General features: G+C 48.5%; 5 protein-coding genes and 1 non-coding gene across 13 annotated transcripts in view; 1 reads left to right on the top strand and 5 right to left on the bottom strand.

Annotated features, from left to right (window-relative positions):
- Positions 1 to 688, bottom strand: part of evplb (envoplakin b) — a 17,697-nt gene extending 17,009 nt beyond the window's left edge. Inside the window, exon 1 of the mRNA XM_030347160.1 lies at positions 461 to 688. Within this exon, the coding sequence (XP_030203020.1) occupies positions 461 to 498 (38 nt within the window). The 5' untranslated portion in view covers positions 499 to 688. The remainder of the gene's footprint in view (positions 1 to 460) is intronic.
- A 24,977-nt stretch (positions 689 to 25,665) lies between these two features.
- Positions 25,666 to 31,744, bottom strand: ddx5 (DEAD (Asp-Glu-Ala-Asp) box helicase 5). 2 transcript variants are annotated; one of them, XM_030379936.1, is made up of 13 exons: positions 31,566 to 31,744; positions 30,627 to 30,816; positions 30,387 to 30,483; positions 30,175 to 30,308; positions 29,841 to 29,906; positions 29,361 to 29,502; positions 29,003 to 29,163; positions 28,749 to 28,921; positions 28,539 to 28,649; positions 28,388 to 28,449; positions 28,224 to 28,283; positions 26,673 to 26,907; positions 25,666 to 26,425 (listed from the first exon to the last, which is right to left on the bottom strand). In XM_030379936.1, the coding sequence occupies exons 1-13, from the start codon at positions 31,610 to 31,612 to the stop codon at positions 26,392 to 26,394; spliced, it is 1,512 nt and encodes a 503-aa protein (XP_030235796.1). In that variant the 5' UTR covers positions 31,613 to 31,744; the 3' UTR covers positions 25,666 to 26,391. The 2 variants fall into 2 exon arrangements, with proteins under 2 accessions (XP_030235796.1, XP_030235789.1); XM_030379929.1 differs by having other exon boundaries at positions 26,686 to 26,907; positions 31,566 to 31,743.
- Positions 31,745 to 33,460: 1,716 nt separating this feature from the next.
- smurf2 (SMAD specific E3 ubiquitin protein ligase 2) lies at positions 33,461 to 80,334 on the bottom strand. Of its 2 annotated transcripts, none has more exons than XM_030379916.1 (19): positions 79,944 to 80,334; positions 58,790 to 58,828; positions 58,100 to 58,208; positions 55,368 to 55,501; positions 53,159 to 53,224; positions 52,863 to 52,947; positions 52,651 to 52,734; positions 51,168 to 51,376; positions 49,209 to 49,293; positions 48,842 to 49,000; positions 48,297 to 48,356; positions 45,601 to 45,829; positions 44,105 to 44,208; positions 43,581 to 43,695; positions 43,185 to 43,363; positions 40,996 to 41,254; positions 40,489 to 40,690; positions 39,485 to 39,560; positions 33,461 to 35,904 (listed from the first exon to the last, which is right to left on the bottom strand). In XM_030379916.1, the coding sequence occupies exons 1-19, from the start codon at positions 79,993 to 79,995 to the stop codon at positions 35,805 to 35,807; spliced, it is 2,346 nt and encodes a 781-aa protein (XP_030235776.1). In that variant the 5' UTR covers positions 79,996 to 80,334; the 3' UTR covers positions 33,461 to 35,804. The 2 variants fall into 2 exon arrangements, with proteins under 2 accessions (XP_030235776.1, XP_030235767.1); XM_030379907.1 differs by lacking the exon at positions 79,944 to 80,334 and adding an exon at positions 60,352 to 60,472.
- Positions 80,335 to 80,695: 361 nt separating this feature from the next.
- Positions 80,696 to 86,037, bottom strand: kpna2 (karyopherin alpha 2 (RAG cohort 1, importin alpha 1)). The gene is made up of 11 exons (XM_030379946.1): positions 85,939 to 86,037; positions 85,630 to 85,726; positions 85,394 to 85,534; positions 85,164 to 85,252; positions 84,675 to 84,943; positions 84,186 to 84,280; positions 83,575 to 83,838; positions 83,025 to 83,258; positions 81,605 to 81,787; positions 81,029 to 81,178; positions 80,696 to 80,925 (listed from the first exon to the last, which is right to left on the bottom strand). Exons 1-11 carry the CDS (start codon positions 86,034 to 86,036, stop codon positions 80,836 to 80,838), a joined length of 1,710 nt encoding a protein of 569 aa, XP_030235806.1. The 5' UTR covers position 86,037; the 3' UTR covers positions 80,696 to 80,835.
- Positions 86,038 to 86,779: 742 nt separating this feature from the next.
- On the bottom strand, positions 86,780 to 117,063 carry bptf (bromodomain PHD finger transcription factor). Of its 6 annotated transcripts, none has more exons than XM_030379780.1 (31): positions 116,328 to 117,063; positions 114,111 to 114,927; positions 112,374 to 112,594; positions 111,645 to 111,809; positions 111,157 to 111,318; positions 110,716 to 110,871; positions 109,521 to 109,603; positions 108,867 to 109,234; positions 108,556 to 108,687; positions 106,975 to 107,104; positions 106,121 to 106,256; positions 105,492 to 105,692; positions 103,633 to 105,220; positions 102,939 to 103,063; positions 102,578 to 102,709; positions 101,902 to 102,055; positions 101,403 to 101,526; positions 100,779 to 101,052; positions 99,521 to 99,649; positions 98,291 to 98,409; positions 97,931 to 98,012; positions 96,817 to 97,806; positions 94,629 to 96,445; positions 94,329 to 94,408; positions 93,688 to 93,913; positions 92,441 to 92,994; positions 91,931 to 92,257; positions 91,470 to 91,662; positions 90,940 to 91,024; positions 89,337 to 89,523; positions 86,780 to 87,528 (listed from the first exon to the last, which is right to left on the bottom strand). In XM_030379780.1, the coding sequence occupies exons 1-31, from the start codon at positions 116,833 to 116,835 to the stop codon at positions 87,489 to 87,491; spliced, it is 10,305 nt and encodes a 3,434-aa protein (XP_030235640.1). In that variant the 5' UTR covers positions 116,836 to 117,063; the 3' UTR covers positions 86,780 to 87,488. The 6 variants fall into 6 exon arrangements, with proteins under 6 accessions (XP_030235640.1, XP_030235644.1, XP_030235648.1 ...); XM_030379784.1 differs by having other exon boundaries at positions 98,291 to 98,406; XM_030379788.1 differs by having other exon boundaries at positions 101,902 to 102,052.
- A 359-nt stretch (positions 117,064 to 117,422) lies between these two features.
- Positions 117,423 to 117,504, top strand: trnas-aga (transfer RNA serine (anticodon AGA)). Its single transcript has one exon. It is a non-coding gene; the product is annotated as a tRNA-Ser (tRNA).
- The last annotated feature ends 25,734 nt before the right edge of the window (positions 117,505 to 143,238 follow it).

Genomic DNA, 143,238 nt, shown 5'->3' with positions numbered 1-143,238 from the left:
TATAAACTTTAAGAAACGTTGTACAGTATCAGACTCACACCTCTCTCTCTCTCTCTCTCTCTCTCTCTCTCTCTCTCTCTCTCTCTCTCTCTCTCTCTCTCTCTCTCTCTCTCTCTCTCTCTCTCTCTCTCTCTCTCTCTCTCTCTCTCTCTCTCTCTCTCTCTCTCTCTCTCTCTCTCTCTCTCTCTCTCTCTCTCTCTCTCTCTCTCTCTCTCTCTCTCTCTTCATTCATAACAACATTGAAACTGATGTGATCTACTCTCTGGCCTGAAGCCTGAAGGCGACAATAGCTGCTTTAAGTAACACAAATTACTCCTCTGCCCAGTTTTAGCACCTGATTCCGGCTGAACCTGATCCCGAGTCAACGCTCCGGGGGATTTAAAACTTCAAGGACCAGAGTCCGATCGGAGAGGAGAAGCACGACACAACAAAACACAACACAGCCCCGAAGGACACTCACTTGGTGATCTTCACGGGGCTCGGTTCCTTTTTAGACATCCTGTCGCTCCGTGGGTCCGTGCTGTCACTCGCGGGTCTCCGGTGCTCTGACGGGTTAAAGCGCCACTCATCTGCTGGACTCCACCTGCGAGGCGGGACCCACCTGTGGGTGCTGGGAGGAGCCCAACAGGAGTATCCCGCCTCGCTGCATGAGCCACAGACCGGGCAGACCCGTTCCGCTGCTTGCTCGATCTCCTTTTTTATTAATTCGAATATCTGGGTCCAAGCGGACCGCGGAGGGATACACCGCCCACCGCTGCATGGGCTCTTCACTTCACCTTGCTGCACATAATAACACTATAGTACTATTATAGTCATAGTAGTACTATAGTCTACTGATAGTTATATTATAGTCATATTATTACACCATGTTGCTCTGGGCTGTTCACTACCATAGTCATTACAATTAGGGCATTAAGCAGACCCTATAATCCAAAGCGATTTACATCGGTACGCACAATGACACCAACGGCAGATTCATCCATAAAAGGCGAGAGCCAGCTCGTCAGGAGCAGTTAGGGTCACTCAGCTAGGAGGAGCTGGGGATCGAACTAGCAAGCTTTCGGTTACAAGGCAACTGCTCTACCTCCAGAGCTAATCCGACCCGAACAGACATGTCATCAACCCATGCTTTATTACCCTATTCACTACTTTAGTCGTATTATTACCTCATGCTACATTAGGCTATTCACTTCTATAGTCGTGTTCTTATTTACACCATGCTGCATTAAGCTATTCACTTCTATAGTCATGTTAATACACCATGCTGCATCAGGCTCAGTTGACAATAAAGATGAGGCTGACAATAAAGATCCACCAGAAGAGACACCTGATGGCTACTGCTGGGGATGGAGAATGTGACTGAATGGGTTTTACTGGCACACTCAGAGACGTGAGGTCATTTGTATTGTATTGTATGACAATTTATTCTTTTATTGTATGACAATGTATATATGTGAAGCACTTTGAGCCTGTGAAAAGTGCTATATAAATAAAGTTGCCTTGCCTTGCCTTATGTTTTACACCAGGCTGGCTGCAGCGCAAGGTTTTATTTAAACAGACGTGATGCGTGACCGCTGAAAAAAACTTAGGACAGATGAGGCTGAAGATATGTAAGAAGACCTTAAGCTCGCCCTAAGTAGGCCTTAAGGCTGATAGGCCTTAGGCGGATCAATGGACACTAAGGTCTACTAAACTGACTACTTAACATTCAAAATGACTTTTTACACTAAACGCAACCCATTTACCCTCACCGGTTTTCATGGGACAATGTCACAGGGTTAGATCAAAGTAAATCTGAGGGGATATTAAACCGGCTGTAATGTCTGTCTGTATGTCTTTATTCAGGCTCGATGTGTTTGGTTTAATGTAGGTCTAACATCTGTAATTCAGGTTTTACGGACTCCATTCCATGAGTTCCTTTCACTGCTGAAAGGAGAGACCGGGCCTTGTGATCCTCGGACACGCCTGTACACCTAAACTGTTTTAGTGCGGCTGTGTCTCACTCTCCCCGTGGTTCACGGTTTATAATGTCTAAAGTCTAGGGGGACGTAATCAACCACTGCTTTATATATCTGCAGCACAAAATGTCCTGTAGGCCTTCAGTCAGCCTCTACAAACCTATATCTTCACAGTCCCAATCAGCTCTGAACAACACATGTTTTTCTGGTGTGCTGGTGTGTGTGTGGGTGTTTGTGTGTGAGCATGCAGTCAGGAGGCCCAAACACACACTGACAGACTCACAGAATCGGGACTATCAGCAGGGCGCACACACCCAGCCCAACAATCTCCTGGCATCAGACAAGTCAAGGTCTACCGGAGAAGGAATGCGGCCATAAGGGATGGGCCCGCAACCCGCTGCTGATAACAGAGGCCTCACTGAGGCCTTATGTCACGTGTGTGTGTTTATGTAAAGACAGAGTAGTGATTTGTCGACTGTAACCTGTAGCCTAGACCTGAGTGTGTAGGAGTGGACGACACTAGAGTCAATCGCTGCCATTCCTGTCATAGCATCGTACAAAGGCTGTTTGGAGAGGCTTGGTTGACCGGCTGTTGGGCTGTCCAACTTCATGCCTGCTCTAGGTGTGACTGCGTCACACCTAGAGCAGGCAGGTACTCCGGCCACACCTGTCATTCCTACACGAGGAGCCGCTCACAAAAGTGATGACAGCGTAATGGTAATGAAAAGAGGCTGACAATAAAGATCCACCAGAAGAGACACCTGTTGGCTACTGGTGGGGATGGAGAATGTGACTGAATGGGTTTTACTGGCACACTCAGAGACGTGAGGTCACATGAACAGGAACATTAGACGACTTAGTCATTTAATTGGATATTAACATTTACATTTAGGGCATTTAGCAGACGGTTTTATGCAAAGCGACTTACAATAAGTACATTAGTCAAAAGAAGGAGAAACAACAATATATCGCTGTTGGTACAGTAAGGATGTTCATAGAACCAGGTGCCAAGCACTAACAATAACGGTTAACCCATTACCCGTATACAACCAAGATAGCTAGGATAAGATGCTATACAATGCCAAGTACTATTAAGTGCCAGGACGTACAACATACAATAAGTGTGTAGGAGTCTTTTGCAAAAGTTAAAAGGTCATTCATTAGACGCTTTTATCAACAGCAACACTGAGGTCCAAACTAGTATCTTAACAGCAACACCTGAGAATCTATCTGACGGACATCTTACTACATGTGTGGTTAAACGTTGTGCAACATGATCAACACGCCTACAGGAGCTGAGATACACGAACTGTAATTACCTTTTAAATGTCTTCACCTGGGCCTCACCCACACCTGATAATACACCTGATAACACTAAAGGACCTTATTTGGAATTCCTATACTCACTTTATTGCACTGGTGTGTCACTCAAAATGAATTGATTGCTGATTTCACATGACCAGTATGAATTAGAGTGAATGAAAGGCTGTGGAGGAAATAGTTTGGCGAGTTTCTGGGAGATCAACAAGGTGTTGACCATTCCGTCATACCTGATGGTACTTCAAACAGGAGTAGGTTCAACATGGCACGCCCAGAGACAGTTTAATGAGCTAAGACCGCCATCAACATGAGCCCAGGCCTCCAACCCACTCTGACTCACCTGTTGGCCTGGTCCGGGGAGAGGGCTAGGCTCGGCAGTTGGAGTTTAAGAGCCTGATCCTGAACCAGAACAACAGTGAGTTGGTATTTTAAAGGCTGATTCTCAACCAGAGGACCATATAACGCTGGAGGGTGGAGGGTTGTGTAAATTGTCAATATTTAAAATACCATGCCCGAGGACTATGGTAGAAACCCGTTCAAAGCTTTCAGGTTTTAGTTAATCTCCTGAAGGGTCGTTTTAATTCTTGTCCCGCCCCCAGGAACGTTTATTTTTTTCTTCAGACTTTGACTGTCAGGAGTTTCAAAACGAATGCGCGAAAGAACACTATGGCGACACATTAGTGCCATAATTCACTAATGTGATAAAAGATGCATTCGTATGGCGTCACATTAGTGCCATAATTCACTAATGTGATAAAAGATGCATTCGGGCGTATTACATTATTCCACACGCGTAGATATTAACTGCGAGCGCGCAAATGAGCCTCTCGCGCGCGCAAATTACCTCAGCGCGCGCAAAACAGCCTCTCGCGCGCGCAAATTACCTCAGCGCGCGCAAAACCTCTCGCGAAAGATGTTTTTACGCTCTCGCTCGAATTTAATTTTGGCACTATGGGGGAGGGAACCAAGGCAGGGCGGGCTTTCCTATGATTGGCTGTTTCTGAAGCGCGATATTTGATTGACAGCCCTCCTCAGCTCTCCTCTCATTCAATTCTGAATTGTACAGTTAATGGCTGAAACGATAGTTACTTATTGTAACTCTAGATTCTATGAGTATAGGGGCAGCCTTTTAAGGCTATCGATATTGGGTTATCCCTAGGCGTGAGCCGTAGCACTGAAAATTTGTAATCCCCGACCACCAACACCAGTGGGCCTCAATAACGTCCGCGTGCGGCGTGCCTCAACGACGTCCGCATTTCGCAGATATAGCCGGGCGCCGGCGCACATTCTGCTCCCAATAAACAGCTTTTCTTCAGCTATTTAAAGGACAATGAGGCCGACACTTCAAAGGCTGCGCCTATACTCATAGAATCTGGAGTTACAATACATTCAGCCATTTACTGTACAATTCAGAATTGAATGTGAGGAGGGCTGTCAATCAAATATCGCGCTTCAGAAACGGCCAATCACGTTTGGCCGTTTCACGTATCGCCCTGCCTTGGTTCCCTCCCCCATAGTGCCAAAATTAAATTCGAGCGAGAGCGTAAAAACATCTTTCGCGAGAGGTTTTGCGCGCGCTGAGGTAATTTGCGCACGAGAGAGGCTGTTTTGCGCGCGCTGAGGTAATTTGCGCGCGCGAGAGGCTGTTTTGCGCGCGCAGAGATCATTTGCGTGCTCGCAGTTAATATCTACGCGTGTGGAATAATGTAATACGCCCGAATGCATCTTTTATCACATTAGTGAATTATGGCCCTAATGTGACGCCATACATTCGGGCATATTATATTATTCCACAAGCGTAGATATTAACTGCGAGCGCGCAAATGATCTCTGCGCGCGCAAAACAGCCTCTCGCCCACGCGAATTACCTCTGCGCGCGCAAAACAGCCTCTCGTGCGTAACAGCCTCTCGCGAATGATGTTCTGCTCTCACGCGCAAATTTAGTTTTGGCACTATGGGGGAGGGAACCAAGGCAGGGCGGGCTTTCCTATGATTGGCAGTTTCTGAAGCGCGATATTTGATTGACAGCCCTCCTCAGCCCTCCTCTCATTCAATTCTGAATTGTACAGTTGATGGCTGAAACGATAGTTACGGATTGTAACTCTAGATTCTATGAGTATAGGCGCAGCCTTTTAAGTGTCAGCCTCGTGGTCCTTTAAATAGCTGAGGAAAAGCTGTTTATTGGGAGCAGAACGTCCGCCGGCGCCCGACTATATCTGCGAAATGCGGACGTCGTTGAGGCACGCCGCACGCGGACGTAATTGAGGCCCACGCTGTTGGCAGGCGGGGATTACACATTTTTCTGTGCTACGGCTCACGCCTAGGGATAACCCAATAGCTATAGCCTTAAAAGGCTGCGCCTATACTCATAGAATCTAGAGTTACAATACGTAACTATTGTTTCAGCCATTTACTGTACAATTCAGAATTGAATGAGAGGAGGGCTGAGCAGGGCTGTCAATCAAATGTCGCGCTTCAGAAACGGCCAATCATAGGAGCCCGCCCTGCCTTGGTTCCTTCCCCCATAGTGCCAAAACTAAATTTGCGCGCGAGAGCAGAACATCATTCGCGAGAGGCTGTTACGCGCGAGAGGCTGTTTTGCGCACGCAGAGGTAATTTGCGCGCTCGCAGTTAATATCTACGCGTGTGGAATAATATAATACGCCCGAATGCATCTTTTATCACATTAGTGAATTATGGCACTAATGTGTCGCCATAGAACACTGCCAATATTCACGTGACTCAAAGCTTGCGCCTGTGTGGTCAAATCTCTGAAAAGTCAGTGCTGAAAAGTCAGTTCTGAAAAAATACATTGCAATGGCGTAAACGTACACCTTTACAAGTTTTTAAAAATAAATATTCAACCTTTCAAAAATTACCTCTGCGTGCGCAAAACAGCCTCTCGCGCGTAACAGCCTCTCGCGAATGATGTTCTGCTCTCGCGCGCAAATTTAGTTTTGGCACTATGGGGGAAGGAACCAAGGCAGGGCGGGCTCCTATGATTGGCCGTTTCTGAAGCGCGACATTTGATTGACAGCCCTGCTCAGCCCTCCTCTCATTCAATTCTGAATTGTACAGTAAATGGCTGAAACAATAGTTACGTATTGTAACTCTAGATTCTATGAGTATAGGCGCAGCCTTTTAAGGCTATAGCTATTGGGTTATCCCTAGGCGTGAGCCGTAGCACAGAAAAATGTTTAATCCCCGCCTGCCAACAGCGTGGGCCTCAATTACGTCCGCATTTCGCAGATATAGTCGGGCGCCGGCGGACGTTCTGCTCCCAATAAACAGCTTTTCTTCAGCTATTTAAAGGACCACGAGGCCGACGCTTAAAAGGCTGCGCCTATACTCATAGAATCTAGAGTTACAATACGTAACTATCGTTTCAGCCATCAACTGTACAATTCAGAATTGAATGAGAGGAGGGCTGAGGAGGGCTGTCAATCAAATATCGCGCTTCAGAAACTGCCAATCATAGGAAAGCCCGCCCTGCCTTGGTTCCCTCCCCCATAGTGCCAAAACTAAATTTGCGCGTGAGAGCAGAACATCATTCGCGAGAGGCTCTTACGCGCGAGAGGCTGTTTTGCGCGCGCAGAGGTAATTTGCGCGCGCGAGAGGCTGTTTTGCGCGCGCAGAGATCATTTGCGCGCTCGCAGTTAATATCTACGCTTGTGGAATAATATAATATGCCCGAATGCATCTTTTATCACATTAGTGAATTATGGCACTAATGTGTCGCCATAGAAATACACTGTTAGAACAGTGCCAGATTTGAAACTCTGCAAATGCGCTGGTGAAATTGTTTGTGAAAAATAAAAATACTTTCAAAATGTGTTGGTGAAAATGATGAAGATAAAATAGAACACAAAATCATGTTTGAATTTTGTTTGAATTTTTTCAGGTTATAATCTCTTTTTTCAGTGTTGCAAAAACTTTTTTACAAGGTGTTGAGTTTTCAAACCCAGAACTACAAGCCTTTGAAACTTTTTTTTTCAGGTTTGAATTATGGCAGGAAACTGGCTCCATAGGACCGGGCTAGAAACTAACAGTCAGAAATCTGGAGTACTGCTCCCTCTAGCGGCCAGAGGTGGCAAGACAGTTAGCAGACATGGGTGATACCCATGGACATATTAAAGATCCCCTATTAGAGTACTTTTCTGGTCTTAATTTCTTACTAATGACTCCTATAGAGCAACCTGACACGAATCACAGCAATTTTCGGGAAACTCTTCCTCTCATCTGGGCGCTTTCAGCATTCTCTGTCAACAATCGGCTTCGTCCTTCTCCGCCCCCTCCTGCCAACCCCACTCCTCAATTCATGGAGGTCTGGAAGTAGATATCTCCGTTCACTCCAATACAAGTGGGGAAGAGTAATGTGTCCCTTCAAAAAATGTCTTGATATCAATCAAAGGTTCATAATTATCTTTATACCATGAACTAATAAAATGTAAGTTTTCTCTTTTCAAAACGCCAGCTCAAGCGCTTTATTTTATTTATGTATTTTTTGCAGGGGGAGGAGTGGGCAGCTGAAAGGGGTCGTAGTGAAACAAATGTTTCGGCCCGGCATAATAATTGTTAAATACTAATTGTTGTCCAGATGGCAGGAGTGTAATTTAAAGATCACATAAATGCCACGTTTCCACTGCAGGGTGCGGTACGGTTCGGTTCGCAAAGGTGCGGTACGGATTGCGTTTCCACCGCCAAAAGTGAGCCTGACCCGGACTGAGCCGGACTCGTTTTGCCCTCGTTTTCAGTACTCCTCCGTTGGGGTACTGAAAACGAGACGAGACGCCTGAAAGGGTACCTGAAAATTCGAGCTACACACCCCCTCCGTTGATTGGTCGACAGAATCGTCACTTCCGGGCGACGTGGGGATAAAAACAAACAAACAGTAGCCTTGAGGTATTATTCTTTGCAATGAACATGTCGCGTCAAATGCTTGCTTGGGAGAACAAGGAGGTGGAGACGTTCCTCTGCATTCTTGGAGAGGAAGATGTTGTTCACGATGTTTACGTAGCTGCCGAGGCGTTCGACATCCGGCCTACCATGAAGGTTACTGTCGGCGGTGGAAACGCGACCTCGGAATTGAGCTGGGCTATACCACCCCCTCCCTACCGGAATGAGGCTTATGGGGTCAGAACAGTCTCATTAATAATGAATGCACAGAGAAGGATTCACAAATGTATTTTGTGATTTATATATAAATTACTCTCTTCTCACAAATACATTTCAATGCACACATAAATGGATATCGGTATGTATAAATGTAAAATAAATCCATAAACAAAAATAAGTTTCACAAACACATTTCTGATCTCCACACAAATGTGCCTTGTTTTAAATAAATGTAATATAAATCCATAAATATATTAATTAAAAAAATATTTTTAATTCTCATCGAAAATGTATTTGGATGTTGTTACATTTATATACAAACGGTTAACTGCTAACTGTTAAACTTGAATTAACAAGACACTTTTCATTTGTGAACTTGACTGTATTTATATGTGGATTTTTTAGACTCTCCTGACGTCGCTAGATTCACACATTTTTTTCAACAAGGAACTCTCTGCAGCCAATCAGATGCCTCCCTCGTTTTCAACCAATCACATGACTGCAGTTCCGACCTCTGAGTCCAGCCTCCGAGCCTCCCGGTTCCCTCTGTCAAATGTATATGGGAAATAACATGTTTTTTTTTAATGATCGTACACAACAATCTCTAGGTGGCGAAGAGGTAAAAGCTGCGTCACGTCACTGTTTCCATCTAGTTTCGACTGGGTTTTGGGATTGTCGGTGCCGTTAAAGGTCCCATGACATGAAAATCTCACTTTATGAGGTTTTCTAACATAAATATGAGTTCCCCTAGCCTGCCTATGGTCCCCCAGTGGCTAAAACTTGCGTTTGGTGTAAAACGAGCACTAGCTGTTCTGCTCGCCTTTGAAAAAACGGAGGCTCAAGTGCGCTGATTTGGAATGTCTGTGTTTAGGACGTCATCAAGCATGATGACATCATCATGCTCCTCCCCTTACTCTGCCTGGCCCGCCCAGAGACGTTGGCCCGCCAATGAGACTCGACCGTGCGAGTGCCAGATGTGTGTGTGTGTGTGTGTGTGTGAATACACACACTGTAACGCAAGTGTTTCTTGTCGGTTCTTTGACATGTCTTGTATTTCCACAACGAGACTGTTGTGGGGGTTATCTGAGCCATGGTTGAGAAGGAATTGGGGGAAAGGAACTTTGGCTTTGACTCGCTGAAGTACATGAACAGCGACATGCCGCCGGTTGCCGCGAGGCACCATCGCCCGGCAGCGGGCAGCCGGCAGCAGGGAGTAGGGTCCAGCTGCAGCCCCGGAGAACAACACCCTGGCGTGACAGAACACCCTGGCGTGAAAAAAGTACTGTGGCTGGACGGAAGTTACCTCCGATTATTTTCTATAGACAAATAAACGTATTTATCGCTTGAATTAACATAACAAAGAAATAAAAAAATATTTTGACACGTTAGTAACCATTTTTATAGCTTAGAAAAGGTTTTTTAACGTTATTTAGCCCCGAAGAACAACACCCTGGCGTGACAACCCAGGCGCGACGAAAGTACTGTGGCGTGACGGAAGTGATTTATTTAAAAAAAAAACGAAGATGAACCATGGAAGTACGTGTGACTGTCAATATGCTTAATATATTGAGTAATATTCATGTTAAATTCTTGCCGTAGTTTATTTACTATAATATAATAATATTGCGCCCATTTAGAAAAATTAGCTACACTTCGTTCATGGAAGTAAGTGAGAGTTAACCTGTTCATAATAATTATTATTATTAATTATTAATTAATATATTGAGTAAAATTCATGTTAAAGCCGTGCTGATTTAGTGTCATCCGTAATCACCAGTGTGATGCTACAGCAACACAATTTAGCAAAACTGGCCACCGGAGCAGAAAAGTGTCTGTTTCTCCGGGGAATATCTAATAGGCTACTAAAACCTAGCCTGTATAAGAACAAGGCTATTACTATTATTAAAAAAAAAAAAGCTATAAGCTAAGCTATAAAATGGTTACTGACATGTCATAATATTGTTTTATTATTTTAATTTTTTGGTCTAATAAGTTAAATAACGCAAAGAATCCTGAGGTATTTTTCTAAATAACGTTAAAAAACCTTTTCTAAGCTATAAAAATGGTTACTAACGTGTCGATTTTTTTTTACATTTCTTTGTTATGTTAATTCAAGCGATAAATACGTTTATTTGTCTATAGAAAATAATCGGAGGTAACTTCCAGCGATAAATACGTTTATTTGTTTATAGAAATTAATCGGAGGTAACTTCCGTCCAGCCACAGTACTTCCGTCACGCCAGGGTGTTCTGTCACGCCAAGGTGTTGTTCTCCGGGGCTGCAGCTGGATACTATTGGCAGCAGGCAGCGCGCGGTTCAGTCGACTTCAGGTTGATGTGAAAGTGGAAGAACCAGAGACGTCGCAGAACCCGACAAAGTCATTTGTGATTCATAATATCGTCTGGAGGCGCACACAGCTTTTTGCCGTGATAATATGTATTATATGATATAGATATCTATGTATTATATGATATTATTTAGATATAGAGCTCCAGGACTGTAACGCAAGACAACACGTCGGACTCTCGTCTCTGGTATTTCTACAACGAGACTCGTATTGGGGGTTATCTCAGCCAAGGTTGAGAATGAATTGGGGGGAAGGAACTTTGGCTTTGACTCCCTCAAGAACATGAACCACGACATGGAGGAGAAAGGGATTGTTGGCGGCGAATGTCTCCCGCTTGAGCCCCGCTGAGGAACCACCGCCGGAGGCGGAGGTGCCTAAGCGCTGCCCTGCAACGATCCCTTTCTCCTCCTTGTCGCGGTTCAGTCTACTTCACATTGATGTGGACGTTGAAGAACCAGGAACGTCGGAGAACCCAACGCGGTCGTTTGAGATTCATAATATCGGCTCACACAGCTTTTGGCCGTGATAATATATTTTATATAATATAGATATCTATGTAGGCTATATGATAATATTTAGATATAGAGCTCCAGGACTCCGGTGTGTTCTAGAATATTTACAGAACACAGCTAAAGGCTGTGTGCGCACTCGCCATTGCGATACATCCACTGTAAACAGAGCGCATGGTACCGTGGCTGCAAGCTGCTCAGGGCCACACCCCCACCCTCCTCCTTGACCCGCCTCGCTCCTCCTCATTTGCATTATAGCTAAAGACACCAAAACAGCGCATTTGGGGGAAGCTCAATGTGCGACTGGCTCGGAGTAGCTGTAACTCTGCACCACGGCTGAATTTCGGGAACGTCTTTGAATACTGTGTTAGTTGCCCACTAATACCTATATTAAAGAATACATAAAATAGCATGTCAAGGGACCTTTAAAGAAGTAAACGGCACCGACAATGTAAAAACCCAGTCACTGCAGCCATGTGATTGGCTGAAAACGAGGGAGGCATTTGATTGGCTACAGAGAGTTCCTTGTTGAAAAAAATGCATTTGTGAATCTAGCCACGTCAGGAGAGTCTCAAAAAACCACATATAGATAAAGGCCAGTTCACAAACAAATGCAAACAAGTTCACAAATGAAAAGCGTCTTGTTAATTCAAGTTTAACAGTTTGTATATAATTGTAACAACTTCCAAATACATTTATGATGAAAATTGCAAATATTTTTTTGATTAATATATTTATGGATTTATATTACATCTATTTAATACAAGGCACATTTGTGTGTGGATCAGAAATTTGTTTGTGAAACTTATTTTTGTTTATGGATTTATTTTACATTTATACATATCTATATCCATTTATGTGTGCATTGAAATGTATTTGTGAAAAGAGAGTAATTTATATATAAATCACAAAATACATTTGTGAATCCTTCATTCCTCTGTGCATTCATTATTAATGAGACTGTTCTGACCCCTTATGCCGCGTTTCCACTGCAGGGTGCGGAACGGATCGGATCGCAAAGGTGCGGTAGGGAGGGGGCGGTATAGCCCAGCTCAGTTCCGAGGTTGCGTTTCCACTGCCGACAGTACCCTTTGTGGTAGTCCGGATGTCGATCGCCGCGGCAGCTACGTAAACATCGTAAACAACGTCTTCCTCCCCAAGAATGCAGACGAACGTCTCCACCTCCTTGTTCGCCCAAGCAAGCGTTTTACGCGACATGTTAATTGTAAAGAATAATACCTCGAGGCTACTGTTTGTTTGTTTTTATCCCTGCGTCACCCGGAAGTGATGATTCTGTCGACCAATCAACGGAGGGGGTGTGTAGCTAGAATTTCCCGGGACCCTTTCAGGCGTCTCGTCTCGTTTTCGATACCCCAACGGAGGAGTCCAGAGAACGAGGCCGGAACGGGTACGGCAAAGTCCGGGTCACGCCCACTTTTGGCGGTGGAAACGCGCCCCGATCCGCACCTTTGCGATCCGATCCGTTCCGCACCCTGCAGTGGAAACGCGCCAATAGAGGCGAACCGAACCGTACCGCACCCTGCAATGGAAATGCGGCAATAGAGAATCATGGGGGGGTAGTAACTTATACATATATGGTCGGTAAAAAATGTGACTGTGCTCGCTCAGACCTCTCGCTGATGATGCTACAATGCTCACAATGCTATTTAACGAGAGTAATTCTGCATCCGTCACGTCATGCACGAGGGAGTGGCTAGGCGCCTGTGATGTGGAAGCGAATCTCGTTAGTTTGATTACGTAGGGCGTTCCGATTCAGATCGGGCGAAAATAAGTGTACTGAAAGGACCCGGATGGTGTACTCAAAGTGTGTGGTTGGTGGCAATGTACACTTTTCGTACTCAACAGCAGCCATCTTAGCTACGTAGCGGAAGAGGGCGGAGCCAGGCTGAGCCAAAGTCGGCACATTTTCCACATAGCCTACATTAATATTCATTTTGTAGTTTTTATAGCTTTTTATAGCTGCTAGGATTAAAGAGTTCACCGTTCAAAGCGGGATGTTTATTGCGGGGGAGGAGCCGCGGCGGCATTGGTGATCGTAATTTCCGGTTTGGAACAATACTGACATCTGAAAATTAGCGCACTTATTGAGTGTGGATAGTGTACTTCGTTTAAGTGTACTGATGGAAGTATGGATGTTGGAACATTCCCCTGCCCCATTAGAGCTGTGTTCGAAATCCTTCCCTATCACGGATATAGTGCACTATATAGGCGTGTATTTAGGATTTAACATAGAAAATGTGACATTCAAAATTAATCAAAAACTTGATTTAGGAAATGTAACATTTAACATCAATACAATCTCCAGCTTTCCTCATGAGTGCCCGGTTCAAAGCGGGATGTTTATTGCGGGGCAGGAGCCGCGGCGGCATTGGTGATCGTAATTTCCGGTTTGGAACAACACTGACATCTGAAAATTAGCGCACTTATTGAGTGTGGATAGTGTACTTCGTTTAAGTGTACTGATGGAAGTATGGATGTTGGAACATTCCCCTGCCCCATTAGAGCTGTGTTCGAAATCCTTCCCTATCACGGATATAGTGCACTATATAGGGTGTATTTAGGATTTAACATAGAAAATGTAACATTCAAAATTAATCAAAAACTTGATTTAGGAAATGTAACATTTAACATCAATACAACCTCCAGCCTTCCTCATGAGTGCCCGGTTTGTTAAACTTTACATCAGGGCTATTCAACCTCCTTAACAAGTGGGCCGAAAAAGAAAACCACTGGGGTTTCATGGGCCACACAGAGTAAAACTACGTGAATAAATCGCTACAAATAAATCGTACATAAAGTAGTGTTATCTTAATATATATAATACTACTACATGGAATAAACTTGTCAGACGCATTCCTTCCTTCTTCACTTTTAATCGTATCATTATAAAAGATTTTGTTCTCACGTATTTTGGCCATGTATTTAGAATTCAACAATGTTGTTTGAATCATCACAAAACAGAACTACTGTACATATGAGAAATTTTGAGCCAGTGAGTCAGTGAGAAAGATTGCACTGCCTTGTTTGCCTAGTTTGGCTCATCCTGAGACACTCATGCAGCTTCTCATAGGTCATGGAGCAACGTGCCCTTGTTCTGATGGCATTCATATGAGAAAACCTAGACTCACACGTATCGGTTGTGCCAAACATTGTCAGAATAAGTGATGCCAGCTCCTGATTGTGGGGTAATTATACTGGCTAGTATCACCGGCTACACACAGAAACCTGATTTGCATGCAACTATGTTTCTCCTTTATTTTATTTATTTTTTGCATGCAACCTCTTGCGGGCCAGAAAAAAAGTAAGAGGGGCCGCATTTGGCCCACGGGCCGCTAGTTTAATAGGCCTGCTTTACATGATGTGGGCGCATCTGTCTGCGTCAAACAAATACCCGGCGCATTTACTGACGCAAATGACGTTTAGAAATGTTCAGTGTGGTGTCCGAATTCTCGTTTTTTCATTCCCTATAACATGAACACTATATAGGTAAGAGTGAGTGAGTGAATAGGGAACGATTTCGAAAACAGATGTTTTCATAGGAATGAATGGGCGGCCATTTTTCAGTCCATGGTCCATTCTTTAAAAGGTCCATGGGTGATACGCTTTGGACAGGTTAATTTACAATTCACCATGGCATCACTTAACCTTCTAGGTGGCAAAATCCAAATAGTTATCCGATGGCACCATTGGTAAAAAAAATCCCTCCATGTCATTCGACCACGGCAAAGCGAGAAAACAGTAAACTGCTTGAAATATATTTATTCTTGCGGGTGCTATGGGACGTCAATACATATTAATATCTTGTCATCGTTGCAACGATTTAAAGGCCACATATTATGGTGTTTTGCAACAAGTAAACAGAGTATTTGAGTTCCAGAAAACATGTTTTTGAGGCAGTTTGCTGGAAATGACTTAGGAAAAAAAATATCGTCAACCCCTATTCCCCTCTGTTTCAGTCCCTTCAGAATGAGCTGTTTCGGGTGCCTGTAGCATTGATGCAAATGAGCTACTGCCCATTGACCAATGAGCTTTCAGACTGAACCACAGCATGGAGGAGAAGGGAGTTTTGCCGTTTGCTGACTGCTGGAGCTCTATATCTATATAATATAACATTATATACGGGTATTTATATAATCTATCTAATATCACGGCCAAAAGCTATGTGCGCCTCGGATGATATTATGAATAACAAAGACTGTCTGACGTCTCTGGTACTTCCACAAGTAAAGACTCGTAGAGGGGGATATCACGGCCAACGGCCAGGTTGAAAAGAATTGGGGGGAAGGAACTTTGGCATTGACTCTATGAAGTCCATGAAACGCGACATGGAGAAGAAAAGGATTGTACTACGGGAGCTGAGCTGCCGGACTGCCTCCGAGCTCCCCACGCCGGAGCTGCCGGCCGCCGTCAAAGCCGTCCGGCCGCAGTCCGGCAGCTCCGGCGGTGTACTCCGGGAGCTGAACTGGCACCGAAGCTAGGTGGCAGCTCCAGCGGACTAGCAGCTCCGGCTGGGGTAGCTCGGCGGCAGTCCTGCAGCTCAGCTCCGGGAGTACCCTTTCTACTCCATGTCTCCTCCTCCCGACTTCCCTTCGGCGGCCGCTCCGGCGGGGTGAGCTCGGCGCCAGAGAAAGGGATTGCACTCCCAGAGCTTAGCTGCAGGGCTAGCGCTGAGTTCCCCACGCCGGAGCTGCTCCAGAAAATCTTAGCAATGCTCTGATTGGAGGGGAGTGGGAGGTAATATTCAAATGTGCCCCCTTCCCACGTAGGAGGGGGCGCCCGAAACTGACTCGCTCGTTTGGTAGCTGGAGGTGGGCTGCTTCCAGAAATGCGTATCCCACTCAAAAAAAATCATGTACGGACTTACTTCAAAGTTTGTATGCGTGTGGGAGCACCATCTACCCACAACACCCCAAATCCCAGGAAAAGTAGTTTTCATAATATGACCCCTTTAAGTTTGTAACTATGTTAAAGTGACCGGCTGGATCACTTAAGGTCAGTTGATGCTGCTCGCGTTCTGCCAACCGGAAGTATCTTGACTATTTCATTGTTACTGTATGTTGGCCCGAGATAGTTAGTCAGCCATTAGGGCAGTTTGTGTTCCAGCAGGGCTCTAAACTAACTTTTTTCACTGGTTGCGCCTAACTTTTTTTCTTAGGTGCACCAGCACAAAAGTTAGGTGCACCCAAATTTTCGACCATATTGCATTCAACACTGCAGTTTTACAGGTTCACGTTTTTTAAATAGCTGCCCATATAGGCAATATTGACTTGTAGTGGAACTAAGAATCTGGTCAACATAAAGTTCTTTATTTGAATGTTTGCACAAGAAAGGTAATTTCACTGAAAAATGTTGGTGCTTAAAGTGCTTCACTGAGCTGAAATCTAACTAAAAACATCTCAAGATAAATGAAATAAAAAGAAAATCTAAATTAAAAGTGCAAGTGTTTTAAACTGAAACTTCAAACTGAACATCTCATGGCTGTATGTCTTATGGACTATCCTCAATTGCAGTCACGTGCCGTGAAACACGCCATGAAAAATCATTAAATATTATCATAAATAAATATCGTAAATATCATCAAGATGTAATTAATAATAATTACCAAGTCAAAACATATGAGTAAATTAATATTATAGGCTACATGACTCAGGGCATCAGCTAATCAGATGGTCTGCATTTATAATTACTACAGTCATTAGTTACCCACACAGCCCGACACAAAATACAGAAGTTAGCCTAACACACACAACTATCAACCACTGATTTATTATTAATCAATTTATTATTTTTAACAGAGTCATGTTCCTATGCCTACAGGAAAATCATGTTACCAAAGCAGCCTTCCACCTCCCCCTCTTCCAAAACAGAGCCACATACAATGTAACTGTCATCATTAAAAGGTTTCTGTAATTTAATTATTATTTTCATATTATAAGACATAAGGAAATTCATTTTTGTTTATATTAGTAATTCAATAATTGTGTTCGTTATTCGGGTATAAAATTGTATTTAAATAGTTTGTTGAATGACGTCACTTGTAACTTAAGGCTGATGTTTTAGAAGATTCTCTGTCAGTTTGAGATGCGGCATGAGAGAAGGTGAACAGCTTGTGATACGCATCGTCGAAAATAATCTAGTTTCAAAGTCCTTGTAAATATGCAGCCAACGAGGTATGTTTCTTGTTGTTTCCCTGTATTTTGTTTTGCTTGTTTGGCTCTTTATGTGCCGTGTAATTTATGATTTTATGTAAAGCTTATGCCGTGATTTCTGTTGTACTGTGTATGTATTCATCTATAGTTTTCACGGTGGAGTTGGAGTAAAAGGCTACAATAAAACCCGTCAAAGGAAACCATTGGTGTCTACCGAATGCTATTAGAGGGAATTACAGTGAAAACTCAGACTGTTCATCGACGCGAGTGGCAGTTCAACGAAGGAGCGCAAGAAAAGGATCGGCCTGTTAAGGTTTGGTTGGACCGTTAAGGCACACGGAGCCGCGATCAACGGACATCTCTAACTGACAGATGAGTGACCGTTAAGGCACACGGAGCCGCGATCAACAGACATCTCTAACTGACAGATGAGTGACAAGCACGCGCTGTTCACATGCGCAGAGGAAAGAAGAGATACGCAGTTCATAAAGAGCTAAATTTTCAATGCAAAGGCAAGAAATAACTTTGACACTAAGTTAAGAGTGATCTAAGAAAAGTAAGGCTTTTGTATAGGATTTGGTTATTATTTACTGTGAATAAGAGCTGTGTTAAGTGAATGTTTTTTCTTATGCTGTATGGAAGCATTTAAGTGCCAAAGTTAAAGGGCAACTACAGTTCTCCTTGAACTTTTGTGTTTCAACTTAGAGTGTGTTGTAGCTACATCAAAGTTTGATTCTGCATTTGATGCTTTGGGTAATTTATAGAGGTTTACATATTGTTTGCATTTAAGGGTGACCTCCAAAGTTATTTGATTTATTGCAAGATATACACAACTAAAGTGATGTTTACATTCACGCTTTATTTTCAAAAGTGAGGCAACTTAAATAAGTGATTTAAACAATGACAGAGCCAAGTGAGTCAACTTAAATAAGTGATTTAACCAATGACAGAGCCAAGTGAGTCAACAGTTCATAGCTTAGACTCTCAAGATAAACCTGAAGTAGGCCTTCCTGAAGCCCAGCATGATGAAGCGCCAAAGCTAAGACAAAGTTCAAGAATCAGATCTCTCACAGAAAAAGGCAAAGAAAAATGTAAAGGGCTTCAACAAAAATTTAACTACACTTATGATAAATGGAAAACACAAGCAAAATTAGCCAAGAAGTCATTGTCACAATTAAAGGACCGTCTATCTGAAGAGTTGCTCAAGGATATCATTGGTGATATCGCAGGTCTTTCAGCAGATGTCCAGCTAATTTATGATGAGCTGCGCAATGTCTCAACTCCGGATCAAGACACGCGCAGAAAAGTGGATCTGTGTGTAGAGATCTCCAACTTTATTATAAGCAAAGCCTCAAGCCGACTCGATGGAGAAGCCAAGGAAGCAGAAGAAGTCAAATGGCCAGAAGCAGGCTCTCTCTTTGGCACAAGCTCCTCTAAGTCAGGTTCTTTCACCACTGAGTTAAAAGTTCCCTCAATCAACTCCTCCAGGTCCTCTATAAAACGCCAAGAAGCTGCCGCAGAGGCTGCCGCAAGCGAAGCTGTTCTGAAAGTGTTAGAACAACAAGAAAAGGAACAGCAGGAAATACAGCGTCTAGAAGCAGAAGTTAAAAGGAAGATATCTGATGAACAGGCAGCAATTGTTAAGCGCAGCTTAGAGCGAGAGGCAGAGGAAGTAAAAATCAAAGCTCAGCTAGAAGAGGAGCATGGAGCTCTTCTAAGAGCTCTGGAAGAAAAGAGGAGAAAAGTGCAGAAGTTGGAGGCAGTCAAGAATCTCAATGCAGCAAGAGCCAGAATGCAGGTGTATGATCAACCAAGGGCCGCAGAAGAAGAGCAAATGGACACATTGGGACAGCAACTGGTAGCAGACAACCCAGTTATTCCACCTTCAAATCGTCTGTCCATGCAAAAGTCTCCCATACAAAGTGCGAGTACCGGCTCAAATGAAAGTACAGCAGAGCTTGTCAAGGTGCTAGCAGAAGCTCTGAGCGCTAACAGAGTTCCCATCCCTGAACCTTCAATATTCAGCGGAGATCCACTGAAGTACAACGACTGGAAACTTTCATTTCAAACACTTATTGGCCACAAGAACATTGAAGATAAGGAGAAAATATACTACCTCCGTCAGTATGTAAGTGGACTAGCTAAGAAAGCAATCGATGGCTATTTCCAACTTGGAACTGAGTTGGCCTACGCTAGTGCATGGAAGATTCTGGAAGAGCGATATGGAAACCCATTCACAGTTGCAATGGCTTACAGAGACAAGCTACAAGCATGGCCCAAGATAGGATCTAAAGACAACTTTGAACTCAGAGAGTTTGTATATTTTCTACGCAGTTGCGAGGCTGCCATGGTCCATATAAAAGCACTGGAAATATTGAATGACTGTAATGAAAACAGGAGAATTCTGTCAAAGTTACCGGATTGGTTAATAGCAGGATGGAACCGGAAGGTTGTTGATGAAGAAGAGGATAGAAACCAATTCCCTTCATTCAGCCAGTTCGTAAAATTTCTGACAAGGGAAGTAAAAATCGCCTGTAACCCTGTTACTTCACTGCAGTCACTGAAACAAGCTGAGCCTGAAAAGTCCCAAAGACAACACAGTGTCGGAGCAAAGACACTGACCACAAGTTCCAATGAAGGGTTTGTCATCATGATGTGTCTTTTCTGTAAGAAGAACGGACATACTTTGCACAAATGCAGGAACTTCAGTGATAAACCAATTTCAGATCGAATCACATTTATTCAAGCTGGAAAACTGTGCTTTGGTTGTCTGAAGTTAGGTCACCACTCAAAGAGCTGCAACAGTAGGAGTGTTTGCGACGTGTGCTCCAAGCGACATCCAACCTGTCTGCATGAGGAGCGATCTAAAGAGCAACAAACACAACCACGCACTGAAAGAAATCCAAGGAAAGAAAAGCCCAGACCAAGTCAAGAGAGGAACAATGAATGTGCTCAATCCACACAACACCAAGGGGTATTCACAGCTGCTACTACCAACAGATTGCTATTTCATGAACCGAACATGCAAACAGCGGCAATAATTCCTGTTTGGCTTTCAGCAACAACTCAACCAGCCCGAGAAATCCTTGTATATGCTCTGTTGGATTCGCAAAGCGACACAACCTTCGCCTTGAGTGAAGTAGTGGAAGCCTTGGAAGTAACCAAAGAACATGTCAATCTGAAGCTTTCTACAATGAGCTCAAAAACAACAGTAGTAAGCTCTCAAAAAGTGAACAACCTCCAAGTTCGAGGGTTTTTCTCTGGTAAGAAGATTGCCCTACCACCAGTCTACACCCGGGAATTTATTCCAGCCAACAGAACTCACATACCAACTGATGAAACCGCCAAGTCCTGGTCCCATTTAGAGCACCTTCAAGGAGAGATTGCACCTCTGCAAGACTGTGAAGTAGGTTTGCTCATTGGGTACAACTGCTCACAAGCCTTACTTCCAAGGGAAGTTGTTCCTGGCAAGGATAACCATCCTTACGCACAGCGTACAGACCTTGGATGGAGCATTATTGGCCACGGGAATATCTATGTGGACTACGGTGACAACATTGGAGTGAGCCATCACATAATAGTGAGAGAAGTAACACCAACTTTGGAGCCCTCGGTCAACCTCCGAACTGAAGTGCATTATGTGAGCCGTACCAAAGTCAAGGAAATTTCTTCTTCAGACATCATCAGAGTCTTAGAAACAGATTTCTCAGAGAGAACACAAGAAGATGATCCTGTCTCCCATGAAGATCTCAAATTTCTGTCGAAGTTGAGCAAAACCATCACATAGAATGACACTGGTCATTATGAGATGCCATTGCCGTTCAAGGTAAAAGAGATAAAGGAAGACGATCCTGAACTTCGCAAGGCTCTAGTGTGTAACACTCAGAGAAAAGAAGACAGATCATTATTGGATTCCCTACAGAAGTTCTCTGATTGGAAAAGAGCAGTAAGAGCAGTTGCCAGATTGAAGCGGAAAGTCAAGGAACACAAAGGTCTGAAGCAAAGAACGAACGAAAGCACAAGCCTAGAAGAAAGGGAAGAAGCAGAACAAACAATCGTCAAACTAGTTCAAGAACAAGCATTCTCAGATGAGATAAAGCGCTTGGAAGCAAAGGGAGAAGTTCTCATGTCCAAAAACAGTAAGCTGTACAAGTTGAGTCCATTCTTTGATGCAGAAGGTATTCTAAGGGTGGGAGGACGTCTCAGTCAAGCCACGTTACATCCACACGTGAAGCATCCGGCTATACTCCCTAGTAAAGGTCACATATCAGCTTTACTCATCAAGCACTTTCATGAGAAGGTTTATCATCAAGGACGTGGAATGACGATAAACGAACTGCGAGCTAATGGATGGTGGATCATTGGATGTTCCAGTGCAGTCTCATCACACCAATTCAGATGTGTTAAGTGCAGAAAGTACAGAAGGCGTACTGAAGAACAGAAAATGGGACCTGGACCCGAACCTTTAACCCCAAACCATATCCTTACCATGAAGCCAACTGTTATTCTACCCCCACCCGGACAATTTATCAAAGAAGATCTTTATCTTCAGAAGAGGTGGCGTCGAGTCCAGTATTTGGCCAATGAGTTTTGGGTTCGTTGGAAGAAAGAATACCTATTGAGCTTGCAACCAAGACAAAAATGGCAAAAGAAGAGAAGAGACTCAAAGGTCAACGACATTGTCCTTCTACAAGATGATCTGGCACCACGCAATGAGTGGAAGTTAGCCCGTGTCACAGAAGTCTATCCAGGGTTAGACAGTAAAGTCAGAAAGCTAAGATTGTTGGTTAGCAACACCACATTTGACAAAAAGGGGAAACCCACAGTTAAAACGGTGTTTCTTGAGAGACCAATACATAAGGTTGTTACTCTGCTTGAGGCAGACTAGAGTGTTAATGTTTGCTTGACATTTCATGAGGAAGGGCTGACATGCTGTTAATTTTAAAACCAGAACTATTTCATTTGTATATTGAAGTTTGACAAAAATATTTAGTTTAGAGAAATCCCACATCACTGGTTTGTGTGATTTGGTGGGAGTGTAACTGTCATCATTAAAAGGTTTCTGTAATTTAATTATTATTTTCATATTATAAGACATAAGGAAATTCATTTTTGTTTATATTAGTAATTCAATAATTGTGTTCGTTATTCGGGTATAAAATTGTATTTAAATAGTTTGTTGAATGACGTCACTTGTAACTTAAGGCTGATGTTTTAGAAGATTCTCTGTCAGTTTGAGATGCGGCATGAGAGAAGGTGAACAGCTTGTGATACGCATCGTCGAAAATAATCTAGTTTCAAAGTCCCTGTAAATAGCATGCAGCCAACGAGGTATGTTTCTTGTTGTTTACCTGTATTTTGTTTTGCTTGTTTGGCTCTTTATGTGCCGTGTAATTTATGATTTTATGTCAAGCTTATGCCGTGATTTCTGTTGTACTGTGTATGTATTCATCTATAGTTTTCACGGTGGAGTTGGAGTAAAAGGCTACAATAAAACCCGTCAAAGGAAACCATTGGTGTCTACCGAATGCTATTAGAGGGAATTACATACAATGTCATCACCTGGTAATCTCATGCTAACGTTAAGTTACAGCGTCTCTAATGACAGATGTTGTTAAAGGCACCCAGTGCAACTTTCGAGGCTTAAAAATAAACATTCAATTTCTATAAAAGTCAGTGGACGTTACAGGCACCCAGTGCAACTTTATGTAAACATTCAATGAAAAATAAACATTCAATTTCTAGTCTTTCTTACACGTAGTAAGTTTCAATAACTCCATGCCATTACATACCGACATTCAAGCAGCAAAGATGAGACGTCGTTGTGTGGTGAGAACTGATAGAATATCGATAACAACAATGCCGCCATTTTCTTTATTTTTTGTAACCTACAATAAATAAAGCAGGCTTCGAGTCAATGGAAAAATGGCTTCTCCCCACCGGCGATTGTTGTTTACGATTTTCTATCAGTTCTCACCACACAGCGACGTCTCATCTTTGTTCCTTGAATGTCGATATGTAATGGTATGGAGTTATTGAAACTTACGTGTAAAAAAGACTAGAAATTGAATGTTTATTTTTCATTGAATGTTTACATAAAGTTGCACTGGGTGCCTTTAACGTCCACTGACTTTTATAACGTTACGTTAGGTCTTCAGTTCAGATAAACAACTTACTTTAACGTTACATCACTTCACACACACACACACACACACACACACACACACACACACACACACACCACACACAGCCAAGTCTACTGCCAATTCACACACAATAAATAAGTTCATACACAACATAGGCTACCATTTATGACCGGGGACAGGTCACCCAAAACGGGGACGTCTGTTCACCCTCCTCCACATCCACTCTGTCTAAACTGTGTGTTCACACCAAACGCGAGAGAAAACCGGCGACAAGTTCTGATTTAATCGCGCAACACTTACGCCGTGCACAGGCGAGCGCGTTCACGAGGATATGTGGCACAATAAATTCGCTCGAGTTGAAATATTTGAACTTTGACGCGAATTTCGCGTGATGACAGCCAATCAGCGTTCAACAGCGTGGCCACTGAGTCACATGTGTAACGTAACAGCAATCAGCGTTCAACCGTCAAACTCAGTGCAGTTCAGTCCGGGGTGAACTGCAGCATGGAGGATAAAGTGAATGTTACCGTTTGCGACTTCTGGAGCTCTATAATATATAATATATTTGTATATATAATATCACGGCCAAAAGCTCTGTGCGCCTCCGGGTGGCCGTAGCGCGGGGAGCTCTCGTAGGGATTGGGCTTCTCGGGGTTTGTTTACCGACGTTGCTATGTTTCCGGTCTTGTGTGTTCAACGGTTTATTAGGTAGGCCTATCTAATAAATCTGTCCATTTAATACTTCATTCACTGCCTCTTCTGTGGTCATTAAAATATTCTGAATATACTGTCCCCAAAAGGTAAAGACATGCAATGGTGGTTATCTTGTTGTGGCGCGACAAATTTGACAACTTGCATAGCCACAGATTGTGTGTGGCGCGACAAAATCGGCGACAACGCGAACGGGCGAAAATTTTCGCGTTTGGTGAGAACACACAGCACCCGCATTACACAGGAATATCTGGACCACGGCCAATCAGAGGGGGGGTCCCGCCCATCATTATCTCTGGTTTAGACCATGATATGGGCCTATATGCGTGTCTGGTTGAAGGTTGACCCACAGGGAGACTCGGAGTCTGAGGTTTTTTTCTTTTTGAACAGCTGGTTGCACCAGTGCGACCTGATTTTTTTAGTCGCACCATTGAGAAATTAGGTCGCACTTTAGAGTCCTGTCCAGTATAATCCAGTTTTGTAACACTGAAGATTAAGTACATCATAGTCAGAGCCGGACAGTAACGGAGTACATTTACTCGAGTACAGTACTTAAGTACAATTTTGAGGGATCTGTACTTTACTCGAGTATCATTTTTTGGGAGTACTCATGACTTTACTCAAGTACATTTGAGAGGCAAATATTGTACTCTTTACTCCGTTACATTTCTATCCATAACCGTGAGTACCCGTCACTCCTTCTGAAAAATAAAAGGAGAAAAGAAAAATCACGGAAACCCTAAATTTGTTGTTTCCCTCTCAAACGTGATTCCCTCTCAAACTGATTAGGACAGCCTTCAGCCTATCAGCAATCACCTTCGCTTTCCGCCAAAGCCAACTCCATGGTCAGAATTAGATGAGAGACGATTGTTGATTTGATTGATAAAAAAACTGAGAAACTCACGCATACATAGAATTGTTAGCTGAATTTTCTTTTCTGATATTGCATATTTATGTAAGCTGAGCAATTGTTTTTATGTTCTTGAGTATACTGTTATACTGTATACTATTGTGCTATTGCCATGGTAAAAAGATGAAAATTACTTGATTTTACTTTAAATTCCTTTGTACAGTCTCCAAGGTGTTAACATTTTTCATAACTCCATGTAGGACGTTTCTATACATAAATGTAAGCACTGTAGCAGTAGTAATGCAATATTTAGAAAACATACTCTTGTACTCTTGATACTCAAGTACTTTTAAAAACAAGTACTTCAGTACTTTTACTTAAGTAGACATCTGACTGTAGTACTTTTACTTGTACTTGAGTAAAATTTAGCAAGGGGTATCTGTACTTTTACTCAAGTAAGGAAGCTGTGTACTCTGTCCGCCTCTGATCATAGTGTGCATAAATGTCGATTGTAGTAATAAATACACAAGACACTGAAATGCCTTTTGGAAACTTTAATCTGAAAGGTCATGCAGTGCCACCGTTTTCTGGAGCTTAACATAACCTTCGATGATACACGTGGAAAATACATCTTCGCAATTATACCTAAATACAAAACACGACTAAACGTTACTGAGGAATGTAACAAATATTAAAAAGAAATAAACAAAAACAATAGAAGTGCACCAACGCTACTGCTGCACCGCCGGCCCTAGGGCCCAGGACAGGATAGAGGCTCCAACTGGTTCATACGCCCGTCGCAACATAAACCAAACAACTCTCTTATCAAATAAAAAACAAGGGAAACAAAAACGCCAATAAGTTACTTATTCTTTCTGTGCGTTTACTGCGCGAAGGGAGGGGCCATGGGGTAGGGGACCAGGGGGGGCGGGGCCTGCTGAGGGACCTGGGGGAAAGGGAAGGGCGGGTGGCCGGCTCCGTTCTGGACCCCTGGCTGGGCTGCGGCGAACGGCTGATTCTGGAAGGTGTTGATGGGGGGAGGGAAGGCGCCGCTTGGGGTGGGGAAGGCCGACTGGGCGGAGGCCTGGTAGCCCCCGCCACCGGCACTGAAGCCGTTGGCCGCGCCCCCCGCCCCGTAGCTTCCGTTCTGAGAGTTTGAGCCAAAGGCTTTCTTTGGTCCGTTGTCGTAGCCTCTATCGTTGTCCCTGTCTCTAAAACCGCCGAAATCTCTCCTGCCACTAGAGTAGCGGTCGCGGTGGTCGTCTCTAAACCCGCCACCTCTGCCTCCCCTTGAACGCCCTGCAAGAGAACACAGGAGACCGGTGCGGTCGTTAGAGACGGACGGACAGCGGGGTGACACACAGGATGAAGACAACAAGATGAGGTGATTTAACAGGACAGCCACTAAACATGCACTTTGAGATACCCAAAACGTTCTGTGGTGAAACTACCCCTTCTCTCAGAAAAAAACCCCCAAAGCAAAAAACAAAACCCAAGAGAAAGGAAATGAATGGCTGCAGCTTACACCACAGTTGTTGTATCTCACCAATTGGATTTACCTCCTCTGTCTTCGGCCATCTGGAGGAGCTTGGGGTTGATGGCCTGGTTGGCCTCACGCAGCACCGCCACCAGGTCGCTGGCCTGCCGCATGTTGTTGGGGGTGAAGAAGGTGTAGGCCGTGCCCGTCTTTTGGCTACGAGCTGTGCGGCCGATTCGGTGGATATAGTCCTCAGAGTTGTTGGGATAGTCATAGTTGATGACAAATTTCACGTCTTCGACATCTGTGGAAGGTGTTGTTTTGCGGCGTGGTGCAAGAGGGGGGAGTGAGCGAGACCAAAGCACACACCGCCACAACACGGCAGATCAGAGAGAGAAACAAGGCACATTAGTTACAGCTCCCGGCTCAGACACCAGCCGGTGAAGAGTGGGCTATACACACTCATTCCTCGAGGCCACTACGGTGGGAAGAGAGAAACGATGCACACTCCGCTTGCTTCCAATCCATGGGATACCAACAAAAAAACCAGCCCTCCCTTTACTTCAGGAACAAAAACAGCCCCTTTCCAAGAACCCAGGATGGATCAGAAGGCTTACCATGTTGGAGTATGCAATCACTAGTCAGTTCCCATTGCAGCGCAAGCCCTCACATTTAGTCAAGTGGACCCCAGCGGGGCCACCCCGGAGGGCCACTAGCATCGGGCCTCCAGGGGTCTAACCCGGGACTTGATGGCTCCACCAAGCTCCCGCTACAAGGCGGCTCACAACGAGCGCTCTACCACTAGAGCCGCCGCAGTCTCTTGCCAGCAACGAAGTGAACCGAATTAAGGGGAGGCCACCGAAGGAGACGGGTCACTCCCCGGAGCCATAACGGAAAAAGATGTCGCGTCCCCACAAATCGTCCTGGCAAGACATTTCCAGAACCAGTGTTCACTTGATCAAAAAGTCTCTCGTTGGCAGGTCTCGACATGACTTTGAAACGCAGGCGAGGGAGGAGTGTGGCCTTGGATTTTGTCCGTGGGCAACTAGCGTGTTCCACTGTCACCGAAGCGCCAGTAGCCGTCTGTACAGAGGTGAAGGCCAGCACTGACCCGTCATAACCGCTCTTCCCACACAATGTTAGCAGACCGCAGCTGCTACGGCCACCCCACGTTAACCACTATGGTACCGCCGGCTGCAACTCAAGAGACTTGCAGCGTGGCGGCGCCCAGACAGAAAACAGTCTCAGTCTCTGGGCTCTGAGAACAGAGGTTACGGGCCTGGGTGTGGGGGTGGGGGCAGTCCGACGATGAGCGAATTGAGGAGATACTGTGCGCAGCTCCCAAGGGTTTGTTTTGGTATTGGTCAGGGCAGTACGTTACGCTACACTGGAGCCATGTCACCTCTGTCAGCCTCAGAGACCACCGCTAGCCTGGACACCTCCAAGAATCCTCCATCCCCCTTTGGAGACCTGGGCTTGTCATGCCAAGGCCCTGCCACGCGCACCGCTCCGTCGGGCCGGGGAGAAACTCAGAGAGAAGCAGACACAGTTAAAGAAAGCAAATACTTTCTTTGTGATGTACTGAAGACTGTTCCAAGAAGAGAACAAAACAACACTAACCTAGACCTCTGGAGGCTACGTCTGTGGCGATCAGGATGGGCGCCTTCCCGAACTTAAACTCTGAAATCCAACAGCAAAACCGTTAATACCCAGGAATTCAGTAGTGAGACTTTAAATTTTGAATTCAATTTAACTAGAGACCAACGAATAATGCTTCAGCTCACCATTAAGAACCCAGTCTCTTTCCTGCTGGCTCTTGTCTCCATGGATACCCATCGCGGGCCACCTGAGAGAACAGGAGTTAGAGTCATTAGAGGTCATGCAACAGACCCGGCGGCAGAACCAAGAGCAGACGAGGTGGAGGGAGACACATACCCATCTCTCCTCATCCTCCGGGTAATCTCGTCACAACGCCTCTTCGTCTCGACGAAGATGATGGTCTTGTTCTCCTTTTCACTCATGATTTCCTCCAGGAGACGCAGAAGTCTGCAACAAGAGTACTACATTAGACGTTGAACTTGCAACACTTGGCAAACTATTATTACACTAGTAAGGCAGCTCTGCTTCACGCACTGACAAACTCACTTGTCCTCTTTCTCGCCGTCGTTGCAGACATCCACGATTTGCAGGATGTTGTGGTTGGCGCTGAGCTGCAGGGCACCCACGTTGATCTGGACGTACTCCTTCAAGAAGTCCTCAGCCAGCTGGCGAACCTCCTTGGGCCAGGTGGCACTCCACATGAGTGTCTGTCTGTCGGGCTGAAGCGTCACACCTAGATTAGCATTCCCATCACAACATACAGGCTGGACTTCGATGTTTCAGGAGGAGAGTGGACCTACCCGGATCTGGTCCACGATCTTCCTGATCTGGGGCTCGAAGCCCATGTCCAGCATGCGGTCAGCCTCGTCCAGAACCAGGTAGGTGCAGCGCCGCAGGTTTGTCTTCCCAGACTCCAGGAAGTCGATCAGACGGCCGGGGGTGGCGATGCAGATCTCCACACCTAAAGAGCAACAAATGAACGTCAGTGAAATTCCAACATCATTCTCTTAGCCAGAAAGGGGAGGTCATAAACTAGCATAAACCTCTAACCCTCTTTTGTTAGGATTAGTTCATCATTTGAATATTTTTGGTTGTTTTATTAATCCTAAATCCTTTATTAAATCAGGCATCAAGACTGCAAATGGATGATCTGCTGACCTCTCTCCAGGTCCCTGATCTGTGGTCCTTTGGGTGCTCCTCCGTAGATGCAGGTGGACTTCAGGCGTGAAGCCCGGCCGTACTCTGCTGCCACCTGCTGGACCTGCTGGGCCAGCTCACGGGTGGGGGCCAGGACCAGGCACTGGGAAGAGCGAGTTTTATTAGAACAATGAAGAGTCCTTCAACTAGATAGCAGTGTCTCAGTGCTCCGTTCGGGCCAAATAACTTACTACCAAAATGGTATTCCACAAAAAAGCATTAAACTAGTTAAATATCTTTCATGCCAATATTTACTGTATAATACTATTATTGAACTGCTTTCTAATGTCAGGACTTTCATTTACCTCAATACAAAACCAACACTTCTATTAAGACAGTGTCAGATAAGCACTGAATGAACAGTTCTGCAATACTACTTAGAAACCCTGTTGATAATACCCAGAGCATACGCCCGTTAATGTTTGCGTTGTTTTTACTCACAATGGGTCCGTCTCCACGTTCTAAGAAGGGTTGGTGGTTGATGTGCACGATGGACGGCAACAGATACTGCACAACAAGAACAAGAGGATCCCATTGTCATGACACAAAAATACAAACAAGAAAACAATATCCACATGTGCTCTATTGATCGTATAACAGTGTACAAACAAATACACACATCTGAGAAAAGAAAATATAAGCTAAATGAAATATGGGAAACAAAATTTCGAATAAGGGATGTAATACTGTTGCCTGTGAAAGGCATGCTATTCTTTGAATAACTGCAACATTTGGTTCTTTTCAACCTTGTACTTATAAATGACATTAAACTCACAGAGAGCGTTTTCCCAGAGCCGGTCTGGGCGATGCCGACCATGTCCTTCCCGCTGAGGGCGAGGGGCCAGCCCTGGGCCTGGATGGGTGTCGGGTCAGTCCAGTTCAGCTTGTTGATCACATCCATGACGTAGGCTGCAGGACAGAGTACAGGTCAGTTAGACACAGAACCACACCTCATCTCAGACTGGTTCCAGCGGATGTGAGACTTACTTGGGAAACTGGCCTCATTGAACTTCAGGATGGGGTCTGGGCAGTCTCTTCCCTTCACTGTGACGGCCTTGGTCCTTCTGTAGAGCTCAACTTCTTGCTGTAAATATAAAAAACAACAGTCAACATCCACCAAACATGTGGTCGCCATGAGGCAGAGTTCACACAGACGATGACCACGCATGCTCAGGGCCCACCCACGCATTACATAACACTTCCTAGAATACCACGTGTTGTTCTCACCGGGGGCCGCCGGACCACGTCCGGGTGCGCCTGGTAGAAGTTCTTCTCGAACTTGGGCAGCTCATCGAGGTTCCAGTGCTTCTTCCGCAGACGTTCTCCGGGGTTTCCGTACTTTCCACCCCCGCCGCCGCCTCCTCCACCACGGCCACCGCCGCCACCGCCTCCGAACCGGGGAGGCCCACTGCCATAGCTGGGGAAGACATCAAGGTTCACCGCGTTAACAAACGGGGTCGAGTTCACAGTCACAAAACAAGATGCACCGATCCTTTATCGCTGCGGCGGGAATCGGTAAATGGTCCGCGGGTGTCGGGTTTAGTAACTGCGTCACAGCCTCTAAATGCTGCACTATTCTTTCCAGCCAGCAGAGGAACAATGGAAACCAGACCGGCATTTTGTATCCGCATTCACGAAGCCACATGGCTTCGTTTTCTCCGACATTTAATACATGAAGCACTTACTCGATGTCATATTTTACCGCGAGTTAGAAATATGAAATGTTAGACATCCATGTCTAACATGGGCTAAATAAGCATTTACAATGAATTCACCGTAGCCAAGACGACTAACCCAGGCGGCCCTATACCGATACCGCAGTCTGTCGGTCTCATTTAACGTGGTAGACTAGCTCAGAGGCAGAGGTTAGCAACGAGCTAGCTGCTGCTTGCGGCGGCACGAGGCCAGCGGGCCGCCGCTCGCCCTTAGACGACTCAACGACTTTATTCAACGCGCCGCTCGCTAAGCACGAAATTCGGACAACATCGATCGAGTATCACGAGGTTAAACTTATAACTGAGTGAGACTCAAATCGTATTTATGCATTATAGGCCTGTTCCTATTTTTCCGTGACCACAATCGATCGTGTCAGCCATCTTTATATACCACGATCGACGGTAAACTTCGACAAAATACCTATAAAAAAACGAGAAGTGCGGTGCTTACCCTCTGTCTCTGTCCCGACCGCGATCTCTATCAGAAAATCCTGGCATCTTGAAAAAAAAGGGGATAAATACGGTAGAATGGAGAGCAGATCGGTTTCGCTGCGGCAGTGGGAACGCTGAAATGCCGGTGAGTGGAAAACTAGAACCGGTTTTGTTCAGTAGGAAGTATGGCTCTTTATAATCCAAGGGTCCAGAAGTACGGTGGGCTCACTAACCATCCGACCAACGATTGGTCGAAAACGAAGAAAAGCACCGCCCACTGTGTGTGTGACACTGTGGTTGGTTTGAAAGGAGCAGTACCGCCCACTTGACGTTCGGACCCTTGGATCGAGCGGCAACCGTAGGAAGTCTGGCTGAACCCAATGGAGGTGCAAAGTATTCATCCGCCAGACTATGGCGTCTGTGACTATGACTATAGTCTTGTTGTCAAAGTGTCCTTCTCATATCTCATCGTATTTCTACATAAACACATCATATATTGTGGTTACGACAAAAAATAACACAACATTCAATAAATGTTTGTTCGTAATTTTGGTTACGTAATGTTGACCAAACGTATCGGAACGATGTATGGACCGGCTCGTTTTAAGTATATTATTATCAGACTCTTCAAGACTATAAACAAATAACCCACATCTTTATTTAAGAATGAATTGGTTTCGTGTGATTCTATAACAATAGATGGCGGACGTATATGTACGAATAGAATCGGGTAACTCGGTCACTTCCGTCTTTATTACCAAAAGTTACGTCAGAGAAGACCGAAACTGTTCTCAGGCGACGTGGACGCCACCAGCAGGAGACTGGGAATAACGCATTCTGACCAGTAACTGTCTATAAACAAGTATTTTCAATTGGAACTACTTTTATAATACTTACCATACCCAATACGCCAATTTACGCCAATTTCCAAATAATAATCTCCCAATAAATTAATCGATCATAATACTCTTATTTATACTGTTGATAAAGTTTGTTCCGTTTGTCCTTGTCCTTGCATTTATTTTGGTTTTCCTTAGCACTACTTTATATTATAGCCTGTAACTTCCACTGCTGCTGCGCTGTAAACAATTTTCCCTCTGGGGATTCATAAAGTTGTATCTATCTTGACACTTACAACAGTATCAGTTGATCAGAGCAATCAACCAGTCACCACTGGTCACACTGTCTGTACTGGAACAAGAATCCCTGCCTGTATGATTTATCCTATCCGTCCTGAGGCACAGTCAAAATAACGGCTCCTATCAATATGGAGTAAATATTGTTTAACTTGGGCATGATCTAGTTCTATATGAATTATGGACAAATCTAAGCTTTTCAAAATGTACATTCGACACTGAGGGTTACGGAATGAAAGTAGTCCTACATGTCGGTGAGTTATTCACACACACACACACACACACACACACACACACACACACACACACACACACACACACACACACACACACACACACACACACACACACACACACACACACACAGAGAGAGCGAGAGAGAGAATAATCCTGCCTTGCCCATCTTTCCTCCAAATTCCCGGGAATGCTTTGTGGTAATGTAGACAAGATTATAGAGCCAAACGGCCCTACTAAAGGTGGCCCCCGAGTACATGATGGGCCTCTGAGTACATGACGGGCCCCCCTAGCCTGTGCAGTTTAGCACTAAAGCTTTCTCATTGACATTCATGGAGTCCTGTGCGTCTGGTGGCGGAACAATGGCCCCCAGGTACAAAGGAGGCCGACAAACACTGTCTGCTTGTTCAGGAATAATGCTTTGTGTGCGTGTGTGTGTGTGGTTCTACTGGTTGTCAATATTTGTTTACAATCCAAGCAGATCAATGGATGATGTTGAATACAAAAACCAAATAGTGTCCTAGGTAATACTCAAATACAAATATTTTGTTTTTTACAAGGTGCCTCATGTCGTTGGACATCGGCCGTTTTAATTAGAACTAATTACACACAAAAATAAAATACTCTTACAAAATGATAGTGTTAACATAATACATGAAATTGCATCAGTCAATTATAAGATACAGTCCTGCAAGTGAATCATGCTGGATGCAGACGGACAGTAGAGTGTGGAGGGACGGACAGCTGTCCGTCACGTGACCCGTGCGGGTTCAAAGCTCCGCCGCCGCCCGACGGTAGGAAACACAACACATATTTGAGTTAAGTGTGAAGTTCAAGGGTGGTCGTTCTGTCTTTAATCCCCCCATCTATCACCTTTATTAAAAGAACTGATGTCTTTCTGCTTAAGTTAAAGATAAGTTACGGGCGTTGTGATCCACATACAAGAACCAAACTGACTGTACAGAGCACCGTCCAGGGACGCGCTGGAGGAACACAGACAGGAACAACAGTCTGGTTGTGTGGTCGCATCCAGAGAGACAGGCAGCATACTTTAAAAAACATTCATCCATTTAGTGTCAAATCGTATAAAATAATTCCCGGCCTGTGTGCTAGCGACGGGCTAAACGTAGCATAGAGCCACGGGGCAAAATGTAGCATGTAGCATAAGCACAGGCGCTCGCCGTCGGCCACGCCCCCCCCCCCCACCTGGATGGTCGTCATTGAGAGGGGGGCCATGGTGGGAAGCGCGGCGCTGACGACCCTCTGGGGGCAGGTCGCAAGCAAAGGGGGACATGTAATCCTGGAGACCCCCCCTGACAACACCTATTGGCACCTCGCTCTCCGCGAGCAGGAAGTAGAGGAGACATCGCCGCCCTGGAGAGAGATTGGGCTCAAATACTGTGTGTGTGTGTGTGTGTGTGTGTGTGTGTGTGTGTGTGTGTGTGTGTGTGTGTGTGTGTGTGTGTGTGTGTGTGTGTGTGTGTGTGTGTGTGTGTGTGTGTGTGTGTGTGTGTGTGTGTGTTGGGTAAAGGGTGTTTGCGTGGTAGATCTTAGCAGTAGTCTGTGGTTCATCAGGAGACCAGCATGTCGTTTAATGTCACTTGGTTTGGTCTCGTGAAGAGAATCCTCTTTAAGATGCAAGCAGAACAAATCCTGAAGAAATCCATCCGTCTTTACATTTCTATATTTATGTATCATATTACTTGGTTTGTTTTTTAAATCAGCGATGCAGAACTGAATATCATCTAGAAACGAGGAATACTGTTCAGACCGAGCAGGAACGTGTTGGGAGCTGCGTCACAGAGGGATAGTGTGGGCACACTCTCATGTCTAACTACTCTGAGTCTCTGAAGGGTTTCCAGCCGACACCGGGGGCCTTGCAGCGACCGTCTGTCCACCCGACCGGGACGGACCTCTTCACACTCCGACCACAAACCCTGGTCCGGCGGCCATCTTAACTGAAACTTACTTAAGCTTATTTCGGTCTCCTCGAATCGTCCTCTATAATTTAAACAGTTACGACTTACATTAAAGGCTTAGTTTCTACTTCTTTTAAATGTGGAGCAACAGCAAAAGGTTTGGAATATAACAATAAATTATATATATTATATATAATTTGAATGTTTCTTTTTCTTTCTACTCCTGGCCCCCCCCTCCCCATCATATAAAAATAACACATTTCAAGCCATTTGTTTTCTCTCTTCTCTGTGTAATGGGGGGGGGGGGGGGGGGGTGGGGGTTGGCTGTGGAGCCTAAACATGATGGGCGGGGGCGGAGTCTAAACCTGATGGGCGGGGGCGGAGACCATAACCTGATGCGTTCGGTTCTCCGGAGAGCGCTCACACAGTTCCTCTTTAACTCTGGAGACATTCCCTCCAAGGAGCATGGTGAATACAAATCGTTAGGCCCCCTGTTGACCACTAGGGGCGCCACTGGGCCCAGGGAGGGGATTGGATCCCAGTGGCAGCGGTGGCAGACCTTCTGCCAAGCAGGATGTCCCCTTCTACACGGAACACGGGCGTTCTTTGTGTGGAATAAAACGAATGAAAAGAGTATAGAAAACAAGGAGGGGGGTGGGGGGGGGTCCAACGAGAGAATTAGCAGCTGAAAGGTTCAGTTAGTGATCATCCTTTGTGTAGTCGGGGGGGGGCTTTGTGTAGTCGGATCACCAAGATGTGCCTTCGTCTGTCTGTCAGCTGAAACAAGCTCCTCTCCTTTCTGTCCCTCCATAGATTACATGACAAAGGAGAGGAGTCACGTGACCACCAAGGGGCCGTGGAGGGCGTGTCGGTGAGCCCAGCGGGGGGGGGGGGGGGGGGGGGGGGGGGTTGGGGGGGGGGATGGGGGTGGGGGAGAGACCGTCTGGATGGGGGGGTGGCGGCGGCCCGTCACTCCACAGCGAAGCCACAGGTCTCCTCGATGGCGGTCAGCAGCTTGTCGTACAGCTTCTCGTACATCTCATAGGCCGGGATGTCGATGCGGTTGAAGCTAGGAGGGAGGAGAGCGGAAAGGAGGAGAGGATAGGAGCGAGGAGAAGAGGAGAGGAGAGGAGAAAGGAGAAGAGAGGAGAGGAAAAGAGAAGAGAAGAGAAGAGAAGAGGGGAGGAGAGGATTATATTATTTTCATATTTCTTGTAGCAATAGTGTTTAGTTAAGACACACTGGCCGAGCAGTTAATGAGTGTGGAATGCCAGCACCCGGACAATTTTGCTGTAGTTTTGGGAGACAAGGCATCAAATACAGGCAGCAAGTCACATACACCACCCGTGGAGAGAACACCCTTGATCACTGCTACTGCACAATCCGACAGGCCTAACATTCTGTCCCACGCGCTGCACTGGGCAACAGTGAGCACGATCTCATTCACCTGATCCCCCTCTATCGGCAGAGATTTAAACTCTCAAAACCTGTAGTGAGTCGGTTCAGAGTGTGGTCCAGTGAAGCATGTGAGCGACTACGCGCCTGGTTGGAGTGCACAGGCTGTGACCAGGACTTTGAGTGGGCGGGGCCAGAGGCTGGAAACAACCAGGATGAATTCACAGAAACTGTGGTATCGTTCATCGGCTTCTGTGAGGAGGTGTGTGTCCCCCTCCTCCGCTCCAGGAAGTTGTACAACAACAACAAGCCTTGGTTCTCAGCCAAACTCAAAGCGGCTGAGGCAGGAGAAGGAGGCGGCCAGGCGCGGCGGGGACGGTGATCTGTTCAAGCGGGCCAAGTACAAGTTCGCCAAAGCGGTGAAGGAGGAAAAAGATCCTTACGTTGAGAGACTGCAGCAACGGCTTTCTGAAGGGAATGCCTCCTCCGTCTGGAAAGGCCTCAAGAAGATCACCAACTTACAAACCAAAGTCCCCGCAGGCACCCGACAAGCCTCCCCCTTGCCAACGAGCTCATAAGTTCTACTGCAGGTTCGAGAAGGAGTCCCCCCAGCCCCCTCCCTCCACACCCCCGGTCCACAACCACCCCTGCACCCCAGCAGGGCAATCGATCTCCCTGCTACTCCTCCCCCGCCCCTTCCCTACCCTCCCTCCACTCTCTCCCTCACAGAGAGAGAGAGAGGCAGGTGAAAAATCTGTTTAGGAGTCAGAATCCCCGGAAGTCTGCCGGTCCGGATTCCGTCTCTCCCTCAGCCCTGAAGGACTGCGCCGACCCCGGTGTTTACCAACATCTTCAACGCCTCACTGGACCTGTGTCGCGTCCCAGCATGCTTCAAGGCCTCAACCATCATCCCCATCCCCAAGAAGGCCAAGGTCACAGACCTATATGACTACAGACCAGTCGCCCAGACCTCTGTTGTCATGAAAATGCTGGAGCGCCTTGTCCAGGCCCACCTGAAGTCCATTACAGATCCGTTATTGGACCCCCTGCAGTTCGCTTACAGAGCCAATAGATCCACGGAGGACGCGGTGAACATGGGTCTGCACTAGGGATGGGCGTGAGGAATCGATTACTCGAGTACTCCTCGTTACAAATGAACTCGGTTGGTGGACAGGCAAACTCGAGTTTGCATATACACACACAAACAAAGTTTTCTGAAGCAAATGTATCAATTTTCTGTCGGCGCCACTAACGCATGACGTGGGCACAAAGATAATTAAATGCATCCATTTCCATGGCGCGTTCCGTCCCGTGTGCAGGCACGCCAGAATTCAAAAAGTTAAGAGATGGCGGTTAAAGCAAACCGCAGCGAAGAATTGAAATACTTTAAAGAAATAGGAGATCATAAGGTGAAATGTAAAATATGCCAAGCGAAATCGAGCTACCAGAAAGTACTATTCGGCAACATATGCTCCTGAAACACAACGGTGAGTTCGGGAAAGCAGACCCGCAGCAACGGTGAAAGTGAAAGTGTGTTGGCTATTTTCACCGCCGCAAGACGCAGCTGTAATCCCGGGCGTGTAGAGAAGATCACAACGCTGAGTATTTCCATAGTCCATTTGCTGCCGTTTTATTTGCAGCATTAAATTATTTGCAATGGTTAGGCTACTTGTTTCGTTTTTTTTAAACTGTTACAGGCCTTGGTTCGACGTGATTTAAATTGTGAGACACATATTATTTTTGTAAGGAAAATGTGTTTTGAACGTTTGCAAAAATAAATAATGAATACACTGATAACTCTGACTGTTTTGATGGAGAATAAGCATCACATGTTTGGTTGGTAATATTGCCGTTCATCATCAGGCGTATTCCTGCTGCAGATGCGTTGCATTCTAAAAATAGATTTGATTTAACGAGTACTCGATTGATCCTCGAGGAATTCCTTCGATCACTCGAGTTTGGAATTTACTACTCGTGCCCATCCCTAGTCTGCACTACATGCTGGAACATCTGGACACTGCAGCGAACTACGCCAGGATTCTATTCGTGGACTTCAGCTCTGCCTTCAATACCATCATTCCCCACACCCTGGAGCGCCAGCTATCCCTGATGCAGGTGCCGGTCTCTACCTGTAAGTGGATTACCGACTTCCTGACCAACAGGTCTCAGCGGGTGAAGCTGGGAAAAGCATTTCCAGCTCCAGGTCCACAAGCACTGGCTCCCCGCAGGGCTGCGTCCTGTCTCCCGCCCCGTTTTCCCTGTACACCAACCGCTGCACCTCCCTCCAACCGTCGGTCAAGCTCCTGAAGTTTGCAGACGACACCACCCTGGTTGGCCTCATCTTCAGGGGAGACGAGTCTGCATACAGGAGGTAGATCGAGCGGCTACAGAGCTGGTGCAGCTGCAACAGCCTGCAGCTCAACGTCCAATAGACAGTGGAGATGGTGGTGGACTTCAGGAGAAACGCAGCTCCGCCCACTCCAATCATGCTGGGCGAAACCCCTGTTGCGTCCGTTGAGTCTTGCCTCTTTTTTGGCTTGACCATCCACAAGGACTTGAAGTGGGAGCTGAACATCATGGGCCTTTCAAAGGAGGCCCACATGAGGATGTTCTTCCTCCGGCAGCTTAAATATTTAGGCTGCCGAGAACGATGATGAACCAGTTTTACACCGCCATCATTGAGGCCATCATCACCTGGTTCCCCGCTGCAGTGGCCAAGGACAAGGCCAAGCTGCAGGGGTTGATTCGATCAGCGGAGAGGGTGATCGGCGTTCCTCAAGTCCCTACATGACACCAGGGCTCTGAGAAGGGCAAAAAATATCATGGCTGACCCCTCGCACCCAGGTCACGGCCTCTTCATCCTTCAACCTGCATCCTTCATCCCCTCAGCCGCCAGGCTGGTAAACAACTTTGGCTACCAACCCCCCCTCCCCCTCCCTCCTCCCCAGTGATACCTTTCCAGGATTAGAATCACGTTGGACTTTATTCTGCACTTGCACTTTATTATCTAGTATGTATCGCATCACACATTGCATTGCTTTGATTGTCCTGTTTTGTCTTGTTAGCACTGTCCTGTCGCACTATATTTGTTGAAACAAACACACTGGAATGCATAGGATGAGATGACGGTTGCAAGGTGGGACCCATAGGACTTAACCATGACCTATAGGACTGAAACATACAGGACCATGGTTCAGTCCTACAGGACCATGGTCCGGGCTGGACCGTGACAGAGTGAGGGGGCGGGCTCTCACCAGGTGTGGGCCTTGGGCAGATTGTTGCTGCTGGCGTCGATCTGGTGCAGCGTGAAGAGGCGTGGTCCAGCAGCACCTGGAGAAACACAACCAGGGAATGATCAGTTCACAGGTACCAGGCAGGTCACTGACCAGGTAACTGGACAGGTAACTAACCGGGTACCTGGAAAGGTAAGGCCCTTAATAATGCAGATTTAGGGTGCACTCGAACTAGGCCATCTGGCCGTGGCCGTTGGCCGTTTTCACACCTAACCGTGCTCAACTGGCCCCATTGTTCTCTGGGCTGCACTCACACTAGGCCATCTGGCCGTGGCCGTTGCAACTGTGGCCTGGCCACGGTAGGCTCTTGTACATACGTCATCACATCGTATCACGTCATCACCAAGCGTCCGCAGCATGGCAGAAATAAAGTCTGCCGCCAGTCAGAGTTTTTAACAACAATGGACAACAACACAGAGAACACAGTTCGCACTTTGCTGAGTCTGTTGCTTATCGTCTGCCCAAATGGCTAACAGACACTCAAATTCTTTACGGTACCAACGTGAACCAACAGTTGAACCGCTTGACGCCATGTTTACCGTTTAATGGAAAAGAAGGCTCGTCGCATTTATTATGTCCATGGTCGTCGCATGGACTATACGTCATCCAGATCAGGTTGCGTAGCCGTGCGTGTGCGCGTGTCGGCTCATTAGCATCTGTACCGTAGCGGCCCGTACCGTAGCAGCACACCTCTCCCAATTGGCCAAATTGGCCTGGCCTGGCCAGACAGGCCACACTCACACTGGCAGATTTGAGCACGGTTAGGTGTGAAACGGCCACGGCCACAGCCAGATGGCCTAGTGTGAGTGCACCCTTAACTGCCTAACCAGGTAACTGGACAGGTAAGGCCTAGGCAGGTAACAGACCAGGTAAGTCCCCAGGCAGGTAGCTGATGACCAGGTCATTGACCAAGTAACTGTAGAGGTAAGGCCCCAGGCAGGGTGCGGTTTTCCAGGTGTATTTACCCTGGAGAGCCTTGAACCCCTGCAGGGGGACCCTGGAGGAGCCGGTGACGAACTGCAGCAGGCGGGCGCGGCGCTCCTCGTCGTACGACTCCACCGCCTTCCAGAACCACTTCACCACGTTGCTGTCGGGGGTGCAGTGCTTCAGCCGCGTGTTGGACCTCCAGTCCACGATGTCGATCTTTCCCAGGCCGCACACGATGAGCTGCAGGGAGGGAGGGAGGGAGATGAAACTAGGTCCACAAACCACGAGCTCCGCATGGGATTTTGGTTTATCATTATAAATCGGAATAATTATAATTCTACATCACAACTACTAGACATATGTAACATCCAATCAGCCACACCATTTCTGGGGCTTCTACAGATGACACCAGCTGGAAGGCTGGGCAAAGAGTAAACTAGCCAATCAGCAGCCAGCAAAGCAGACAGGGAGAGTCTAACACAGGGGTATCTGGCGTGAACGAAGACACACAAATCCTGTCTATAGAGGGAGTGGAGGCCGCTCACCTCCAGCTCCTTCTCGTCGAAGGCCTTGAGGAGATGCTGGGGGATGACCTCGTTGAAGCCCTTCTGCAGTGCCAGGAACTGCGCCTCGATGCCGCGCAGGAAGCGCCAGTTAACGTAGAGACGAACATACTCCTTCTTGGTGTCCTGGCTGACTGCCACGTTCTTGCCGTTGGGCTTCAGCTCGTGCTGGATGATCTCGCCGTACGCGCTGTGCTCCACGCAGAAGGTGTGGTCCAGCACGCCCGTGATGTCGTTGTCCCTGGATACCGAGATCAAGAGGGGAGGGGACTCTTTCAGCTTTTCAGATCATTTCCTCAAGATAGAAAACGTGTTTGAGTCTTAAGGTGAATGTGTGAAGTAACATTCAACATATATATACATATATGTGTATGTATACATATGCACACATAAACACATACAGTATACATAACAAAAAGGTATAAATGGCAAATTTCATCATGCTATCTGTTCCCTTTATAGTGCACCTGAGTCATGTGTGAAGGTGAATGAATTTCTTACAAACTGGTTTTTCACTTCCTCTGGTGTCAAGCAGGGAGATGCTTCATTGCCTACTCTCTGCTGTATATATAAATGATCTAGCCAGTACAATTAAATCATTAGGAAGTGGGGTACAATTTGGAGGGGAAAATATTAGTGTACTTTTATATGCAGATGATATTATTTTGATGGCTGACTCAGAAGAAGATCTGCAAAGAATACTCTCATGTGCAGAAGCTTGATGCAGGGAATGGAGAACGACCATCAATGAAAAGAAAACAGAAATAATGCATTTTAGAAATCCTCGTTCAGCTACTAGTACATTTCAATGTAATTTCGGGGAAACAAAAGCTGAACTATACAAAACATTATAAATACCTAGGATTTTACCTGGATGAACATATGCATTTAACAAAGGGTAATAGAGTTCTCTCTGAGTCAGCCAGCAGAGCACTTGGTGGAGTTAAAGGCAAAACTAAGATGCTGAAGGAGATTGCTTTTTCTACATACACCTAACCTTTCCAGGCTTGTGTGTGTCCTGGGTTGGACTATGTAGTGGGGGTCTGGGATTATAAAAACTATCCCGTGAGCCAAAAAATCTGAAACAGGGCCATCCGATATTTTATGGGTGTTCATAAATTCACACCAATACCAGCTACAACCAGAGACATGGTGTTGGACTCCTGTAGGGAGCGTTGGAGTGTGTGTATTATGAGGTTGTGGAACAGGCTGTTGAGGCTGGACAGCGTGGCCAAAAAGTTGTTTTAATGTGACATGCATAAAATTGGAGGATGGGCAAGTGAGGTGTATGATTTATATGTGGGACTGGGTTATGGGGATGTTTTTACAGACAAAGTTTAAATGGATCTTAAAACAGGTAAAGAACTGCTATCCTTCAAAAAGAGAGAGACCCGGTTTTCTGAAGTGAGGTGTATGCCTAAGCTGCATACTTTTTGTCAAATTAAACATATGCTTGGTACAGAAAACTATATTTTGTATAACTTGTCTAAGAGAAAGAGGTCCCTATGTGCTCAAATTAGGTCAGGAATTCTCCCTCTACACATTGAATCAGGTCGTTGGGTGGGCACCAGTGAGGAGAATAGGCTGTGTCATTTTTGTGAGCTCGATGAAATTGAAAATGAAATTCATTTTATATTGTCAGTTTTATCATGATTTGGGATTAAGTTATTCAAGAAAGTCTATGTAAAAGAAGTTCATTATATGTGTGATGCAGATTTGTTAGCTTGGCTGTTCCAATAAAGGACTTTTTGGATTGCTGACTTTATTGAAAAGGCATGGGCGAAGAGGAATATGTCTCTTTATATTTAGTGTGTTTATTCGGTGCTGGATGAAATGTATTGTATAGTGTATTTTGATTGTGTATGTACTACACGCTTTGTGTAGTTATATAATGTCCTGTGATCCTATGTGGGATGGGCCACTTACGTGCCACGACACTGAAATAAACATCATTCATATTCATATATGCACACACACATACATAATACACAAACACATACATACGTTTATAAACACACACACACACACACACACACACACACATATACACAGACATGACATACAGATATAGACACACACACACACATATACACAAACATATATATATTAACAAACACAAATAAGTCTAGTGATGCAGTGTGTCCCTATAGATGTGAGTGTGTGTGTCTTACAGGATCCAGATGAGGCTATTGTGCAGGTCGGGGTCCACAGCCTCCATGTCCTCCAGGGTGATGGGCTTCCCCAGCAGCTGCTTGTAGAAGGGCAGCGTAAAGCCGCCATCGATGTAGTGGCCGTGGAACACTGCCACGCCCATGATGCGCCCCACGAAGTGGAAGTACGACAGGTGCTCCTAGGGACGGAGACAGGGTCAGGAGGGTCACCGGGACTTGGCTGACACTATCTGTCACAGGTCTCTGTCTGATAGGGTGCGGGTGTGTGTGTCTCTCTTTCGGTGTCTCTTTGCGTGCGTGCGTGTCTCTCTCTCTCTCTCTCTCTCTTTGGTCAACTACTGTTGTTTTAAAATGTGCTATATAAATAAACTTGACTTGACTTGACTTGACTCTCACCGGGTTGACAGCAGAGTCTGGGTTGATCTGCAGTGTGTAGATGTCGTCTCTGGAGTACTGGAACAGGCCGTAGTACGGGTTCAGCATCTCATGGGACAGCAGGTACAGCCACTCCCTAGACACACACACACACACACACACACACACACACACACACACACACACACACACACACACACACACACACACACACACACACACACCGAATGTGAGAGAAACATTGAAAGACCGACAAACAAAAGGAGAGAGAGAATTAACGAAAGCGAGAGTGATAGAGTTGGAAAGACGGAAAGAGAAATGGAATAGAAGTAGACTATCAAAATAGGAAACGTAAAATATTACGTTTCCTTAAATTCAACAACTACAATGTGAAAACTATCCTCGTTCTAGTATTCAACAAAACAAATGATTGAATCATTCTGGTCCATTCTGCTGTGGTGAACTGTGGTGCAGTGCCACGGGGAACCACAAGGGGGCAGCTGTCTGTCTGGTTGCAGTGATTGGTCTGTCTCCCGCTGACTAACCTGGCCACGCCTCCATAGTCAAGCCCCTCCTCCCCGCGGAACTTCACCATCAGCCTCTTCCACAGGTCCTTCGGCCTCATCTTCATCACCTGCCGGTATGACTCCTACGACACATTGTAATAGAGACACACACATTGTAATAGAGCTAACACACACATATTGTTATAGAGTTAACACACACATAAAGACACACACATTGTAATAGAGTTAACACACAGATAGAGACACACATTGTAATAGAGTTAACCCCCCCCCCAACCAGGGGTGACCACCATCTCTAGGGAGTTGGGGGGATCCTGTGGTTGCTAGGAACAGCATAACTTCACAAATATCTGGCTAACTCCCAGAAGTAGCATTGAAGCTATGTCTCACTCCACCTCAACTCTCTCCTCCCTTCCCTCCCCCCACCCCCCACCCCCCCTCCCTCCCGGGTGAGATCAGCCAACACAAACGTCTCGCTGCAGATTAACCGGAGCCGCGGTTCCAGCACATTCCACGCCGTGTTTTTTTTTATTTGGGTCACGAAGGACGGTGCAGGTGTTCTCTGACACACACACACACACACACACACACACACACACACACACACACACACACACACACACACACACACACACACACACACACACACACACACACACACACACACACACACACTTCAAAAAAACTGTTCTGTTTTAGATTTAAAACACACTACGGTACCTCTGAAAATTACACATAGCTCTGTGTTTGACTGCTGTGTTTGAGTACGAGTTTGTGTGTGTGTTTAAGTATGTGTGCGTATGCGTGTTCACTTTGAGACGCGTTGGGACCTTTAAATAGCCTCTGAACAGCCCACCAGGCCGGCCCTGACCTGTAGACGGCTGCGCCTTGTGTCTAACCCTCCTCATGACTCCAGATCCATGCAGCTTGCGGTGGATGAAAGGGTCTGCTGAACGATGACTAGGAGATAACCCCACCGTACAAGAGAATAGTCTGATTCTTTGGCTGCTCGGAGGACAAATCATGAATTATGGTTTCGATCCAAACTGGTGGACGTTGTTTTGTGTTAACCTAAAGGGAGGGGGGTTTTACATGAAATACGACTGTGTTACAAATGTTTATGTCCCTGTAAATATTCTAGATGGGTTGACAGAGAGCGTCAAGAAACGCATCCCAGATCTGTATCTCTGCTCCTCTGTGAGGTCAGGCTGCTCTGAGGTCTGCCCCTCTCTGCTGCTGTAAACAAAGCCTGTTTACATCCCCGCTGTCACCGCAAACAAGCCGAGTATGCTCCTTTTCTGACGACAGACCAACATGCTCCACAACGCACCGCTGTCTGGGGCCCCTACATTCCTATCCCCACCCCCACCCTAGGGCCCCTACACCCCACCCTCCAGCTAAGTACCCTCCCAAGCTCCCCCTTCCCCAAAGAGCCTCTCAATCCATTTCACCTTCCATCCCCCCCCCCCCTCCCCTTCATTCTCCTCCACCGTCCCCACCCTCCCCTCACCCACCTCAAAGATCTCCTCCCGGGACACCTCGATGCGGCAGTGCCCGCCCTGCGGCTGCTGGTGGCCCAGCTCCTGTCTCAGGATCTTCAGCTTGTGGACGAGGTCCCTCTTGTAGCGCGGCACCGTGAGGCACTCGGCCTCCTCCAGGGGCAGCAGGCTGGGGGCCGGCAGCAGGCTGGGGGACAGCAGCGCTGGGGGGGTGGGGGGCAGCTCCTTCAGCGCGCTGTGACGGCTGGGGGGGGGGGGGGCAGGATACATTATTGATCAGAGGAACTTTATTGATCCCAGCCCGAGACCTTTTCACATTAAAATGTATGGTATTTAGCAAAAATCACTATTATCCAAAGCGACTTACAATAAGTACATTTGTCAGAAACAGCAAAAAAAACAACAGCAAGGACCAGAGAGTAGTACAATAAAAAAAGATACACATGTAAAACTACCAACCATACACAGAGGATACGTCTCTATATGTGTGTATTTATATATGCACACACCATAGGAGTAGTAGAAATGTAGATGCACTAATGACCATGAAGTCATTATGAGGGCCGTGTTATTTGATCAGTTTGATGATATTTAGTGAGGTTTGAGATGGAGGTTTGGGGAGATGAGCTCCCTCACTTCACTCAGACATAAAGAAACATCTCACACAGAGTTCATCAACATGAAGGATGAGGTTTGGTTTGGGGAGATGATCCATGGGTGTTTTTAAAGCTCATGGTGGGAGCAACGCAAGATGGACGCAGCAAGAGGGGGCATTTATGATGTTGTCACACCAAAATTGTTTCCGGGGGCGAAAATTGCCTACGTTATCGGCGTTCGAAACATTACGTCATCGTTTGACGCGATTGTCCGTTGCCAGGCAGGTTTCAAAAAACATTTGCGCTCATGCTGCCAAAGACGAAATAACATAATACAGAACACTTTTTTTTCTTTTTTATAATTGTACTGTATTGAATTTAGCTAGTAAACTGAGTGTTTAGTTGATCATAGTCTAGCTAGCTTGGGTTAATACACTCAGTTTACTAGCTAAATGCGATTAAACAATTAAATACAATACAAATATAACGTTAACAACACTAATAAATGTCATTTGTAAAATAAGTGTCATCTGTTTAATGTTATTTCGTCTTGTGACGCTCAATGAATGAGCACGAATGTTCATGAACCTTCCTCGCCATCGTTCGATGCGATCGTCTGTTGCCAGGCAACGTTCAACGGGATTGTCCGTTGCCAGGCTGGTTTTGAATTTTAGAACGCAGATTATGTAGGCGGTGCAATTTTCACCCCTGGTACAATTTTGGTGTGACAATGCCAGTAAAGTGAGAGAGACAGTGAGAGGCAGATAGACAGGCAGAGAAATAGGGAGTAAGAGAGTCAGACAGTGAGAGACAGAGAGAGAGAAAGACAGAGATAGGCAGACAGAGAGATGGGGAATAAGAGGGAGAGACAGAGAGAAAGAGAGTGTGAGACAGAGAGACAGAGAGAGACAGACAGAGACACAGAGACACAGAGAGACAGAGAGACAGAGACAGAAAGAGAGAGACATATATATAGAGAAAGAGCTGGCTGAGGAGGGCACTTTGAACAAAGCCCTAACTGTGTGTTTAGAGGAGCGATGCAGGAGAGAAAACCATAACAAACCGACACGAAAGGGGGGGGGCGGCATGGCAGGGGTGATCTGTGTGCTGAGGATTATGGGTAAACAAACTGAGGTCATCTGGGAAGAGCGCCAAGTCAAACAGCCTCAGACCGGCGAGAGGCAGACTGAGGTGAACTCACCGGAGGGGACTCGCGCACGCACGCACACGCACACACACACACACACACACACACGACAGGTCGACGGAGCTGTCCTCAGACCCACACCTGTCCTGTCAAGAGAGTTCAGGATCACAGAGGGGGTGCTGCCAGGATACACTCGCCCACTCCGATGCTAGCACACACACACACACTCACACCGACAAACATAAACACTTGGACAAACATAAACACAACCCCAGACGAAGAACCGAGAAAGGAACTCTTTCTCCTCAGTGTATGCTCTAAGGAGGAGAAGACAGAGGGATCTGCTGACCAGCTGCTCTGTTCTGTCAGGAGACACAAACTAGACCCTCGGCGGCGCATGGATGAGGTCATGGCCTGGGAGAGGAGAAAGCCTCCTCCTTCCACACTGCAGCTATCAGGAGGAGAGGACGGGGCTTCTGGGTAATGCAGTTGGCCGGAAATCTATGTTCTGTTTGAACAGCTGCAGCGTTCCGAGAGAGTGACAGAGACAGAGACAGAGACAGAGACAGAGAGAGAGAGAGACAGAGACAGATAGATAGAGACAGACAGAGAGAGAGCAAGAGAGAGAGACAGACAGAGACAGACAGAGAGCGAGCGAGAGAGAGAGCGCTTCCTGGGCCAGAGGAGCCGTCTGGGGTCTGCTGTGTGATGCCGGGCCAGGGAGGAGTGTGGGTGGGTGGAGGGGGAGGGAGAGGAGGGGAGGCAGAGAGCAGATCAACAAGGCGGAGGCCTCTCTCTTCATAACACTGAACCATCGCCTACAGCTGTGGACCTCAGACTGGGGTGTGTGTGTGTGTGTGTGTGTGTGTGTGTGTGTGTGTGTGTGTGTGTGTGTGTGTGTGTGTGTGTGTGTGTGTGTGTGTGTGTGTGTGTGTGTGTGTGTGTGTGTGTGTGTGTGAGAGACCCACCTGATGTTCTGGGTCTCGATGCTCCCTCGGGATCCGTTGGGACTTGGACAGGGCTCCGGGCTGGGGGGCAAAAAGGGAGACCGTCAGAACCACCAGGTCCAGACTCTACATTACACCTCCAGGAGAGCCCCGCGGGGGGCTCTCACCAGCTCCCGCAAGAGACACAAGACTCCTGTTCAGAGTTCACCCGGACTCTGCATAACCCTTTCCCCCGCCACACCACTCTTACTCACTAATTGTATGTTGTACGTCCTGCCACTTGTAGTTAGCATGGTGTAGCATCTTATCTTAACTATCTCTGTTGTCTACGGGGAATGGGTTAACCTAGTGATTGTTAGTGCTTGGCACTTGGTTCTATGAACATCCTCTGTACTGACAGTGATTTATTGTTGTTTCTCTTTCTTTTGAGGGATGTACTTATTGTAAGTGGCTCTGGATAAAAGCGTCTGCTGAATGACCTGCATGTAAATGTAGGTGAACCCATATGTAAGCTGGTCTGCTGTCAGACTCCAGATGATTGGCTCTGGTTTGTGGGCGGGGCTCACTTGAGAACGAGGTGCAGGTTGGCGGAGAGGCGCGGGTCGGTGAACTGAGTGGTTCGGTTGTTGTGGTCCACAAAGTAGACCCGCCCCGTGGCCGTGTTCCGGATCTCCCAGCCAGGGGGCAGCGGACCCAACTCCTCACAGTTCACGTTACTCAGGTCCCTGTGGGGGGGGGGGGGGGGGGTAGAATATTAATCTTCATCACATATCATATAATTCCAGATTAAGTTGGATCCAAACATATTTAACACAAAAACAAACACTGAAGCACCGAAGAATGATGAGGAGCCGGAACTGCAGCCTGATGTGAAAAGCTTTGGTGGTCAGTCAGTCAGTGTGTGTGCGCGTGTGTGTGTGGCTATGTGTGTACCTGGGGACCCGGGGGTCGTGCCAGGTGCTGACCCCTGTCTGCGTGTGGAGGAAGTACACCTGTCCCTGCTGCGTGGTCCGCTGCTCTGTAACACACCATAAACAAGCTTGTTAGGGGACAGCCAATCAGAGAGTGAGCCCATCTAAATAGGGACTTCAACAACCCATCAAAAGAGCCAACATGGGAGGGTAGCTTATCAGAGAGAACAAACAATCCGAGAGGAGAGGCAGGAGGCAACACACGTGTGACTGGATGAGAGAAAAGAGACACAAAAAGGTGAGGGAGAGAGAGAGAATCTGTGGAGATCAATAAGCACCAATCAGAAGGAGACAGTGAGACTTAGAGAGAGATACCGACACAGTTGTAGACAGACATACAGACAGAGGTACCGACACAGATACAGACAGACAGACAGAGATAGATACCGACACAGACAGACAGACAGAGAGCGAGACAGAGAGAGATACAGACATAGATGTAGACAGACTGACAGAGAGACAGAGAGAGATACCTACACAGATATAGACGAAGGACACAGAACATAACAGGACGAGCCAGAGAATAACAGAGACGGACCGTGAGGCAGACAGTCAGATAGGCAGACAGTCAGAGAGGCAGACCGTCAGATAGGCAGACAGTCAGATAGGCAGACAGTCAGATAGGCAGACAGTCAGATAGGCAGACCGATGACCAGTGTGGTTGGAGTCTGTTAATCAGAGTCTGTTAATCATGTCTGAGACATGAAGTCAGATAAACAAGAACTCCCTGGAGATGTGTGTCTGCGTATGCGTGTCTGCGTGTGTGTGTGACAGCCTGTGTGTGTCTGCATGTGTGAGTCTGAGGGTTTGTCTGCGTGCGTGTTTAACGTGTGGCTCTCTGTATGTGTGTGTATTAGGGGTGTAACTATACATGTATTCGTATTGAACCGAATCGGTACGGACGTCACGTTTCGGTGCATGGATTTATACGGTATAAAATTCAATAAAACTGGCGTGCAAATGAATTAATGTAATGCGGCACTAATGTTAGATACGCAAGTTCTTCAGGGACAACTAATGGCGTGTTTCCACCAGAGGGTGTGCGTCGGTTCAGTTCGCTAAGGTGCGGCACGGATCGCATTTCCACCGCCGAAAATGGGCGTGACCCAGGCTGAGTCGTATTGAGCCGTACTCGTCTCGCTGTACTCCTCCGTTGGGGTGCAGAGATGCTTGAAAGGGTGCCGTCGAATTCGAGCTACACATGCCGACCGTTAATTGGTCGACAGATCGCACTTCCGTGAGTCAGTGGGATATTAACAAACAAACACATTATCCGCAAGGTTTTTTTGGACAATGGCGAAAGCTTAGTTTATTGAAGAAAATGTCGCAAAAAGGGACATCCTACATTGTTGATCTTTGTCCATTGTGCGCGTTCCTCTTTTTCCTTGGATTTATTAGCAGCCTACACTGTGACGGGCTGCTATGAGGTCACAATGCTAACATTGCTGCTGTGGCTATCGTCATCCGGGTTACTGTCAGGGTACTGTCGGCGGTGGAAACGCGAGCCGTAACTGAGCTGCGCCAAACCGCATCTTCACCCCCCCCCCCCCCCACCATAAGGGTACTGTTGGCGGTGGGAACGCGAGCCGTAACTGAGCTGTGCCGAGCTGCACCTTCACTACTCCACCAAGCCGCACACACACCACTGTGTGTGTGTGTGTGTAAATAACGTGTCTGTATGTGTGTGCGCATGCTTTTGTGTGTGTATGTAGTGTGAGTGCATGTGTGTGTGTGTGCATGAGTTCAATACTGTTTGTGACTATGCAGTGTTAGTGCATGCCTGTTTGTGTGTGTGACTATGCAGTGCATGTTCTTGTGTGTGTGTGTGTGTGTGTGTGTGTGTGTGTGTGTGTGTGTGTGTGTGTGTGTGTGTGTGTGTGTGTGTGTGTGTGTGTGTGTGTGTGTGTGTGTGTGTGCGTACCGTATCCCTCGGGCAGGTCGGGGGGGGCGTGCAGGTGGGTCCTGCTCATGTAGTTGCGGTGGCGCTGCGACCGGACTCGCCTCTCCTGGGCGCGCTGCTCTGTGGGCGGCGCCACGGCGGTGGGCGTGGCCCCGTTGGCGCTGATGGGCGTGTTCTCGTCCACGATGCAGCTGAGGGGCCGGCCCGGGCTGGAGTACTCTGAGGCCGGCCTGGGGGCGGGGTCTCCGTCAGCAACCAATCAACTACAACCTCTAACGAGCCTGGGGGCGTGGTCATCATCACTAACCTATCAGCTATGCCCTCTAACGAGCCCGGGGGCGGGGTCACCGTCAGCAACCAATCAACTACAACCTCTAAAGAGCCTTGGGGCAGGGTCACCATCAACAACCAATCATCTACAGACTCTAACGATCCTGGGGGCGGGGTCACCATCAGTTACCTATCACCTACAGCCTCTAACGAGCCTGGGGGTGTGGTCACCATCACCAACCTATCACCTACAGTCTCTAACCTTAACCCACCCAGCGGGGGGGGCAGGGACAGGGTGGGAGGGCTCACCTGGTGGGGCGCTATGGAGTTAGAATCATGCCAAAACCCTGCACACACGCAAAACGTGTTTTGCTCACGCATAACGATTCACACGCACACAAAACGTGTTTTACTCACGCACAATGATTCACACACACGCTCAGTGTGGTTTGCAAATACAAAACATGCATGTTTCTGATGCATTTTGCTTCAGAAACAAATACAGTATATTTTACACAAAGTACAAAAAAAAATCCTTCAAGTACACAAAATAATTCTACAAGTATGGAACACTGAAAGTTGCCCGTGGAACGGAAGGCATTTGCGCACGGATCAGCAAGGCGGAAAATTTGTGCCAAAAGTCACGTGACAAACAAATGTCCTGTGATTCACTCTACACAACAACAGGTGGCGTTGTTCCTGCCAAACCGCACGGATTCCGTACGGTTTCCGTGCGGTTTAGCACTTTTACCGCGCCATTCTAGGGCCAGTTAGTGGCCTTCTTGGCTTTCCATAGAATCCACACACGGTTGGACGGCATCAAATAAAGATTTTGGGGAGAAAAAAAGATCGTCCTGGCGGCCTTAAACTGACTCAACAGCGCCACCTGCTGTTGTGTAGTGTGAAGCCTTCCGATCCACGCGCAGATTTCAGTGTTCTGTACTTGTAGAATTGTTTTGTGTACTTGAAGGATTTTTTTTTGTACTTTGTGTAAAACATACTGTATTTCTTTCTGAAGCAAAATGCATTAGTTTGTGAATGATGTTTTGTATTTGCAAACCACACTGAGTGTGTGTGTGAATCATTGTGCGTGAGTAAAACACGTTTTGTGTGCGTGTGAATCGTTATGCGTGAGCAAAACACGTTTTGCGTGTGTGCGGGGTTTTGGCATGATTCTAACTCCATAGGGCACTCCCACTGGGTGGGGGGGCAGGGGGGGGGTCTGGGGGCTCACCTGGTGGGGCGCTCCCACTGGGTGGTCCGTGTGATGTGGTTCAGGTACTGGATCCGCCCGGACGCCGTCCTCCTCTCCTCCCAGCTGGACACACACACACACACAAAGTCACACACACACACACACACACACAGAAGGGGAGTGAGTTTCACTCTGAGTCCTCTGAGCCGGCTGAGGTCACGAGGTCACTGATGAGAACCAGATAGACTCACCCGTCTGGCAGGTCGTTGTCAAACAGCTGGCTGCAGTCCACCACCGGCCCCCCGCTGCCAATCCTGTCTCGGGACTGGAGGCTCACTAGACACACACACACACACACACACACACACACACACACACACACACACACACACACACACACACACACACACACACACACGTGATATCTTTCATTATATTCTATCATTACCTGCTCTTTCAAAATCAACCCCCTAGTGACATCACAAGAGGCAGTGCCCACCCAAGGTGGCTTGTTCCCACTGATAGACTGGGGCTGCCCCCTACTCACCCACTATCTGTCCCCGCACCGTGTCACTGTCGCTGGGGCTCAGCTTGTTCAGGTCCAGCCTCTGGTCTGGAGGGCCAGAGAGGGAGACAATGTCAGGAGAGAGGGTGAGAGAGAGAGAGAAAGAGACAATTAATTAACTAGTTCATCGGCATGAAAAAAACGTGTCCAATATAACATAATATAACAGTTACTGTTTGTAAAGTTTTGTCGTTTAAATACAAATCAGTCTATTAAGTATAGCCTTATAAAGCCTTCTCTCCTGCTCCGCGTGGAGCAGATGTTGTGCCGCGCGGTGTGGAGCACCATGGTTCATAAAGAGCTCTGTCTGAGACGAGGGTTCAGCGGAGAGGTCACACACACACAGCCGCTCCCTCTGAACACGGACACAGCGTCCTGCCAAAGTCTGGAGACTCTGGAGAGATATACCAAGTCTGGCTGCGTGTGTGTGAAGTTCCTCTGTAATTGAGTGCAAAACAATGTGTGTGTGTGTGTGTGTGTATGGAGTTTGTGTATGGCGATAGTAACACAACAGAGAACAACATGGAATAGATGCTCAAATAGAGAAAAAGAGATAAACAAAGAGTTAAAGGAAAGAAAGTGATAGAGAGATGCGAGTTCAATAGAAATGGAGACAAATAAAGAAAGACAGACAGAGAGAGTGCCAGAATGATCGGCAGAGAGAGAGAGAGACAGAGAGACAGAGTGACAGAGAGACAGAGAGAGAGAGGTCAGTGTAAAGGGGTTTTCCTGCAGACTGATTCCACCAACCATCGCAAGGTCCGGTGTCTGGCTGAGATGCAGCAACCCAGGATGCATGTCTAGACTAAACAGGCAGCTTAACAACCACACACGCAGGCATCACACACACACAGGAACTGGAGGAGAGGACACGACCGCCACAGCTGTCCACGACGTGCATCTCGAAAACCCACAAACAAACAACCTGTCTGCCAACACAGTCCGGCAGGGAGAGACCACACAGACCCTAGAGACCGGTCTGCCAGTCCAGGAGGGAGAGACCACACAGACCCTAGAGACCGGTCTGCTAGTCCCGGAGGGAGAGACCACACAGACCCTCTAGTCTAGACCTCCTGCCTGCCTCGTCCGTAGACAGGGACCAGACAGAGTCTCCTGGGGTCTGACAGCGGGCCAGACCGGGGGAGAGCCGGGACGGGGGAGGGGGGCGGCAGGGGTGAGGCAGAGGGGAGAGGGAGAGCCGTCTACCTCCTGCAGCTGGGCGAGGCCCTCTGGTTTCCTGCAGCGTTCAGACAGAGGCTTCTAGGGAACTACCCCCACCAGGGGGGGGAGGGGGGGGGGGGGGGGGGTCCACCACAGAGGGCTCGGTATATATTCTAACTGTGATCTGGTGGTATCTCCCACCATGCACACACACAGACACACTCACACACTCCCTCTGAACACGGATAATGCGTCCTGCCACAGTCTAGAGACTCTGGAGAGATCTACCAAGTCTGTCTGCGTGTGTATCAGTCTGTCTGTGAGTGTGTAGGGAGTAGGGTTGCCGCGGTATACGGTATTACCGGTGTTACCGGTGTTGAGGCCAACACCGATTACTCGATGTTGCACGCCGGCAACACCAAGTTTTTTTTTTTTTTTTCTTTCAGTAATAAAAAACGAATTCAGTAAAAATTAATAATATAATTATAATTAAGAAAATTAAAATGTGTAGAATAGGCCACAGTTCTGCTCTGTGTGGAAGAGAATTGGCGCGCCGAGAATAGACGCGCTTCCTTACAAGACCGGTAACCATAGCAACGCCGGTAAACAAACCCCGCGAAGCCCAATCTCTACGTGAGCTCCCCGCGCTACGGCCATCCGGAGGCGAACAGAGCTTTTGGCCGTGATATTATGATATATTATATACATAGAACGCTATAAGACGCCGAGAATTGGCGCGCAGCCAGCCGCTGTCACCGAGTGTGAGAGGAGAGTTGACGGAGAAGATGGCGGTTGACCTAGTTTCAAAGTTAATACCGTTTATACCGGTAATACCGGTGTTGACACAAGAGCGTATAACTCGGTGTGAAAATGACCACACGCGACAACCCTAGTGGGGAGATGGGAGCAAAACAGAGAGGAGGAAAACAAATAGAGAAAAAAGGGCGGAGGAATGGTGGTATCTCCCACCAAGCGGCCCTCCCCCTGCACTAAAGTGTGTGTGCGCGCGTGTGTGTGTGTGTGTCCTTACAGCCCGTGTCCTTGAGGCGGTTGATGGCGTTGGACAGCAGCCGCACGCAGCCCAGGAAGCCCGCCCCCTGCTTCTTGTGGATCTTCTTGTGGTTCCACACACTAATGGTGATGGAGTCCGCCTTACCGATGTACCTGGAGACAGGGGTTAGAGCATAGGTCACATGGGTCACATGTCATCCGGATCGTAGGTCCTCTGGGTTCCAGCAGTCAGACCCTGTTATGACGCAAAGTCTGCGTGGAGGCGGCAAAGAGCCTGGGACGCAAACCAATCACATTAAAGGTTGTATCAGCGATGTTGGGTGACGTCACTTCTGTTGGTATTTGAAACGAGATCCCAAACAAACAGAGCCAGTACGCCCCTCCCTTCTGTGTTTCGTGCGTCCAGTAAAAACTATCACGAACGCAGCGCAAAACCCCACAGCACCCACCCCTTGTCGCTGATTGGTTAGAATACTATTTATTTTGGTTTTGAGTGGTTGGTTGCACCATTTGTATTTGTGTACGATCTCGGAGCGCCGAATTCCTACAGACGCAGGTTTTTGACGGCCTGCTTATGGGGCGGGCAGCTAGCGGATCGTGAGGAAAGATAAGATGAATGCGATCATTTATGTTTCGGCCTAGAATCACTGAAACATCCTTTTAGGGGCGGAGTCACCTCCTCTGGCTTCGTTTCGGGAGACAAAGAGAACCAGTCTGCTCTGGTTGATGAGGTGGTCAGAGCCTGACTAATACTGGGATGTTCTCCATCCTGTTGCTCTTCATGCTGATATAGATCAGCTTCACATGGAGGAGGAACCTGGAAGAACACGGACTCAGAGGGAAACTCAAGAGGCTCTTATGACTACAGAGGGAAGAGCTGCAGGCCCTCACAAACAGCCCCAGAGCAGGAAGTGGCTGCTCCCCAGGAGTGGATTCCCAGCATGCAGGTGTGGGGAGGAGACAACGAGAGCCAGGCGCACGGGACAGACACACAGACACTGATTCAGCACTCAGATTTATTCATCCTCCACTCCCTGATCGTCTCCTTCACATGTTCCTCCTGCTCCTCCTCCTGTCCTCCTCCTGTCCTCCCTGAGCGGCCCCAGCCTCTCCCTCTATAAGAGAGGCTCCCCTGTGTTCTCCTCCTCTGTGTTCTCCTCCTCCTCCTCTTGGCCCAGACTGTTTGATTCTGGGCCAAGAGGCTTCTGGGCTGGGAGAGAGTCTCAGAGCGGCTAGCGGCCACAAACTGCCTGGAAAGCATCTCAGAGCGGCTAGCGGCCACTAGAAGTGGCTAGGATAAGCTAGGATGATCTAGGACCACCTATGAGCCTACATGAGTAGCTTGGGTTAGCTAGATTCAGCCAGACATGTCTAGGCCTAGCTAGATGCAGCTAGGAGTAACAAAGAACACACATACGCTCCATTTAGAAGAATGGGAAAAGAAGCATTACAATCACAGCCCTACTAAACCAGAGCTGACTCACAGCCATGCAGCTCATTAGTCTGGATACAGGCTTTTAATAGCGTCTGAAAGCCATAAAGCACGCACATAAACGCCTGGAAAACCTTGAGGAGGCAGCCTTTAGCAATCTAAAAACAGGGGTTTGTGTACGGAGAAAGTAGATAGATAGGTCGAATGTAGCCCCCCCCTGTCTGAGACCCCCTGGTTGGTCAGACATGTTGCTCGGTCATTAAGACCCTGACCTGCAGACCTCTGACCAGACAGAGACCTCCTCCTCACCACCGGGCTGCATCACCCAGAGGTTCTCCTCTGGTGGACCTGCGGTCCCGTCGTCTCTCACCAGACGGCTCATTAACTGCCAGCCTGCCTGGAGGGCGGAGACGTGAAGCGCTGTCAACCGCTCCGGCCTTATCTAACGAGGCTTAATGTGACCGGGACTTTATGAGGCGGCCAGGGGCCAGTCGGCCGCTCCAGAGACCAACGAGCAGAGTGAGAAGACCGTATCAAGACCAGAGACTTTATGTTTCTCAGACAGACACAGAGATTGTGTGATGTAAGATGGTCATGTGACGGCCCGGGTGTGTGTGCGTGCGCGCTTGCGCGTGTATGTGTCATCGGGTGAAGTTAAAAGTTTAAAACCCAACCATAGAGTGGCAGTTGTATCCGTGGCAACCAAACAAATCTAGAGACTCTCTCTTCCTATTCCTGCTGGGGGGGTGTGTGCTGGAAAATTACTGGAATCTCTCTCTCTCTCTCCCTCAACTGCTCCCGCCGGGACACCATCTGTGGGAACCTTCCAGCGCTCCGGTGTTCCAGTGCTCCGTGCATGTGCTTTGGTCATGCACGGAAAATACTACGGCCCGAAACGTAACCCCCCCCCGCTGTCTTGGCGTGGTCCGCTCCGTCCCGGCGGCCATTTTTAGCCTGACGTTATGTCATCACAACGGGTTAGGACACCGGCTGGGGCTAGCTACATAGCCTGTTAGCTAGGTCTGTGTGCATTTGGGTGTAGGGTAGGGTGTTTGCATAGTCTGTCCGTCGCCCATGTATTAGCATGTTTAGACAATAAGCATTGATTGTCTGGCTGTATGGTGTGTTAGCATGGTCTGTCTGTATGGTGTGTTAGCATGGTCTGTCTGTATGGTGTGTTAGCATGGTCTGTCTGTATGGTGTGTTAGCAAGGTCGGTCTGTCTGTCTGTCTGTCTGTCTGTGAACACAGTGCGGCTGCAGTAGCTGTCAGCCTGTAGCGCTGCAGTAGACTGGGAGGGGGGGGGGGGGGGGCACTCACAGGTCATAGTGCTGGTTCCATTTGGGGTCCAGGGTGTTCCTGACGGTGTCGGTGGAGTGGCACTGGCCCGACCCATCCACCACCACCTTGGAGAAGGGGTCCGGGAGACCTGGAGACACACAGACCTTCAGAGACACCCTAGGGACAACCCAACAGACACTAACTAACACAACCCAACAACATCACAAACAAACAGACATGCGCAAACAAACAGACACACCTAGACAAACTGGACAGACGGGCTCCCCGGGTTATTGACATGTGACCAGGGAGCACAGACAGCGATGTGTTCCTGCTGATAAGCTACTCATAAGCTCCGTGCAGACGACCCGCCCCTGACCGGTCAGCTAATAGCACACATGTGGGGAGAGAGAGCAGCCAGCCAGACTGGCTGACTGTTTGCTCTGGAACGCTGAGAATGCAAGGAATGGGCACCATGGCAACCACCTGGATGGTGGTGGGAGGGGTGATGCTGACTCACCATGACAGCCCAGATCCAAACAGACCCAAACATCACCCAGCACGGGTCACCTCACAGGATGACCCAGGTCAGAGGTCGCTGAAGGGCGAGCATGCTCAGTGACCCAGACTTCCCTGGTTCCCCACTGAGGGCTGACCCCTTCCTCAGCGCCTACCTCAGTCTACAGTCATAAAGACATCAGAACAGGCATAGCAGACAAGGTTACTCACGGAAGAAGTCCTTCTTCACCAGGTTTTTGGCGCAGAGCACTGAAAGAGAGAGGAGAACACAGACAGTCAGTACACATTAACGTTCACATTCAGGACATTCATCAGACGCTTTTATCCAGAGCAACTCACAATAAGTACGTTAGTCAGAAGAAATTACAAACAACAATATATCACCGTGGGCACTGGGTTAACCCATTCCCAGTATCCAACAGAGACTGCTAAGATAAGGTTTTACACGATGCTTAGTACCATTATTTATTGCAGGGATGCAGAACATACAATAAGTGCGTAAGAGGGGGTATGTGTGTGTGTGTGGGGGGGTGGGGGGGGTAGGGGGGGGGGCTATTCAGAGTCTCGGTGAACTCTGACCAAGTGAGTCTGTAGTCTTTGTGGAAGCTTGGAGCGACTCTGCGGTCCTAAAGTCAGCAGGGAACCGATGGAGGATAACTCCTCCTCCCACTGACGATAGCATGTCTAACATCAAGCTTGATGCATTACTTCTGGACTCGGCATGGACTCCGCCCCTCTGGAGACGAGACCGTCGGACAGACCCTGCATACCGGCGGCCCAGTGCCCCTCCCATCAGCACCAGTTCACAGTGCCTGCCATGACATCACCGCCACGGTATTTACTTCTACTTCCTGTCCTGACATCATAAGCCAATCGCAAATCCATCCCCGCCTTTTTAAACGCTTTTTAATGTGTTTCTGAAGCTGCATGGAAACAGAGACGCAGGCTGTAACCAGTGACGCAAACCCAGCCCCTCCTTGCCCCGGCTCTGGGACCAGGGTTCGATTCCCGGGGAGCCGATGCTATGAAGGGACTCACACACGCCGCCATAGTAACGCGACTCATGATACACTCCTGTCAAGCCGGTAACATACACGTCTGTCAGTCATAGCTCTGGAAGGAGATGACCTCATTACAGTGCTCGGAGGCTTGGGTCATAGTCCAGCAGATCTGCATTCACCCCCCCGCCCCACAGATGTGCCCGGGCCGCCCCGGAGAAGGAGAGGAGCCCGTGTTCTGAGGAGGAGCTGCACTGGGGGGCTTCTATTCAAAGGGACCTTCTGAATACAGGTGCAGGGATTCTAGCTGCACTGAGACAGTAACTCAAAGGAGGCTGGGACCACACCAGCCCCCTTTGGCTGAGAACCAAGCACTCCAGAATTACAGAGTCTACAGTCTGGAGTCTCTGGTCAGACAGTGACTGGGCCGTGGTCAACCTGTAGCCCCATAGCATTCCTCTGTTCTAGAGTGTGTAGCACTGATGCTATACTATGACTGCATGTTAGCAGTGGATTCCCGTTTATTAAACCACAGAGGAAGAGAGCGAGGTAGAGAGAGAGCAACCAAAGGGAACTACAATGCATAACTAGGAGAAATAAGGGCAGACACGGCCAAATACACACACACACACTTAACGTTTAACATCAGTAGGCGCCATTAATAAATGAATGATAGAATGTGTGTGTGTGTATCTTTATTGGTATGTGTGTATCTGTATCGGTGTGTATGTCTGTCTGTGTGTGGGTGTGCGGCAGGGAGGGAGAATGCCTTACCACAAACATGGCTGGGAACAACTTGGCTTACAGAGGAAGACACTTCATTACTCAGCCATCTGGGATACATCTCCACACACACACACACACACACACACACACACACACACACACACACACACACACACACACACACACACACACACACACACACACACACACACACACACACACACACACACACACACACACACGGTGAGGGTGATATCTTAATGCTGCGCAGACCACAGAAGACTGATGAACCTTGATGAGGTGGAGTTCTCTCCAGCCAATACGCGGGGACTGAAAGCTCGGTGCAGCTTTGATGCATAAGAAGACCTTCCTCCATACGGCCTTCCTCCCTTATCCACTCAAATACAGACCTGTAGGCAGGTCTGCTGTTTGCCCGAACATCTTCTTTGGCTGACCAGTGAAACTCTAGACCTTAACTCCAGCGTCTGAGGGAACGACGACAGCAGCGTGGGCAGGCGGTGCGAATAGCGTCTGTCTGTCTGAGGAACCGGATCTCAGACGCAGGCAGCCAGACAGACCTACAGAGCATCCCTCAGGAATGACCCGGAGCAACAGGACCCTCCCGGGACGCGTCTGTACCCAGACCACAGCGGGGCGACCGGGGAATGGCCCCATGCTACAATTAGACCGGCCGGGCGCCACGTGGAACAGACCAGCGCATATCGCTGGAGACACAGAGGAGGAGCGGCTGGAAGGGGAGGGGAGGGGGACGGCACCGTCGACCAATTAGAAGTAACGCCATTAATATGGTATGGTAAATGGTAAATGCTCTGCATCTATAAAGTGCTTTTCTAACCAGTGGCCACTCAAAGCGCTTTACAATATTGACCAACATTTACCCATTCATGCACACATTCACACGCCGACAGCGGTGTCAGCCATGCAGGGCGACAGCCAGCTCGTCAGGAGCAGTCAAGGTGAGGTGTCTTGCTCAGGGACACCTCGACATGCTAGGAGGAGCCAGGGATCAACTAGCAACCTTCTGATAACCAGCCAACCCGTTCTACCTCCTGAGCCACAAACGGTATGAGATATGAGGTCTCACGGTGTTAGATATGAGAGGCTGCTACTCTCCTCTCTAAACGTTGATTCATCAACACCAAACGTGGATCGCAATCTCTGGAGAATAGTTGGACGGTTCTGGTCGTTCATCAGGAGAATGTGGGAGCTGGTCTTGGGAAGAAGGGCTGACCTCCTGGTCCAATGGAGCGATAAGAGAAGTTCTTTATTCCTCCCAGAGGGGCGGTTTGGGGATGAAGCTTCTACTGTCCTGAGATGATCGGCTCAACCTGACGATGCAGGAGCCACGAGTTGTCAGGGAGGACACACACACACACACACACACACACACACACACACACACACACACACACACACACACACACACACACACACACACACACACACACACACACACACACACACAGCCTGTCTCATTCACACACACACACCAGACAGGCACACACACACACATACACACAGCCTGCGAGGCAGGAATGCTGCTGTCTGCAGAGCAGGAGCAGCGTTTTGTTGACAGTCTTCTAGTAAACACAGTGTGCATTGTGCCACAGAATGCTGGCCTGGTGGAAACGCTCAGTGGAACACACACACACACACACACACACACACACACACACACACACACACACACACACACACACACACACACACACACACACACGGGTTCTCACTGCTGAAGAGTTGGAGTCCAACTACTCCCCCCTGGGAGTAAATACCGGTCATATTTAAAGAATACTGATACAACTTCTATAAAACAAAAAATATTGGACAGTTTGATGACTCAACATTTTAAGATATTAATGATCACTACTTAGTATATTGATAGGGTATTATTAAGGGATAACAAGAAAAGTCGATAACCCTTCTAAAAATAGAATTGCTCATGAATTTGGTACATTTTAATACCCTTAAAACAATAAAGGTTAACAGCTTCTTCAGAGTTGTCTTAATCAATGTGCTCCATAGAGACCCCTAGTGACCGAAGACGGAACTGCAGAGGTGAAAGCATTAAAGGGAAACATCACCGATTTCCATTAAGATTTGTATCGTTAGAAAAACCCACTCATATTTTTGAATGGTCGTGCATCAATCCCTTATTTTCTGGAGAGACTGGAGAGATCCGTATCGATCTCCAACACTTCCTGTTTAAGATGACGCAATATGATGATTTTTGCGTAGAAGTAAATAGGAAGTGTAAGAGGGGAGGATTCTCGTAAGACTACAAGCACTAGGGGGTGGGACCCACTGATCTAGATCAGCGGGAGTGGCCAGCGAAGCTGTGTATCGTGGTGCATGGTGGGAGTTGTCTTCAATCCACAAGCGCCAAAAAGTCACTTTCTGCCTTTTCTCGGTCAAGACGGCACCAAATTAGAATTTTATTTTATTATTCGACTACATATAGGACCGAATTTCAATACATATTCATGCCTCCACCGGTGCAATGCTCCTTTAAAGACTAGAGAAGGCTAGGCAGCCTCTTGAAAAGCAAACCTGAAACATTTAAAATAAGTTACTTAACAGCATAATTTAACAAGTTACTTTACAATATATCGAGTATAAAAACATGCCTGTTTTATAACGTCAAAAATAAAAGTCATGTAAACAGGGAATGCATTGATCAGCAGAATACGGCAAACTTAAAGGCCCACTATGCAACAATTTTAGTTACTTAATTATGCAGGTTGAGAGTCATTCTGATCGTTCTACAACCATTTCTGGGTCGTTTGGCGGGTGTTTCATTGCCCCCTGTCGCTTCTCCAAGGAAAAAGCGAAGATGCAACTTGCTCTGTTCGGACCGACACAATCCGTATGTGATGCAGCGGAAGTATCCAATCGCGCCTCGAAAATGTAGTCAGATTGCTTTACGGCACAGACACACCCCCAAACATGGCACCGGCTAGATGTAAACAGCTAGTTGCGAGGCAATTCGCCTTTCGCTAAGCCACACCCTAGAACGCAGACTGGCCAATCACAGCGGAGCCAAAAAGGGAATGAATGAATGCAAGGGTGGCGGGGCTTAGCGAAAGGTGAATTGTTGCATTCATCATGGATCAATCCACTGATAAGGGACCCATGAGGCGACTGTCGGTGGAACAAAAGAAGAATAAAAAGAAGTTGGACCAGAAAAGAGACCAGACACGAGGGAAAGGGGAACTATGCAACTGTTTTGGCTTGATTTACCTTAATATAACAGGTTAAGAGTCATTGTGATGGTTCTATTATACATTTTTGTTCGATTGGTCGTTGTGTCGATTGGTCGGTTGTTTCTGCCGGCGACCCGCCGCCCACTGTCTCGGGTCTCGCGAAGTAACGAATTGCTTTACGGCACAGACCCCCAAACACGGAACCGGCTCGATATAAACACAAGTAACTAAGGGATTGTTACATTCATCATAGATCAGCAGACTAAAAAGAGACAGAGAAACCCAATGTCGGAGGAACAGAAGAAGAGAAAAGGGAGACTGACTGACAGAGAGGCCAGATACGAGTAAACGTTGGGCGAGCTTTTCAGGAATAGCGTGAACTGAAAGAAAAAGAAGACTGCAAATCAGACGCAGACTTGGCCGTGTTGCTTTTGAAATTGAAAGTACCCTTGGGTGAACTTTGTCTTCGTGGTATTCTTGATGTTGATAGTCTCTGTAAAAATGTGTTTGCTTGACCATTTTGTTGTGAGCCCTGTAAAAATGTTTTCTCGACCGTTTTGTTGTGAGCCCTGTATGTTTCTAGCTTGCTTGGTTGCAACCATGGAAACACCTTTGTTTCCATGGGTGTTTTGCTGTTCGTCTGTCTCGTCCCCCAGATACAGGCTGGATCCCCGAATCCAGGTTCTTGTTTATTTAGATTATTATGTTGGCCAACACTCTTACACTGATTGTTCTGTTCAACCAAAGATAAAACGATTATAATCTAGGACAGGGGTGCCCAAGGGGTGGTGGTGGTTTGCATCGTGGAGGGGGGGGGGGGGGGGGGGACCTACGGACTTCAGTGGGGGTTTCATTCCGTCTGCACACGGCGTCTTCTCAACAATAATCAATATTATCTTCCTCCCACTCAGGGTGAAAATGGTAGGTCTTAACTCGTTTCCCCTCAGCCATGCCAACGTTTAGGACTGCGTAACTACTGTTGACGGCTTTCAACTACTGTTGACAGCGCATGCGCTACCGCACGTATATGTCCCGCGCAATTTTTATTTTTATTTTTTTACTTCACCCCTCGCGATCGACTTGGGATCTATCGGCGATCTACTGGTAGACCGCGATCAACTGGTTGGGCACCCCTGATCTAGGATATAAATTCTCCCCGTCAACTATAAAAAAGTATATATCTATATATTTATGTTTATTGAAATACAAATACACCATTTAAAAAATGTATAACCTTGTCTACACTTTATGAGCATCTACTTCGGACATGGCTCCACGCATTCGCCGGCTTCTTTGAAAACAAATGCACAAGGCTAGCGTAGAAGTGCATGGGGAAGGGTCGTCAACGAGTTATTACGACAGTGTTGTAAAATATCTACTACGAAGCTGTATGGGGCGCTGTGTAGAGAAAAGTGTGTGCGCAAAGCAAGAAACAGCGAAGAAATGGCCGATCCTGCATAGCGGGTCTTTAAGTCCACCATCAGCACGTGAACACCATAGGGATTGGGTTTGGACAACTGTCAAACCCACTCCGTTTACTGTGGCTCCATATTGAAGTAGGGGATCCCCCCCACCTATCCTGACCTGGGGTCAGTTGGCCACAGCCCCAACTTCCAGGTTAAAACATGTTCAACAAGCCAGACTGTTTCGAGCCACAGCTGATGGTGGTTGTTTTAAAGCTGCCCTGCTGGAGAACACAGCGCCGTTGATGAACCACCTTATCTTTATGATCCACTCTGAGGTATACAGGACATAACGGGTCAGCCTGTCCCCTGTCCTCACAAACCCAGACGGTTCCCGTATCCTACTGCCAGGCCATGCCCTGTTACCTTACCATGGTGATCCCGCTGCCAGCTGGTTGGTGGCCTCGGACAGAGACGTCCAGAGTGACATGGGTCCAGACAGCCTGGCAAAAACAGAACCCGATCAAATAAAGGGCTCTCTCGCCCCGGGGGGTACGAGGGAAAGAGGAAGGACGGAATGGGCCTCGAGTCAAGACAACCTGGCTGCTCCTCTTTGGACGAGACCCAACGACCCGCTCTGACCGGGACGCCTGCTACAGGAAGGAGGGTTGATTGCTGCACTCAGATCACTACAGCATCCTGTTGGACCCACACAGCCTCCCTATGTGCAGGAGGATGCAGAATCTATGGATTAAATTAATCAACCCGGGTAAGGCATCGAACAGAGGTGATGGGGGTTAGCACCAGCGCTCTGACGTGCGTGTACTAACAGAGTGTCAGGGACTCTCTAACCCTAACCCTAAACCTAACTCATGGTTCGAGGCGCTTACATGAATAAACGGGAAGGATCCGACTCTGGAGAGAGTCGCCACCCTTCACCTCTCAGCCCAGCGAGGTGTTCAACCATCAGGTGACTGACCACACCCTGACCCCACGCCACAACCTTGAGCCCAAGACGCTGATCGGACACTTTGCCCTTGTTATGTCCAGTCCATACCAGCATCGGTTTATGTAAACATTTTTATTTATTATATTTTTTGGACGGGCCCTGCAGCTTGGACCTGGGCCATATGGTTTCAGACCAACACACACACGGTACAGCCCTCATAATGCTGCAACATCGGCATCACATCCATCCATTTTAAACAGGCATTCTGGAAGGGCTGCCATGACTCAGAACTACTATACCACCTACAGCTATTACTGGTGAAACTGTGAATATGTATGTCTGTCACACACACACACACACACACACACACACACACACACACACACACACACACACACACACACACACACACACACACACACACACACACACACACACACACACACACACACACACACACCTCGAAGTTCCCCTGTTACCATGGTGACTGCATGATGGAGCTAGAGAGTCTGAGAGAAGGGTTTCTCTGTGCTCTCCTGGATCTTCATTCCGGTCACACCTGCGGGCTGAACCAGCCTCCCCAGCACCCAGCCCGACAGAAGGCCAACGTCCTCATTTCTCTTATCTTTGTACATTTTCTAAATGCCCATTATCTTGATGATTGCGCTGCTTGTAAGACAGCACGGCCGTGTCTGGTTGCAGGGCCTGCTGTCCTCAACTCCACTTCATTCAAACGTCCTTCAAATGTGATGCAATGGATCTAAATAAAGCCTCTCTTGAATAACAATGTTTGCTCTTTTCCACGATGATTCATCATTGCAAAATCTCTTTTTATGGGCTTTTTGTTCCTCGGGTTGATAGGACAATAGAATAGAAGGAATGGGTTTGGGAATCCAACCTGCGTCACTTCAAGACTCTTATGCGCATAAGAGCACACAAGAAGAGGAGTGATAGTGATTGAACCAGGTTGTGTCTCCTGTAACGATGTCGAGGGGATCCACGCAGACTTCTCTGATGGGTATTCCCATGATGCATTGCTTGAATGGTTCCCATCTATCACAGTGCACAGCAATGATATTCTATGTGATACGTGCTGCACCATGTTCAGAGCTACGACTGACCAGAGGGAGGCAGAGTTCTGCTTTCTCTACGTTCCAACTAAGGCAGAGAATAGAATTGAATTGAATACGACCTGCAGATACGTTCTCACCTTATAGGACTGGTGAAGGTTCATCAGAACCGTAACTAACTAGTCTAGAAAACCAATTAAAAAACACACCATGATCCGTCTCATCCCCCCCACAAGGAACGTCTTTCTCTGGGGCTGCAAGTAGACGGAAAAGAGACAGAGACAGAGACAGAGAGAGAGAGAGAGAGAGAGACCAGTGCACAAAGAGCCCCACTGTGCCTGAGAATCAATGAACCCCAGCAGACACCTGGGGAAGAGACCGGTCATGTGACCCAACTCTGACGAGGGGAGACCGTTACTATGGTAACAATCACCAGCCAAAACAAAATGAGCACGGTCCTGCATCCTAGTCCTCCTATGAGAGACAGAGACAGACGGAGAGAGCGAGAGAGAGAGACAGAGAGAGAGACGAGTGAAGTACAGAGAGGTAGAGATTAAGAGAATTGTGCAATAGAGAGGAGTGAGTTTGTGGGTAACCAGTAACAGCAAGAGGAAGTGAGCGTGTGGGAACAGAGAGAGAGATCAGTGAAGACCCTCTGGTTCCCAGCTCTAACCCAGGCTTCCCTCAGCCGATTCCAGTGGGAACCAGGTCACAGAAGTCGCTCTGCACCGTTTTACCTTTCCTCAGGGTGTTGTGTTCAAGAACGTACCAGAAAATATCAAAAGACTAGCGTTGTCTCTTTGTAGGAAACACCGAAAGCAAATAGAGTCTAAATGGCTTCCAGGTTATGACCCAGCGGACCAATCAGAAGAGCCTTCTGTCTGCTAGAGTCAGGAAGGAGGAGACCGCCAATCCGAAATGCAGAACATAGCAGCTCACACACACTCCCATACTGCGGGACTGGGTTAGCCAACGCAGCGGCTCCACCGACCTCATGTCCAGGTACAGAGAGTGCTAATGCTAAACATGCTTCCATATGGAGGGGCCACTAGCTAATGCTAGCGTTAACACTGCAGGTCCCCACATCCCCATCCCACGGCCTCCAGGGTGAGCACCAGCAGCTGGTTGAGTCAGAGCCCTGGGACGAAGCGTCCCCAGAGAGGCAGCGAGCAGCGCCAGTACCGACCGCTCCACCACAGCGGTGTTCAAATGGCCCTTTAACCACTCCTTAACAAACCAACTTATGTAAATGTGCTAATCCCGTACGGCCGCCGGTCCTGCAGTCGGCCCCACGAGCCAAAGTGATCGAGGAAAAAAACCCTTTGCCAGGAAAATCTCCTTTTCCCTGTGAAACAGCGGCGCTGTTCGCCAAGATTCACTAAATGAGAGCTAGGAAACTAGATGGAAACTAGACCCCGGCCGCACGTCACCTCACAGGGAAACAGGAGGAACGCTCCGGAAAACAGAGAGGTGGAAGAAAGCTCCGGAAAACACAGAAGTGGAGGAACGCTCCGGAAAACACAGAGGTGGAGGAACACTCTGGAACACAAGGGGGTGGAGGAATGCTCCAGAAAACAGGAGTAACGCTCCGGAAAACAGGGAGGTGGAGGAACGCTCTGGAACAGAGGAGTGGAGGAATGCTCCGGAGAACAGGAGGAACGCTCCGGAAAACAGAGGGGTGGAGGAACGCTCCGGAAAACAGAGATGAGGAGGAATGCTCTGGAATACAGAGAGGAGGAGGAACGCACTGGAATACAGAGTAGAGGAATAACGCTCCAGATAGGAGGAGAAACGCTCCAGAAAACAGAGAGGCGGAGGAACGCTCCTCTCCAATTCACTGTCATCTCTTCCATACCGTTTTATTTCACCTCGCTGAGGAAATAAATCCCACCATTAAGACTTCAGCCCAGCCCATCCCATCCCGGTCTCGCTGCAGCGGGAGGGAGGGAGGCCGTCATCCCCTGGCGGTCAGACTGTGATGTGCACTTAAGGACCGGGGTGTCTGGACACAGGGGAGGAAAGGAGCAGGAACCTCCACCCCCCTCCCCAAACCACCAGCCGCACAGCCCTCTCTGAGTCAGGGAATCTCAGGGGCCAAATGTCTACGGTGACTAAAGACAGCCAGCCAGCACCGTGGATCACCCTGGCCGGAGGTGGTGGGGGCGGTAGTGATGGTGGTGGTGATAGGGGTGGTGGTGAGAGAGGCAGCAGGCTCTCTGGGCATACCTGTTGAGCCTGTTCCTGGCTCCCCAGGAGGTGATGAGGCTTATAGACTACAATACATCTAGTCCACACTATTATCACTAATGCTGGAGGTGACTCACACGACACATAGCACTACAGTTAGATTAATTAATGACAGCATGATCGACGCTAGCAGCAGTAGACCTACTGTGTGTCCCTGTACCACTTCAGACATTGAAACCCTTTAATAGTGACCTATTTACTGTCATTGTTTGCGTGCAAATGCATTCTTTCCTAACGACCCCACCTTCAACTACACTACACCGCGCCCAGAGTCACCGAGTCCAGCAAGGACGACACAGGGATCGGCAACCAGTCTAACACACGCACACACACACACGCGTAAAGGAAAGGTGTCTGACGGCATTCTGAGTGAGAACATTTCATCCTCCCCACGTCACCCTTTCCTCCGCGGCGCAGACCTTATGTCATGACATCATAGAGGGGAGGAGGCCGGTCGCTGCTGCTGCTGCCCCCGCCCTCCTCCCCCTCCTCCACCAGAGCACCCCCCAACACAGAGCTCCAGCTGCATCTGTCCGCTAGCTATAGATGCCGTTAAGGAGCAGGAAGTGGTCGGGGTACGGACGGCCGACGACAGCTCAGGCTGACGGTATAGGAGCCGGAACCCGGTACCCTTCGGCCTTGCAGTTGACCCCCTTGTAACCCTAAGCAACCGATTCTGCCACCAGAGCCTGCCTCACTACCAGCACCACCAGCACTCTGCTGCAGCGCTCTGATCTGGGCAGAGCGGACGGAACCCGAGGCCCGCTTGGGGGTTCCTCTGCAGCCAGGAACCCGGCCAGGCGGGGGCAGAGCGAGGTGGCAGCATGCGCTGGCTGGGCGCCCTGGCTGCCTGCCCCTCTGTGAGGTCATGGAGGAGAGCAGCAGGGGGCCTTGTCGTGAGGGGGGGGCTCTAAGCGTTTTCACAGCAGAGGGCCGGAGGAAGACCCCCCCCCCTGGGGTCTGGAGCCGCCGCCGGCCGCGCTGCCAGAGTCTGTTCCCCCGGTTCTCCGCCACTTTCCACAGAGGTCCTAAGGAAAGGTTTCACAACTCTGTGTTGCATCACCACCGCCCGCTCCCCTGGAGTATAGACATACTTGGAATACATGGTGACCACGCCGCGCCAGGCCCAGGCAGAAACAGATCCACCGTCTCAGACCGGCCCGCCCCACTAAGGACAGAGAACTGAGTAAACACTACATTACAAAGAGAGAGTCCGAGACAAGGGGAACTTGACTGGCGCGCATGCGGGTTGTGTACCACGGACACGACGGATCATGAGGACCCCCGCACCAGTGTGGGACATCTGAGGCCTCAATCATGGACGAGGTGTTGATCTTCATCCGGCCTACAAAAAAAAGTGTTTGGTTCCGGTTTCCGACCGACCTTGTCAATTTATGTGCGACCAAAATTATTTTATGAGCTTCAAAAAAAAATAAAAAAAATAAAAATTGATGCAAACTATAATTACGTTTTTGTACAGCACCTCTTCATTCTGTACAAGGATGAGCGAATTTTCTTGTTTGTAAATGAAAACAACCTACCTATCATTCGCTGCCGCTGGAAAAAATAAAATAAAAAAATAAAATTAATTCCCTACCTACCCATGACCTCAACTGACAACCAACAGGAACCAAACTTTTTTTTTTTTTTTAGGCCTCAGTGATCTCTGACACCAGGCGGATGTGAGTCAATGGCAGACACCTCCTCGGTTAAAGACCGTGTCATCCGGGCTGTCGCGTCGGGTGGAGGTGTTAGTCCCGACCAGCTTGACGTCTTGCTCAAAGAGGATCTGATATGGGGCAACGGTTTCAGCCTGTCACGCACTAAATATACAACTGGTGAGCCGACATGTCATACCAGCGAGGCTGAGAGACTCTCAAGGGGTCTGATGTGGGTAAGGTTCAGCTACGCCCACGATGATACTAAACGCTGCCTGACTACCATGATACATGATACTAAACATCTATTAAACACCTCACCTAAAAGTCTAGCTACAGGTACTACCCACCAATTAATTTCTACACCTGGTCACAGTTTACACCTTCAACTTGGCTGGTAACCGTAAAGTTGCTTATTCGATCCCCGGCTCCTTCTAGCATTGTCAACGTGTCACTGAGCAACACGCCTAAACCATGAGCAAGACACCAACCACCCTCTGTGTATGAATGAGTGAATGTTAGCCAGTTTTGTCAAGGCGCTTTGACTAGCCACTCTTGAGAAAAGCGCTGTATAAATGCAGTCCTTTAACCATCCCCGCAACCTCTCGTTTCCACCACCAAGATGGCCCTTGCCTCCCCTATCCCCTCCTCCATAATGACATGGTGAAGCTAAGCGTTAAAATTCAACATTAGCGCTCATCCCCGTCCGTCTCATCGATGAGTGGCCCGTATCACGGGGGTGCAGCCCGGTGAATCACCGGCAGCAGACCACCTTGTTGAGGCCTTGCAGTCCCCTGGATTCCTGGAGGCTGTGTAATGAAATTATGGCTTTCCTGTTGAGCTCGCTGCCCCTCTTATCAAGCAGGTTCACTTCAGTGAGGACCACTGTGAGGCCTTCATGTTGGGGTGGTCAGGGGGGGCTAGGTATCAAATGTCGCCCCCCGGTGCCCAGGGACTAGGAGGGCTCTGAATATTATTTTCTTGCTCAATAATTCTATCGATTGTTCTTTTGTAACCTACAGGATGTCTCCCGAAAACGGTGGCGCAATGACCGGCGAAATCCAAGTCTCCGTTCTGTAATGGGACACATCAGGATCATCTGAATGTATCCGAGCTGGCCCCAACACAGAAGTTCAGGCTTCCAGTATTCGCTGGCTATTCCCTAAGGAATATTTGAATATTCAAAGGAACGATACTAACATAAAAAGTGCGTTCAAAGTGCTTATTTTACTCCTGCTGCAGAATCTTGTTCTTATCCACTTATCGTTTTTCATCTTCGTTACTACGATGTAATTTTATTAACGCGAAAAGAAAAACAACAACATCCCGTAGGATTGCTGAGTGGACGCCAGGGGCTTTGGGATCCGCTCATCGTCCCATCGTACTCGGTTATGGCTTACGAGCTTCACCTGACAGAAGACACTCAGAGTCCATAGTGGGATGACACTAATTCACCTGTCCGAAGACACTCAAGAGTCCATAGTGTGATGACACTAATTCAATAATTTGTTCAGCACTTGGAGGTACCCAATCTTGTAGGTTCTGCAGGAAGAAGGTAAGGCCATGGACATCAACACAGGGAGACCAGGCATTCACACAGAGGGTCCCACAGAAAATTCTTTAACCAGTAGTTACTACTTTAACCAGGAGAGACTTCTCCAACCAGGAGAGACTTCTCTAACCAGGAGAGACTTCTCTAACCAGGAGAGACTTCTCTAACCAGGAACCTTGTGATAAAAGCAGCCTTGCTGTCCACAGCCAACCTCAAAGTATTTACACAAGATAAAAAAAGAAAATGGGGTAGTCTTATATAGTTATGACAGTTCATACTTGAGGAAAAACCTTGGAGAAACAAAACTTCACAACCTCAGTAGAGACGAGGAAGTGAATGTTTGTGTATACGTGTGCGTGCACGTGTGTGTGCGCGCAAAAATGTACGTGTGTTGGTGTGCATATTTGTGCATTTATGCGCTTACATATGTGTGTGTGTGTGTGTGCGTGCTTGCGTGCGTTCTCCCCAGACGGAGTGGCTGTGAACCCACTGATGAGTGTTTCATGTGGGGTCGTCTGAGCGTGTGTGTGCATACAAAGGGGTCATTTGGCCCCAGCCTCCTCTCCGTTCCTCTCGTGTCTCTCAGTGCGCTGGATTCCCCTTGGTGTATTTGTTAAAGATGCCTTTGAAAGAGGATCCAGTGTGAATACAAACATCTCTTCTGGGATCCCTCTCTCTTGGCTATGAGCTAAAGGCTACAGGCTACAGATTACAGGCTACAGGCTACGGGTTAAATGCGAAAGGCAGCGGGCTAAAGGCTACGGGCAAATTTGGTAAAGCCCCGAGGGTGGTTTGACCTCCAGCTGATAGGTTCCTGGTTGAATCCCGACGTCTATAGTCTACCTGTAGGCCTCCCTGGGACTGGATCCCCTGGCCTCCATGCTCCTTAATGTCATGTACCTCAAAATACCAAACTGTGAGTCACCTTCTAAAGCCTCTGCTAAACGATTGAATAATAAAGAGTCAAACCCAGCAGGCTAGAGCGTTGTGAAGAATGGTTGCCCCCCGCCCTCCCATTTCCCTGAGACTTCCTGGCTGCTTCGACGCTGGCACTCAGAGAGCCTGGTGAGCGCCTGGCCGTGGCCCAGTAAGACCGTGTTTAAACAAGAGGGGTCAGCTGACCGCCCGCCTGCCTCGTAAACCTCCTGCTCAGACGTCCTGCTGGAACACAGAGAGGAGCGTGGTGGAGGGTGGTGGAGGATGGTGGTGGTGGTGGGGGGAGGAGGGTGGTGGTGGTGGTGAGGAGGGTGGTGGTGGGAGGGTGAGGAGGGCTGTGGAGAGCTGTGGGGGCTGCTGGCTGAGGCCGACAGGATGGCTGGCTCTCTGATACCTGCTGACCCAGGACCAGCTCCTGCCCTTCAGCTGGCCCCTGTCACATGGTGCCTGTCTGGTGCCAGCACAGGCCCCAGATAAGGCCCTGTAGGCCTTTATAAACCTCAGCCCAAGCACTTATAGGCCAGCATAAACCTCAGATCAAGCCCTTAGAGCTCTCTAGTGGAGCAGGATGACCTCTACATCTCCCACGAGGACCTCTACATCTCCCACGAAGACAGCCGGTCCAATAATAAAGGAAGTGAGTTTTAAACCAAGGCCAAACCAAGATGTTGAAGGTTAAATCATGACGGTCACCCAACATGAGTCCAAAATGGATCAATGGGCTGCCGACATTTCCCATCATGCACAAAATTTGGGATCCGCTGCACATCAGCACACAGAGAGTTCCCCATGCCTCTACAGCCAAGAGGCCTCCCTGCCTTCCTCTTCATCCTGTTAGTGCTTCGGAGTCATGAGACGACGTCACATGTCTCATGTTTGGAGTCCGACTTGAGAGAACCAATATTATTTTATATTAGCTCCTGAAGGACCAAACATGTTAGAACAAACAGTTCCTGTTTCCAGGAACGAAGCTTGGAGTGCAGAACAGAGGAAAAACAAACTGAGAACGAAGGAGAACTGAAAGTGAACTCCCAGTCTGAGGAGGCCTGGGGTTATTAAGGGTTTACATAAGCCTGGGGTACTCAGGGCCGGGCCACGCTGATAAAAGACGGCCTCCAGTACCAGCGCTCACTTCAAAGGAAGAGCTGGCATAGAGGATGGACTGAAGAGGAGGGGGGGGCGTTAGGCGCTAGAGATAGCAGAACGCCCGCAGACACCAGGCTGATAAACGCTGGTCTCTCCTCTCTGCTCTGCTAATCCAATCCCCCCAAATCAGGTCAGGACCCCGGGTCAGGTCCCAGGTCAGACCCCGGGTCCGGTCCCCGGTTGAGGTCCCGGTTCAGTACGCTGGGTTAGGACCCTGGGTTAGGGCCCTGGGTCAGGACCCAGGTCAGGACCCAGGTCAGGACCCAGGTCAGGACCCTTTGAAGAGGTCCCCTCCATCCCCTCCAGCCTTCTGCCAACAGTCTGGGCAGAGTGATCTTGCGGTGCGTCAGGGGGTTTGAGTCCCAGACGAAAGGTTCTGGGTTCAGACCCTAATGTCCACAGAATCCACAGATGGGCAGAAATGCTGTAGTATATAAAATAAAGAATACACTAGTCCTCACCTTTCATGAGCAGGTCGGTGGAAAATAAAAAAATGTTTTGACCATAATTTCCCCCCGCTCACGCCTGCAACCGTCCAGAGGGCTGGCATGGCAACACAGGTCAACTGTCACTCATTAATGGAGCTGTGTCTTATTAATGAGAAGGGCCAGGAGAGCGGGGGGAATATTTAAACCGTGTGTGATCCCCGCCTGGAGCCAGGCCCCTCCTCCCTGGGAGGAGATGCCCCAACAGCCTGGGCCGGTGGAGAGGTCCACATAGAGCTAATGACTGTATATTTACAGTAGATCCGCCCCAGCCAGAGGACTCATCCCCCCTCCCCCCAAATCACTTCCATGCGGCTGCGCTGAACGGACGCGCCGACAGGAAGCCGGGGCCAAATGAAGGCTCCGTATGCACACACACGCCCAGACGAACCCACATTAAACACGCTCATCAGCGGGTCCACATGCCTCTCCATCTGGAACACACACACACACACACACACACACACACACACACACACACACACACACACACACACACACACACAACAGTGGGCCAGTGTTCAACACGCTAGCCCACTATGGTATCTTTCCGTCTGCGTGCTTCCAGCAGTCTGACGTCTGAGACCGCGGGGTCAGGGACGGAGCGCTAGCTTAGCTTACCTAGCAAGCCTACCCTGCTAACAGCGAGCCTACCCTGCTAACAGCGAGCCTACCTTGCTAACAGCGAGCGTACCTTGCTAACAGTGAGCCTACCCTGCCAACAGTGAGCCTACCCTGCCAACAGTGAGCCTACCCTGCTAATAGGAGGAGTCAGGCTTCAGCTTCAGACTATGATGACTTGATTGTTGCACTCTCTTGATTGGTTTTGATATCGATCGCTTCCACTACAGCCGTCCTGTTTTCCAGCCCTGGGAGGGATTGAGGATCTTCTAAGGAAAACCCAGGGATCAGGTGGAGGTGAAGGTGCCTCAGCATCCACCTCAACATTCAAACACAGACCCTCCTGTCGTGTGCACAACGCCATCGGTTCATCCCCCTGACCTCCAGCTTCAAATTGGAATCCACGAACAAGAGGTGAACAACAAAGGCCCTACAGCACGACCAGGAGACCACAAACATACTGCAAAGGCCTACGTCACTCACTCACTCCCTCATTCATTCATTGGGTAAATCACAAAAAGTTTCCTTCTCCGTTTTATCTTCTGTCCTGTCGGTTATCGACGTACGAGCGCCGCGCCGTCCAGACGGAGTGGCGTCTGCAGACAGGACGAGGTGGAGAGAGAGACCGGAGAGCCAGGAGAGCCACCGGACGGCCTCAGCAGCAGGAGGAAGAGGGGGGGGGGGGTGTGAGGGGGTGATGTACGTGCCGGACTGTCTGAGGGGAGGCTGGGAGGGGGGGGGATATTAGTGTCGGAAAAAAGAAGTGGGCTGAGTCACGGCGAGAGGAAGAGAGCCGGGAGCAGCCAGCGTAGGGCTCCAGGGAAGCCCGCAGAGATAGCTCTCCTCACACATGGCCCCAGGAATCCAGAGGAGAAAACCATCTGCTGCTCCGACACTCACCAAGGAAACTTCCAGTGCAGCCGCTCACTCAAACACAGATAAATCACGCTGCCGGGACGCTCCTATCCTGCTACTTTTTTCCTGAGCATAAGAATCCTCTCTTTACTTTTATAATTTACTACTTTGACGTATAGCACAAACACCCAAGGGATCAAACCCGGTACCTAATGGCTGAGGGCTCAACACCCCGGTCCCTGCGCGATCCTTCCCCCTCGTCAGGATACACAGTGGCAGGGCTGCTGGGGGTGGTGGTGTAGTGGAGCTGATGAAGGTGCTGCTGGTGGTGGTGGTGTAGGTGGTGGTGCTGGTAGTAGTGGTGGTGCTTTTGGTGTCGGGACAGAACACAGAACACCTTCTCCACTGCTCCACTTTCCAATCATTAGACGCCAGAGATGTAGCAGCCTGTCCTGGAGCCATTAGCCCGTAGCTCACAGAGCAGGGTCCGTCAGAGGATGCACCCCTCCTCACGATGGACCAGGGCTCCACACGGTCTCCATGGAGGACTCCGATGGACCCGACTAGCCGTGGTGCCGACAAATCATTAGGCGACCCGCTCCCATCGCAGGGTCCGGACCCACGGCCCTGTGTACAAGAGGCTGCTGCTCTTTACTGCCTTGTTTGCTCTGCTTTTTTTTTTAACTGCTCTGTTTAGCAGCTGGCAAACGTATGCAACATCTGGCGGGGATAGACGAGGGGTCTGTCAGCAGGAACAAAAACGTCTCAACTCCAGACCGCGCCGCGCCGTGTAACAACTCATCATTCTGAGGCAGAAAACACACATGACAGCGCCGTGTTTAAAATACCCTGCCCCGCCGATAACTACAAGCTACCGTAATGTCACAATGAAACGTGGCGCGCCCCCCCGCTGCAGCAAACCAACGCTGGTTTACACAGCTGGGCCACGCAAATAAAGCACACACACATAATGACAGTGTACAGTAGACCTATATGAGCTGCAGGCTAAAAGTGTACATGGGGCCACACCACCAGAAACCAGAGGACTGCAGCCTTTTGACTCTCCCTGTGTGCAGAGCAAACTACTAACACAGCGCTAACACTGACATAGCACTCACACTACACCTAAAGGAGCATCAGGTCAGACACACCAAGGCCAACAGCAAGAAGACCCTGCTTCCTATTGAACACCCGGACACATGCTAGGCCTGTGTATCCAACAGACTGCGTTCATTCAGACAGCCAGGGACACCAACCCAGACATCTCTCTTCTTCACATACAAAACACATTCACACCCTGACAACTATTCACACACACACAGCGACACAGCGACAGAGAGACAGAGAGACAGAGAGACAGAGAGAGAGAGAGAGAGACCAGCAGCAGCTCTAACCGACTGGTGACAATAGCAGCTGTGTGTCTGGGCCGAGGCTGGTCTTGTGGCCCCACTGGGAGGGGATGGGAGGATGTCTGGGAGGAGCAGCTCTCTCAAGACGCAGAGAGCAGGCACATGCTGAGCCTTGCTTCTGGAGACCACATCCTTCTCAGACTTGAACGGGCCCTGGGTTATCAGCCCCAGGTGTGATGTTGATGAGCCATTACGAGTCCTGTCAAAGCCTACACTGTAGTGACATCACACATCATGTCCAGATGTGTGGTGGACAGCTCAGTGAATCAGCCTACCAGCACACTCCACTGGGCAGGCTGCTAAAATCATCTACTCGTCATACATCTGGCTGTTTGTGGTCACAAGGAAAGATGTTGGTGGAGAAACATCTGAGACAAGCCCACAATTCAACTTCATATCATCGGTCTAGTCGTTTTGGATATTTTTATGTTGAAATGTGACATATTATATGTTTCAGTATTGAAAAATATCCATGATAAAACAAGAATGTGAATGAATGAAGTCATACGAAACACCTGAACAGCAGCATGTTGACCGCAGCCCATGATGTGAGACAAGATGAGGGAGGCTGAGGTTCAGAACAGAAACTGAAGCATTCAAACTCAATTAATGCTTGGTTGAATAGTTGAGGGCTGGGTTTTCATCATTTAACAACTGGATTAAGACAGAAGCTGAATATCTGACTCCTCCACACTGTTAGCAAGCTCTCACCATCCAATAAAATGAACAATAGTCTTCTTCTGAAGGGCATAAAATCCAAGCTCCATGGCCCTTAGGAAACATGGCCCTCATAACCAACAATCTGCCTTCACGCATGGAGCTTATTTTAGCATAATTCCTGACGGAACTCTCTACCGAGCTAAACATAATTTTTTTTTTTCCTTAAATACAGTGAACCACAAGAAGCTTTCCCATCAGAAGCACAGAGATGGCGTTGGCTTTTCCATGTCAGATCGGTCCTCCACACACTCCTGCCCTTGTAAGTCATTCTCTCATCTTACTCGCATTAGCGGAGGAAGGGAAACAAACGGAGCCGGTGTTTAAATTGGCTCGGATGGCAGACTGGACCCGGCCTGGAATCCTTCTGGGCTCCAATCCCAGCACATCAAACACAGTCTGTCAACTCCCTCCTGCAGACCAAACAACCTCCTCACTTTCTGACCCCTTTTTCCCCGTTTGTGTTGAAATGTTACGAACCAAAAGCACACAGCCAGGACAGATACCGGGGACATGTGCAGATACACACTGAACATTGGAGAAAGTATGATCTGTTGGCCATTAAATAAATCTTAAGTCTGAAACACCTTGTGAGTTGTATTACCCTGTCAGTTCTCTCAAGGATTAGAGATGAATTTAGAACAAATGTAATATGTCTTTAAAACAGGCTACGATATCGGATAACTATCTATCTACATACACATCTATATTATAAATATATATACATAGATCTATATCTATATCTATATATTATATTCATTGCTTAGTTGACCCATGTGTTGAGGGCTCCTGGTGATAAAACCAGTGTGAACTGGGAGCTCCACTGGGGCTCCGCGTCTGCTGTTAGCATTAGCAGGCTAGGCTAACTCAACCACAGGACCCCCAGAGAGTTCCGCCCGTTTCACTACACGGTGTGTGATAGCAGTACTAAGTTATCGGTACACCCGGAGCGTGTAGGACCCACAGCCTGGACCTAAACCCCGACCACACAGCTAGGACCAGCCGGGAAAGACCTGGGCCTCAGGGTCCTGCCAGACATTAGTCGGCGCCCAGCGACCACCGGCCCCGCTGCCAGGGAACCCGGGTCCGACCCCTGGCAAAGGGGTTGGTGGTCACTGGGCGCCGACTAAACCCTGGATCCATTACACTCCCTGGCTGGGAGTTGTCTTGAAACGACACTGACATTTCAATAATTTTATGGAAATTCAATACGCCTACAAATAACCGAAATAACACATAGTATCGTACGGGAGGGTGAAACCTCTGTAATGGTAACTGACTGGGAACCGTCCTAAACCAGTACATAGCCGGAGCCCGGTACATACCCGGACCCGCGGGTCTAACCCCGAGTCTACTGAGGAACTGTACCTGTAAGACGGAGCTTCACGGGCCCGGTCCGCCGGACTCCTTGGTTCGACATCTCCTTCGACTCCCAGCCTCGGTGAGGACCAGTATCTGATACCTGTAGATGAAGCGTCGGGGCGCCCGGGTTCAGGAGCTCCTCGCCGGTTCAGACCATCATGGAGTCCCGGCGGGGTGGCCCGGATGTGGACAGGGCTCCAATAACCTCCAGGAACACCGCAAACAAGGCGTCCTTATCCCCAAAGAAGTGAGTTTAAAAAGCTGTAGCGACTCCTGAATGCTCCCGCTAACACTGGAGCCACTTTAACACTCAGACGGCCGGTTTCGTGTTCACATCTCCTGGAGGATCTTCGGAGCAGAATGAGACCTCCCTCTCTGCGCGTCGGGCCAGCGCAGTGGAGGGGCCGCCGGGCTCTGACCCGCCTTCAGAAACCCTCCCCCCGCCGTCTAGCGGGTAGCTCGGCGGTGACGACACACACAGGTTGTCAAACATTTCTGTAATATGTGGCACCGGAGTGTGACTGGACCATTTTTTTCATCAACTGTTTGATCTGCGACGCTAACATTACACCAGGTATCAATACAGCACTGTACACGTTTCCCGTTGATTGTATTACAATTTAACTGGGACCATCTTTGGAGAACCTCTACAGACTAGTGAAGCAATAAAATACCTTTCAATATAAACTGCCCCATGAGAAAATGCTGAACCATATTGTCTTTTCCGAGTAGAGACATCATTAACGCAAACACCCACAAAAGCTTAGTCAGTATTTTATTATTTACAGTTTTGTTTAAAACAGTACACATTTACAGTACACACAGAAGCTGTGCACCACATGAACATGAGACAGACAATAGCAGAGGACACACAACAGGTCAGGTAGAGGCAGTGGTTCTAGAAGTTGAAGGTGCTCTGAGTGTCGCTGATCTCGAAGGCGTAGCCGTCGGTGGTGACTTCAGGAACCACGCTCTGGACCTCCTCGTCCTGGGAACAACATGAAGGGTTACTCCAACGCACAAACAGTGTAACACCGCCACTAAATACACCAGAAAACAGAAACTGGAGTTCAGGGGAAGAGCCCGCTCACCTCTCCAGAGAAGTACTTGTCGATGAGGTTGAGGGAGGCCTTGTAGACCGTCTCGTTCTCGTGGGACTGGAGCGCCTCGATGCGGTCCAGACCGCCGCACTCCTCCACCATCAAGCACAGCTTCTCAGACTCCCCGATCTTATCTCCGGCCTGCAGGGGAACCACAGAACATCAGAACACAGAACATCACTCAACCTCTTTCCAGCAGCCGCCAAGTGCACCAAGAGCTTTGTTGTTTTACGGGGAATGGGTTAACCTAGTGATAGTTAGTGCTTGGCACCCAGTTCTATGAACATCCTTACTGTACCGACAGCGGTATATTGTCGTTTCTCCTTCACCTGACAAATGGAATTATTGTAAGTCGCTTTGGATAAAAGTCTGCTTAATGCCCTGGCTTTGCATGACACATTTAAAAAAATGCATTACAATTTTTAAATATCAGTAAAAGAAGTGGGCTAGAATTCTGGATGCAATACAACGGTGTGATGAACAAGAAACTAACTGGCCCAAGGCTTGCGTGGCGTTTTAAAACATGTACAGATTTACAACATCAAGCACGGAGGAGGAGGTACGGACCAGGAAGATGTTGGTGATGGCGTCCAGGATGACCAGGATAGTCTTGCTGTCCTTGGTGGAGAGCAGGTTGAGCAGAGGCTCTAGCACGTTGGCTTGCACCAGGTACACCACCTGCTCCACCGTGCCCCCGCTGGTGAAGTTAGTGATGGCCCACACCGCCTCCTTCTGGGTCTTGAACTCCCCCTGGAACCGGAGAGGAGCAGGAGACATAAATACTCATGCTAGTGATCGACCGATACATCAGCCCGCTGATATTAGTGTTTTTTACGTGTATAAGCCGATTTTTTTTTCAGTTATCGGCCGATTCTTTTTTTTTATTATTATTTTCTTCAGCGTGATTTACATTTTTGCAGACAGTGATTTTCCTTTTTTTTTTATTGAGACATTGTAACATTTGTTATCATCATCGTGTCATTTTTATGATGTTAATTGAGGGAGGCTTAGCCTGGAAATCCAGACCCACATTGTTGTGGGTCGTGGGTGTTATAGGGTCTGGCAACGAGTAATGAAAATGGCCCAACTCGAGGGGCCACACCAAGCATGCATTTGAAAATATCAGAATACAAGGGGTGACGTATCCAGACCAGTTGCGCTAACTAATAGACAAGACTCTTGCCGTATCTGGTCGGTAAAACAGCAGCGCTTTTGGCCCCCCTATATTGATACATCGATGTGATTGATTAATGTTCTGGGCCAGGGGTTAGGGTTAGGTCGTTCCCAGAGTGACTCGCTGAGCAAATTCAAAATGTGCTCTCACAAGAACTCTGGAATTCCAGGGTACTATCGGCTCCAAATATTGGCTCAAGAAAACCGGTATCGGCGTATCGGTTATCCGCTAAGGCTGAAAATATCGGTATCGGCCCTAAAAAAAAAATCCATATCGGTCGATCCCTACCCATGACGCAAGGTCCTGGACCTTCGATAGCGCACACACAAATAAAGAGTACAAGTTGATGTGAAAACAGCTAGTCTGAGATTAAAATGTTTTTCCCTTCTATATTGATAGTGGTCGTTAATGCATTTTGTTTCCTGGTACTCGATGTACGCACCTATTGTATGTCGTACGCACCTATTGTATGTCGTACTTAGTTATAGTCCTTAGCAATGGTGTAGCGTCTTATCCTAGCTATCTTAGTTGTATATACGGGGAATGGGTTAACCTACTGATTGTTAGCGCTTGGTACTTGGTTTTATGAACATCCTTACTGTACCAACATATATTATTGTTTCTGTACTGACCAATAGACTTATTGTAAGCTTTGGATGAAAGCATCTGCTACACTCCCTGAATGTAAATGTTTAAGTCTTAACAGTTTTTATGCAAAGCGCCTCAATAAAGCATTTTGTTGGTCGGTCCAGTCCAGTGGTGCGTCGTCTAGTGGGCTCCGGAGCGATGCAGGGCAGGGGGGGTGGAGCTTACCCGCGCGAGCACCTGCACCAGCAGCGGCACGAGGCCGGCGTCGATGACGGCCTGGATCTGGCAGTCGCGGCCAGCCGTGATGTTGGACAGCGTCCAGGACGCCTCCTTCTGCACGTTGGCCTTGGGGTGGCGCAGCAGCGCGGGGAAGGCGCCCAGCACGCCCGCGTCCAGCACCGCCTGCGTCTGCTCGTCCGTGCCTGTCACGATGTTCCCGATGGCGCGCAGCGACGGCGTCTGGGGGCGGGGCAAAGGGGAGGTTAAAGTCAACAGAGGGTTCGCCGGACCATGTGGGGGTGACATTAACATTTAGGGGAGAGGTCGTCAACGGCAGATTTCAAGTAGTTAAGTGTTGGAAGACATGTACCACTAAAACTAATATGAACCGTAGTCATCCATATAAAAATATTAAATATTAATATTAAATAATAAACACTCGACCAAGCTTATCGCCAAGAGCAGGGGAGCTCAGGCCCCTAAAGCAGGCCCCCTTGACCAGGCCCCTGTAATCCCCCTAGTCCAGGCCCCTATGCCCCCACCTCGGCGTACGTACCACCACCGACAGCTCCCCGGAGCCCAGCAGCTCCACCAGGCGCGGCACCATGCCGGCGCGCACCACCACGTCGATGCGGTCGTTGGCGCCGTCCGTCAGGTAGGACACCGCCCAGCAGGTGTCGGCCAGCACCTCCTTGTCTCCGTGGTGCAGCAGGCGCACCAGCGTGGGCAGGATCTGCTCCACTGCTGCCAGCGGGGGTGATGGGCTCTTGTTGCGGCAGAGGTTGGACAGCGTCCAGGTCACATTCCTCAGGTAGCCCGACTGGGGAGAGGGGAAACACGGTTAGTCAGAGGAGGATGAAGCTAAACACCATGCATGTAGATAGACTCTGATGTGACTCATAGTGTTTAGATTGTGAAAACACAAAAGCCCCAACCCCCTAAACGCCTTTTCAGGCTTTTCTTAAGCATGAGACAACAAGTAGTTATCTTGGGAGGAGTGCGCTCAGGTGACAAACAATTTCCCCTTGAGGGCCGCCTCCGACTCCAAACACCACGGCGGGCCACGGGCCCCCTCTAGTGTTCGGCGCGAGGACTACACGTTACGTCAGCAGAGGAACCCTGAATTAAACACCTGGTGGAGGGTCGTTATCGTGCGTTGGTACTCACAGGGAACTCGTTGAGGTCGGGGACGGCAAGCAGGCTGAGCAGGGGGGCCACGGCACCGTGTTTGATCACCTTGTCTCTAAGGGCCGAGCCGTCACCTGACAACCAGAACAAACCGGTTCATCATCATTACAATACAATGACGATCCCTTCAAAGATATGGCTTTATGTCGCCACACCCATAAACAGTCACATCTGCAGAGCACCCTCTTGTCTGTGCTGGAAGATGTCGGACGTTTATGAGAGTTAAAACGACTTTGAATTGATGCAGTCCATCCATGCAACTTGATTGGTTCATTCAATGTATCCAATGATTCGTTTTTAACCATTAGGTCCCCATGTTATCTTTTACCTCCCATTAATCTACTGGTGTGAAGGAAAACTGGATAATACAACCTGGACACTGAAGTCTGACCGCAGTATCTGTTGACAGCAGTATTTATGAGGTAGTGTGTTGGGGGGGGGGGGGGGGGGGGGGGGGTGTCCTGTTACCTGCAATGTTGCCCAGCGCCCAGATGGCCTGCTCGCTGATGTGGGGGTGGGGGGAGCAGACCAGGCTGATGAAGGCCGGGATGGCCCCGCCCGCGACCACGGAGGCCGTCTGCTCCGAGGTCCCGGACGCGATGTTGGTCAGCGCCCAGGCCGCCTCAAACTGGAGCGGGGGGGAGTCGGCGAGGCCCAGGAACGACACGAAGGTGGGGATGAGGCCTGCTCTGATGATGTGGTCGATGGGGGGGTGCCTCTCACGGGACAGCAGCTTCCTGGACAACACAAAGTACAAATCGAGACCGTGAGGACGTGTTAGTTTAAATTAGTAATACTTATATATCGTTTTAAAATTATTGTAGTGCAATACCAATATTGTCCACATATTTATTTTACTGTTATGGGATGAACTGACTTAAGAGTTAGACGCAACCGAAATGTTTTCCATACCTACTCTGTCAGAGATATCAGTATAAAGACCGTGGTGTACTCTACCTTGCGGCCTGCGTGGCTTGGAACTGGGACTCCCCGTCGTCCTTGTGCATCCCGGTGAGGATCTCCTCCACCGTCCACTGCCGGTTGGCCTGCACAGCGGGACGGGAGAGGCTCAATACACTGCGTTCATTACACCAAACAAGAGAAGGCTAAAAAAGCCTTAACGGTGCATTTAATATTAGCTTCTAAGCTAAGGAACAGGGGTTGAACCACCATCGGCGAGAACCTACCTGACAGTTTGGGTTCTTCTCCTGCAGGGGGGAGGTGGCCTCGTCCGGGAGGGTCGACACGTTCCTCCTCTTGAAGATCTGGTCGTCCTTCTTGGACTTGCGAAGCTCGACGTTGCTCTCCACTCTCCTTCGTCGGAGCTCCTGGAGTTTCACAAAACACGCAGAACACGAGGATTAGCATTTCAATCTACAGGGTTAGTTTAAGAGGATGTGGAAGAACTTAGGAAAACACTCACGTTGGCGTCTTTGCCATGGTTCTTGAATTTGTTCAGACGTGCTGCGTTCTCCATTTTAATGATCGTCGTGATGGACCTAAAGCAGTGATACAGGCGTCTGCGAATAAACAGTCACACGTTGAGTTTCATGTTAGAGTCACACGTTTGACCACTAGTCTATGAAACCAATCGAAAGAAAAGCCTCGGTTTTTACTTCAAAAGACACGCATCACAACTTCAAGTACCTTTAGATAAAAATATATATAATTTCTGTTCAAAATCACTTCAAATTGAACTCGTATGTGATATAATAATTCATAAAGTGCTCACCCTGGTCGTGCTGAAGTGTGTCTGGAGAGCGTAGAGCGGCTCAGACCTTTAAAGTTCTGCAACGTAGCTCTGTGATTGGTCCGTTCGAGCCGGAGCATCCCGGGCCGCTCAGCCATTGGACCGTTTTGAAAAATCACAGGACGTGATGTCATGTTTATAAATATCGCGAGTTTTAGGTGCGGCTAGGGGGAAGCGGCAAATTCGGAAGTTAATTTTGTCCCTATTAGTTAGCGACCTAATAATATTATGTTATATATATAACAATTATATTTTATATCATTTTTAGCATTAAAAAAAAATCGTATGTATATAGTAAAGCTGTGTAATTGCTTTTTACATCCCTGGGATTCTAGATTATACATTCTTTTTATATTTTTTTTCATTATTTTATAATTAACTTTATATATAACTAGGCAGTTTGGAATGTAAATCGTATTTTTTATATCAAGAAAGCTCTTTTGAAGTGAAGGTCAGAGCAGTGTCTGTCATTATCGGAGAACCAATCTGTCAGATGATTTATTAACGCATCATGATCTGGTAGATCTGGAGATAATCTGGATAGATGGCAGCATGATGCCGTGTTTATCTAAAGAACCGAGGGCTTCACAATCTGTAAACCGTTTTACAAAACTACTTTATCTTCCAACTAATCCTACCTTTCAAAAGTATCTGTATGATTCAGATTTGCTGTTTTTCACCAAGCCGTCTTGTTCTATTTGAAGTTGTCCTTTATGCTGCATTTAATACGTGTTTTTTTTCAATAGCATACTAAAACTGCTTGCCCTTGGTCTGTTGTGAGTGTGTAATTAGCTCAATGCTTCAGTTTAAGTCAAACAGCACAGATAGGACATTTCAGTTTATTATGTTCCATATACATCAATATTCTTCAACGGTAATACAAAAAAAAAGAAGATTCAAAGTGGGACATTTGTTTTTATACAAACAGGGCATGATACCTTCAGATACACATAGTGTCTTCTTCAACATACTGCAAAGCATATCTTTATTAGTCAATGTTTCCGTGTCATTAAGCTTTCCAGGCGCAACCAATAGGAAACCTGCGGGCCATATTCAGGGTCCAACAGCCAATGAGCATCCGTGTTCCGCTAGACTCTGCATGGAGTCCCGCCTCCCAACCGTCAATGATAGAAAACAAAGTGATAACATAAAAAAGAAGAAAACTACATGGAAATGAAAGAACTCCTTAGGAGTCTTTGTTCTAAATGTCTTTTCTTCGTTCTTCTTCTGAGATAGTTCCTGAGGCCCCAACGTGCCCCAACGACTGGTATTCCCGACGTTCCCCGGGAAGAACAGGTGAGGGGAGGGGGGGGGGCAGCGAGCACGGCCCCCCCCACACTCTCGCCGCCCCGCCCGGACCAAAGTTCAGTCAAAAGCTGCATTCTTGGCAAGTGCTTTTTCTATGCTGTGTGTGTGTGTGTGTGTGTGTGTGTGTGTGTGTGTGTGTGTGTGTGTGTGTGTGTGTGTGTGTGTGTGTGTGTGTGTGTGTGTGTGTGTGTGTGTGTGTGTGTGTGTGTGTGTGTGTGTGTGTTCTAAGCGGTGGTGGCGGGCTGTGGTTTGTTGATGTGAGACCTGTTAGAGAGAGGGGGGGGGGGGGGGGGGACGGGACGGGACGGACAGGTTAAGGTACTTGTTGGCTTTATCAACCGGTTAATGGTCGGACATGTGATAGCATGATGGAGGATGAGGGGGTGGAGCCATGATGGTGTCTGGTACAGAGAACGCCTGAATGGTGCCAGACGGTGAACTATGCTAGCTTCTAGAGGCATGGTTCAGTCAGGTGACCCATAAGGGGCCCAGTAAGGCTGGGGTTTGGACCCAGCTCCAGCCAATGGCTGAGTCGGTGATCCATGAGTAGAACTCCTTCAAAATAAGTGTTATAAAACGTCTTACTCTTTAAACTGATTAGCAGTGATTACCAACACCTTGATGAGCATTATTGACATCAGGTTTATTGAACGGAACATGGGTTGGTGTAAAGTGTCAGAAATGGAGGTCATAGCTAATTATTATTAATATTATCATTAGATTATAATAAAATGTACAGCCCAACATAAAAATAAAAAATGTCTGATTCAACCCAATACTACATTACATGAACGACATTTGAGAATCATGATTGATATTTTGCAGAGGACTGTTTTCAGGGGGAGATTTGAGAGTTTCTTTTAAACGGTCAGAAGAAAAGCAAAAAAAAAGTAACAGACAAAACATAACATTCATAACACATGCCAACACGGCAGCCATTTTAAAAGATTTGTGTTGTTTTTTGTCAATGCAAGTTTGGAGCGTTTTAAAAAGAAATGTGTGTTACAAACAAACAATCAACACATGAAACGGCCTGTTTCCATGACTACCAAGACCCCCAGCATCCAGCCTCCAAGGCTACTAGGGGGACACTTATGAGGCGGACAATCTGGAAGAGAAGAGAGAGAACGGGCAGCCATGATGAGAGAGGGGCATGCAACACGAGACAGATGGACTCACAGATACATCATGAGGACATTGAGAACATCGAGGTAGTGGTGGTAACACTTCGGTGGAGGTGGAGGAGGCGTGGAGCGACGAGCTCCTAGCATACTACAGTAACACATGCCGACACACACTAAGGAACATGATAGACACGACCGGAAGGCATTCAGAAGCAAAACAAACCAGTGGAGATGAACTCTAGACACCAGTGGAGATAAACTCTAGAGACACCAGTGGAGATGGACTCTAGAGACACCAGTGGAGATGGACTCTAGAGACACCCGTGGAGATGGGCTCTAGAGACACCAGTGGAGATGAACTCGAGAGAGAGAAATACGACCGGGCCGCGGGGCCGGAGACACGCTGGAGGAGGACGTTGTGAGATCTAACTGATCAGTGGAGACCTGAGGACCCTCTATAGGGTATACGCCCCCCTGAGGCTGATGGGGAGGCTGCAGATACAGCTCAGGGGTCTCCATAGCAACCCAGCATTCCTCTGGATGCCCGACCGTATCCTGGTCAGACCAAAAAGGCCTTTGACTCACCAGTCCATAACGTAACATGTTGCTTCACTAGTATCCGTGAACCGTGTGTCATCTAGAATCGTTTGACCAAACGGCCAAACCTGACCGCTGTCAAACAGTCAGAGTTAATAAAACATCAGGTTTTATTAACTCATTTACCAAATATAGGCTTTCGATTAGCCGTGACTAAACAAGCAAAACGATGAGCATTTATTTAGTAACCAATCAACTCCGCCCAGCGCTTCCAGATGTAGGGGCGGTGCTTTGAGGTAGGCCTGGGACTTGAAGGTAGGGCCGGGGCCTGGGCAGGATGCTGAGTGTCTAGGGAGACCCCAACGCTGGGCCACCAGTCAGGGAACAGCTGTGAACCAGACGGGGAGTTACCTGCTGGCTTTGAACCCCTTGAGCTTCTGGACGAAGAAGCTCTCCAGGACCTCGGCACACTGGAAGAAGGGCGAGTCGTTGGGGTTGTAGTAGCGGCAGTTGTCGAACACTTTGGTCACGTCCGCCACAAACTCTGTCAGCTTGCGGTAGTGACGGAGCTGCAGCCGGCCCTCCATGGTGGCCAGGTCTGGGGAACAATTTAGTATTTATTCAGCATTTCTCTCCCAATAGCACTTAGTAACTCAGAACTTTGAAAAGAAAATGGTCGAAAAGAAGAAAATGTTCAAATCTAAAAGATTGTACAGACATGTATCCAACTGTTCTTTCTATAAAAAAAAAAAAAATCGCCCAGCCCTAATACAGAGTATTAATCCATTAGGTCTGGGGAACAACAACGGGTTAGACACTCTTATATCAGGCTTTAAACCATTAGTTAATCACATTAACATTCAGGGCCTTTAGCAGATGCTTTTATCCAGAGCCACTTACAATAAGTACAGTTGTCAGAAGAAAGAGAAACAACAATATATCACTGTCGGTACAATAAGGATGTTCATAGAATAGTGGTGTGACGAGATTTCGTGCCACGAGATCTCGCGAGATTAAACTCGACGATATTACCCGTCGCGACAAAAATCTGTCTCGCGAGATTTCTGAGCAATCCAAACTTCTATTTGTGGCCTGTAGGGGCAGTAATGCGCCTTTGATACGTCTAGCCTGCCAGAACCTTACGAAGGAGAAGGAAAAGAAGAAGAGGAGGAGAAGGAGGGGAAGCAGGGGAAGCAGCCATAGGCAGCCAGAATGACGTCGGAAAATACCCGTATTACCGTCGAAGATGCCCCCGCCACTTTTAAATGATTTGTTTGGCAGCATTTTGGGTACCCGGCGGAAATTATGAATGGCAGTAGTGTGACTGATAAGACACAGACAATACCAAGTTGTCAGTGACATACTTGATCAGACTCTGTTTGCACTATTTGCACTCTGTATTGATGGAGTAGAACTTTGATTTGGTTTTGCACATAATATTGTTTGCACTTGAAAAAAAGGAGAATTATTTAATTTAATTTATTTTACTTCAACTTTTATAAATTTTAGTTTTAGTTTCAATTTCATGAATGTTAAGAGTTATAATAAAACATTTCAAAATGCATGTGCAACTCGGTTAAATAAAAGTCTGTTGGTCCAGTCGTATATTTTGTCATTGTAGTTTTCTTAAAATCTCGTCTCGTCTCGATCTCGTGAACCGAATATCGTGTCTCGTCTCGTCTCGTGAGCTGAGTGTATCGTCACACCCCTATCATAGAACCAAGTGCCGAACAATAACCACCACTAGGTTAACCAGTTCCTCATACGCAATAGAGATAGCTAGGATAAGATGCTACACAATGCCAAGTACTGTTTATAAGTGCCAGGACGTACAACAATGGTGTTGTACAAAGATGGCCGTGGATTTATATTTATAGAAAGAACCTTGCACAACATGAACCAGTACACAACCATTTCTGGCCAGACATTGGTTGATTGTTCAAGTGGCATCTCTGGACAGCATGGAAGACCAATACGAAACAAGAAGGTGTGTCTTTGGCGAGCTGCTGCTCACCCATTGGCTCCTTGATGACGCGGTAGTAGTCGGGGGCGTCGCTGGGGTCCACCGGCTCCAGGAAGGGCCACGCCATCTTATGAGTCTGAGGATACGACGCAATTAAATGCTCAATCGCATGGGGATGACTTAAAAACAGTATAGCTGCTAGCAACAATTTATCTTGGTCCCAGGCAGCATGAAACATAACCAACACTAGCTGTCATAAAAAATGTACGCTTTTTTCATGACTAATTATTGTAATTTTTTAAAGATTTATTTTTGGAAAATTTGATGCCTTCTTATAGAAAGAGATAGACATGAAGGTCTTGGAGAGAGAGGGGAGGACATGCAGCAAAGGACCGCGGGCAGGAATCAAACCCTGGTTGCTGCGCTGTACCATTAAGGACAGGGCCTTAATGGTACAGGCTTTACCCAGTGAGCCACGGGGCGCCGCACAACTTCCCAAATTAAACTCCTGAAGACCTCCAATATGTGGCAGGTGTCCCAGTGCCCTACCCCCTGGTCCCCCGGTGCCCTGCCCCCAGTACCTGCAGCGAGCGCAGGATCCTGCGCAGCCCCTCGTAGTCCTTGTCGGTGAGCGGGGTGAGCACCGTCATGTCGTCCTCGGTGGACTGGCACTGCGGACACACGTACACGTCGATGTGGTTGGCCTCGCTCTGCAGGATGCCCACGCAGCGGCCGTGGTACCAGTTCTGGCAGCGGTCGCAGCCGATGTAAAACCTTTGGGACGGGACGGGGGGGGGGCAGAGGTTCAGGATAGGGCTGTAGGGTCTGGGTCCATTATTCACTGTGATAGGCTCAGTGTGTGAGTGAAGAGCAACACAACAACCACTAGTCTATCAGAACTGAATTGACGTTCTCCAGATATTAGTCATTTATTATCATCATGTTTCTTTGGGTATTTTCTGACATGTTCTAACTTGTTGTCCTAACGTGTTGTTCTAACATGTTGTTCTAACATGTTGTTCCAGTGTGACCGTGGACCTACTGTGTTTCGTCGTATGGCGTCCGGCAGATGCAGTACAGCTCCTGGCCGCCGCCTACTTCCTCCACCACGACGACGATCTCGGGGGCACTTCCTGTCTCCTGAGCACTTCCCGTCTCTGGACAGCTTCCCACCTTGGGCCCGTCTCCCGCCTCCGTCCCACTTCCTGCGGCCTCGGGAAAGCTTCCTGTGTCGGCAGCAGCGCCCCCCTGCTGGCCCCGCCTGCAGCCCGGACACACAAAGTCCTCCAACTTCTTGGCCTCCTTCTCCGTGATGCCCACGCACACGCCGTGGAACCAGTTGGAGCACAGGTCGCAGCCGATGTAGAACCTGGAGACCACAGAGCCAAAGCATGAGAACACCAGAGGAACCACAGAGCATGCGAACCAAAGAACCACAGGACAGAGGTCCACAGAGGAACCACAGAACCAGAGAGGAACCGCAGGGCATGAGAACCACAGAACCAGGAGGGGGGAGGCGGTCTGAGGACGCGGGAGGGGGTTAGAGTCGTACTTGGCCTCGTCGTAGGGCGTCCTGCAGAGGCAGTACAGCTTGGCCTCCTTCTTGTGGTCCCTGGAGGCCGAGAGTCCCTTCTTCTTCTTGTGCTTCAGGGGGTCCCGCTCCGCCCGTTCCTTGTCCCGCGGTCTCTCCCGCTGCTTGTCTCTCTCCCTCTCCCTCTCGGGGGGCCTGTCTTTCTCCTTCTCCCTCTCCGCGGGCCTCTCCTTGTCCAAGCGTCTCTCCTTGTCCGGGGGGGGTCTCTCCCTCTCCAGGGGCCGGTCTCTCTCCGGGGGCTGGTCTCTCTCCGGGGGCCGGTCTCTCTCCCTCTCCTTGTCCCTCTTCTTGCTCTTCTCGCGGTGCTTGTCTCTCTCCCGGCTCCGCTCCTCCTCCCGCTTGCGTTTGTGGGAGGAGTGGGCGGGGGGTTGTGATGAAGACGGGGGCGGGGGCGACGTCAGGGGGTGGGCGGGGCGAGGCGTTGCCTTGGCGACGGCGGCGGCGGCCTGCGTGATGGCCGCCCGCGCTTTCTCCTTCTCCCTCTGCAGCCGGACGATGTCCCGCTTCAGCTCGTCCTGGAGGGCGCACACACACACACACACACACACACACACACACACACACACACACACACACACACACACACACACACACACACACACACACACACACACACACACACACACACACACACACACAAACAAATTGACATCGAGGTGGCAACCAAAAGTATAGACTGCTCTAGACTCTGTCCAGTGTCATGTCTCCACAGGCTGCTAAGCTTCGAAGTATCCTTGGTCTGAAAGTCTCTAAAGTGCGTTTACGCCAAACAAATCAATATAATATCTATATAATATTATGATATTATGAACCCATAAACGTCGGAGAACATCGAGTTCTCCGACGTCTGTTACTTCCACAACAAGTAAAGACTCGTAGTGGTGGTTGTCTTGGCCATGGTGGCGAAGGAATTGGCGGAAACAAAAGATGGTGTTCAAAAGAGGTTAGCCCCTCCTCCTACAGTCGCACAAATGTTTTGATCCAGAGAACGGCCCAGGCCCTGCCCCCCCTCGACCCCGCCCCCCTTCGGCCCCGCCCCCCCAGCCCCCAGCCGGCCGGGCTTGGTAAAGTTGGTGTACAAACTCGCAAATATTGCGCCGCAAATATTGCGCTGCTTTTTGGTGCGAACGCACAGTAAAAGTTTGCCCTCCGGTCCACTGGGGGCGCTTTGTGACCTCCGGTCCCCTAGGGGGCGCTGTGTCACCCACCTGTACTTGCAGCTGCAGCTCCTTGTCCAGCAGCGCCCTCTTCTTCAGGATCTCGGCCTTCAGCTGCTCCTTGTGTTTGTACAGCAGCGCCGTCAGCTTGGTAGCGTTCTGCTTGGAGCGCTTCTGCTCCACCACCTCCTCCTTCTTCCTCTTCTTAGCCGCCTGCTTCTCGTCCTTCTCCATCTTGTCCAGGATGAACTTCATCACCTGGTTGCAAACCATCATCCTGGGGGAGGGGGGGAGGTGGTAAGGGGAGTCAGCCACCGCACCTTCAGAGCCTCAGAGTCCTCGATCATCTGAATGGTCTTTCTTCAGGGGGTCTCTCCCTCTTGTCTAAGCCTCCCTCCTTACCCCCCCCCTCACTTATTATCTTATCCTAGCTATCTTATCCTAGCTATCTTTGTTGTGTACGGGGAATGGGTTAACCTAGGTAGTGCTTGGCACTAGGTTCTATGAACATCCTTACTGTAGAGGTATATTGTTTCACTTTCTTCAGACTAATGTACTTATTGTAAGTCGCTCTGGCTAAAAGCCTCGTCCTGAGTGGTCCGTGCAGTTTGGTGACCTCCCATTTAATCTGATGGCAGTTTGTTAGGAGCTGCCGGGAATCAAACCGGCGACCCCGCGGTGAGAGTCCTGACCTGTGGTTCTCCTCACGCTCCGCCGCCGCCAGACTCTTCCTCTGCTTCTGCTGCTCCGAGGCCGTCTGCTTCACCGTCGCCTAGGAGACGCACAACACATCAGCAAGAGGCTGGAGCGGGTGGGGCTAGATCATCACAGCACAACACCTCCTAGAAGACATCTAGATGATCAGACAGACTGATAGAACCTAGATGGTCAGCCTGGTGGCCGGATGCCCCAGCAACCCCTGGAACCGCGTGCTCTACCTGTTTGTTGAAGCTGTCGTGTTCTACCTGTTTATTGAGGCTGTCGTGATCTACCTGTTTGCTGAGGCTGTCTGCGGGGCTGGAGCCTAGCAGGGCCTGCTCTCTCTGCTCCCTTTTGCTCTCGTTCTTCTTCTTCTTGGGCGGCGGCTGTGGTTGATGGAGCTGGTTCTGCTGCTGTTGATTGAGCTGGTTCTGTTGTGGCTGCGGTTGGTGCTGCAGCCGGCCCAGCTCCCCCGGGCTGGGGACCACGCTGGCCTGGGCCTGGATGGTCACCAGGTTCTGGATCTGGTGGGTCTGGACCTGCCCCCCCGGCTGCTGGATCTGGATTGGGAGCTGCAGCTTGATCTGCTGGGGCACCGCCCCGCCCTGGGCCTGCATCTGGGCCTGGATCTGGGCCTGGATCTGGGCCGCTACGTGTGGCGGCAGGGCGGACAGCAGCTGGACGGGCTGCTGGAGGCCCGGCACGCTGATAAGCTGGTGCCGGAGGGGGGACTGCACCTGGAGCTGGGGGGCCTGCAGCGGGCTCTGGGTCTGCTGCTGCTGCTGGAACTGGACTTGCAGTTTGGGCTGGACCGCCACCTGCTGCTGGGGGGTCTGGGGGATCACCTGGATGTGGGGCTGGGACTGGAACTGGACCTGCTGGAGCTGGCCTTGGACCTGCTGGAGCTGGCCTTGGACCGGCTGGAGCTGGCCTTGGACCGGCTGGAGCTGGCCTTGGACCGGCTGGAGCTGGCCTTGGACCGGCTGGAGCTGGCCTTGGACCGGCTGGAGCTGGCCTTGGACCGGCTGGAGCTGGCCTTGGACCGGCTGGAGCTGGCCTTGGACCTGCTGGAGCTGGCCTTGGACCTGCTGTTGGGGCAGAAGCTGCGTCTGCAACTGCTGCTTGGGTTGGAGGAGGACTTGTGTCTGGACCTGCTGTGGTAGGGGCTGTGTGTGGGCTTGGATCTGTTGTTTGGGCTGGAGTTGTGTTTGGAGCGTATGCTGCTGGGGCTGGATGTGAGTCTGAACCTGGATCTGTTGCTGGGGCTGGAGGTGGGCTTGTGGCTGGAGCTGCTGGAGGGGTTGTGTCTGGATCTGGGCCTGGATCTGGATCTGCTGCTGGGGCTGGAGGTGGGGCTGAAGCTGGGGGGCTTGTGTTTGGAGGGGTTGCGTCTGGAGGGGTTGCGTCTGGAGGGGCTGTTGCGTCTGGATGTGGATCTGCTGCTGGTGCTGAATGATGGCGTGGGTCTTGCCTTGCGGGGCGGCGTTCTGGGACTGGAACTGGACCTGGATCTGGGGGTGATACTGGGGCTGCAGCCGGGGCTGGAGGGGGGCCGCCGAGAGGTTCTGGTGGTTCTGGAACACTACCTGAGGCTGGGTCTGGGAGGGGGCCTGAGCTGGGAGTGGAGAGGTCTGCTGGGCGGGCGTGGCCACCTGGGACTGGGGCTGGATCTGGACTCTGATGGTCTGCATGTGGGCCAGAGGCGGGGCTTGTGTGACCTGAATCGGAGGCCGGAGCTGGGCCTGAGTCTGGGGGGGCGGCGGCCTCACAGCGGCCTGGGAGACCACAGACGAGGACAGGAGAGTCTGAGGGGGGGCGTGCATGGGGGAGACCGTACTCTGGGGAAGGAGCAGCTGTGTGGGGGCGGCGTGCTGGACCAGCGGGTGGGACTGGACCGGGGCCGGGGCCGGGGCCGGGGGGCTGACGGGGGAGGAAGCGAAGGCGGCCGGGTGGTTGATGGCTGACGAAGGGGCAGGGAGGCTGCCGAGGCTGGACAGAGGGGCCAGCGGGGGAGGCTGCGTGGGGAAGGCGGCCGGCTGGGCCTGGGGAGGGGCTGGGGTCCAGACCCCCGCGTCTCGGGAGGGCTGGGCCATCCGGAGCTCCGCCAGCGCTGTGAGGGAAGAGGGGTAGGGGGGGTGAGAACCAAAGAGGGGGGGGGGAGACAGAGCCAGAGGAGAGGGGGGGAGAGAACCAGAGGAGGACAAGATGGTTTCATGACTTCTCCAGCGCCGCTTTAACAATGATTGGTCCCCAGGAAACAAGTTTGGGAAACACTTGTGGCTGCACCACTACAGAACCATGATCCACTATGATCCACAATGATCCACTGCATCCTGCATGCATGAGGGAGGGCCTTCAGGACAAGGTCACAACCCCCAAACCCCCTAACCCCAGAACAGCTGATACCCCTGACCGACGTTGACAACAGAACAACATGGCCGTACTAGTGCAGGTGTGTGCGTGCGTCTGGGCGGGTCTTACCTGGCACTGAGGGCGTGGTCGCCGTGGCCGTGACTGGCGTGACAACCGCCGCCGCCACGGGAACGTAAAGGGGCTTGGCCGCGTGGGCATGCAGTGCGGCCGGAGCAGGGGAGGGGACAGCGAGGGGCGCCGTGAGGCCGGGCTGCGTCCGGACAGGGAACGGGACCGCCGATGGGAAAGTGGCCGGGACCGCCAGGGGGGAGGTGTGGAACGTCGTGACAGCGGGGGCTCCGACGGGCGTTTGCAGGGGCGCCGGCGCCTGAGTGAGGGCAGGGGTCAGGGGGGTGGCGTAGGACACAGCAGGGGGCGGGACCGCGGTGAAGACCTGCCGTGGGGGGGGCGGGGCCGTAGCTTGTGCTGAACCGGGTCCAGGGACCGGGGTCGGGGTTTGTGCGTAGATGGGCGGGGGGGACTCCATGGGGGGGGGCGGGGGTCTGGTGAGCACCCGCGTCTGGGGTACGGTGGGGGCCCCGCCCTGGGCCGGGTGAGGGGCCACCAGGGGCGGGGCTATCGCCTGTGTTGGGGAGGGGACATGGGTTGTGTTGGGAGTCAGGGCGGGGCAGGGGGCCCGGACAGGTGCTGGTGGGGCTGAGGGGATCGGGGCTGCGGGGGGAGGAGCCGAGGTCTCGGTGGGGGGCAGGGCCGTGGCGCCGGTGGCCATGGGGGTGAAGAGGAAGCGCTGGACATCCCCGTTGGGCATGGCGGCCTGCATCAGCTGCTGGCCGGGGGCGGGGATAACGGTGACCCCCTGGGGGAGGATCTGCAGCTGGCCCTGGGTCTGACCCTGGCCCTGGATCACCACCGTCAGGCCCGGGTTCCCCGCCTGCGCCCCCTGGGTGAGCTGCAGCAGCTGGGCCATGGTGAGCTTCACCTGGCCCTGCTGGGGCCGGCCGGGCTGGGGGCTGGGGGGCGGGGCCGAGGGGGGCGGGGCCTGGGCCGTTCTCTGGATCAGGCCGGTCTGCACGGGGCCGGCATTCGACCCGGGGGAACCTAGAAAAACACAGAATAGGGAGGAACTCCTGATGAGCCGGGTTATAATGGGGCAGAACCCCGTCTCACAGATCAACTCAACACACTAGAGAGTGCACGTCAGAACCACAGAGTTTGAGACTACCTTGCTGGGTCACTACTGGACCTCCGGACACGGAGACGCCGGGCAAGGCTGCCTGGACCGGAGAGCGGTACGACGCCACGATCTGCAAAAGAGAGGAGGAGGAGGAGTCAGCGCTGGTCGCCGTGGCGACGGCTCGCAGACATAAGGAACACCGGAGAGAAATGACAGATGTGACGGAGGAGAGTAGAGACCGAAAGAGAAAGAAAGGGTAAGAGAGACAAAGACAGAGAGACAGACAGCAACAGAGTGTCAACGAAACAGAGTCAGAGAGAGGCCGAGACAGTGAGGCAGCGAGAGACAAGAGAAATAGAGAGTGAGACAGAGAGAGAGAAAGAGAGCGAGCCCCTCTGGGTGTCGGACCTTCGGTGTGGAGGCCCTCAGGTTGAGGTTCCCCGTGGTGGGGTGCAGAGTGCTGTAGGTGCGCAGGTTGGCCGGGGGTCCGGAGGGGAAGATCCCCACCGCGTCCTGAGCGCCCCCTGCTGAGAGGACAGGGGCAGACATCAGACAGGAACCAAACTTTATCACAAAGCACATTCCATGCACAAACAAAAGGATTGGCGAGGAAATCAATAAATTAATTGAGATACTAATAATAAGCAAAAAAAAGGCTAACCCAGATAAAAAGAGTTGTCCTAGTTGATTAGTGTAAGTAAGGATGCTAAACAAAAAGGTTTAACGGTTTTGAAGACCAGGCATTTATCTTTCACTGAAAGCAACATGCAATGTCATTCCAATCTCATCCTACTTCCGTAAGACATTGAAAATAGAAATAAAAGTGTGATTTCCCAGTGAAACGTGGAAAGAGGAAAAGCAGGCGGGATGAGAGCTGAGCCTTCAGGCTTTGATCGGACCATGGAGACCGTACCGAGCAGGTTCCTCTGATTCTGTACAACATGAACCGTCAAACTGGAACATGAAGCAGCACAGTCATGCCAAGTCCTTACATACTCTATTCAGCTGTAGAAGATGACCACAAAACCATCGGGCCTAAAAAAAAGAAAAGTTTGGTTCCTGTTGGTTGTCAGTTGAGGTCATTGGTAGGTAGGGAATTTATTTTATTTTTTTATTTTATTTTTTCCAGCGGCAGCGAATGATAGGTAGGTTGTTTTCATTTAAAAACGAGAAAATTCGCTCATCCTTGTACAGAATGAATAGGTGCTGTACCAAAACGTAATTATAGAGGTGCTGTACCAAAACGTAATTACATTAATTTTTTTTTTTTTTATAAAACTCATAAAATAATTTGGGTCGCACATAAATTGACAGGGTCGGTCGGAAACCGGAACCAAACAAAAAAATTTTTTAGGCCTCGGGTGGATGAAAAGGTGAATTATGAATTGGGAATCATCATAGAAACCACGTTAATGGTGGAATCCTCCAGAACTCTGTTCAAATCAACCAGCAGTGGGTATGTCCCAACAATAACAACAGCCTTCTTATTGTTGTTCAAAAACAGATAAGGGCAAAGCAGCCTGTGCAGAGCCATGCTGCTTTTGCAAACTAAATGTTCAAACTAAAATTAAAATTAATTAAATTGGGAAAAAATAAAGTAATCAACTATAACGAAAGTCGTCCCGCCTCCCGCCCTACCTCCGGGCGCGGCGGGGACGCCAGGCGCCTCGTCCTCGCTGCTAGCGGCCAGCGGCGGTTTAGCAGCGAGGAGCGGCCCAGCCCTGGGGGCGACGGGGCCCCTGGCCGACGAGACTCCCCTTCTACCGGCTGCAACACACACCAGGACAGCCGGTGTCAAGCACCGCACCACCGCACCGAGGCTACTGCTACCGCTAGCCTAGTCAACACTAGATAAAACCCTGCCTTCACACAATATATTTATATATAGTACGAGTGTGAGTGAGTGAGTGAGTGAGTGAGTGAGTGAGTGAGTGAGTGAGTGAGTGAGTGAGTGAGTGAGTGTTCAGACTGAGCTAAACGCGGATGAATGACACAGAGACAAGTGGAGACCAGAGAGGTGTTGGCCCAGCCAGTGTGTTCCAAGAACTGACAACAAGCAAACAAGAAGAAGACATCGTGTGTGAGACAGGGCTTTGACTTTTGCCCAAAAATCATATTCGAAGTTCGTTTGTTTATTAATATTAATATTCGAATATATTCGGCAAAATTACTTTGATAAGTTACCTGTTTTCCGTCTTGTCATCGTTGCTATTAAAGTAAAAATGTCTCCTTTTACTTAATTACTTACTTAACTTTTTTACTCTTTTTAATGTCTCTTTTTTTCGCCGCTTTCTACAACGTCTTTCTAAGCCGCTGTTAGTAGTGTCGGGTCAGCCATCTCTTCTTCGTTCGTTACCAGACTCCGGTTGCATTGTGGGATAGCGTAGTGACCTACCGTTGTATACTGTGGCGGTAGTACTCATTCTTTAACGTTTTCCGTACTACACAATGCGTAATGAGCTTTCGGACGCGCTATATTTGTGGCGTACTACAAAATGCATACTATAAGTATGAGGGTTTTTTGCGAGGTTTGTTTACCGGCGTTGCTATGGTTACCGGTCTTGCGTGTTCCAAAGGTTTATTGGGTTTCTAATAAATCGCTGTCTAATCAATACTTCATTCACTGCCTCTTTCGTGGTCATTACAATACTATGAATAGACTGCGTCAGGTTCTCCGACGTCTCTCCCTCTTGGCCTGCCCATAACAGGTTCGAATATTAAGGGCTACCTAATATTTGTTCGAATTTTGATTTATTTTTTGATATTCGAATTATATTCGAATTACAAAGTTCGAAGTCAAAGCCCTAGTGTGAGATGTAGTGAGGGAGTGAGAAAGTGAGAGAGTGAGAGAGTCGCACTAGAGGGTGAGTGAGCGAGCAGGTCGTGGGCCTCTCACCTGAGGCGGCCTGGCTGGCCTGCCCCTGCTTGACCCAGGAGGCGAAGGACTGGTGGAGGTCCTTGTCCTTCTGGAAGGGCACGGGGGAGCTGAGCTTTGAGGCCAGCATCAGCTTGGCCCCGGGGGTCAGCCCGGCCCCCCGCAGGGCTGAGGAGGACGAGGAGGAGGACGAGGAGGAGGAGGAGGGCGAGGTGGCCATGGAGGCGGTGGGGGGGGTGGCCGTGATGGAGGAGATGGAGGTGGTGAGGCCGGCCTTCTGCTGCTCCAGACGTTTCTAGAACACAAGGTGGAGGAGACGAGGAGAGGGGTCAGGGGTCAGGTGGAGTTGAGAGGGGTCAGGGGGAGATGAGGAGAGGTCAGGGTCAGGGTTAGGTGGAAGCTGACCAGCTGCTGCTGGGACCAGCAGGGGTAGAGTAATGGTCCTTAAATCATGATGAATAGGATCAAACTAAATGTTGTGTTGTTCCTGTTGCATTCAGAATACAAAGTAGAATATGTAACCTTAACTAGCAGGTTGAGGGTTAACCTGGGGTCATAACTGGTTGGTTCACAAGCAGGTTAAGGGTCAGGTTCAAGGTAAGGTTCATGTTAAGGGTGAGGGTCAGGTTAAGGTTAAGGAGCTACCTGCTGGGCAGCGAGCCGCGCCTGTTTGAGCTGAGCCTCCAGGTGAGCCTTCACATCCTCGGCCGTCTTCAGACTGCCCCCCATCTTAGAGGGGTCTACGCCCTGGGACTTCTCCTTCTCCACCCTGCTCCACCCGGGGACACACAGACGTCAGGACCATTCACAAAAGTATCGTAACTCTACAACAACATTCACCACGCAGGGCGACAGCCAGCTCGTCAGGAGCAGTCGGGGTGAGGCGTCTCGCTCAGGGATACCTTGACACTCAGCTAGGAGGAGCCAGGGATCAAACTAGCAACCTCTGGTTACCAGCTAACCCGCTCTACCTCCTGAGCCACATGCCCCCCACATTACTCTGGACATGTCTCTACTCTGGATCCATATAGGAACAACTCATATCATCTTTTATTTTATTACGATAATGCTAATAATCATTATTGCAGAAATGGTCCCAGAGTCTGCATGGTGCTGATATCTCTAGTTTTAGTGGGGGTCTCACCGCTCAGCGAAGGCTCTGATCTCCCACAGCTCCAGCTCCTCCTCCGTCACCCACGTCTCCACGGCGACGGGGCCGGTCTGCTTGGCGGGTTCAGGCTTCCTGGGTCTGAGAGCGCTGGAGCGCAGACCCTTCCTCTGAGGGGTGGGGGTCTCTGCTGGAGGGGGACAACAGTCTCAGACCGGCTCCGCGCACGCCCCTTGACACCTCCTCTGTACCTCCTCCATACCCCACATCAAATCTCCTGAACACCTCCTCTGTACCTCCCAAGTCTCCTCCAGACCTCCCTCCAACCTCCTCAAGACCTGCTCAATCGGCCCCCCCACCCCCATAATTACTGAACACCTCGTCCCCCCTCCTGAAGACCCTCATACGACATGACAACCCCCCCCCCCCCTAAAATCATCTACCTTCTCCCTGCACACCACCTTCTCAGAAGCCCCCCACCGCCCTGACGACCACAGGGTGGGTGAGGGGGAGGGGAGGATGAGTGAGGGGGAGAGGAAGGGAGAGGTGAGGATGGGAGAGGGGGGGTGGGAGAGGGGAGGATGGGAGAGGAGAGGATGGGTGAGGGGAGGGGAGGAAGGGAGAGGGGAGGATGGGTGAGGGGAGGGGATGAAGGGAGAGGGGGGGGGGGGGGGGGGGGGGGGGGGGTTGAGGGGAAGATGGGGGGAGGTACCTTTGCTGGGCGTGTCCCTGATGCTGAGCGGGCAGATGATCTTGCGGATGCAGTACTCGGAGCGGATCCCGTACGGCCCCACGTCCCGCCGCTTGATGATCTCCGTTGTGATGATGTCCGTCTCCGTGGTCTCTGCAGGGCAATGTGGGTAGTGGAGTTCAATTTGAATACAGTTTAATGGTTGTTTACCACTTTCTAAATAAACAGGTCAAAACCAGAGATAACCCACAAAAGGCGTACATTTACAGAAAGAGTAAATGAGCCAAAGATATTCAATTAACAGATTCATAGTGAGAACGATGGCTAGGAGAGTGAGTGAGTGAGAGGTCAAGGGAAGGTGAGAGAGACAGAATATGTTTACCTTTCCTGGTGGTCCCCATGGCAGAGAGGGGCTTGACCCCCATGTCATCCCAGCGGAGAGAGGCCCATAGCAGGCGGAGCATGAGGCTGACCCCGGCCAGCGAGCGTACCGTCTGGAGACGGTACCTGGAGGGGGGGGGAGATAGACCCATTGGTTAACCCCAACTAGAGATGTCCCCATACCATTTCTTTCTGATACCGATTCCAGAGTATCGGCCGATACAGAGTACCGATACAGCATCTAGCATTGTAACTACTGCACTTGTTCTTATTGAAGGGTTCTCTTTCAATGACAGCAGTCGGTTCACTAACTGTCTAAAATCTTTCAAAACTAGATAATTTCCATTTAAAATCTATAATTATAAGAATATATTTGTATGTATATACATTTGTATTCTTGTAGTTGATGATGGATTGACTGCATAGATGCAGTCTATACATCGGTGCATAGACTTGCGTACTCGCCGATACTGCCTAAAATGCAGCATCGGATGAATTTCGTTAACAACTCTAAACACGAACATCCAGGTGAACCTGTTTCTCATATCCTATCAACTCCCCCCACAGAAAACCCCACCCTTAACCATTCTGACGGTTCACACTTGAAGTTCTAAAACTAAAAACTTGTTCATCAACAAAACCTCATAATCATTCTGTTTATCACGTCTCCCCCCGCCCCCCTCCTGGTCACTGACCTCCAGGTGATGGCGAAGGTGGGCCGGGGCGAGGGGTAGGGCCAGATGTCGGGGGCGGGCTTAGCGGTGTAGCTGAAGATGGGGACCTCCCTGAGCCCTGCCCGGCGGGCCAGCCGCTGCAGCTGGTCGTTGGGCAGAACGAAGATGCTTTTCTTGCTGCTCTTGGTGACGAACTTGCGGTAGGAGGGCAGCGCCGTGCCCGAGCGTGCCTTGCGGCAGCGGGAGAAGCGCAACAGGCTGACGCGGTCGCGGGTCGAGTACTCCTTGCTGAGCGTCATGGAGCCGCTGACCCGCGTCGACACCGTCCGGTGGTGGCTCCGGCCCGTGCTCGTCGTCGTGGTGACGGAGGAGACGGCGGTGACGGTGCTGCACTGCGCCGTCGAGCGCGCCACGGTGACCGAGGCGGGCGCGCCGTTCCCGGAGACCACGGTGTGGGAGGTGGTGGACACCGTGGTGATGGCGGAGGTGATTGTGGTGACCTGGCTGACGGTCTTCAGGGGAGTCTCCACGGTGGCGGGGGGCGCGGCGCCCAGGTTGTTGCTGGTCGCCATGACGACACCGTCGCCCCTGCCCAGGTGGTTCTCCAGGCGGGGGAGCTTGGCGGGCGGAGGGACGCTGCCGTCCTGGGCTCCGGTCCCGTTGACATGCGGCCGGACGCCCCCGTTGGCGCTAGGCTGGGGGTCGGCCGCCGTCCCATTGACCCCTGACCCCCAGTCCTCTGACTCCTCCCCCAGCAGACGCTTCCTGCCATTCTCGCCCACCCGCGGCCCCTCCCCCTCCTCGTCCGCAGGGGGGCGCTTGGCCGACTCGTCGTCCGGCCGCACCCCTCCGTTCAGCTCCATGTTGGGCGGGGCCAGCGGGGCCGGCGGGGCGGAGCCTAACCTCACGTCCAGGTTGTCCGTCTCTCCTGACGTCCGCGTCCGGCTCTCCGTCTGCTCCTGGTTGAACTCCAGCCGCTTCACCACCGCGCTGTCCCTCCCCTCCCTCCCCGGGGGGCTTGCATCCTCCGCCGTGGCGGGGGTGGAGGTGGGGGCGGGGGTTGCCGCGGGTGGCGGGCCCTCGGGGGCGTCGGCCTTTGCCTTGCTGAAGCGGCCGAGCAGCGCGGCCTGCTTGATGCGCTCCAGCCGCTGCTTCTCCTCCAGGGTGAACTGCTTGACCCGGCGCTCCAGCAGCACGTCCAGACGCGACGGGCGCACCTTCTTCTTGTAGGCCGTGCGCAGCTGGAAGCCCTCGCTGACGTTCACCACGTCGTGGTAGAAGGGCTTGGGGCCCTGCCCGGCATCGTCCACAGGGACCTCCTTGGCCCCCTCTGTGGGGCCCTCCACGGGACTGGGGCCCTCCGTGGCAGCCTCCGTTGGAACCTCCGTCGGGCACCCTCCCATAGCCCCCTCAATGGGGCCCTGCATTGGGCCCTCCATGGCCCCCTCTACAGCCCCCTCTGTTGGGCCCTCGACGGTCCTCTCCACTGTGCCCTCCTTGGGGCTCGTGGCCGTCTCCACGGGGCCCTCCATGGCCGTTTCAATGACCTCCTCCTTCACCGGCTGCCCGGCCGCGGCGGTGGGGGGCGAGGAGGCTCCCTGCTGCTCCTCTGTGGAACACAGAGAGAAGCAGGAGTCAAGAACCACACAGAGAGTCAGGAGTCAAGAACCACACACAGCAGGAAAGGAGGTCTACTGGAAACGGGCTGGTTGATAGCGAGGACCGGGTATCCATTGAAATGGACAACTACCTGAGAGAGCCATCGTAATGGTTTCCAGAACCTTACTCTACCGGAAACTAAATTTAAGGGTGAAAGAAAAACAAGAGGACCAAATCAACTTGAGGTGACAATAATAACAACTTGGATTTCAACTGCCAACCTTTTGTGCCACTGGAGGACACGACCTCCATCTTAGTTTCTGTCTCCTCCTCGGTTTTTTTCTCCTCCTGCTGCTGTTCCTCCTTCTCCCCGGCAGTGTGGGCCCGGGGTGGGGGCTTCTTGTCCTCCCCGCTGCTCTGGGTTGTGGGTTTGTCTTCCTGCTTGTTGCTGCCTGACGTTGTTCCTTCTAGTCTGGCTTTAGCTGCAGAACACCAACCACAGCAGAGGAGAAGAACAGCAACGTGAGGACGGTTCAGGACGGGATCTGATCTCCTGTATTGACTGAGAGGATGGGTTAAACCCACCCCGGATTAAACCCAGTACCCTTCAGCAAGTCAAGCCCCACACTGTCCTTCCACCAACCCAGAGCCCAGCAGCACGTGATCAGGCTTAGAATCCATACAGAATCAATATAACTACTACAGTATGAATATGCAGGAGGGGTTAGGGCAGAGAACAGCTGGTGATTAATCGATTTTTAAACGTAATTCAAATAAATGGTCAATAATCTATTTTTTTAAAAAAATCTATTATTGCTTAGAGTTTGCGGCAACCAAATTTTGCTTTTGTTAATTATTGTTAATTTTCAAATAAAATGCGTGCGTGTACGTGTACGGCGTGCGTCCCTACCCTCCAGCTCCTTGCGGTAGTTGGGGTTGGTATTGCCGGGCAGCCGGGGCAGGAAGCGGGGGACGTGGGTCTTGCTGACCCAGCTCCACCCCCCGTACCCCGTCACGCGGTACTCCTCCCCCTTCTGCTTCCACACCTGGTCACGACACAACAGGGGGTCAGAGTTAGAGGTGCATAAGGAACATGCATGGGGGCATTGGGTGAAGCGAAGTGGGATGGCACTGTTTTAAAGCTTGTTGAAGTGCGTGTGTATCTGGTGCTTAATAGGGAAGCTGTGTGTGTGTGTGTGTGTGTGTGTGTGTGTGTGTGTGTGTGTGTGTGTGTGTGTGTGTGTGTGTGTGTGTGTGTGTGTGTTAGGGATCGACCGATACGGATTTTTTAGGGCCGATACGATACCGATATTTTTTTATCAGCCTTAGCCGATACGCCGATACCGATATTTAGAGCCGATACTACTTTTTTTTTTTTTTTTTTGCTCCCTCAATCATAAAAATTACACTGATAACAAATGTTACAAGTCTCAATTAAAAAAAAGGAACATTTATTGAACTTCAATATAAAAAACGATATTTAACAAATAGTAAAAACAGGTGAGGTAGAACAAGTAAAAAAAAAAATAAATAAATAAAAATAAAATAAAATCGGCGAAAATCGGCCGCGTATCGGCCGATACCGGTACACGTAAAAAACGCGAATATCGGCCGATAATATCGGCCGACCGATATATCGGTCGATCCCTAGTGTGTGTGTGTGTGTGTGTGTGTGTGTGTGTGTGTGTGTGTGTGTGTGTGTGTGTGTGTGTGTGTGTGTGTGTGTGTGTGTGTGTGTGTGTGTGTGTGTGTGTGTGTGTGTACCTGGTGCTTGACGGGGAAGGTGTACTTGACCCAGGTGGCCTGCTGCAGCGTCTCCTCGTCCTCAAGCTTCTTCTCCCTCTTCTTCATCTTCTCCTTCTCCTCACGCTCCATTGACGTCATGCGGTGCAGCCTGACACACAGACAGAGGGACAGACAGACAGAGGGACAGACAGACAGACACAGACAGACAGAGGGACAGATAGACAGACAGAGGGACAGATAGACAGACAGAAGGACAGACAGAGGGACAGACAGGCAGACGGAAAGACACACAAACAGACAGAGGGATAGACAGACAAAGGGACAGACAGACAAATAAAGGAAGAGAACAAAGGTCAGAGGTGATAACGGGATGGATGAATAATAATATGGGGATGGTTCACTGTGAGTTTCTGCACCATGACTCCATTTAATCATCATCCAAAGCAACGATTGAGGTCACTGGGCAAGGTAGCGGTTGGGGTTCGAACCCAGAACCTTCCGTCTTGGAGTCCATCCCCTTAAGTGTTCGACTAGACTATGCAGAGCCCTGATAAGCTTCTAATGTCTCCCTTCACTTCCCACCGTAATCTTTTTGGATGTGTTGAACTGAATCTTTGTTAGCATTACTACACATATTATAACTATCATTACTCAAATTACCCAGATCATTAGGCATTATTACTAACATTACCCCGATCACGCCTCATGTCCTCACCATGGTTCGGGTCATTACTGTTCAGGGGCCTCATTACAGAAAATATCTTAACTTCTCATCCTAATTTAAATTAGGGACTCAAATATAGGAGAAATCCTAATTTCCTATTACAGAAGCAGTCCCTAACCTGTAGGCCGTTTCCTATCTTATTTTTGGCATCCTATCTTATCTTAACTTAGGTAATCCTAACTGTTCTTTCAATCAGATTTTTCGATCGGCAATTGTCAGGTTATGTCTGTTTGCATGTCTGAGTGTGCATGAGATTGCTAGAATGAGTTACTTTTAACGTTAACAGAGACTGTTGAGGATCTTTGTTAATAACGGCAAGCTAGTAGCACTAGGACTACGGTCAAGGCGGGTATTGGTACAGAGAACAAGAAGAGGAGTAATAAAGTAGTAAAGTAATTCTTCCACCAAATTCAAAAATTAAATGTCTTTGCAGGCGATAAAATGAAATTAAAATAAAAATGTAACTAATCATTATGCAGTCTCGGTAGCCTTTTAGCCATTACATTTCTGTTGTGATGTTCCTCGTCTTCATTTTCCTACAGACCTACTAGCAGTGCTGCTACCATTTTCCTCTGTTATTGACAGTTATTTTGAATTTAGGACAGGGTGTATGGCCACCTAACTTAGGGATCCTAACCTAAGAAATTCCTAACTTAGGATAGTTCTGTAATGGCTAAATTCCTATCTTAAGATAAGATAGGATTTCTTCCTAAGTTAAGTTAGGAAACCTTCTGTAATATCAAAACCCCTAAATGCCTTCCTATCTCAAGATAGGATACGATTTCAGAGTTAGGAAGTTGCTGTAATGAGGCCCCTGGTTACTAGGGTTGATGGGGCTACGGGGGTTGCTAGGGCTACGGGGGTTGCCAGGTTACCGGGTGTGTCCAAGGGACTCCTTCCACACGGGCAGCATGACCACGGGCTTGATGGCGCACTCCAGGATGGCGAGGGCCAGAGCGAACTCACGGGCCTTACTGCACATCTGGACCGCCTTATTCCAGTTGGACCTGGAACACACACACACACACACACACACACACCGGAATGAGCATGAGGAAGTGCGTCCCCGTCGTCTTAAGCTCTGTATGTTATCCTCTGAGAGGCTGACCACTGCAGCCATGCAGGGGGTGTGTGTCTACCTGTGTGCGGCCCAGTTGTGCGCACGCGCGCGTGTGTGCGTGTGTACCTGTGCGCGGCCCAGTTGGGGTGCATGAAGGGCCCGGGCACACTGCCCTCCAGCTGGATGATGGTGAGCCGCAGCGTGGACACCGTCAACACGCGGGAGCCGTGGATGGAGCCGTTCCAGCGGAAGTCTGCGGCGGCGGTGAGGCTGAACTTGTGGCTGAGGTGGCGGCGCTTGTCGTGGTCCTCACGGTGCTGGTGCTTGTTCAGCGCCAGCACGTTGGTGCTGAACTGGTTGTGGTACACGCGGTACTTCCCCTCCTGGCCCAGGCGGAACAGGTTTGCCGCGTTTGCCCGAAGCTCCGCCTGCTCCTTTGCCAGGGAGGAGTCAGAGCAGGGCGGGGGCGGTGGGAGGGACAGGGGGAGGGACGGCTGGGGGGGGGGGGGGGGGGGGGGAAGACCGGAGACAGGAGGGGAGAGAGAAGAATGAAGTTTTGGGCTTTGATGCATCATCATAAAAAAATTAATAAAGACATATTATAGGTACACATTATTTAGATTTTTTTTCATTTTGCCATGCAAATGTCGGAATGCCGTATCATAGTTTGATAGTTTATATAATCATGAAAAATGATCAAAACCCAACACATGGCAGAACCATGGGTCCAGCGTCACCAGCTCCTCCCATGTCAGGAGCTGTCCGATCAGACAGCCTTACCCCATTATTGCTGGTCAGCGATTGGTCGACAGACCCGGGTCCTCCGGACGCTGCTCTTCCCCCACAGAGCTTCACTCCGTCCTCTGGAGAGACGAATCAGAACATAATGTGACCGCTGAGCAGGACTGTCTAGTCTAGTGGTTAGAGAGCCCAACCCCCAGCCCAAAGGTTCCGGGTTCAAACCCCCACATCGACATTCTCTCTGTAGCAGGTTGGGAATCTAACTTTTCTAGAGCATTAAGCCCCTACACCAGTCATACTCAAGTAGCGGGCCTTTTGTGGCCCGCGGGGTGTCTATTAATGGCCCTCGAGCTGTTTTGAAAAGTTTTTTTAATTATTAAAAAAAAAAAGAAATATATATATAAAAAAAAAAATAATAATAAATAAAAAAATCGTGCTGGGCGCTCTTATTTTGAAACCGCGCGCCGCGATCTCAATACGAGGCTGGGGGTTGCAACGATAAACAGATAGCACTCCAGCCCACAGACCGCTCCAGCCCTCCCAAACTCGTTTTAGACGCAGAGACGTAAGCACGTAATTTACACGGTCCCAATAAATGGCCCCTTGAGTCACTGAAATTTTTTTTTGTGGCCCCTCATCATTTCTACTTGAGTACCCCTGCCCGACACCCTAGACCCACAGAAAGAGCCTACATTTTACAAAAAAAAAAAAAGGTGAAATATGAATCTTGGTTGAATTTATTAAATATTGTGTTGGTTTAATGTTACTGCCACTATGATAGGCTCATAGTACCATAAGAATCGTTTTTGTTTTTTTTAATGGTACAACGATATCCAGTATGGTATCAGTGAAAGGTTGCTGAGAGGTACAGGAGACAAGAAGACAAGGAGATAAGAAGGGCGTGTCAATATTCCATATCGCGGTCTTTGAATGTTTCTGTATCGTCGTGAAATCAAGGTATCTGCTCATCTTTTATCCATCTTAATTAATAAAGAAGACAAAATATAAGACCAAAATTATTATTTTTTAATTAAAAAGGGGTTAGTTACTAGTTGTACCATATTCCCATCTCCATGAACTTTAACTGAACGACCCCCTGCTCACCAGGTAACCCAGTGCCGACTGAACGGTGAACTCATGACCATATTGGGAACTTCATCGATATGGTGTGTAACTCTCTGAAGACTAGAAGACCATTTCCCTGGCCCAGTGCCACCGGGGTGGAACCACCCACCTGATCCGTCCTTGCTGGTGAAGGACCACTGGGAGGATCGGTCTGTCAGGTCAGGCCCCTCCGGCACCCTGAGGGCCCCGTTGGTCTGCTCCTCAGTGGGCAGGGGCCCCTCCACCTTCTTCTCCTTCCCGCTGCCCTCCTCCTTCCCGCTCGTATCTGCCAGATGGATCACAAAATCAGGTTAGAGCTGGTCTGACGTGGCTGGTTAGGGGGTCTGCCTCACAGCCAAGGAGGTGCTGGGATCGAACCCCGTGGTCAGCAGTTTGACCAGCAGCCAACCTCCCCCCTGACCCTTACTGCTCCTCAATAACATGCCTCTTGATCCACTGCAGGCCACTTTGGATGAACACTTGAATGATTACATCTACATCTGTTAGCCCTCACCCTAACCGTAGTGGTCTGGTGTGATGCTATGCAGGTTTATTTACGGTTTAAGCATACCAGTCTCTTCCTGTGAGGTCTCTCCAGAGGGGGCGAGGTTCTCCTGACTGGAGGCAGGGTCAACATGGGCTGAGTCCGAGGGGTCTGAGGGGTCCGTGACAGGGTTAAGGGTCGGGTCGCTACTGTCCTCTTCTCCAGCAGGAGGCGCTGTAGGACAGACATCTGCAGGAGGTAATATAACATGAAGAGTCAATTAAACGTTGTCATCTCGTTTTTTTTTGCATTTAGGTCTTTGGTAGGCTAAAACAATCATGCTGCAATTGTTTTAGCTTACAATCATCTGCTCAAGATTAAATAAAATATAAAACACTTAAAATAGATAAACACATTAAATTGCGCAGAGCAATTCCGCCTGATAGTGATAAAATAAAGTTAATTTGCTTCATGTGAAAAAGGAGTGAATGAGAGAGAGGATAACTCAGAGCAAGATCGAGACAAGAATATAGAAAGATACAAAGACTGCAGAAACAGCAGCAGGATGTGGTCACCTTCCAACCCCGAGACCTCCTCTCCTCCCGGCTCCTCAGCCTGCGAGGAGCCTTCTGCTCTATCTGGGGCGCATTCCAACTCTCGTTTGGCCTTCTCTGCTTCCTCAGCTCTCTTCCTGGCCTCCTGCTCCTCTCGCTTCAGCTTCAGGCGCGCCGTGATAATCTCTGCAAACATCGCAAGGAAAGGAAAGATTATAAACGAAACCAATCCCATGATTTGAGTTTATTTTTAGGATGTAGGATCCTGGGGGCGGTCTCATGGTTAGGGTGATCGACTCCCAACTGGAAGGCTCTGGGTTCGGTTCCCCGAGATGCCGAACCCATGCCCGCTTCATAATATGTGAAAACAATGTGGCTTGTTTTGGCTCAATGCTAAACAACATGGAATAGAAATGTTATGAAAATTAAAATTGTAAGTATATTTTTATTGTAGACCGAGCTGTCATTTCATTCCACTCCATTACAGACGGTAAGTGAGTTGAAAGAGTTCACAACTTATCGCAACCGAGTGTTAGTGTCTCGCGGGGATCCTGAATGGCAGCCTCTTAAGACCCAATGTTCGGGGGGTCCGAACATAGACAAGAGGTATCCTCCTCTTTTTGTATTGATATTTCCCTGTAATTCTACTGTAAATGATGGCCCTCATTGCTCTGCTAACCCTCCCTCGAAGGAGGGACCCCCACTAAGGTCCTCTTCTGCTCTCCTCCCAGTATCGGGCGCCCAGCTCACCGTTGGCGGCGGTGAGGTAGGCCTTGTTGTTTCCCCGGGCCTTGCCAGTGAGCTCGTCGGTGACGTCCATGTGCGTGTGCGCCTCCTCCTTCACCTCCTCCAGGGCGGCGCACAGGTCCGCCTCCCAGTACTGCCCGTCCAGCACCTCCATCAGCTCCTCAAGCTGCTGCCTGGTGCTGTAGTACCACACCTCCTTCTGCTCCTTCTCCCCCTCCTCCTCACTGAGAGAGAGAGACACAAAAACACACACCAAGTATTGGAATTGACTGGTTCACATTCAAACCACTTCCCTGAATGGGTTGAACCTTTCTACAGCGGCTAATGATGCAGGTAACATTTAGCTGTAAGCCTTCGGCATGCTGTCGTCTGTGAAGCAGGGAAGCGTTGCAATCTCTTCAGGACCTGAGCTCTGCTGGGGTACTTACACTGCAGCACGTGGGACATTCCCTCAGCGCAAACTGAATTACTACTCTGAGAGATGGCTTCTTAAACCGCCAGTGAACGCTCCGACCAGGATAGTGCCGACTGCCGAGGCTGAACCAATGGGGGCCAGCCTGAATGTTAACTGGTTCTGCCCCCTTGAGTGGAGTGGCGTTACACAGCGTGCTTGAGGTACAGAGGAGTCGACACTTTAACATGCCCGTCTGTTCTCCCACGCACACCATATGGTGACAGATCCTCAACACTAAGGATACCATCTGCAACCCTTCACCTACCATCCATTACTGTGTCAGGAAGTGCTCAGAAGGATCACAAGCTATAAAAATATATTTATTAATGATAGTATATACATATAATTAATGTAAATAGTAGGGGTGGGAAACTCTTAGCACCTCACGATTCGATTCAGATTATGAGGTCAACGATTCGATTCTAAAGCGATTATTGATGCAACGAAAAAATGTATGTACATTTCCATGCGTGATTATCCAAAATATATACATCCATCTGAGTTTGCTACTCAGAGTTTGCTAATCACTTCCTACTTTTGTGATGATCTTTAAAAGACATTAACAGAGGAATTAACTTATCTAATATTTTATTAGAGAAAGCTTTTGTCACAAATATGACTTTCTATGAACAATGCAATAATCAATGCAGCTTGCATTACAACACAATATGGAAGTATGTTAAAAAAATAGGTCTCAGTTTTATTTTCTTTCTAATCTTTCTTTTCTATGTCATTCAAGAAAAAGCTGCTCTTGAATTAGAAGGAGTTCTTGTGTCTGGCTGTGAGTTTGTGTGCATGCTATGCGTAGGCTGAATCGCAATCGTGTCAAGACCAATCAGATTGGCCAATACACACTGAAGATAAATTAAATAATTTTTAAATCACTAAAATTATCCCTCTCTGGCGAGCAGAATGTTGCAGTAGGCGAACAAATAAAATATATTTTTTATTTTTTATTCCGATTATTAATTGATCTGCATCGAGACGGAATAGTTCTAGAGAGATCGCAATGCATCGAAGGACCTATTATTTTTCCCACCACTAGTAAATAGTAGAGTTTACATTCAATATGATATTGGGTGAATGGACATGAAATAATTAATTTTATAAAATGCAATTTCTATCCTTTTATAAGAGATAATTACTCAATATGTGAAAGTGTGGATTCTAAATCCATTAGATTATTAAACACACGAGTCGTGTGAAAATTAAATAAACTGTAATCCAATAACGGATCAGCAGCAACAGCAACAACAACCACCACCACCACCACCACCCAAACTCACACTATGATCCGGCGGTTCAGGAACCAGTACTTCCTCTCGTGCCGGTCGTATCCCACCGGCTCGGCCCGGATGTATGGCCGGCTGCGCTGCATCTCGGACACGCAGTCCGTGACGCCGGCCACGCGGTGCGCCGCGCAGATCTCGCACTGCCACTCGTCCTCCGGCACGGCGGCCAGCTTTACGCATTCCAGGTGGTAGACGGCCGAGCAGGTCTCGCAGCACAGCAGGTCGCCCAGCCGGTGGCACACGCGGCAGTGGTCGTCGGAGATCACCACCCCCTCCGACATCAGCTCCTCCCTCGCCATGTTGGTGGTGAGGAACTGGTCCGTGAGGAACTGCAGCACCTTCACCTTGCTCTGCAGCGGCCCGTAGGGAAACTCCTCCCCTTCCTGCCAGGGCAGGACGTGGCGGTACTCGCCGTCACTCTCGCAGTACGCCCGCACAGCCTCGGGCCAGGTCATGCCGTCCACGAAGTACAGCGTGGAGTTAACCGAGTCCTTGAGGTCGGCGGGGCCGAAAGAGGTGTTGGAGGAGTCCTCCTCGCGCAGGATGGCCTTGAGGAGGGCGATGTGCGTCTCGGCCACCAGCGTGCACTGCTCCCCGCCGACCAGCGCCGCGCAGAAGTCCTCGAAGCGGAACGGCGAGAGGCGCAGCACACCGCTGAAGCTGCGGAGCACCTCGTAGACGGAGGCCACGCTGAGGAGCTCCCTCCGGGGGATCAGGAGGTCATCCGAGCTCTCCGGGAGCACCAGGGGGGGCACCTCCTTCTGCTCCAGGAGGGGGGTGCGGGCCCGGGAGACCCGGGGTCTCCTCCTCCCTGACAGGAGAACACAGCCAGGAACAGGTCAACAGAGAGTCCATATGGGAGGCCTTAGCTGAGACCAAAAAAGAGATCCTCTCGTAATGAAAGAAGCTTTGTTTTATAATATATTATATATACACAGTACACACACACATATATACATATATAGTACTCATAACGTTGGATGTGCAGTTGCTTTATAGATACTGTACTCTAAAAGTGATACAGCTTAAAATATTGATCACGTAAATGCAGAACATTGCTCATAAAGCATCACAGAGGAAGCATCCTCTCATTAATACCATCTAATTAAAACTTTAAGACGTTTGTCCAAAACTTCTACATATTTCTACACACAGTAGTGATGCTACCAAATTAAAACCACTGTTGAATTCATTAGAGAAGCAAGAATACACTTTATATATTATTTTGTGCATGATTTAAAACGTATGTTAGGTAAAATCGCTCTTAACAACAATTCCGCCTCAGGGAATTGCAAACGTGGCACATTTAATTACTGTATTTCTTCAAGTATAAATAATAAATGGCGAAAACATCCAACAAAATAACCGTTTCCTCAACAGACCCTTGTCGTTGTTGTGTTTTCGACGTGTCCTGGTGCTGATGACAGTCCGTTAGCATTAGCTGCAGCTAGCGACGAGCTATCGTTAGCACGTCGCTAGAGTTTGCTAACGTTAGCTCGTCGCTAGGCTAGTTGCAGCTACTGCTAACGTACGGATGACAGCACCTAAGTATTAGCCGGAGCTTGCTAGCGCCAAGCTGACGTTAGCTCCGCGCTAGCTGCAGCTAGCATAGCGACGAGCTAACGATAGCCCCCATGGAGCCTCCTGCTGCGTTAGAACTCCGTTGACAACACCTCGTATAATACACACACGGAGATGGGTTATAAACCCTCTCATGATGGACCGGCTGCTGTGCTGAGGCGACCCGAGTACCCGTCGGGTGTTCAGCCTGCCTGCAGCACTCTAGTGCCCTGACTGAGGCCTGCTTCATACAGTCTCCATTTTGAACAATACAGCTCCCTGCTCCTCAGGAGTGGACACCTTGCCCCCCCCACACCTGGCCTGACACCTGGGCCTCCCACACCTGGGAGCACCTGATCCCCCCTCACCTGCCCTGACACCTGGGCGCACCACATATGACCCCCCCCCCCCCCCCCCCACACACACCCACACCCACACACACACACACACACACACACACAAACCTGGAGGCACATGAGCCCCCCCACACCTTGGCGCACCTGACCCCCTCTCACCTGCCCTGACCCCTTGGCGCAACACACCTGGAAGCACCTGGGCCCCACACATCTGCAACCCCAACACCTGCCCTGACATCTGGGCCCCCCACACCGCCCTGCCGCGAACGAAGTGAGACCCCCGGTGATTGTTTACCCGGGGTGCTGGTGTGGCCGCTGCTCTCCGTGCAGTGGCTGGCACCGTCATCCCCATCAACAGCCTCATCCTCCTCCAGCAGCACATCTTCCAAGCCCTCCACCTCCTCCTTCAGGGCCTCCTCCTCCTCCGCCTCTTCCTCGGACACGGGGTCCTCCTCGACAACCTCCTCCTCTTCTGACCGGAGACTGACCGCGTCGTCCTCGTCGTCCTCACTCTCGTGGTCGTCGTACACTAGGGTCCTTGAGGCGGCCGAACATCTCCCTCTGCCGCGGCCTGCCCCCCTGCCTCGGCCCCGGCCCCGTGTTGTCCCCCCCCCCGCGCCTCCCCGCTTCCTCCCCCGGGTCGACTTGGACCTCTCCCTCTTGGGGCTCTCGGTGTCCTCGTCCCCGCTGTCCCGGGCCCGGGGCTTCAGGTTCCTGCGGGGTCTGAGGCCGTGCACCGGGGCCAGGCTCCGCTGCTCCTGGGCCGGCGGGGCTTTGGGCGGCCTGCCCCTTCTCCCTCTCATGGTAACAAATTGGCTGGGATAATCTTTGTTTGCGGGTTCTCAGCCGTTGAAGGTCCGATCAGGCGTGGTCTGCGGAGCACGGCGTCGGGGTGTGTGGTGGGTAGACGCGGTCCTGCGGTCCCTGGTGCCCCGGTGTGTGATGCTATAGTCCCTGGCCCGGCGTCCCGCTCCGCGCCTCACTGAGCCGCCATCTTTGTCTCCTCTCTCCGCCGTGAAGAACCCGGAGTCACGTGGTCTGCCGTTCACCAATGCGAGGGACCAACGGAAAGTGTATATTATTATTGTTATTATTATCATTATTATTATTAATAATATATAATAAAAAATCATTTTGCATATCATTCTATATTTTTGGAGAACCAATAGAAGTGTGTTGTGGTAATAATTAGTAATAAAGATGACAGGCTTATCTCCTTATTTTGTGTTGACAGGCAGGGCTTGTCTTTACGTATTATCTTGATCACCTGCGTGTATAAAAGATTAATTTAAATAACGAATAACCTGTTTAAACTACCTTAATGTACATGTTTTAACCACTCTCCACTCGCTACTTAGATTATTTGCATCAACCACAATGCTGGTATGCAGTTGTCGTGGCCGAGTGGTTAAGGCGATGGACTAGAAATCCATTGGGATCTTCCCGCGCAGGTTCGAATCCTGCCGACAACGAATTACATTTTTGAATTTAAATTAATTATTTGAGTGGTTGTAAGCTGTGACATCGATACGTACCTACTACGTCGGTATAATATAATCATGGGTCACTTGGTGAACATTATCACAACAATTTCAACATTGAAAGATGAGGCCTGAACCAAACTACTAAAAGAATGCTTACGTCTTCAAACATCACTCAAGCAGCTTAATGCTGTTGGAAATTAAGGTTAACTGGCGGTGTAAACGTTCTGGTTTACCTGGTTATCGATTGATAACGTTTTATTGAACGTTTTTCCCTCATAGCGGTGCACCGCCCACTCGTCACCACACGGGGGCAGCACCACGCTACACCGCCTACTGGTCCCCACACGAGGTCAGCACCGCAATAAACCACCTACTTGTCAGACACATGGGGGCAGCAAAGCGCTGCAGGTCGTCAACACTTGTGTTGGGCACCGCGCCAAGCGTGTTTGACATCACACGGTGGTAGAAAATGACATTTATTTAGCTACCAAAAGCGTCAGCTCAATGCATATAATTGACTGCCACCGTGTAATGAAGAACACGTGTTCTTCATTACATAATACATACTAGCTGTGTTCGAAATCGTTCCCTATCACGGATATAGTGCACTAAATAGGGTGCTCGCCATTTTGTAGTGGTGTTCGAATTCTCAGTGGTTAATTTAATGCACTTTATAGTGCAGTTAAATTCCCAAAATGTGAGTGTACATACGATGTTCCCTACACGTTACTCCCGTATACCACAATGCAATGCGGTCGGGTTTTTCCGGAGGAGAAGCTGAATAACCGCGAAAACTAATACTGTAACTGTCATCATTAAAAGGTTTCTGTAATTTAATTATTATTTTCATATTATAAGACAAAAGGAAATTCATTTTTGTTTATATTAGTGATTCAATAATTGTGTTCGTTATTCGGGTTTAAAATTGTATTTAAATAGTTTGTTGAATGACGTCACGTGTAAGGCTGATGTTTTAGAAGATTCTCTGTCAGTTAGAGATGCGGCATGAGAGAAGCTGAACAGCTTGTGATACGCATCGCCGAAAATAATCTAGTTTCAAAGTCCCTGTAAATAGCATGCAGCCAACGAGTTTTTTTTTTGTTGTTTCCCTGTATTTTGTTTTGCTTGTTTGGCTCTTTGTGTGCCGTGTAATTTATGACTTTATGTAAAGCTTATGCCGTGATTTCTGTTGTACTGTGTATGTATTCATCTATAGTTTTCACGGTGGAGTTGGAGTAAAAGGCTACAATAAAACCCGTCAAAGGAAACCATTGGTGTCTACCGAATGCTATTAGAGGGAATTACAGTGAAAACTCGGACTGTTCATCGACGCGAGTGGCAGTTCAACGAAGGAGCGCAAGAAAAGGATCGGCCTGTTAAGGTTTGGCTGGACCGTTAAGGCAGACGGAGCCGCGATCAACGAACATCTCTAACTGACAGATGAGTGACCGTTAAGGCACACGGAGCCGCGATCAACGGACATCTCTAACTGACAGATGAGTGACAAGCACGCGCTGTTCACATGCGCAGAGGAAAGAAGAGATACGCAGTTCATAAAGAGCTAAATCTAACTAAGGCAAAAAATAACTTTGACACCAAGTTAAGAGTGATCTAAGAAAATGAAGGCTTTTATATAGGATTTGGTTATTATTTACTGTGAATAAGAGCTGTGTTAAGTGAATGTTTTCTCTTATGCTGTATGGAAGCATTTAAGTGCCAAAGTTAAAGGGCAACTACAGTTCTCATTGAACTTTTGTGTTTCAACTCAGAGTGTGCTGTAGCTACATCAAAGTTTTATTCTGCATTTGATGCTTTGAGTAATTTATAGAGGTTTACATATTGTTTGCATTTAAGGGTGACCTCCAAAGTTATTGGATTTATTGCAAGATATACACGACTAAAGTGATGTTTACATTCACGCTTTATTTTCAAAAGTGAGTCAACTTAAATAATTGATTTAAACAATGACAGAGCCAAGTGAGTCAACTTAAATAAGTGATTTAACCAATGACAGAGCCAAGTGAGTCAACAGTTCATAGCTTAGACTCCCAAGATAAACCTGAAGTAGGCCTTCCTGAAGCCCAGCATGATGAAGCGCCAAAGCTAAGACAAAGTTCGAGAATCAGATCTCTCACAGAAAAAGGCAAAGAAATGCAAGAAGAAAAATGTAAAGGGCTTCAACAAAAATTTAACTACACTTATGATAAATGGAAAACACAAGCAAAATTAGCCAAGAAGTCATTGTCACAATTAAAGGACCGTCTATCTGAAGAGTTGCTCAAGGATATCATTGGTGATATCGCAGGTCTTTCTGCAGATGTCCAGCTAATTTATGATGAGCTGCGCAATGTCTCAACTCCGGATCAAGACACGCGCAGAAAAGTGGATCTGTGTGTAGAGATCTCCAACTTTATTGTAAGCAAAGCCTCAAGCCGACTCGATGGAGAAGCCAAGGAAGCAGTAGAAGTCAAATGGCCAGAAGCAGGCTCTCTCTTTGGCACAAGCTCCTCTAAGTCAGGTTCTTTCACCACTGAGTTAAAAGTTCCCTCAATCAACTCCTCCAGGTCCTCTATAAAACGCCAAGAAGCTGCCGCAGAGGCTGCCGCAAGCGAAGCTGTTCTGAAAGTGTTAGAACAACAAGAAAAGGAAACGCAGGAAATACAGCGTCTAGAAGCAGAAGTTAAAAGGAAGATAGCTGATGAACAGGCAGCAATTGTTAAGCGCAGCTTAGAGCGAGAGGCAGAGGAAGTAAAAATCAAAGCTCAGCTAGAAGAGGAGCATAGAGCTCTTCTAAGAGCTCTGCAAGAGTAGAGGAGAAAAGTGCAGAAGTTGGAGGCAGTCAAGAATCTCAATGCAGCAAGAGCCAGAATGCAGGTGTATGATCAACCAAGGGCCGCAGAAGAAGAGCAAATGGATACATTGGGACAGCAACTGGTAGCAGACAACCCAGTTATTCCACCTTCAAATCGTCTGTCCATGCAAAAGTCTCCCATACAAAGTGCGAGTACCGGCTTAAATGAAAGTACAGCAGAGCTTGTCAGAGTGCTAACAGAGTTCCCATCCCTGAACCTTCAATATTCAGCGGATATCCACTGAAGTACAACGACTGGAAACTTTCATTTCAAACACTTATTGGCCACAAGAACATTGAAGATAAGGAGAAAATATACTAACTCCGTCAGTATGTAAGTGGACTAGCTAAGAAAGCAATCGATGGCTATTTCCAACTTGGAACTGAGTCGGCCTACGCTAGTGCATGGAAGATTCTGGAAGAGCGATATGGAAACCCATTCACAGTTGCAAAGGCTTACAGAGACAAGCTACAAGCATGGCCCAAGATAGGATCTAAAGACAACTTTGAACTCAGAGAGTTTGTAGATTTTCTACGCAGTTGCGAGGCTGCCATGGTCCATATAAAAGCACTGGAAATATTGAATGACTGTAATGAAAACAGGAGAATTCTGTCAAAGTTACCGGATTGGTTAATAGCAGGATGGAACCGGAAGGTTGTTGATGAAGAAGAGGATAGAAACCAGTTCCCTTCATTCACCCAGTTCGTAAAATTTCTGACAAGGGAAGTAAAAATCGCCTGTAACCCTGTTACTTCACTGCAGTCACTGAAACAAGCTGAGCCTGAAAAATCCCAAAGACAACACAGTGTCGGAGCAAAGACACTGACCACAAGTTCCAATGAAGGGTTTGTCATCATGATGTGTCTTTTCTGTAAGAAGAACGGACATACTTTGCACAAATGCAGGAACTTCAGGGATAAACCAATTTCAGATCGAATCACATTTATTCAAGCTGAAAAACTGTGCTTTGGTTGTCTGAAGTTAGGTCACCACTCAAAGAGCTGCAACAGTAGGAGTGTTTGCGACGTGTGCTCCAAGCGACATCCAACCTGTCTGCATGAGGAGCGATCTAAAGAGCAACAAACACAACCACGCACTGAAAGAAATCTAAGTAAAGAAAAGCCCAGACCAAGTCAAGAGAGGAACAATGAATGTACTCAATCAACACAACACCAAGGGGTATTCACAGCTGCTACTGCCAACAGAGTGCTATTTCATGAACCAAACATGCAAACAGCGGCAATAATTCCTGTTTGGCTTTCAGCAACAACTCAACCAGCACGAGAAATCCTTGTATATGCTCTGTTGGATTCGCAAAGCGACACAACCTTCACCTTGAGTGAAGTAGTGGAAGCCTTGGAAGTAACCAAAGAACAAGTCAATCTGAAGCTTTCTACAATGAGCTCAAAAACAACAGTAGTAAGCTCTCAAAAAGTGAACAACCTCCAAGTTCGAGGGTTTTTCTCTGGTAAGAAGATTGCCCTACCACCAGTCTACACCCGGGAATTTATTCCAGCCAACAGAACTCACATACCAACTGATGAAACCGCCAAGTCCTGGTCCCATTTAGAGCACCTTCAAGGAGAGATTGCACCTCTGCAAGACTGTGAAGTAGGTTTGCTCATTGGGTACAACTGCTCACAAGCCTTACTTCCAAGGGAAGTTGTTCCTGGCAAGGATAACCATCCTTACGCACAGCGTACAGACCTTGGATGGAGCATTATTGGCCACGGGAATCTCTATGTGGACTACGGTGACAACATTGGAGTGAGCCATCACATAATAGTGAGAGAAGTAACACCAACTTTGGAGCCCTCGGTCAACCTCCGAACTGAAGTGCATTATGTGAGCCGTACCAAAGTCAAGGAAATTTCTCCTTCAGACATCATCAGAGTCTTAGAAACAGATTTCTCAGAGAGAACACAAGAAGATGATCCTGTCTCCCAAGAAGATCTCAAATTTCTGTCGAAGATGAGCAAAACCATCACACAGAATGACACTGGTCATTATGAGATGCCATTGCCGTTCAAGGTAGAACGTCCAAAGTTGCTAAACAACAAGTCATGTGCAGTCCACAGACTTAATTGTCTTCAGAGGAGACTGAAGAAAGATCCTAAGTACTGCAAAGACTATGTTAACTTCATGGATGATGTCATTTCACGTGGTGATGCAGAGAAGGTACCTTTGGAAGAAATAGACAGTGATCAGGCCTGGTATATCCCACATCATGGGGTCTATCATCCGCATAAACCTGGAAAAATGCGTGTAGTATTTGACTGCTCTGCTAAGTTTCAAGACACCTCTCTGAACGACCACCTTCTTACCGGGCCTGACTTGACCAACACCCTGGTAGGTGTCCTGTGCCGCTTTCGGAAGGGTTCGATTGCCGTCATGTGCGACATCGAAAGGATGTTCCACCACTTTCATGTGAAGAAGGAAGACCAAGATTATTTAAGATTCCTATGGTGGGAGAATGGCAACCTTGAAAATATACCATCAGTTTACAGGATGAAAGTACACTTGTTTGGAGCGGCATCGTCTCCTGGTTGCGCCAACTTTGGCTTGAAACATCTGGCAGCACAAGGGAAAGGGCAATTCAGTGAAGAGGCAGCACGCTTCATTCAAAGAAATTTCTATGTCGACGATGGTCTGATGAGCGTTCAAACTGAAAAGGAAGCCATAATCAAGAGAACTTTGCCACACAGGCAAGTTGAGACTCCACACATTTGTTTCCAACAGTGAGAATGTGTTGTCAACCATCCCAGAAGAGGAATGCACCACAGTCAAAGATCAAGACATGGCCTTGAGTCTACCTCATATGGAAAGAGCTCTTGGCGTGGAGTGGTGTATCACCTCTGATTCTTTTAAATTCAGAGTGGACAAAAAAAACCTAAGCCACTCACAAGAAGGGGTGTGCTTTCTATGGTAGCTTCTGTTTACGATCCCTTGGGATTCATCGCACCTTTTGTCCTCTTGGGGAAACAAGTTCTCCAGCAGATGTGCAGAGAGAAGATAAGCTGGGATGATGAAATTCCTGAAAACTTAAAGGACAATTCCGGTATTTTGAACATTGAGCCCCCTTTCTGGTTTGTTTAGGAGGAAATACAGTGGGTGACACTGAAATTTGAACTATTAGTCCTTTCTCGGGTATTTGGCTCATTTTGAATCGCTCCTGCCTGCTTCACAATGGTTGTCTGTGTGCATACACCAACCTGTCAACCCAGCAACCCTAAACGTTAGTTTTCAAAAATGTGCAAGTAACCGAGTGGTTAGTGGCATTCGTGAAGTTTTAAAAAAAATTATCGGCGCAATATATGGTTTCTGTCGTGTTTTATTGCACATTTATCGCCAGTTGATTTCAGTTGGAAGAATCATTACTGCTCGCTGATATTACTCCGCCGAACCGGAAAGGTGGGCTGTTTAAGTTGGTTTGGTCTTGTACCGTGACTTGAGCACCTCGGATTAGGGAAAATTACTGAAAATGGAATATGAAAGGTGGCTTCTGGAGGACGCACTCGATTTTGATTTTGACTGCAGAGGATATCGGTTTGAACCTGAATACACCCAAGAGGAGCTACGGGAGATGGAGGCTAGGGCTACGGAGGCGCCTGAAGCTCCGGCTGAAGCGGTCCCCAGGATCACGGAAAATTGGTGGTGTGCCTGTGGGAAGTGCAGGCAGATGCCGACTGAGCACGAAAGTAGGTGCTGCACGGAGTGGGACCTTGTCGTCACAGCTGGTATGGCCAACCTCAATGTAACCATCGTAACGCAGCGAGCGGAAGTTTAAATGCGGTTGTGAGGTATCTGAAAAAATAGTTCCAATTAGCAACTAACACGGATGGAAACCATATATTGCGCCGATAATTTTTTTTAAAACTTCACGAATGCCACTAACCACTCGGTTACTTGCACATTTTTGAAAACGAACGTTTAGGGTTGCTGGGTTGACAGGTTGGTGTATGCACACAGACAACCATTGTGAAGCAGGCAGGAGCGATTCAAAATGAGCCAAATACCCGAGAAAGGACTAATAGTTCAAATTTCGGTGTCACCCACTCTATTTCACCCTAAACAAACCAGAAAGGGGGCTCAATGTTCAAAATACCGGAATTGTCCTTTAAGACCTCAGTGGGAATTGTGGATCAGAAACTTACCTCATCTAGCTGAAATGCAAATCAAAAGATGCTTCTTACCTTCAAGTTTCGGCAATGTCAAAAGGTATGAGCTTCACCATTTTGCCGATGCGAGTTTCTCCGGATACGGTGTATGCACCTACCTGAGAGCCATTAGCGAATCCGACGACGTCCATTGCTGTCTGGTAATGGGAAAGGCGAGAGTTACGCCTACCAGCGTCACAACTATACCACGACTAGAACTCACAGCAGCAGTTGTTTCAGTTCGAACCAGCGACATGCTTCGAAATGAACTTGAAATCCAAGATCTGCAAGAGTTCTTTTGGACCGATTCCACAGTTGTCCTGGGCTACATCAGTAATGATGCAAAAAGGTTCCAAGTGTTTGTAGCGAATCGCGTACAGAGGATTAAGGCAAGCACAAAACCTGAACAATGGGCTTATGTAGCTTCTGAAGACAACCCGGCCGATCACGCCTCTCGAGGTTTGACAGCTGAGCAGCTGAAGACTTCAAACTGGTTCACCGGACCAAAGTTTCTTTGGCAACTCAAACTTCCTAACAGAGAATGCAAGGTAGAAGAGATAAAGGAAGACGATCCTGAACTTCGCAAGGCTCTAGTGTGTAACACTCAGACAAAAGAAGACAGATCATTATTGGATCGCCTACAGAAGTTCTCTGATTGGAAAAGAGCAGTAAGAGCAGTTGCCAGATTGAAGCGGAAAGTCAAGGAACACAAAGGTCTGAAGCAAAGAACGAACGAAAGCACAAGCCTAGAAGAAAGGGAAGAAGCAAAACTAACAATCGTCAAACTAGTTCAAGAACAAGCATTCTCAGATGAGATAAAGCGCTTGGAAGCAAAGGGAGAAGTTCTCATGTCCAAAGACAGTAATCTGTACAAGTTGAGTCCATTCTTGGATGCAGAAGGTATTCTAAGGGTGGGAGGACGTCTCAGTCAAGCCACGTTACATCCACACGTGAAGCATCCGGCTATACTCCCTAGTAAAGGTCACATATCAGCTTTACTCATCAAGCACTTTCATGAGAAGGTTTATCATCAAGGACGTGGAATGACGATAAACGAACTGCGAGCTAATGGATGGTGGATCATTGGATGTTCCAGTGCAGTCTCATCACACCTATTCAGATGTGTTAAGTGCAGAAAGTACAGAAGGTGTACTGAAGAACAGAAAATGGGTGACTTACCACAGGATAGGATGGAGGCAGCACCACCTTTCACTTACTCCGGCATAGACTGTTTTGGACCGATCTATGTTAAGGAAGGACGTAAAGAGCTCAAAAGGTATGGTCTTTTACTCAGCTGTCTATGTTCAAGAGCTATACACATAGAGGTCATTGATGACATGACGACTGACGCATTCATTAATGCACTAAGAGCATTCATTGCCATCAGAGGGAATGTTCGCCAGCTAAGATGTGACCAAGGAACCAATTTTGTCGGTGCAGGAAGAGAGTTCGCAGGACTCGTGAAAGGAATGGACACAGAAAAGGTCAAGGATCTAGGGTGTGAATTTCTTATGAATCCCCCAGCAACAAGTCATATGGGTGGCGCCTGGGAGAGGCAAATAAGAAGTGTAAGAAGTGTTCTGACAGTTATTCTCGACCAGTCGTCAAAAAGGCTTGATAGCGCCTCCCTAAGGACCTTCCTGTATGAGGTTATGGCCATCATTAACAGCAGACCTCTTACTACTGAACATTTGAATGACCCATCCGGACCCGAACCTTTAACCCCAAACCATATCCTTACCATGAAGCCAACTGTTATTCTACCCCCACCCGGTCAATTTATCAAAGAAGATCTTTATCTTCAGAAGGGGTGGCGTCGAGTCCAGTATTTGGCCAATGAGTTTTGGGTTCGTTGGAAGAAAGAATACCTATTGAGCTTGCAACCAAGACAAAAATGGCAAAAGAAGAGAAGAGACTCAAAGGTCAACGACATTGTCCTTCTACAAGATGATCTGGCACCACGCAATGAGTGGAAGTTAGCCCGTGTCACAGAAGTCTATCCAGGGTTAGACAGTAAAGTCAGAAAGCTAAGATTGTTGGTTAGCAACACCACATTTGACAAAAAGGGGAAACCCACAGTTAAAACTGTGTTTCTTGAGAGACCAATACATAAGGTTGTTACTCTGCTTGAGGCAGACTAGAGTGTTAATGTTTGCTTGACATTTCATGAGGAAGGGTTGACATGCTGTTAATTTTAAAACCAGAACTATTTCATTTGTATATTAAAGTTTGACAAAAATATTTAGTTTAGAGAAATCCCACATTACTGGTTTGTGTGATTTGGTGGGAGTGTAACTGTCATCATTAAAAGGTTTCTGTAATTTAATTATTATTTTCATATTATAAGAAATTAGAGATGCGCGGTTGGCCGTTGCAACCGCGGACTCCGCGGTTAAACCGCGGATCGGGCGGGTGACGTGACAAAAAATAATATTTTAAATAAATTCGGGCGGTTGGCGGTTTACCAACGAAATTCAAAAATATATACACATTGTTAAATGTCGTTACCTACTTCCAAGCACATTTTGAAATAATCCAATTCTCATCAGGCAGTAAATTGGCCTCTCTGTCTCTATCACACACACACACACACACACACACACACACACACACACACACACACACACACACACACACACACACACACACACACACACACACACTAACGGAAGCAAACAAGTTTAAATTAAGTGACGATCCGTCCCATGTCGCGTCTCCACAAACCTGCCAGTTATGAGACAGCTGTCAGTATTGGAAGAAGCTTTAACGTCTCGTAGATGAAACTGCCTGGGTTATTTTGTTTCGTATAAGTTATATTTTAAAACAGCATTGTAGCCTACCACTCGTGGAATATGGAATTTCAAAGAGATGATGGAGTGATTTGACTCAGAAGACATCAGGCATTGGCAGCGCGAGATGTGCAGAACAAGTTAAACTTCTAGCTCAGTAACATCAACACCTAGGAAAGAAGGTAAGAAAAATAGTCTGAAAACTTTGATTTGCAAGGCAAGCAGGCAAGTGTTGGGCTTGTTACAGTAGCCTATATAGCCTTCAATGCGGTGAAATTTCGGAATTAATAGGCTCGAGTCGGCGTTTCCTTAAAAGGCTATCTTTCATTTTGCAAAAAAAACAACACAGTAGGCTATATTACCATATTAAAATGGTGTACCAAATTGCGTTTTATTACAATGATAAAAAAGTGTAGGCCTACTAGCCTATGGTAAGGTCAGGTTTGCCGATGTGCTTGGCTATTTTAAAGTTTCTCCCTGTGCATCGATCGGAGACAGACGTCACTTCACTGATAATATTCTGAGGATAGGCTACAACATAGCCAATAGGCTTTCATACTAGGGACTTTATCCTTTAAATATCTTTGCGGCATTGGATCAGTCTCCTTTCAAGAACAGGCAAGAACTTTCTAGCCTCGCGTCAGCAGCGCATATACATAAAAACAACAGGTGGATGGCGGGCGGGTGCGGTTTTGAAAATTGGTCAAAAAAATTGTTGCGGATGGATGTCGGGCGGATCAAGCGTTTTGTGATGCGGTTGCGGATGAAATAATAGCCCATCCGCGCATCTCTATAAGACATAAGTAAATTCATCTTTGTTTATATTAGTAATTCAATAATTGTGTTCGTTATTCAGGTTTAAAATTGTATTTAAATAGTTTGTTGAATGACGTCACTTGTAAGGCTGATGTTTTAGAAGATTCTCTGTCAGTTAGAGATGCGGCATGAGAGAAGGTGAACAGCTTGTGATACGCATCGCCGAAAAGAATCTAGTTTCAAAGTCCCTGTAAATAGCATGCAGCCAACGAGGTATGTTTTTTGTTATTTCCCTGTATTTTGTTTTGCTTGTTTGGCTCTTTGTGTGCCGTGTAATTTATGATTTTATGTAAAGCTTATGCCGTGATTTCTGTTGTACTGTGTATGTATTCATCTATAGTTTTCACGGTGGAGTTGGAGTAAAAGGCTACAATAAAACCCGTCAAAGGAAACCATTGGTGTCTACCAAATGCTGTTAGAGGGAATTACAAATACATTTACATTTAGTCACCGGCTTTTGTTTAGAAATGTCCACAATTTATTTGGGATGTAGCAAAGATAATGTAACATTCAAAATTAATTTAAAAAAAACTTGATCAAGGAAATTAAACATTTTACATCAATACAACCTCCAGCTTACCTCGTGGGTGCCCGTTTGTTTCAAGCAAGCCCCCAGGAACAGTAGCCTGGCTCCGCCCGCTGTTGGGCAAAATAACCTGCTGAGTACATCACATGTACATTATAAATATAGCTAACTCCTACCCTAGCTTAATGAGCAAATCACATGGCAGTCACCTTACAATATAGTCAACTTTTAACACATAACACATACATGAGAATATAGTCAGGTCAAGGCCGGAGCCGAAGGCCCCATTTCCCAGGCTGGCAGATGGTGGACACTCAGACAATGCACCAGTCATCCTCAAGAACGGGAGAGCCACATTAATTTATCACACAGGAGACACTTTGAAGCTCTCCCCCGTTACCTGCCCATACCAAGGGCCTGAGAGCCACATTAAATTATCACACACGAGACAGTTCGGGGGGCACTCCCCGGTTTAATTTACCACACAGGAGACATTTTGAGAGCTCTTCCCCGTTAGGAGGAACCAAGAGATACCCCTGCCCACACCAGGGCCTGAGAAGCCACATTTCGGGGGGGCACTCCCCGGTTTAATTTATCACACCGAAGACACGAGGAGCTCTCCCCCGTTAGGAGGCATACACAGCAGGGCCTGGGAGCCAAGGCCAAGCAAAAACACACAGAACCACACACACCTCAAACGCACACACCTCATCAGGAGGAAGATACAGTATAAGACTGTATCACACAGAGACTCTTCACCTTCTTCTGAAGCAGACCTTCCACGGAGGCGAAGCTTCGGACGAACCATCAGCGCTGATTAGGGACTTAGACATATTCGATTTCTCACGCTTATGACTCTGTATAACCGTTGCCACTTTACTTAATAAATCCAAGGTCCTCGTGCCGACAGACTTTATTACCTCTCCGTCTCATTTTATCTGGTCCAGTAACTAGACAGACCGTTTTTCCCTTCAATTTGGTGACCCCGACGTGATTTTTTCTGAATTGGACCGCAACTGGGAAACGAGAGACGGAGAGCGGCACGGCCTCGGGACCCCGGAGCACCGGACCGATTCCTGCAGTCTCACCTCGCGATCGCCCAACAAAAGGTAGGCAGAACCTGTTGATAAAATCCAAACTCTGCATAGTTATATAGGAACCACATTAGGAGGTGAGACTGTGAGAACGGTTCGCTACGGGATATCTCGTGGGGACGAATAGGACTGCACCCCAGCATTTCCCCATAAAACCCGATTGACCCTGAATGCGTGACACATCGAATATCGGCTCGTTGCATGGTGAAAGAATACCCTCGAGACCATAGGGCCTATAAGAATCGGTCATAGTGATACAAGACTACCGATGGCCAAAATAATAAATGCCTGGGCCACAGAGTGGACTCAGAGGGATGCCTGGGCCGCGGGTGGAACCCAGAGGGAAAGAGAAGGGCCTATAAGAATCGGTCATAGTGATACAAGACTACCGATGGCCAAAATAATAAATGCCTGGGCCACAGAGTGGACTCAGAGGGATGCCTGGGCCGCGGGTGGAACCCAGAGGGAAAGAGAAGGGCCTATAAGAATCGGTCATAGTGATACAAGACTACCGATGGCCAAAATAATAAATGCCTGCGCACAGAGTGGACTCAGAGGGATGCCTGGGCCGCGGGTGGAACCCAGAGGGAAAGAGAAGGGCCTATAAGAATCGGTCATAGTGATACAAGACTACCGATGGCCGAGTATTGGATGTGTATTAAATAATTCTATGTGGTGAGAAGGTTGGAGTCCTTTATCAGGGTTAAAGTCCCTTTGCAAAGAGAAACAGTGTGTGTATGCGCGTGAGAGAGAGAGAAAGGCTGTGAGCGACTCTGTGTGTGCGCGGGTACGCAAGAGGCGATGTTTTTGTGTGTGCGTTTGGAGGAGACAGAATGAGAAAGGTCTGTTTAGGTGTGTGTGTGAGAGGGAGCAGAGACCTCTCACCCCCACCTTCACGACCAGAGAGACAGTGTGTGTGTGCGGGTGAAAGAGAGAAACAGAGAAACAGTGTGTGTATGCGCGAGTGAAAGAGAGACAGCGTGTGTATGCGCGAGTGAGAGAGAGACGGAGTGGCTGTGTGTGTGTGTGTGTGTAAGAGGCCCAGAGAGAGAGAAAGAAAGAGAGCGAGCGTATTTGTGGGCCGGCTAAAATATGGAAATAAATCAATTAGTGATAACCCGGCTATGTGTGCAACGCTTGCTTGCTTTGCTATGCTCAACGCTATTTTGCCGTGTCTGATGATTGTGGGTGCGGGACACAGAATGAGAAGTCTGTCGATATGTTTCTGTGTGCGTCTGCGAGAAAGAGGGAATCTGTGAGTGAATCAGTGAGTGTGTATGCGTGGTCCGCTCTATCTTTGCCCGTTAAAACGGGTAAAAGTAAGAATAGATAGATTGATAATAATGAATAATGTCTCTCTGACGTATTACGTTGCTCTATGGCGTAACCTGCGGAAATAGATAAATTGACAATGATAAATAACCTTTTTTTACTGTGTCGCTTCAATTTACTGTTTGAACCATTGAAACTAGACCTAGACAAGTTGACAAGGATAAATGATATCTCTTTTTTCTCCGTGTTTCTTTGAATTACTGCCGGACCTGTCGCATTGATAAACTACGATACTAAACAACATCTCTTTGCCGCGTTGGTTGACGGTTTAGTCTGTTGAAGCAGATTAATCAATAAAGATAGATAACGATTATTGGCTATGAAGAATATCTGGATGTATTGAATAACGTCTTTAGGCCCTGTTGTTGTTTTTTGCTTCCCTCCCCCCTGTTTTTTCCTCCTTTTTTCTCGATCTCCTCCTCCAAGAGTGACAAGAGTTACCCCCTAGTCTCTCATCCGCTCTCGTGTGTTAGACAGGCCCAGAGTGTAATCCCCTTTCCCATATGTGTAGTCCTCCCATTTGAGGTCCCCGTCCACCATATTTGAAGTCCTCTACTCCACCTCATGTTGTAGTTCCCCTCCCTAGAATTGTATGGAAGTTAGAACCTGTGAGGGTGTTTTGGTTCGGCCTGACGAGGCCTGTACCAATTTCGGTGGTCAGCTTCGTAGTTTTGTGTATATAGAAATTTGGAAAGGGGGAGCAGTATTAAGTTATATATAATAAAGTGAAAAGTTATTTGTGAATGAAGGGACAGAAGGGTCTTTTTGAGTGTGAGAGATAGTTATTAGGCCGTTGTTCCATGATGGAGAGTTCAGGATGTTGCATTCCAGGCTTATCTTTTAACAGTCCTAGGTGCTGCTGGACCCTAAGGGGAGTGAGGAAGAATAAGAGAGAGAACACATTTCACCCCCATTTGTCGACCTACACCATTAAGGCAGTACAGAGAGACACACTAACACACAGTACAGAGAAAGGAAATAGAGAGTGTGTTCAACTGAAAGCGTGTGGTGGCCATACGCCATAAAATACCACATATCCAAGGAATACAGGTAGAGCTCTGTTGAGTTTTCAGGCTTTGATAAATTTGTAGTTCCCCGTCTGCCATGTTTGAAGTTCTTTGTAGTCTCTGTCCATAGGTTTCACCTGAACAACCCCTCTGCTGGCCGAGAAAAGGAACTACCACTGGTTTCTCCCACACCCAGCCCCCGGGGCACGCTCGCTTCAAGGCGTTATGGCCGCACCCAAAATGGGAGGGAGACACGCAGAGAGAGAGAGAAGCCACATTCCACCCTTATCTTGCACCAAACAGCACCCCGTACTGAGGAGGAAGAGAGAGCGTGTTCTCCCGAAGGAGGGAGAGAGTCACATGGAGACACGCAGCGGATATTCACATTATGGCTAATTAGTTTTTCTTTAAGTTAAGTTTAGTTTTTATTTTGTTTTTTGTCTTCCTGGGACCACAGTAATGATAATCTAATGCAATTGGACTAAAGAAGGTGTTGCTATTAACTAAGTGATTATAATTATTTTCACACAGGAAAGAATAATTGAATAAATATGGATATGATAAAGATGAGGATAATAATTAAAAATATATACATAAAGTAAAAACGTAATCTTGATAAACTGTACAAATAGGACTACACCAATTAAAATATAGGGTAAATCTCTTTGGTCAACGATGACGGGGATTAGCGCTACATCTGCTGGGAAGGGATCCTACATGCTATGTTGTCAATTTGGATTCGGAAGTAGTGGGTTTACCTTTCAAATGCCACTACTGCTGCTGCAACACTTTAATAATTGTAACTCTGATAAATGACTTTTTGTTTTATAGTTTCCCTGAGGTGTATCTTTCACGCACACACACGCTGCATAGGGCAGAAGCGGCTGAAGACTCTGTCTCCATCCCTCCACCTTGCGATCTATACCACCATATAGGTGGGGATTGATCGTATCCCAGGTACGGCATCCTGCAATAAGCCAGTATGGAAGGCTGGTTAGCCAACGACGGGTAAGATCCCACCTTGACACCCGGGACGACCTAAGGCAGGCACAGTCACGATTACTTGGCAGAGTCGCTGTGGGCACTGGCTCACTCGATCATGAAGTGACGAGCTGCAACAATCATGGGAAGTGCCGGGTGGGGTGTAGGGTGGAGGAGGAACAGGAGTCAGATATGTCAGCTCTTGCAGTAGAGGTGGTCCTGGAACGGGGCATGTCGCGTTTTATTTTATTTTATTTTACCTTTGTGGTATAGAAGGCCACTAACGCATGTACGTTTTTTCAGTTTAGTGCATGACTTTGGAACAGCGTGGTCTCAGGCGGCTGATGGTAAACCCACCCATATTGGGCTTTGGTTTTGGACATACTGGTTTCGATTTCCCTTCCCAAAAGATTGGTTTTAGTTTGCTGATGGTTAAGGTTAGACGTTTCGACGTTGGTTGCACCAACGGCGTTCTTAGATTTGCTTATCATTTAATGCGCATGGTGTTGACCATTGCGCAAGGGGTGAGGTATTGAGGAGAATTAAAAAATAAATAATAATAATAATAATAATTAGAAAACAAGGTTTTTCTTCACCATACTTGCAAACAATGATTGACATCCGGCTAAATGAGTGTGAAATACAGTGTTCAACAGATGGGTAGAAGCAGTCCCATCAAAAGACCAAAGTGCGACTACAGTAATCAAGTTTCTGACTGGAGAAGTCAAGACACGGTTTGGAATTCCGTCAGAAATAAGCTCAGACAAAACGTTTGTTCAGAGAACACTCAAACAAGTGATTCAACATTTGCATGTCAAATAAAGACTAGATTACGCCCCAATCCTCAACCACAAGGTATGGTGGAAAGAGGAATGGGACGCTTCAGACAAAGATTAACAGAATTAAATTAGAGTACTAAATTAAAGGACTAATGCACTACGACTGACACTATCGAGTTATCGCATGAAAACTAACAGAACGACACATCTAACCCCGCATGAAATGCTTAAGGGTCGACCCATGCCTTCACTTAACATTCGAGGGTGCCAAAAGGGACTTCCATTAGAGTAATTAGAAATAGGATTAAGGAAAATATGTTTGAACATCTAACTGTTGTACATAAGTTTGTAATTCCAGCAAGAGAAACACAAAGTTCCAGGGCCAGAGGAGGAGCCAGATGCAGACACGCCCGGAGCCGACCAACTACCCAGGGATGATGCAATCAGATTTCGGCAGGGATTGATGGAGAGCCCAGTGAGCGATGGGCACTACAGGTGCAGCGGGTGCCGTCCAGGCTTACCTGGGGATCGAGTATACACCGGGGAGTTTGGACGAGGGACCACCAGAGGGGCCCGACCTGATCTGGCTGGAGAACATGGAACAGACCCCTGCCCCACTGTCCAAGGGCCCCCCACGCAATGCAGCGCACCAATACATGAAGATCATCCGGCCCCGGCGTCCTGTTTCCACCACCGTATGCTGAAACCCCACCACCACACCCCCCTCCCCCCCCCCCCCGCCTGTGACGTGCTAGTAACCTCTCCAGGTGGGCTGCCCCATTCCCGTCCCCGCCAACGGCACCACCCCCCTCCCACCTGAAGCACCCACGACGCCCGGACCAGGGATCTGCGTTCCGGTACCAGGGGCTGCGGCCCGCTCCCTTAAGGCTTGAGGGCACCCCTGGCTGTATTCGCTTCTGTACGCTTCACTGTTTTTAGCCGCTCCCATATCTATGCCCGCGTCTACGCAACCGACGCCGGGAACGTAAATGTTGTTGTTTATATCGCTGTCCCACTAGATGGAGCTCGGGGATACACACGGGCGAGATTCCAGGGGCCTTGATTGCCCGTTTATCAGATGAGGTCCTGAGCGCAGTTGAATAAAAGGGTCTAATGCTCAGGTGGCGCCTTGCGACCACCTGCCCATGATGACGCTCAGGACTATTCCGTGGTTTTAGTTGTTCCCGTGCCCCGGGCCTACCCTGGATACCCCATGCGTGTGATTGCTTATTGTTACACGACCAGTTAACTCCTCCTCACATCCTTAGTGTGTGGTCATCTAGGGATGGGTTGAGGGGGATTGCCATTCGTTGTGTACCTCATGTCTTTCTGATATTATTATTATTATTTAGGGTCACGTTTCATGATTACATTTTTTCCCTGTGATTGTTATTGTGTAGTGTTTGTGTGATTGTTGCATTTTGTTTATATCGTTATTGTTTACGGTTGGTTTTGTTATGTGGCCAGCTTTGTTGTTGGTTGTTGTTTTTGGTATTTGTTTTTGTATTATTGTATGTTTGTGGTATGTTTTGTGTATTATCTGCTGCTAGTATTGTTGGTATTGTCTGCTCGCAATGTAGGGCCGGGGTGGATGCCACCCCCTAGGTGGGGTGTGTATGGCATGCCCATGTCTGACGCATGGGTGGCGTTTCTCCCACGTGGTTCCCCATACACCCGGTCCAGCGAGTTGTTTTAGTCCCATGCTCATGGTTGTTTGTTTTATGGTCATTTGCCTTCTTTCTGTTATTTCTAATATTGTTATAATGGTAGTCCCGCGCTGGAGTCCTATCCCTCGTACCCCTAATGAGTAAAAGTCGTCTTGCGACGACTTGAGGGGGATATGTTGGGCAAAATAACCTGCTGAGTACATCACATGTACATTATAAATATAGCTAACTCCTACCCTAGCTTAATGAGCACATCACATGGCAGTCACCTTACAATATAGTCAACTTTTAACACATAACACATACATGAGAATATAGTCAGGTCAAGGCCGGAGCCGAAGGCCCCATTTCCCAGGCTGGCAGATGGTGGACACTCAGACAATGCACCAGTCATCCTCAAGAACGGGAGAGCCACATTAATTTATCACACAGGAGACACTTTGAAGCTCTCCCCCGTTACCTGCCCATACCAAGGGCCTGAGAGCCACATTAAATTATCACACACGAGACAGTTCGGGGGGCACTCCCCGGTTTAATTTACCACACAGGAGACATTTTGAGAGCTCTTCCCCGTTAGGAGGAACCAAGAGATACCCCTGCCCACACCAGGGCCTGAGAAGCCACATTTCGGGGGGGCACTCCCCGGTTTAATTTATCACACCGAAGACACGAGGAGCTCTCCCCCGTTAGGAGGCATACACAGCAGGGCCTGGGAGCCAAGGCCAAGCAAAAACACACAAAACCACACACACCTCAAACGCACACACCTCATCAGGAGGAAGATACAGTATAAGACTGTATCACACAGAGACTCTTCACCTTCTTCTGAAGCAGACCTTCCACGGAGGCGAAGCTTCGGACGAACCATCAGCGCTGATTAGGGACTTAGACATATTCGATTTCTCACGCTTATGACTCTGTATAACCGTTGCCACTTTACTTAATAAATCCAAGGTCCTCGTGCCGACAGACTTTATTACCTCTCCGTCTCATTTTATCTGGTCCAGTAACTAGACAGACCGTTTTTCCCTTCACCGCCTAAGTACTTCCGCTCAATTTGAATTTCCCTTCAGTACTAGTACCCTTCTCTGTACAAATGAAATGAAATGAAGTGAAGTACGAGAGTCTGGTAGAACCAGGCTACAGGAACAGTGCACACTTCTGCAATCCACCAGTGCTCAGCGGCCAAGCCTGGTATTGCAGCTGTTTAAGCGGGCTGTGGACTGGTCCCTTGATTCACAGAGCCCAGAAGTAGATATCTCCGTTCACTCCAATACAAGGAATTTATTTAAGGGAACAGGAATGTGTCTCTGCAAAAACGACTAGATATCAATCAAAGGCTCATAATTATCTTGATGCCATGTACTAAAATAAAGTAATTTTTCTCTTTTCAAAACGCCACGTTTTATTAGCCGTTTTATGTTATTATTTTTTGCTGGAGAAGGAGGGGTGGGCAGCTGAAAGGAGTCGTAGTAAAACAAATGTTGTTTCGGCCCAGCTTTCGAGATGGCCTAGTGCACGGCTCCGCACGGCTCCGTTAACTTCTCGTGTCCGAGGTTATTCCTTTGACTTAACATGAATGACGTTGATGGTTTTAAGGCACTGTGGTGACTTTTTATCACTAAAAGTGTTTTAGTGCTTTATCGCTAAAGTGTTTTAGTGATAAAGGGATTTTAGACTGGTATGATGCAAGGTTGGTTTTATTTCTAACATTATTCTATCAACACAGACATTTAAAGGCCCACTATGCAACTTTGGGCATTTCTTGGCTGTTTTCTTGGTTTTGGCACGCACATTTCTCTACACAGCGCCCCCTAAAGCTTCGTAGTAGATATTTCACAACACTGTCGTAACAACTCGTTGACGTCCCTTCCCCATGCTCTTCTACGCGAGCCATGTGCATTTGTTTTCAGAGAAGCCGGCGAATGCGCGGAGCCATGTCCGAAATAGATGTTCATAAAGTGTAGGCAAGGTTATACATTTTTAAAATGGTGTATTTGCATTGCAATAAACATAAATCCATAATTTTTTATAGTTGACGGGGAGAATTTATACCCTAGGTTATAATTATTTTATCTTAGGTTGAACAGAACAATCAGTGTAAGAGGTTTGGCCAACATAATAATCGAAATAAACAAGAACCTGGATTCGGGGATTCAGTCTGTATCTGGGGGACGAGACATACGAACAGCAAAACACCCATGGAAACAAAGGTGTTTATATGGTTGCAACCAAGCAAGCTAGAAACAAACAGGGCTCACAACAAAACGGTCGAGAAAACAATTTTTACAGGGCTCAAAAAAATGGTTGAGCAAACACATGTGTACAGAGACTATCAGAATCAAGAATATTACGCAGACAAAGTTCACCCAAGGGTACTTTCAATTTCAAAAGCAACACGGCCGAGTCGGCGTCTGATTTGCAGTCTTCTTTTTCTTTCAGTTCACGCTATTCCTGAAAAGCTTGCCCAACGTTTACTCGTGTCTGGCCTCTCTGTCGGTCTGTCTCCCTTTTCTCTTCTTCTGTTCCTCCGACATTGGGTTTCTCTGTCTCTTTTTAGTCGGCTGATCTATGATGAATATAACCATCCATTAGTTACTTGTGTTTATATCGAGCCGGTTCCGTGTTTGTGGGTCTGTGCCGTAAAGCAATTCGTTACTGTAGTGACCATAGTAGTGACCCTTGCACAGAAGCATACGGCCGACATCTTTCTTTTTTCTGGGTGGAAATAGTAACATAGTTACGCAATTAAATGCGTTTATGGAAACATTTTTAGCGAGAAATGTGCATATTACTTTCAGAATGTTCGCTCGGTGAATGTGAAGGATGTTTGGTTTGATAGTTATGACGAAGAGTGAACGCTCCGTTCACTTGCATGGACAGAGTCTCTGGCTGCTAAGCAACCTCAACGTCTTGGCGGACTATTTCTCTGCTGATCAACACTACGAATGCTGGAAACACACCAGACACACCATGTGAAGTTATTTAACCCGATTATCGTTATTTATGAGTCCTTAGCCCAAGTGAAGGAGTTCAAGTACCTCGGGGTCTTGTTCGCGAGTGAGGGTACTATGGAGCGTGAGATTGGCCGGAGAATCAGAGCAGCGGGGGCGGTATTGCGTTCGCTTTACCGCACCGTTGTTACGAAAAGAGAGCTGAGCCGCAAGGCAAAGCTCTCGATCTACCGGTCGATCTTCGTTCCTATCCTCACCTATGGTCATGAGGGTTGGGTGATGACCGAAAGGATGAGATCGAGGGTAAAAGCGGCCGAGATGAGTTTTCTCAGAAGGGTGGCTGGCGTCTCGGGATAGGGTGAGAAGCTCAGTAATCCGTGAGGAACTCGGATTAGAGCCGCTGCTCCTTTACTTAGAAAGGAGTCAGCTGAGGTGGTTCGGGCATCTGGCAAGGATGCCTACTGGGCGCCTCCCTTTGGAGGTGTTTCAGGCACGTCCATTGGGGAGGAGACCTCGGGGAAGACCCAGGACTAGGTGGAGAGATTATATCTCAACACTGGCCTGGGAACGCCTCGGGATCCCCCCGTCAGAGCTGGTCAATGTGGCCCGGGAAAGGGAAGTCTGGAGCCCCCTGCTTGAGCTGCTCCCCCCGCGACCCGACCCCGGATAAACGGATGACGATGAGATGAGATCGTTATTTATATCCGAGATTATTTAATCTAACCCGATCTAAACTCTATCATGCACCCAAACACGGCAGCGTTTGGGTTTCCTACCTCGGACAACAATTGCCTCGCAACTGGCTGTTTATATCTAGCCGGTGCCATGTTTGGGGGTGTGTCTGTGCCGTAAAGCATTTTCGAAACTACAATCTGACTACATTTTCGAGGATACTTCCGCTGCGTCACATCCGGATTGTGTCGGTCCGAACAGATCAAGTTGCATATGCGCTTTTTCACTGGAGAGGCGACATGGGTAAATGACACACCCACCAATCAACCCAGAAATGGATGCAGAACCATCAGCATAACTCTCAACCTGCATACTTAATGTAATTTTGGCTAAAAAAGTTGCATAGTGGGCCTTTAAATCTATAGTCTGGCGTTATAATTGATTTACCTCGGGTGTACTGTGGAGTGGGTAAGACTGTTTTTAATAGCAGGCTAGCATTGCCCGTTGCCGTGCGCTAGCCTAGCACGAGCGAACTCTGCAACTAGAAGGACTGAATGAAATGTGTTAAACTGTCTTCAGTGACATAGAATACCAAAGCTCACTTGGGAATCAGGCCCTATGTCCAAAATTCCGAACTACCCCTTTAAAAAGTCTTAAATTTAACTTTCATTAAGCTGTAGGAACCATGGTTGAGGACCTTGGAAACCCTTCGGTTGCAGACGAAGAGGAAGGTCCTCCGTCTCTTAAACCTGCGGCAATGCTGTCTTTTGAGCAGCAGAAAGAGTTGCTTCAGATGCAGCTGGATAACAGTAAAGTTCTGCATAAGTTGCAGTTGCAGTTCTGAGCTTCAAGCTGGAGCTTGAAGCTCAGCGTTTGGATCGCATTCGGCAGGGGAAAATAATATCACCTGGTGCAGCAGGTCCTAAGCTCGATATAGCAACTAGTCTACACTTGCTTCCTCACTTTAATGAGAAAGACGTCGATGCATTTTTTCTTCTGTTTGAACGTGTGGCTGATACACAGGACTGGCCTGGTTCACACCATGCGCTTCTGCTTCAGAGCCGTCTCACAGGAAAGGCACAGCGGGCTTTCTCTGCGTTAACTGTTGAAGAGGCCCGTGATTATGACATGGTGAAAGCTTCGGTGTTGCGGGCATATGAATTAATTCCAGAGGCTTATCGTCAACGCTTTAGAAATATGCAGAGACGTTCGGACCAGACGAACGTTGAGTTTGCAAGGGAGTTGCATCTGCAATGTCAGCGATGGTGTGTTGCTTGTAAGGTTAAGACTTATGAGGATTTTATAGACTTAATTGTCCTCAAGCAATTCAAGAGCACATTGCCAGAGCGTGTTGCAACGTACGTTGCGGAGAAGCAGGCAACTAATGAGTCTGTCGCTGCGGTGTTGGTTGATGAGTACGAGCAGTGCCGCCGCTCCCATAACGCGCACTACGCGCTGCGCGTAGGGCCTCAAGTCCTGAGGGGGGCCCCAAAAATAGGCAACTTTAAAAAAAAATCATCATAGTTATAATAATAATAATAATGCCGATATTATTTCAGTATAGAAATATAAGGCACCTTTTAGCCATGCATATCACAAAACAGGCAGAACAAGAGATATATTTAATTGCTCAAAAGAAAGTTACGATGGTCCCCCCCCCCCCCACAAATACACATGCAACATCCCAAGCTCGCGGTGGTTGCCCTGTCTAAAGTGGCCAGGCGAACTTGACAGCGAACTTGACAGGAGGCTATGTCAACTTTTCGAAATGGTCTCGAAAAGATTGCATGAGTCAGGGGCAGAAAAAAGAAAGAAGAGGAAACAGCGAGATGAATCCTTTGCATCACTATCAGTTAAGTCCATGTTTAATCATTGTAAAATACAGGAAATGTGCTGCTAATTGAATGGTTAAACTGGGGGTCGCGACCCCCCGGGGGGTCGCGGAGCACCGTCAGGGGGGTCGCGGAAAGATGGGCCAGTTTGCATATTAAAAATAAAAAAATAAAGAAAAAAAATAAAATAAAGAAAATATACGAATAATTATATGAAACATTATATTAAAATATTGGCGTCAGAATAGGCTTTTAATGCACAGTCACTTTGCAGAGAGAAATCCACCTTTGAAAAGAACCCCCTGTAACCCCATCCTTTGATTCTATATTTGTCGGTTTGTCCCGCCATCGAACGTCAGTCTGATAATCGGCCCGCAGTGATTAATTCAGTGATTCAGTTTTCCTCAGCGACGACCATAATTCTATCTTGTTGATTTCACGATGGAGAAATTTCTCGCACTCGGTCAAAAAAGAAAGGCTGCTGCTGCTGCTGCTGCTGCTGCTGCGACGACGCCACCACCCGGCATATCAAGCCAAGACAAGGAGGTTTGACGATGCTTTCGTGGGACTGGGGTTTACCAGTGTGATGGTGGGAGCTGAGGAGCGGCCGCAGTGCCTTCTCTGCCTGAAGGTGCTAGCGGTCGAAAGTTTAAAACCGAACAAACTAAAGCTCCACTTGGAGACAACACACCCCGAACATAAAACAAGCCGATTGATTTTTTTAGAGAAGAGCTTTTAAAAGTTTGGGCACAGCGTAGGTCTTTCACGAAATTAGCATCTACAACTGCCAATGCACAGCTCGCCTTGTATAAAATGAGCTACCTGTTAGCACAGGCAAAGAAGCCTCACACAGATGGCGAGGAGGTGATCCTGCCCGCCGTGATTGAAATAGTTAGAACCATGGGAGACGAGGCAACAGTGAACAAATTAGGCCTGAAATCAATTCCTCTGTCAAACAACACCGTCGGCAGGCGTATACACGACATGGCTGAGGACATTGAAGAACAGTTGACTGACCGAGTTCGTGCTAGCACTTGGTTTGCGCTGCAGGTAGACGTAGCTACTGACAGCAACAAGGACTGTTTATTGATCACGTACATACGTTTCATCGATTCGGGGGACATGAGAGAGGATCTTCTCTTCTGCAAAGAGCTGAAAACAAGAGCCACTAGTAACAAACTTTTCCGAATGATTGACACTTACATACGAGGGGCAAATTTGAAATGGGAGTGTTGTGTTGGAGTGTGCACAGATGGGGCTCAGGCTATGGCTGGGAAGCGCAGTGGACTGCAAGCGCTCATCAAAGGTGCGTCCCCCAACGTACAATGGACTCACTGTATGATTCACCGCGAAGCGCTTGCATCAAAACAGCTGAGTCCAGAACTGAATGCTGTCATGACCGACGTAATTGCGACGGTCAATTACATCAAGACGCGCCCGGTGAAAGCCAGGCTTTTCGCAGCGCTGTGCGGGGAGATGGGCTCCAAGCACACGGCCGTCCTGTTCCACAGTGATGCGCGATGGCTTTCGCGTGGGAAAGTGTTAAGCCGGGTGTTTGAGTTGAGAGAGGAGATTCGCGTTTTTTTTGAGGAGGAGGGCCATGCCCTTGCGACTAGATACAATGACGAACACTTTCTGTTGGCACTTGCATATCTTAGCGATGTTTTTCAGAAATTGAACGAGTTGAATCTCCAGATGCAAGGACCCAGCACCCACATCCCTCAACTTGCTGCTAAAATGCAGTCCTTTTCGAAGAAACTGGAACTGTGGGGGCAGAGACTGGAGGAGGGACACACAGACTAGTTTCAGAACTTACATGCCTTTCTGGAAACTACAGGATGTCAGAACTCCATTTTGACATGCGTTCAGTCCCACATCTCTGCCCTCCAACTGCATTTTCAAAAATACTTCCCAACAACCGATGCAGTGGCACACTACGAATGGCTAACAGACCCCTTCAGTGGAAGGACACCTGCTCACCTCAGTGTCGCTGAACAGGAGCAGTTCATTGACGTCACTTCAGACATAGGATTAAAACAGCAGTTTAGGGCCAAGTCACTGCCTGCCTTTTGGGTTGGAGTGGAGAAAGACTATCCGTTGCTGGGTGGAAAGGCTGTGTCCATACTTCTCCCTTTTGCAACTTCTTACCTTTGCGAGGTAGGCTTTTCTGCAGTGGCCTCCATCAAGAACAAATACAGGTCAAGGTTGGACATTGAAAGTGAACTGAGAGTGGCAATCTCAAAGCTGTCACCAAGATTTCAAAA

The sequence above is a fragment of the Gadus morhua genome, chromosome 2, assembly GCF_902167405.1.
Source record: "Gadus morhua chromosome 2, gadMor3.0, whole genome shotgun sequence".
Classification (NCBI taxonomy): Eukaryota; Metazoa; Chordata; class Actinopteri; order Gadiformes; family Gadidae; genus Gadus; species Gadus morhua.
This window is presented reverse-complemented; position numbering and strand designations above follow the sequence as displayed.

Excerpts from the sequence above, each read along its gene's own strand:
- ddx5 (XM_030379929.1), bottom strand. The coding sequence starts at position 31,612 with ATGCCAGGATTTTCTGATAGAGATCGCGGTCGGGACAGAGACAGAGG. Across the intron at positions 30,817-31,565 it reads GGTCGGGACAGAGACAGAGG|CTATGGCAGTGGGCCTCCCC; the intron begins GTAAGCACCGCA and ends TGTCTTCCCCAG. Across the intron at positions 29,907-30,174 it reads GCTCTGGGAAAACGCTCTCT|TATCTGTTGCCGTCCATCGT; the intron begins GTGAGTTTAATG and ends CTTGTTGTGCAG.
- smurf2 (XM_030379907.1), bottom strand. The coding sequence starts at position 60,421 with ATGTATCCCAGATGGCTGAGTAATGAAGTGTCTTCCTCTGTAAGCCAA. Across the intron at positions 44,209-45,600 it reads CCCGGGAGGAGATCTTTGAG|GAGTCATACCGGCAGGTGAT; the intron begins GTGGGTGAGGGG and ends AATGTGTCGTAG. Across the intron at positions 41,255-43,184 it reads AATAGCCTCATCTGGATCCT|GGACAACGACATCACGGGCG; the intron begins GTAAGACACACA and ends CTCGGTATCCAG.
- kpna2 (XM_030379946.1), bottom strand. The coding sequence starts at position 86,036 with ATGCTCCGGCTCGAACGGACCAATCACAGAGCTACGTTGCAGAACTTT. Across the intron at positions 85,253-85,393 it reads AGAAGAACCCAAACTGTCAG|GCCAACCGGCAGTGGACGGT; the intron begins GTAGGTTCTCGC and ends CCCGCTGTGCAG. Across the intron at positions 81,179-81,604 it reads CCATCACCAACATCTTCCTG|GCCGGAGATAAGATCGGGGA; the intron begins GTCCGTACCTCC and ends GTTCCCCTGCAG.
- bptf (XM_030379780.1), bottom strand. The coding sequence starts at position 116,835 with ATGAGAGGGAGAAGGGGCAGGCCGCCCAAAGCCCCGCCGGCCCAGGAG. Across the intron at positions 106,257-106,974 it reads CCTTCCCCGTCAAGCACCAG|GTGTGGAAGCAGAAGGGGGA; the intron begins GTACACACACAC and ends TGTCGTGACCAG. Across the intron at positions 92,995-93,687 it reads AGCTGCAGCTGCAAGTACAG|GACGAGCTGAAGCGGGACAT; the intron begins GTGGGTGACACA and ends TGCGCCCTCCAG.